This window comes from Zootoca vivipara, chromosome 2 (assembly GCF_965207765.1).
Source record: "Zootoca vivipara chromosome 2, rZooViv2.hap1.1, whole genome shotgun sequence".
NCBI classification, from domain to species: domain Eukaryota; kingdom Metazoa; phylum Chordata; class Lepidosauria; order Squamata; family Lacertidae; genus Zootoca; species Zootoca vivipara.
In genome coordinates, this window is record NC_142584.1 from 52,003,425 (window position 1) to 52,135,371 (window position 131,947).

The window sequence follows — 131,947 nt, forward strand, 5'->3', positions numbered from 1 at the left end:
TAGTCAGGCTGAAGTTCTTTTTTTCTTATTGTTTTATTTTTACCTGTGAAATGCCAGGTGTTGCTGGACTACAACTCCCATCACCCCAACCATTGGCCATGCTGGCTAGGGCTGATGGGAACTGGAGACAAACTACAATTGGAGGATCACAGGATTGCCACTTTTGTTGTATAGGCTGCCTCTGGGGTTTTCCTCTGTATGCATTTAGTTTGATTGTAAGAACTAACGGTTTTATTGTCATCTGAATTGCATGTTTATTTTATTGCACACTTTTCTAATGCAAACACTTTTTTTTAGTTTTGCCCAAACTTGTTGAGTTGTCAGGGTTTTTTTTGCAAAATCTCAAAAAAATGAAGTTTTGAGCTTTTTTTAAGGAAAATCACCCCAAAACGATACTGCCAACATGGGTTGCCAGCTATGTCTGGGAAGTTTCAGATGTATGGCAACCCTTTGCAGTTTGGGAAGACAGTTGAGAAATAAGTAAATTAAAAAAATCTTACTTGTAGGGAATTCATGTTCTGGTGATTTGGGAGAAGGTGGCTCATACAAAGACTTTTCGCAATATTTCTTATCTTTGAGGCGAACTTGAAAAGTTTACTAGACCGTTCAAAACATTTTAGCCATTCACACCCTCTAAAATGCTGCCTCATGAAATTAATGTACTAATCAATGTTTGCCTTCAAGGCTGAATCAGAGTAAGGCAGCAAAATGTCTTATTTTACAGAGGCAGCTGTGTAACTTTTTATTGGGTTGTGAAAGTAAGGTCTGGTGGGGAAGGGGACAACAGACTGGATAATCTGCCATGTCCAGTGCAGAAGGAGAGGGCAATATTTTACCCAGCGTAAAAATAACAACAAAGAAACATTAAGGGCCCCTCCAGTGGTGCTTTCTCGTGGGTTTGTTCCGCAACATGTCAAAGATGTAATAATAGTGCACTTGTGGTGAATTAACACTGGATTGACGGCATATCATTCTGCTTTATTAGTTGTTCTGCCATGTTTATACTGTAGAACGATACCATATTATTTGCCTCTGAAGAGGCAGATTTGCATAATTGTGCCACCAAGTTGGACCAAAGAAACACCTGTGGTATGAGAAGTTGCATGATTTTAGCAGGAAGCTATGGGAGATGCACTCATTGGAAATAAACCCTAAAACTGATGAAAACATGGGAGAATCTGCAACCCAAATCAGAAATGCTTGGTTGCTAGAGAGTCACAAACAGGTGGTGGTGTAGTGTCATGTCCTTCTCATTTAATTTTTAAAAAATAGAAACATAGCTATTAGTCACGAAATGGGACATCCTAGATTTCCTAGCAATATTTTCATTGAGTCCTGAGAGATAATAGGAGAGGGCTGATGTGGACTTTCACAGGCCTAAGGTTGGCCTCTCATGGATGGAAACAAAATGGACTTTTACTGGGAATCCCACAGAACAGTTCTTCCTTTCATAAATGCAGCTTAATGCTACTGCTAATACTCACCTCAAAGACTCTGCTTCAGGTAGGTTTTGATTCTGAGATGCGTTTGGCCATGAACACACGTCCCCTGTGCAGGACACATGTTGTCAAGTGTCCTCCTCTTCTTTTCCTTCCTCTTCTCCTCCTCCTCGTTGTTTTTCCTTTCCTGCAACCACTGTCTGTCACGTAGTTGTGAGCCACCACCTTCTGTGGGCTGGAAATAGAGAAAGAGAGAAACCTACAATATTTTATCCATAGATAAAAATACAGACATTCTTATCTGATTTTAGAAAATGCACACACTAAAAACAAAACGCATGGTGTATGGACAATTGTTCAACTAGACATTTAATTAAATCATAAATGTTGAGAAAGGGAAACATTTTATATCTTTTTTATAAAAAAAATCTATGTTTGACCAGCTGTACCTCCAGCTTTGCTAGTAACTCAGTTTCACACTGATTCCTCCCACTGTTTCTTATGGGCGACCTCTGGCTGAGGTGCACTGAATGCAGCAAATGATTCATGCCCCTGACACATTTTTCTTATTCTTCTCATTGCTCAGCCTTTATCACTTTTCTGTTCTGGAGAAGCAATTTCCACCAATATTATTTGGCTTTTTATCTTTTTGCCATCTGCTACTTGTCCACATGCAACTTACTCCAAGAAAAAAAAGGAAGAAGTGAATCATTATCAGATTTAAAAAAAAAAAAAAAAAAGTGTTGGCATTCTGAAAAGCTGCTTTCCCTTGCCAGATCTTGACACTGTAGTTGGTTGCCTAACTGAAAATGTTTCCTTTCCTGTACAGGGATGACACCTACAAAGCACAGTTTGCAAAGGTTGTCTCCTATAGCATCTCTCCACTTGCCAAACAGGCAAATAAACATTTACTGGGGACAGGGGGGTCCTCTGTCCCTTCTGCACCTAGTCTTTACATACTGAAGTTATGAAATCCAACATTTTCCGTGTGTACTGTTTTCTAATCAACCCCAAGCAAATGAAAGCTTGCTTCCACCTGTAAAGTGTACTTATCAATGCAAATACATTTAGTCACGGCATGTCAATAATGGCCGAATAACAAAATGGTTCAAGTAGCAAAAGCAGAAATAAAATAAAATAAAGCAGTGCAGTAACCAGCTGGCCTTCTAAGGTTGTCAATAAATTATACTAAAATAAGTATTTTTGGCCTCCTAAAACAGATTCTCAATTATGGAACTATTGTGATAACTTGATGGTTTGACAATTATTTTGCATGTAACAACTGTGCCTAATAGTTCCCAAGAAAGCTTTTGAAAAAGAATTGAGAGGCATTAATGACTTACAAATAACCCTGTCACTACCACTGATGTGAGTGGAGAAAGTCTTAAGTTGCCTACTATGCCTTTTAAGTTTCTCATGTTACGGGTGCTGCTGTCTCAGGGCTATGACCCTGTATACCCTGTTTCTCCTAAAATAAGACATACCCATAAAATAAGCTGTAGCAGGATTTCTAAGCAGCTGTGCAATATAAGCCATACCCCAAAAATAAGACATAGTGATAGGCGCAGTTCTGGAGGGCGCCAAGGAAGAGGCTAGGCTGGACATGTCATTTAAAAAAATAAGACACCCCCTGAAAATAAGCCACTGTGGTGTTTTTTGAGGAAAAATAAATATAAGACAGTGTCTTATTTTTGGAGAAACACGGTACTACAAAAAACATGGAAGGAACATTGCTTTGCAATCTTGATTTAATGCAGGTGATGCCCCCTTTGCTGTTCACAGATTTTCTTTGATTGCACTCTTAACAAATATTCCTGAGACCTCAGAATCAGTGGATGATGCTGAATGATACTTCTGTTATCGTCTTCGACAGGTTTGGGACTATTGGTGCCACAGCTGCTAATGCTACAGCCAGTACACAGCTGGTCTGCAATCAGAGAATGGCAATGTCCTAGTCAGCAACGCCATCACCAGACTCCTGGTGCAAATCCTGGTTCCCAAATGTGTGGATCTGTATGATATGCATGTAGCAATCCTGATTTTGTCATATTCAAACTTTATATTTTTATGTTTGCACATAGAGTGGTATGCACCTCAAAAAGATACCATGTGAAGCAGCCCACAGAGGGAACATAACCTGGAAAGGAAGGGCACAAAGTCATAGTCTGTTTTACCAACCAAAGGATTCTGAAAGAGCTATAAAAAGAAGGAACAATAAGAGCATCATATCCACTGTTTGATATATTTCTGAGCATCTCAGTTCTGCAATTCTACTCACAATTGCACATGATGATAAGCACATCCTAAAAAATATTGACATGGCTTAACTATAATTAGCAGTGCAATTCTATGCATGTCAACCCAGAAGGTCAATGGGACTTTTAAAAAAGGTAAAGGAGCCCTGACAGTTAAGTCCACTCATGAACGACTCTGGAGTTGTGGCGCTCATCTCGCTTTACTGGCCGAGGGAGCCAACGTTTGTCTGCAGACAGTTTTTCTGGGTCATGTGGCCAGCATGACTAAGCTGCTTCTGGCGAAACCAAAGCAGCGCACGGAAACACCGTTTACCTTCCCGCCAGAGTGGTACCTATTTATCTACTTGCACTTTGACATGATTTCGAACTGCTAGGTTGGTAAAAGATTACAGCCTAATTTATAGCGGGAATGAGAAAACTGTGGCTATCTACATATTTGTTGGACTACAGTTCCCATCATCCCTGACCACTGGCCATGCTGGCTGAGACTGGTGAGTTCAACAACATCTGGAGGATCACAGCTTCCAACTCACTGATTTATAGGCAACACAAATCCCCAGTACTTTATGCAATACATATATTTAGCTATCTCAATGTAAGGGCCTGTCATAAACAGGTGGCTGACCCTGTCTTCATAATCTCTAGAGTCAACAAATATTAGCTAACAATATCTGGCTAAGGGCGTACCTCTATACAGTATACATATACATAAATGGCTCTGAAATCATCTTTAGCAAAACAATATCTTACGACATATTGCTGTGTTATGGTCATACTGCATTTTTGCTTCAGGGAAGGGGAGGTGGGGTGGTTTGAGAGCTCTGAAATGTGCAGCAACTTGTTAGGAGAGAAAGTCACTTGAGAGTTTCGAAGCTGGGGAAGCCAGGCCTGTCCCAACTTGCTTTCCAGCAAAAGACCCTCATCAGCTCCCAGAGCACACCTCAGTATGAAAGAGAACAAATTTGCTTAAGGCTTATTGAGGGCTGGCTTGGAGTAATGTCTACAGGTATGCAGTCATCAGCCAACAAACACAAAGCATCGATCAGCCCCAGGGCTTTCCCATTCTCTCTCCCCCATAAGAGACAGAGTTGTGGAAAGTCTCCACTTCCCTGGCCCCATGGGGAGGGATTGGTGGGGGTGGCCCTCCTGCATCTTGTCTAATTGTTTTACAAGTGGTTTCCAACAGATGTAGCTGTGTTTCACAGATGAGTTACTTAGTGCAGTTAGAATGAGGAAACCCATATAATCCAACGATAAAGCTACTACAGGGGAAAATGTCATCATGGCATCCCTCAGAAAAGCACACCAAGTTTAAGAAGTGAAAATGACCAAAAGAAATGAGAAGAACATTCTAGAGAGGTAGTGATGGTGAACAGTTCCATTATCATGTGCCCCATCCTTAAGTGAGTAAAGTGTACAGGAATCAAAACTATGGATTATATTTAATAAATGCTGTGAATGCAATTAGCTGGCTGCCCAAAGACCTTTAGACTTCAGTCAAAAGATCTGACTACCTCTAGGTCCCATTGAATCCAATGTGGCTTATATTTGTGGGATATTTACCATGCAGTCAAACCAACCACACATGTCTGCTAGATAGGCACATGATAGGAGCTGAAGCTCACAGAGTTTTTCTGTAAATTTGCTAGAGAGAACTCTGAGAGCCCCTCCCACTGTGCCCTGACAGGGGGAGGGCGTGTCCATATATAATCTCACCTGGTCAGGCACTTCCTCTTTGTTCTTTGACCTTTACCTTTCACCTCATTTTAGCAACCTAGAAGCTCTTTTGCTCAGACACCATCTTAAACTAGATGCAAGCATGTTTGTGTAACAGAATGACCATTTTAAGCCTGCTTGAACAAAGCTGCTGTTATCTGTTTTTCTTCAACAAGAAATACTGAGTGAGTAAATGTTATTTTATTTTATTTTTACAAGACAGTTCATGTGATTGTTGTTTTCAGGGAGAGAAAAGGGGGAAATATTAGGAGAATCCAGTCTTCATTAAAGCATCCTGGATTACTTAAACCAAAAGGATGAAACGAGTCTATCTAAGCATCCTTTTAAGCTGCAAAGGAATGCACTCTGCTGAACTCACAAATGTGAGGAAGGAAGGATGATATCTAATAAATATATCCTTTCCTAGCATCTATACACAACCCTACAATATTGACACACACTATTTAAGAGCTTAGCATTCTTCTTCAAGGGCTATATTAGATGCTGTCTGAGAATAAAACTCCAATAGTGTAAGATTTGCACTGAGCTCTCTTTCCAAATGTAACAGTAGGTGTACCTGCATCTAGGTGGTCTTCAGTCAACTTTGTTGATAACCTGCATAGAATCTGTATTGCGGTGTATCAGCTTTCCCCCAAATGTTTCAGACTACAGTGTCAGACCCAGCAAACGTCTATTTGTTGGACATAATGAAAGTTGCAGACGAAAACATTTGGAGGGCACTAGCTTGTGGAAGGCTGCTCTGTATCGACACAAATTATGTTGCTACCTGTCTAGTATTCAAGGCATAATATTGTTATGAATTTGGGTGTTAGGCTGTGTGCCAGACTCTAACTCTTGTATCCAGCAAGTGTTAAAATCTAATCAAAGCTTCTAATTTTTGGAGTAGCTGGGCTAGCCTCCTGGTGAGGTTGTAAGGAGAACAAAGGAAGGGGCTCTGTGGGAGATGGCAAATGGGTGGCAACTCGCAGATAATGAGAAGGACAAAAGCCTTGAGAATTGAGAGTTGGCAGGGATGTGACCTAGGAAGGAAAGCTGCAAGCTGGAGTAAGAGAGGGAGAGTAGTACTAGAGAGCAATGTTTGATTTCTACTGAAATCTGAGGCTGTGGCTATGGGGAAAGCGAGACCATTTGGGGGTGTTAATGCTGCGAGCCCCTCCATTCTAGGTTCAGGTTTTATATGTGTGTAAATAAACCATATATCCTAAAGACACCACAGTCTCTGCTGTGCATCATTCCAAAAGTAAATACAAACCCTGGGTAGGCAACTAGAACCCCAACATCTCACTCCACTTGGCGACTGGGGTGGTGTGCAACAATATAGTCTCATGAGGAGATTTATTCCCTGAGTCAAACATTTTGCCTGTTTGTCATTATAAAAATGGGAGTATAACTGTTTTAAACAAACTATAAAAGTAGCTTATAAAATAACAATCAAACATGAACAATATAGTCCGGATGAAGCTATTTAAAAACCAGTCAAAGTTTGCTATCCAATTTAAAAGAAATAACAGCCTCAATAGGGCTGTAATAAGAAAACAATCATCCATTAAGTTCCGGGGGGGGGGGGGGACACACCTTTGACTTGGAAGCACAATCCTGTGCACATCTACTCAGAAGTAAAGTGCCACAGAGTGTCCTGTGGAGCTCAATCCCTAGTAATTGGGGAAAGGTTTGCAGTCTAAAAGACACCAATGACTATTTCTAAGAAAGGTGTCATGAAATGGGGTGCTACCCCCCTAATTTCCAAAGGCAGGACCTCTGAAAACGATCTTTTAAAAGATCTTGCAGGACAAGGCGGTCTTTCAGATCCCTGGTCCCAAGCCATTTAGAGATTTAGAGGAATTCTGCCTTCAGGCATCAGAAGGGAAAGGAACATGGCTCAGCTGTATGTAAGGCTGGTCCGATGTTGCCAGGAATCCCATTATAAGTGGTTCTTTCATTCCTTATTTTTGAATACCCCTGATGCATGGAACAGACACCTTAGTTCATACATATGATTTATTCTGTTAGCCATTTGTTGACCTGAAAAGCATAAATAAGTTACAACACCTGCACAAAAGCCCAGCTTATTTCTACCTCCAAGTGTTCTCAGGTACCCCTAATAGCATATTCTGATCCACACATTTTGATTTTCTTCATGAAAACAACTTTTTAGAGCTACTTTATTTCTCTTACAGTTAAAGATTTCTCCAACACTATTCTCCCATTCATCTTCTTCCCAATCCAATGGCCTATCTCTAAACTGTGATTTATTTATTTTTACAAATTAAAATCATCATTATGGGTTCTGTTTCATTTTTTGGTTCATTGACATTAGCCTTGTTCTAGCCAGGAGGAAACATGCACCAAAGTGGATGCTATGTGCAGGTTTCCCGGGGCTGAAAAGGGTTGTCCAAGGGCTGGGGCAAGATAACAGCAGAATTAAAACATGAGAAGATAGGAAGCTTCCTTATACTGAGTCAGTATCCATGTAGTTCAGTATCTTCTAGCACACAGCAGCTGTCCAGGTTTGAGGCAGGGTTCTCTCCCAGCCCTACCTGGAGAGGCTGGAGATTGAACCTTTGCCTGCAAAGCAACTGCTCTGCCACTGAACTATAGCTCTTCCCTAAGCACTTCTCATCCTAACTTCTCATCTCTACCAATGCCCCAACATTAGTAACTGTCTATCCTCTATCAGCTCCCTTTGGATGTTGCCAGAAAGGTGAAGTTGCCACTGCTCTGTGTCTTTTTCCTGATAATGTGTAGTTGTGTAACACAGTGCATAATGTGATGTCTTCTTGCATCTGTCTCTGTCCCTATCCCCAACAAGGATGTGAGATTTAGGCAGGGAAACAGCATGGGGAAACCCAGTGGTTCTTAATATTGAATGAATATGCACAAGAATATGTACAAGAACCTGGCAGGGGTGGACTTTGGTAATATGGTATTCTGAGCAAGGAAAAAATTTGGCACTCACCCCCTCTCCAAATATTTCTTATTTTCACAATAATTCATTTTGGTACAGTTGCTTTTTTTGGTACTTCTCAGTAAGTACCTGTAAGGGGGACTCCCTACAGGGAGCCAGCCCCCATCATCCTAACGTCCACCTCATCAAGTACAGAGAGCACCAGTGGTTCTGAAGCAGCCAGAGGGGGGGGGAGGAGACTCGGAGAGGGAGAGAAATCAGAGTGAAGGACAATGGGAAAGCTCAGAGGCGGAGGGAGGCAGGCAGATGTTTGGTAATACTGCAGAGCTAGGGAACCGACTGCTGAGAGAGGAAACTGAAAGGGCATTGCTCCTTCCGGCACCAGAAATGATGAGAGCACCGCAACACAGGTCAAGGGGGAGGCGTTTTGGGGTGCCCAGACTACTTTGCTGGTGTAGGAACAGACGTACGCCATTGCCGGATTCTGATTCAGAATGAGAGGTCATGTTTTTAAGCTGTCTCTACACTGTAAATAATTAGCACAATAAATGTCTTTGAAGACAAACTGGACTCAAGCGGAGTTACTCTAGAGTAGCCACGACGACCCTCTGACAGTACCCATATAAATATAGGTTTGATGATGATGATGATGATTTTGCGCAAACTCGGCTCTATGCTCAGGGCAGGTGAACCACCCGCAACACCCTGAAACTGGTGCTGACCCAGGTTACACAAGGTTCCCAAGGATGTGGAGTGCCTCTGCGTGTATGTGCTGTTGTCAGACTTTCAGAAGTCAGGGACAGGACCCATGGGGCATGGCAACATCAAGGATTGGAGCAATGTGAGAGCCAATGTGGTGTAGTGGTTAAGAGTGGTAGACTCATAATCTGGGGAACTGGGTTCGCGTCTCCGCTCCTCCACATGCAGCTGCTGGGTGACCTTGGGCTAGTCACACTTCTCTCAAGTCTCTCAGCCTCACTCACCTCACAGAATGTTTGTTGTGGGGGAGGAAGGGAAAGAAGATTGTTAGCCGCTTTGAGACTCCTTCAGGTAGTGATAAAGCGGGATATCAAATCCAAACTCCTCCTCTTCTTTTTCAATGATCATGGTCCTGCTTTGTTGTGACATAGGAGCAAGTTAGAGATTAGTGATCAGATACATGAGAACATAAGAAGAGCCATTCTGGATCAGACTAGCAGTCCATTTAGTCCAGGATTTAGTCTGGCTTGTTGGTTTTGAATATCTGATGTAGAGTTTTTTTCAATTTCGTTGTTCTGTATGGGACAATGACAATAAAGATTATCTATCTATCTACCGGTATCTATCTTTCTATCTATCTATCTATCTATCTATCTATCTATCTATCTATCTATCTATCTCCTGTTCTCACAGTGACCAACCAGAATCCCTTGGGAAGGCTGCAATCAGAACCCAAGTGCAGACCACTCTCCCCACTTGTGACTCCCAGTGACTAGTATTCAGAGGCATACTGCCTTAGACAGTGGAAGTAAGAGTATTCCACTGTAAGCCATTGATCTCCCAACATTTTCCTTTAAAAATAAAAAGCCATGGGGAGAGACACAAATTGGATCTGGTGAAGAACACTTGGAAGGATGATTAAGACCTGTACAGCAGCCACACACATACCCCTGCTGCAGTTCCTTCCTTTAAAAGAAAAGGGAAATGAGAGATCTGGTCACAGATAGCCTGCACCTTTTCTGTTTGGTCCCAGCTGGATTGTGGCCTATGCAATTGGAAAGTGTAGAGTACTTGGGGTCAGTTTGTCGTTTCCTTTTCTGAAAAATTAAGAGCATGCTGTAGTTAGTGCACGCAGAGAGCATGGTAGTTTCTGGAGAGGGACTCCTGGGCTCTGCAGTGAATAGAAGATGGTGTCTCACATACATGCATTCCTTAATATTCATGAAGAAGAAGAAAGCCAATATCTAAGCTGGGATTAATGCTAAAAGGTTTGATTAAAAACAAAACAGCAGGTAATCTCTTTCAATTACCTTAGCAGAGGAGAAAATGTGGGTAAACATCCCTTCTACTCCCCAATACAAATGCAAAACACACACACACAAACACACACACATGTTCCCTTTCCACCATGATGAGTCACTTAAGCAGTTGGCTGAAAAATAAATTACTGAGATCTAGAAGTAGTGTAAAATTAGGGACTGCAGATGCATGGCTGACGTAAGCAAACTAACAATGATAGGCAAAGAATTTAATAGGAACACGGGAATTGACTGTGTAGCTTTACAAACCAGCTTACAGCAACCAGTCAGCTGCTGCTCCTTGGTTATTGACAAGTTCTGCTTCTTCCAGAGGTTGATGGGGTGCATCGCTAAAGCAAAAGGTTGCTTAGTTACTATTTTGAGTCACGTTTTGCTGTGCACCACCCAGATCCACATTTAAAGCTTATTGAAGAGAAAATTGCTGTTTATGTCTTTTGTTTTGTGTATTACTATCAGGAGTGTGAGATTTTACTGTCTTGGGCTCCATGATCACTGCAGATGCTCTAGTCCATGGGGTCACGAAGAGTCGGACACAACAAAATGACTAAACAACAACAACATTACTATCAGGGCCTCCCAATATATTTTGCTGTCTGAGGCAACACATACACACTCCCTGGACAGGTAGATGTAGTAATTTAATGGCTAGATTACTGCTATTCACTCGGTATGTTGCTGCCTTTGGGTTGGGTTTGGATGTTGAAGTTAGTGCCTGGACTTTGAGGTCATTGGGAGATTCCCTTCTGATGTTTGATTGTTTCAAATGTTTGTCAGCTGAAGAATACAAGAAGATAGTGGTTTAGAAGGTGATTCATAAATTGTAATACAGTACTGTAATAATATCTATTTTGATCATAAAGCTTGATTTTTTTCAGATTGGTGCTAAAAAGCTTATTTTATTAATAAATGCATTGATGAAACAATCTTTTTAGCACCAAGTTGAATTCTACCTGATGTTGGCAAATGCCAAACCTTCCACTCCAACCATTGCCACTGCTCGCCAAACACTCAGGAGTGATTTTGTCATGCAGGAACACATCCTGGATGCATCGCAGCAGAACAAACTGTTCCTGTGCACATTGTACAATTGCCAAGGGGAAGGAGATGGGGATGTTCACAGTCCCTGCAACCAGTGAGACTGAGGCATGACCATTAACTCAGAATTCAGGTAGCACCAGTCTAGACACTTCAGGAAATCTCATGATAGTTTGGTGCTATTGGCGGTTATTATTTGTCATATGCAATTGCTCTCCCAAAGTTTTAGCATTTGGAGCTGAGCGACTGCTTGGCACAGACAGCTGGTGATCAAGAATGAAAGATGCCATTTTTCAAACCTGTTGGATGGTGAAGATTATGTAGCCCTAGATGTTGCAAACAGGACCAGTGGTCGGGGATTATGGGAGCTGTAGTACAGCAACCGCTGCTCCCCTCTCCCCCAGCCGCACACATTTTATCACCTGCAGCCTTTAATGGTTTGTGCCTTGTGTCATGGACACCTAAATTCAAGGCAACACTTGAAGCAAACCAGATAAGAGTGCCTCCTCCTCCACCACCTGCCTGCCCTGGCCAGGAAAGAAAGAGTGAAGATCTCCATCAGGAACAAGGGGTGAAGATAGACAGACATCAGGATCTGCTGTCCCTGTTGATACTTCCACTAGAGGTGGTTGCCTCACCTGGCCTCATGGATTGGCTGGTCCTGCCTCTTTTAAAATATGTGGAAGGTATTTAGAAAGTAAAAGGCAGATGAAATGTTGACTATTTCTATAAAATGGTCCCAAAAGATCTCCATCTGAGCCATCAATAGTAAGGGCTAATATGATTCATGAGAATCGGCTTGCATTTTGCCTTCATCAAGTGATCTGATAGTATCCGCAATTTTTATACTGAGTACATAAAACGGGCTTAATTTTATATAAAGATTCCCTGTTACACAAATAATTTATGTTGGTTCCTTTCCCAGATATGTTAATGACAACCTCAATATGCACATGCAGTATTTGCATTTCCCCTTCTAATTATGTGTATCTAAGAGGAGCTCTAGAATTGCAGCAGCACATTAGTCAATTCATGGAACTTGGCTTTTCCCAGACTCGCTTGGCTATCTTTTAGGAGAGCTTCAAAGAGTCCTTAAACAAACTTTCCTTTCCGAGTTTGGCAGCATGAATTAAATTTGTCAACATAGCTGGCTGTCCTCTGTCTGCTTTAAGCTCCATTACTAAAATCTGTATTTCATTGGAGGGTTTCAACTGCTTCTACAATGCAGTCAATATTTCTGTGAATATTACCAGCTGATAAATTCATATTTCCTTTAGATAAAGAAGAAATGGCCCCATTTTTAATTTCACAGAGCACAACCCATTCACAACATCCCAGTTGAAATAACTTTTGAAATAACTTTTGGGAATTTTGAAACCATTCATCTGTTTTCAAATGATATTTTTCCCCGTTTTTTTTTTTTTAAATAAGGATAACAGCCATACAAGTTTAGCTACAGCAATCCAACAAAAGGTGGATCCCCATACAGGTATCTGTTTGGAATAATCATACACCTGCTTGCACATCGGCCCTAAAGACAATACATTTATATGAGAGCTACTTTCACATACAACTCTTGATCCAACTAAAGTTAATTGGACTTAATTCCCACGAAATCAACAAATCGGGTCCTCCCTAACAAGAGGGTATGACTTGGCAACCAGACCCTGTGTTGTGGGTGGGAACGTTTGGATGGACACAACACCCTATTGGAGGTCCCTCGATGCTGGGTACAATCTGACCAATGGGGTGCCAGCAAATTTGTATCGAGGGACCTCTATTTAAGCCTATACATGTGTCCCTGAGCATCCTCTTTGGGGCCAGTGCGTCGGAGCACCCGCCCACCTCCCCCTATATTTAGGGCTTGCACGCATGACCTTGCTATGCCATTGTGTGTTGTCTGTTGTTTGGACAGGAGCAGGGCAGGAATTTTCCCCACTTGGCTTATTGGCTGGTGCCATTTGCGTTTCACCTGCCGCATAGCAAATCATCACAACTTGGAAGGTTGCGGATAGGGGTGGCAGAGCGGTCTGGCCATCCCTATGTAATGGGTAGTCTGTTAAAGGAATCCTGGAACTCTTGGTTGGTCTTCCCTGAGAGGGGTTGTGCCTGGAGCCAGAGACCGGGGGGGGGGGGCATCTGGCTGATGGACTGGTTGGACACCGCCTTCCACTATGTCGGGTGTTTACCCAAGGCTGACCTACGGTGTGCCCTGGGTCAGCGCTGCCTGCAAGGGTGCAGGGAGCTAGTCAAACCAGAGCCTATGCAACCACTCACTTGATTGTAATCAATAAAGTTTTGCCCTAAATTCTGCCAAAAACCAAACCAAAAATTTGAGTCTTGTCTGAATTTATTTGGGGGAAGGTTAAAGGGTCTAAACACGCAATGGGGTTTAAGTTAAGTTGTTTGATTTGCGAAGGCAGCTAACTTTAGTTGAACTGGATATCCCAGTTTCAGGACAGAGTACACGTCAGTACTGAAATCCATTATTTGCACTCTCAAGTAAGAACCAACAAGTAGCAACCAACTTACATCCAGCTGAATGTGAGTAGAGTCTAAAGTAAACCCCTCCCTCTTTTTCCTTTGTTTCCTTTTTGACTGGGAAAAGCACTTCACAATTGGAGAGGAGGTGTGCAGAGGAAATGCTTAAGTCTTTCCTGTCTACCCCTGCTCCTGTGGCACTAAATGTACTACCTATTTCTCATTGTTTTGTACTCCAGTGTGCCATCTGATTTAGCATTATGCCTAAGTTGCACTTATATTTATTTACAGCCACGCAGACAGCCAACCTTACCCCATATCCCCATATGATCCTTTATACACCAAGGTGCCAAAGTAGGCAATCTGAGAAGGATGCTAGCCGGGGGGGGGGGGTCCCTGTAAAGAAAGATATGTAAATGAATGTCTGAGAAATGTGGTTAAATGTGGTGTATTTTCACCTGAATACACTGATTAAATTACATTTGCAGCATTATTGGCTCTCTAGAGGGCCTTCTAACGTTGTGGTTTGTATGTATTACACTCCTGCATAACTAGTTGTCTGTGTGCCTGGAACATTTTTTCCCCTTGTAAATGAAAAGATTTTAATTTTGCACCATAGTTGTCTTGCTATTCCAATCTTCTGAGACTGATTTAATCAAATGACAACAGTTGTGGCGTTAGCTTAGCCTGCTCATCCCAAAGTTCATCCTTTTAAATTCCAGTTCCACAGGAATAATACACAGTGAGTTTTTGCCCTGGTTTGCCTGTCGCTCAAGTCGGTGACCCTTTGCATGAATGTATTTAGGGCTCCAAAGATCAGGCAAAGATAAAGGAGAAGCAGGAAATGGAGCCCTCCAAGAGACATTTATACTGAGACAGTTTTTTATTAATAAAACCATTCTGCTGCTGGCTCGTTATAATTATTTATGGAGCATCTTGAGTATACATAGCACGTTACACAACTTGTAAGAAGACTGAGTTCATGCCCTGAGTAGCTTTCAGCCTAATGGAAACACAATACAGTACTCAAGGTAATTGATAAAACACAAGAGTGGTGTTGAGATCATCCAGATTTACAAGGGTAGGACATAGGCACATCATGCAACTAACAATGGTGGTTGACAGGGAGGACACCATTATTTTGAAATCGGCCAGCAGCACAACTTACTGTATTGGAATACTCCAAATGCAGACGCCTCTGAGATCGGGATCTCACAACTCGGGAACTTAATTTTAATGGGCAGGAAACTTGACAACCCATGTCCAAGAGAGTCAAACAGACAAGAAAACCACTACTTTTCAATCAACCTGGCATAGTTTTATCACATAAGCAACATCAATGGAACATGGTTGTAATAGAACGCATGGCAACTGGCGGGATGAGACCTTCGTTTCAAAACTGAAATGACCAAAGTGATATGTAATTAAATAGATATTTGGTGTTTCTGCTGGGAGTGGGTGGGATTGTTGAATATGGGTGGCTGCTTCTTGTATAAATAAGTGAAAACAATGAAATACACGGGGAAATGCTATGTTGCTAGAACTGCAGTGTATGGAATATATGGAGCTGGTGGGATAACTGGAAAAGAAATCTACATAGGCCTACCAAGTATGAATTTATTCCTCCAGAAGATGCGTAGCTTCTAGTGGGTTTTAAAGAAGAGAGCAGCTGAACGAGTGAGGTTGTTTAAGTAGCATGCTTCAGCCAAGAAAACAACACACATCCCAAGAAAAGAATCCCACTGCAATTCATTCTTGAGTGCAGAGGTTAAACAGGGAAATGTTCCAACGTTCACTAGAGGAGGTTTGCTTGAAAGGGGTCACTCGAAGAGCCAGCTTTGTGCTGTCAAACATAACCGCAACATTTGCCAACATGGGAAGTAGTGAATCTAACGTCGGGGTCAACAACTGGAAGTCCCCTAGTGACCCTGAACCATTCATTTCCATTGGGGGCCAATGCATGCTTCCGATTGCTGGCTGCCTGGGATAAATGACAGCACTGCATTGTTCTTAGATCATGTCTTGCCTGTGAATGTCCAAGGCCATCACTGGAGATAGATTGCTGTGCTCAGTGGATCTTCCTTTTCTAACTCAGCAGCCTAGTTATTGTGCATTTACTGATACGCTTCACAATGTAGCAGTTCCCTAATCTGGGACTAGGGATGGAAGCGGAACTCAATTCAACCCACATTTAAGGGAAAATTTACCTAATTCGTACTTTCTGAAACAATAAATGAAGTGAAACACAGCCAGCCATCCTTCAAAATCTGCACTTCTCCCAACTTCACAGTGCAGTTCTCCAACCAAGTTGCGTGTACAAAATGAGTGTGCCTATAAATGCATTATTAGTTAAAATAGCATACAGAAATGCTTCATATTAGGGGAAATATGCTTTGCGAGGATTAGGCAAAACTGCACACAATAAAAGTGTGTATTAGGGGAAATTTACACAAAATGCTGAATTTTGATGAGGCTTTTAAAAAAGAGGAAATATGGAGAACTCCATTGCCAAATCCTGGAAGACATTCAGTCTTAATAATTTGGATTGCTGGTACTCCAGAGTTTGGCAAATTGCCCTCCTTGAAAAGACCTCTCATAAACTAAAAGTATCTAAACAGTAATGCTCAAATGATCACTTTTGTGCTATATGACATGATTTTATTTCTTATACAAATATTGAGGCACACAGTCACTCAGTGTCACCAGTATACACAAACGTCTGGTTCATCTAAGATTTTATAACCCTTTATTTTCAATAATGATGGAACTCACAGGCAGGGAATACTTTCATTTTTAAATACCTTTGTTATTTTGAAGGGAATCCTTGTATCAGGTGGTACTTTGTTATTCCTGTTGCACTGGTTGACATATTCAATTCTTCATTTTCTTTCTTTTTGTTACATTTTCACTTCTCAACATGAAATTCAATAAAAACTATTGGGGGGGGGGAATCTAGAGAATAAATTTAAGATTGGAAAAAATGAGAAACTGAGAGAAACGAGCATTAACAGATTCTCCGATCCAGATTTAGGACTAATGTCTTTGCCTATGGGAGCCAGTCCTATCATGACTGTGAGGCAGCTGCTTCAGGTGGCAGATTCTGAGAAGTGGAGAATGAACAGAGTTATGTCTGCCCACCAGAACTAGTTTATATAGCTCGGTTGCAGTGGAGGAGGCTATCCTGTCACCAGTGTCAAAGCTAGATTTAGCTGCTAGCCTGGCTGACTTTTGCCTATAGAAGGAAGGTAGGTGGCACATTTGCTTCAGGCAACAAAATGTCTTGGGCTGGTCCTGTTGCACACCTGAAATTTTTTACTCCTCTAATAGCCATGTGGCTCAAAATGGCTAGTTTCTATTAATGGATACCTAGGGATCTGAATCAGCTAAACCAGGCATCCCCAAACTTCAGCCCTCCAGATGTTTTGGACTACAATTCCCATCTTCCCCAACCACTGGTCCTATTAGCTAGGGATCATGGGGGTTGTAAGGCCAAAACATCTGGAGGGTCGCAGTTTGGGGATGCCTGAGCTAAACTATCTTTGGAGTTTGCTTTAGACAAATAGAGTTTCCCATCCGTCAGGGGCACATGCCAGCTGCAGGTGTAATTCCCAGGCTTCTCATTTGCTTGAAGACATTATCTCCTCTTGTGTCATTTCAGAGAGCATATTAAAAGCTAACTGGGTGTGGAATTGCTGAAGAAATGTTTGCAAAGTCGTTCAAGACCAGGGCCTCATGCAAGTTCTTCCCCCCCTCCCTGCCTCTTTCTTCCCCCTTTGTTTGGTCAGAGAAGTCAAACCTCTACTCTGACCTGTAACTATTTCCATGAATGTTGCCTTGAATAAATAAAATTACTCCCAAATTGACTTCATCTTTTAGCAAAATGCAGGTGTGCACGTATGTGCTCCTACACGCTTTTATTCTCATATCTGTCCCACAAACTCTCATAAAGATTTGATCTTCAGAAGCAGCCTGGGCTTCAAGAGGCAAGCAGGTTTCAGTCTTAGCCTCACAGACAGCTGCGCAATTGAGGCAAAGGTCAAGTCAATGCTATATGAAACAGTATGAGGATTCTCACAGCATAAGTAAAGCTAAACAAAAGCAGAAGTGATGTAAAAGAGAGGGGGGCACAAACAGGAAGAAATTATTAAAAACAAACAACAAAAAGAAAGGAAACAACGCAAAACAGAGATCCTTTTTTCTCCTCCCTGCCCACTTTATGATATCAAAGACATCACCTTGAAAAATTGCCAGTGGCATCACTCTCTCATACATCCTATGTATAGGACTAACCATCCAAGCCTATGTATAGCAACTTGCGTATTTCACAGTAGTTTCATATTTTGGTCAAGAGAGGCTGCTTTTCAAATATGCAACTACATTTCCTCTAATTTTCATTCATAATGCGCCTTGCCTCCATTGCTTCACATGGAGATCCGTATCACAGACTGTCTGGAAGAAGAAGGTCCCGTCGGCGTGACTTATGAACTCGATATCTCACTGAGCATCCCAGCCCATGACTATGAATTTACTCAGTGAGATTTCTTCAAACTACTGTAATGGGAAGGGCAATCCTACAGGGAGGGGAAACTTGAGGCCCATATCCAGAGCTCTGACAGCCTCATGGGGGAGGTCAGGGATGTGTTTACCCTTTGCCTCACTACCCCCCATTTTGGGGACATGTTGCAGGAAAGGGTATGTTTTGGGTTCAGATATCAGCTGCAGAACACCCCTTTCTCTCCCTCTCTTCACCACTGGAGCATCAACAGCAGAGAAGCAAGGGCTGCAGGGTGATGGAACTTGACGCTGTTCTATTGTTCTCTGGGGGAAGATGGGGGAAGAAAATGTCTATCCTTCTGGTTATAGTCATAATTATTTTTCCATACAATTCCCTCTGAGAACAATGGAGCATCATCAAGCTCCACTGCTCGCAGGGGAACTTGCTGTGTTTGCACTCAGAGCAAATGTGCCAGCTGCTCCAGATTGTGGTCAATTGGGTGTCCTGTTCTGAAAAGGAATTGAGGCAGCACACAACCCTCAGACCATCTCTTAATAACTTATTTTTAATAAAATAAAAAGCCTGCATCTGAATGGATTTTATAGGATCTTCCATGAAAGATGCTCACTGGAAGGACAGATCGTGAAGCTGAGGCTCCAATACATTGGCCACCTCATGAGAAGAGAAGACTCCCTAGAAGAGACCCTGATGTTGGGAAAGATTGAGGGCACAAGGAGAAGGGGACGACAGAGGATGAGATGGTTGGACAGTGTTCTCGAAGCTACCAACATGAGTTTGACCAAACTGCGGGAGGCAGTGGAAGACAGGAGTACCTGGCGTGCTATGGTTCATGGGGTCACGAAGAGTCGGACATGACTAAACGACTAAACAACAACAACCATGAAAGATCTGCCCAGAAATGGAATGGGACCGACATAGTTCCCTGTATAGTATTGGGACAGCCTAGATTTTAACAGATCCATCTATCCCTAGTGAGCACCTCAGTTAAATGTCCTCGATTTGTCACTTCACAGGGTTTGTATATTTTGTTTGTTATTTGTGTTTATTGAGAAAATCATGTTTTTAATGTCCTTGATTCACCCTTCGTTTCCATATACTTTCGACTGAATACACAAACATCCCCTTGCCTCATAGTTCTGCAACATGATGCTGTACTAAAGCACCATACAAACTGAGTGGAAATCACACTTGGGGTACAATCCTTAGACTACTAGTTCCAGAGAATTCCAGTGAATTAACAGGTAGTTTAGGTCAATGCAGTTCAAACAGCGTAAAAGAGACGGAGTTCATGGACTCTATTAGATGTATTTGTTTCATTGAGATACTTTTCCTCCATTGACACAGCGCTCCTTTTCCATAACTGTAGGTCTTTCCGTGAAGAAGAATATTCAGCAATTTTTAACCATGCGTTATAGTCTATTTTAATTGTTTGTTAGAACAGTTTGTGCTCTGTAAACAAGAAGAATTGCATAATCACCAGCAGGAAAGAAGCAATGCATAAATAGGTCCAGCAATAAAAGGTGCAGGTCTTTAGCCAGAGAAACAGCATGAAAATACATGGTGTGCCCTTTCTCCTACACAGCCGTCTCAGTGTACACGGACAGCATAATAAATCTGGTGCTTTGGGATAATTCTCCATGTCTGCTGCTGAAGGGACTTTGATCTACAGTTGAACCAACCCACGACCTGTTAATCAGAAGAAAAGCAGCTGCTGAAAGTATTGAGTTGGAGTATGTATGAAATCAGGCTATAATGCACCACTGTGCAGGGGATGAAAACAGACTGAGCCCAGGAAGTGAAGATGACGCTTTGCTGAAACAAAGGCCTTATCGTGGAATGGTGTCATCATTTCACCTGCAACTGCTTTTCACACAGAGAAGGAGCGAAAAGGGTACAGATTCGGATCCGTTTCTAATTTATCTAATTATTTATTTCATAAAATTTAGACACTGCTTGATTGTAAAAAAGGGGGGACCTCAAAGCAGCTTACAATGACAAAAAAACAAAAAAAAGGTAAAAGTTAAAAACAATAAGAATTAAAATCAGCAGACTAAAACACACATCAGTGTTCTACACAGATCTGGGTAAAGGTAAAGGAACCCCTGGCCATTAGGTCCAGTTGTGACCGACTCTGGGGTTGCAGCACTCATCTCGCATTATTGGACGACGGAGACAGCGTACAGCTTCCAGGTCATGTGGCCAGCATGACAAAGCTGCTTCTGGTGAACCAGAGCAGCACACGGAAACGCCATTTACCTTCCCGCTGTAGTGGTACCTATTTATCTACTTGCACTTTGACGTGCTTTCGAACTGCTAGGTGGGCAGGAGCTGGGACCGAGCAACGGGAGCTCACCTCGTCGTGGGGATTCGAACCGCCGACCTTCTGATCAGCAAGCCCTAGGCTCTGTGGTTTAACCCACAGCGCCACCCACGTCCCCACATATCTGGCTTGTTGTCGTTTAGTCGTGTCCGACTCTTTGTGACCCCATGGCCAGAGCATGCCAGGCATTCCTGTCTTCCACTGCCTCCCGCAGTTTGGTCAGACTCATGTTCGTAGCTTCAAGAACACTGTCCAGCCATCTCGTCCTCTGTCGTCCCCTTCTCCTTGTGCCCTCCATCTTTCCCAACATCAGGGTCTTTTCCAGGGAGTCTTCTCTTCTCATGAGGTGGCCAAAGTACTGGAGCCTCAGCTTCAGGATCTCTCCTTCCAGTGAGCACTCAGGGCTGATTTCCTTCAGAATGGATAGATTTTATCTTCTTGTAGTCCATGGGACTCTCAAGAGTCTCCTCCAGCACCATAATTCAAAAGCATCAATTCTTCGGCGGTCAGCCTTCTTTGTGGTCCAGCTCTCATTTCCATACATCACTACTGGAAAAACATATCTGGGTACACTTGCCTAAATGAAAATGTTTTTAGCAGGTGCCTTAAAGAGTGCATACAGTGAAGGCACTTGCCTGATGTCACAGAATCCAGTTGAACCTCAAATCTTTATTGGCATATATGTCACAGAATTTCAGAATTGTAGAATTGGATGGGATTCCAAAGGTCATCTAGGTCTATGTTTGGGAACTGGATGCTTAACCAGTTACAGGGTAGGCAGCTGTTGTAGCCCATCACTCCAAAGACCTAGTAGCCCCTGGGAGCAATGCCTAGGTTAGGTGGTCAGCTGTTGGGAAACTCCTAGACCAGCTCCTGGGGAGTGGTGGGCTTTGAATCCTGGCTGGACCAAGTGCACGGGGCTTGGGATCCAATAAAGACCATCTGCATTTATATATTTTTCTAAATAAAAGTAGGTCTGTGTTAGGGAAATGATCCTGATTGTATCCTCCATGAAGGAGCAGGTGTTCATCTCTCGGTGCTCATTCTGTAATATATATTCTTTGACCCAAAATCATTACATCACACACTGGTGAAACTTAAATTGTGAGCTCCTTGGGGCAGATTTCTCATGAGGAATAATACATAATGCAAATCCTCATGAAAGTTTAGAGATTGATATTTCTTACAGCATAAGCTTTGGTAGGCAAGGACCTGTTCTGCCAGATGTAAGCTAGATATTTCAGCAACTGATGGCGTAGGTGCTTGCTTACTGAAGCTCATGTCACACAAAACAATTCATAGCCTCTTAAGGTACCCAAGGATTCCCTGTTCTTTGCATCTTGCAACATAGCAACATCCTTCTGGAATTTATCCTGCTTTCCTCATTGAGTCTTGCCACCTACCACCATAAATCAAGGGATGTGTGGTCTTTCAGAATGTAAAATGTGATATTTCAAAATGTAAAAGGATACTCCCACACAAATCAGAAGGACTTGTTACTCTTGCAAAGCAAAATCTGAGAGAGCTGGTCCTATTGTACGTATTTGGAGTGAAATGCATCAAGGTGAAATTAAAGCCACTTGTCATTATTTCGTGTCTGTTATAAACAGCCACTCTTGCGACATAATTTGAATAACTTTTTTAAAAAAAGATGGTCCTAGCTTCTCAGTGGGAAATATTAATTAGATCTTCCCGCAATGTGCTTGTGATTGCAAAAGTCCAGCACTATTCCCTTTCTTTTCTCGATTTGGTTAGGGATGATAAAAACACTGGAGAAGGAGCCAAATTTCACTCAGCCACATAAACTGTATGAATGATTCATAAGCTCTGTCCTTAGTCTTGTACACGGCCACTCTATTTATATGATATGATAATATTATATAAATACCCTGTCCTGTTAATCATACATCTGTATGCATTTCAGCTTAATCAGAGGAACAGCAATTATTCCCCTCTTGCAGAGATCTCTTTAAAGACCTCCTAATGTGCCAGAGATAAATTACTCAATAAACAAATGTTTAAATACGCTGGCACTGTCCAAGAGCATATTACATTATGTTGATGCTCTCATAGCTCTCCTCTGCTTCTGCTGCTGCTGCTGCTGCCGCCGCCGCCACCATAAGGCAGAATGTGGATGCTGTTCAATAGGCCTCATGAACCATGAGGCACGAACTAGAAGTTGAGCAAGGAGCTCCAGGTGAGGGAACAAGTCTGGACTCAAAGCCAAGGTCACAATTAGACATCAGAGCTGAAGGAAAAGTAGGGGTCAGTGTCAAACAGAAGTCCAGCAAACAAAGAAGGAAGAATCAGGGGACAAAGCATAGAAATGCACCAGATCCCAGGAAGATATTGTTGCTTAAGCAAAGCTTGATTCACAAAATGCCCATTTGCGTGTTTAGAACTTTAAACCTCACCCTACAAATAAATTCAGACAAGACTCAAATTTTGGTTTGGTTTTTGGCAAAAATTAGGCAACAAATTTATTGATTACATCAGGTGAGTGGTTGCATAGGCTCTGGTTCAACTAGCTCTCTGCACCGTTGCAGGTAGCGCTGACCCAGGGCTCTATCATAGGTCAGCCTAGGGTGAACACCTGGATAGGCGGAAAGCCTTTGTACCACTGTATAAAGTTAGGCTACTGAAGAACTAAGTCTTCCTATTAAGCATGCACTTAAATCTCTGTCTAGCTGGAATCAATGGACCTTAAAAGTGCTTCAGCAGATTGTGTCCTAAATTATCCACTAGTAATTGGTGTGGTCTAAACCACAGAGCCTAGGGCTTGCCGATCAGAAAGTCGGTGGTTCGAATCCCCGCAATGGGGTGAGCTCCCATTGTTCGGTCCCAGCTCCTGCCCACCTAGCAGTTCGAAAGCATGTCAAAGTGCAAGTAGATAAAAAGGTACCGTTCCAGCGGAAAGGTAAACGGCATTCCCGTGTGCTGCTCTGGTTTGCCAGAAGCCACTTAGTCATGCTGGCCACATGACCTGGAAGCTGTCTGCGGACAAATGCCGGCTCCCTCGGCTTATAGAGCAAGATGAGCACCGCAACCCCAGAGTCGTCTGCGACTGGACCTAACGGTCAGGTGTACCTTTACCTTTAATTGCATGTAACTCAGAAATATAAAGGTAGCATAAAGTATTCATATGTACGGACGTTAACACCTTTGTGAGCATGTATTTTAAGCCTGTGTATATGTGTATGTGCAGATGTACATGAACACACTGGTGAGTGACATGTAAGAAAACAGATTCCTCCGGCCCCCCCCCCCAACATTCCAGAACCAATTTAAAGCAATGGGGGGGATGTAGCATCTACAAGAAACAGACAGCAAAGTCCATCACTCCATTTGAGTAATTTATTTATATTCTTTACTTGAATTTATCCTTTCCCTGCTACTGACTTACCTACAAACACATACATCTTTAAGTCATTAGAGAAGCTCTAGCAGCAATATTTATTTTCCAGGAATGTTCGGCTGGGTTGACATGTCTAAACAAAATACTAAAATGGTATCATTGTACAGAGAAAAAACAACTGCAGGGTGACTTAAAAAAACACTGAAGGCCCTGCTTCTGTTTTGGGTGGCACTTCAAAGAAACACACTTGACACCTACACAAAATCCTGTCTGTATGTTTACTGCATTGCTAACAGGATCAGTATGCTTCTGCCGAGAGTATAAACTCACCACAAATGTTATTCTGATCGTATGCGATTCTACTGTTTTCGCTTGCATTGGCTGAAATCCTGCATAAGGGTGCCTATACATAACTGCCATTGATTTCGGTAGAAACTACATGCAGAGCTGTTTTCATTTATTAGTTGTTGTTGTTTTTCGTCAGCTGTCTCTTATGAATTTATATAATCTGAAAGCCATATCTTCATAGCACAGAGCTTCATAATCTTCACCCAAGCAGTCATTGCTGACAGGTGCCATGGGAAAGAAAAAAAATCCCCTTTCTCTTGTCACTGTCATGTCCCCTGACTCCACCGTTATCCCCAGGGCTTTTTTTCAGCCGGAACTCAGGTGGGCGCCATTGCCATGATACGAGAACAAGAGAGGTGTTCATGGTGAGTTCCAGCACCTGCTTTTCTAGAAAATTAGCACTGGTTATCTTTGTTTCAAGTAGAATGTGGTCTAACAGTCTACTTCTCCTTTGTGCTGAGTAAGGCAGATGAGTTGGCCACATCCAGAATGTTAGCAGAGAGTCCAGCAGAGCTGGGTGGAAATATGTGTTGGAAGCAGTGGTAGTTACCTTCTTGGAAAATGAAAGCTTCCTCAACTAATTTAAAGTTATTGGGACCATTTCCTATCTTCTCTTTTCTGAACCTCCTTGTCTACAGTTCTCTAATTTAATTCTTCCATTGTCTGTCTTTTCAGCTGAAAATATTGATGAGGATCAAGGTGCACGTGTTCTTGTACTACAGACAGCTGTGCCAATACTGGGTCATAGCTGCCAAGTTCTCCCTTTTTTTAAGGGAAATTCCCTTATGCTGAATAGGCTTCCTCACGAGAAAAGGGAAAACTTGGCAGCTATGTACTGGGTGGGGCGGGGGAGGTTCTCAGCAAGAATGCATTAGTTTCCCACTAGGCATTCTGGGACACCATAAACACCAAAAGATTTACTGTAGCACCAGCAGATTTTCTTTATTTATGGCCATACAAGGTGCTAGCAGCCTTTCCATGAACACATGAATCACATGATGTTGCCAACAAGCACAGCTGACCAAAGCGGTAAAAGATGCTGTTCCAACGGTGCCCTACCAGGGGCCAGGAGTCAGCTTGCTGCCTTCGCTTGCCCCAAGGTAAACTTCTTCCTCTTAGGGCAAGGGCAGCAGCTTGAAAGATCAAGGCAGGCACAGCTCTGCTTTCAGGAGGCTGCAACCAGCCTCAATCCTACTCACACTCAAGTTTTATTAATAATGAAGCTTTCTGTATTGCTACTTTTTTCTTTCTCAGTATGGACCTCCGTGGTAGATCCTGGCATGCGGCCTCAAGCTCTAGAGAGCTACTGCCAGTCAGTGTAGACTGAGTTACAGTAAGCACTTTGATTCAGTATAAGTTCTTATAGAGTGTATTTTTTATTATGGCCTGCGGACAACACATCTCCACCCAATTTGTCATCTATCTTACTATAAGTAACTGTAGAGCATCAAAGCTGTATATCCCTCTAACACCAGCTTAATTGGCCATAGCTTAATTCTAATGGATGTCTTGCCTGTCTTTCTTCCACTACCATTAGCACCCCCTCAATCTAACCTGATTATTATTAAAATAGCTTGGTTCTGGCACCAGGACAGTTTATCTGCTAATGAACCATTTCAAGCAAATGCCTACTGGATATCCACAAGGTACAAATGCAAAGAGATGTTCAAGTTCACGGTGTACAGGGAAAGCAATAATATTTGCTCAAAATCTCCTCGGTGGATATTCAACATGTGGAACGAGAATGGAATGTCTACCAAAGTTTCCAAAGAGTTTTTTTAAAAAATAAAATAAAAAATGTTGCTTTATCCTCAAAAGGCCTGTAATACTGGGGTGACTGTCCGTTAAACTGTTGAAAACAATGGACTTCAGATAGGGCAGCTAGATGTCACAGCTCATTTGATAGTGTGTTCAGTTTTCTGAAGGACTGTGATGGAGCTGCAATGCAAAAGGACAGCAGAGTTTCAGAATCAGGTCTGTTCCCTTTCCCTGCTCTATGAGGTTTCAGCTGTCATTGCTGTCTTGTTTGTCTCTTACAGCTCTGTTCCAGTAATAGAAGCCACAATAAACCAGGGCTCCTGCTCTTAGGGAGGTTTCCAAGCTCATGCAGTTAATGTGCTATGAAGCCGTCTTCAAATCTTTGCACAAGTAGCAAATAGATTTGAAGAGCAGCCCGCTAGTGTGTGTGTGTGTGTGTGTGTGTGTGTGTGTGTGTGTGTGTGTACGCACGTGTGCACCCTTCCCTCAGCTTCAGTTTTACTTGTCATGTGTTTAGGCAACTGCTGAACAACACCATAGATTACTCTAAATGCAGAGCACTGAATGAACTATAGTAATTTCCAGTTCCAATAACTCATTATAGATAAATAACTCGGCATTGCTAACTGTAGTGCAGGGTGGAGTGAAGCAATTTTCAGTGAATTCATGACTGTGGAGGGATGACATAAAACTTCCCTCCCTGGTCCCAGTGAAAGCACCTGTTCACCCTTATTATGAAATAAATAAATGTGATTGCCCGTAACACATTTGGTAGACTGTGCAAATGATCTGTCCTAATCTCAAACCAAATTGAGCCAATTTGTGCCAAATTTGGATGAGCTCAAGGCAGCTACAAATTGCTGTCTGGTGGAAAGACTGTCTCCAAAGTGTTGCAATTGCAACATCATAGAAAGAGGAGGCCAGGGTGGGGAGAGGAGGGGCAGGGGAACTAGATATGAGAGCTCTAGCTTCCAACCCAGAGCTAGAATCTCACCCAACATTCTCTACTATGCTTGGGTTGGGGGGAGATGGTCTTAAAATGCAGCAAGCTCCCACTGCTTTCACTATAGTGGTACCTCGGGTTACGAACTTAATTCGTTCTGGAGGTCCGTTCTCAACCTGAAACCATTCTTAACCTGAGATACCACTTTAGCTAATGGGGCCTCCTGCTGCCGCCGCACCGCTGCCACACAATTTCTGTTCTCATCCTGGGGCAAATTTCTTAACCCGAGGTACTACTTCCAGGTTAGTGGAGTTTGTAACCCGAAGTGTTTGTAACCTGAGGTGTTTGTAACCCGAGGTACCACTGTATTTTATATGTGCTGTTTCTTAGAAAGTGTTTGGTGGGGTTTGTGGCAATTGTTCAGTATGCATTCCGCTTCCTTCACAGCACCCCACCCAGATTTATACCCTGATTCATGTAGATAGTCGTGTTGGTTTGACGCAGTTGAAATTTCTTTCTTTCTTTTAAATTGTCCAGGAGCACCTTTGAGTATCTGAAGAAGTGTGCATGCACACAAAAGCTTATACCCCAAACAAACTTAGTTGGTTTCTAAGGTGCTACTGGGTGATTTTTCTAATTTTTTCCCCTTCAGAATTATACCTGTTCATATTTCTTATTCTTCCAGTTTATCCCAGCCCCATACTTATATTAAAAAATAAAATAGAAACCAAAAATGTTTTTGCTGTTTTGGTTTCCCAATGAAACGAATGCAGGTACAATATCCTAATTTATATGTCAGCTGGGGACCAGATCCAGACCGTTGAATTGGGCTCCAAATTGGATCAGGTGGAGGTTGCACAGCCCAATATTTAGCACTACGAAGTTATTATTACTGTTGCTTTGATTTCCTGAGCTGGAGAGGGAGGTTTATATGTTTATTTTGTGCATTGAGAATTTAGATTGGACTAGTGGGGTTGTTGTTTTTTAAAGTATTGTTATACTTTCAGCAATTTCAAGCAAACCCATTTCTTTGAGAACCAAAGTGCTTGAGAACCAAGGCACCACTGTACTGCGTTCTATTTTGGCTCTTTTTTGCTGTCACTCTTTCAATCCTCCTTCTCTCAAAAAACCAAATTGACATTCCCACCCCCCACCCCAAAGATTAAAAACCTTTCCAATGACCTTTCAAAGCAGAGGGGTTCTGTCTTTCAAATGATGCATTGTGGTGTAAGGTTGCCATGGCAAAACACACTTGCATGCAAACATATGTAATTTCAAAGGAAACATGTGCATAAAGAAGCATGTAAACCACCAATTCATGACTTATTGCTATTTCAAAAGACAATGGCTTCTTCTCTTTGCAGATAAGACTTTGTCATTCCTTTAAGTGGAAAAGTCATTTTTGATTATGCACTAAATTTAGACATGGCTCTTTAGAAGTGATTCTCTTTACTTGCTGTTTTAAAAAACAAAATGTTTTCCACTTAACAGCAAAGGGATGCAATTGCATATATTTACATACTACCCCCAGATATTATTTGGATTAGTCTCTTATATGAACTGTGGACAATTTTGAAGAGCTGCACAACTGTTTTTTCTGCTATAGTTCATGAGCCTCTTCCATTTGGTGCTTCTGTATAAATCTCCTTAATCTGCTTACCTAATTTTACTCTAACAGCAGTGAATTGTTTTGCCAGAGGTCTAAGCTGTCATGACTTACTTGCAGATTTGCTGTATTAAAAATCTCTTAACCCTTTGCAACCTTCTCCTGCAGCTGGGTTTTCAAAAGGAGCATCTTTTTAAAATATTCAATTTAGTGCAATCGTAAAAATGCAGCTCCCTGGTTGCTTTCAGTTGCAATCCTAAACACATCTACTTGAGAGTAAGCCCCAGTGAAATCAATGGGACTTCTTTCTGACAAAAATACTACCTCCAAACTACATTTGTGCTGAAATTTTGAGAGACCGTAAAAACTGTAATAATCTCAAATATCCATTTACAGTTTTACCTGCAGTGTTTTCATAAAAATTCATTATATCATATGGATGGTGAACAGAATGGATATATATATACTTTCAAAACAAGGAGACTCATTCTTTCTCAGATACACATATGCGCCCCCTATATCCCACCTCCCTCCAAAATCTTTCTTTGTGCATCCAGCTGCTCATTTGCTTTAATGTACATATTAAAAGGTAAAGGGGCCCCTGACCATCAGGTCCAGTCGTGTCCGACTCTGGGGTTGCGGCGCTCATCTCGCTCTATAGACTGAGGGAGTATGCGTTTGTCCGCAGACAGCTTCCGGGTCATGTGGCCAGCATGACAAAGCTGCTTCTGGCAAACCAGAGCAGCGCACGGAAACGCCGTTTACCTTCCCGCCGGAGCGGTCCCTATTTATCTACTTGCACTTTCGTGCTTTCGAACTGCTAGGTGGGCAGGAGCTGGGACCGAGCAACGGGAGCTCACCCCGTTGCAGGGATTCGAACCGCCGACCTTCTGATCAGCAAGCCCTAGACTCTGTGGTTTAACCCACAGTGCCACCTGGGTCCCTTAATGTACATATTATTGCATGCTATATAAGCATTGGTAGCTTTGCCACATGATTTGCATGACTTTAAATTTGATGTTACTACAGTGGAAGCGTCAAACCCCACCTACACACCCCATGAATGTATTTGTTATATGAGATTTAACTAGAGGACCCTCTGCAAGGATAGGAATTCACCTGGCACAACTGGGTGCAATTCCCCCAGCTTGATCCGATAAGCAGAGCTGTACTTGTATAGCCTTCGGAAGGCCACAGAACCCACCAATTAGCTGTTGGCGTGGGGATGAGAGACTCAGAGCACTGCAATTCCATCTATTGCTTTTCTACTCAGAAGGAGGTCCCATTGAGTCCAACAGCCCCGGTTGCTTTAGTTCCCCTTTTTTTGGACTAGAGGAATAAATACAATAGATTAGAAGACAAGCTGCATATGTGGTTGGCATATACAGTGGTACCTCTGTTTAAGAACTGCCCTGTTTACGAACTATTCAGTTTACGAAGTCCTCAAAACCGGAAGTAGTGTCCCGGTTTGCGAACTTTACCTCGGTCTAAGAACGGAATCCGAACGGTGGAAGGGCACCAGCGGCGGGAGGCCTAGTTAGGGAAAGTGCACCTCGGTTTAAGAATGGTTTCAGTTTAAGAACGGACTTCCAGAACGGATTAAGTTCATAAACCGAGGTACCACTGTATGGTATTAGTGTTTCTCACTCATATATATATATAAAATCTGTTTCTTAAGAATCCAGACTATGGGATTTTCCATGAATGGCAGGAAGACAGGAATCTTGCTCTGACCTTTAACTTCAAAATAGAAGAGAAAATGCATATTCTAGGGTAAAGTGTGTATGTGTTCATGAAAACAACATGCACAAATATATTAGTGGAAACTGTCTTGCAAAAATGTGTATAGTAGGCAAAGTTGCATACAAAAGTGTGTATATTGGGATAAATTCTCACTACAGTTGTGATGAATTTTCACGAGGACCTCGTATTTTTTTTAGAAACGGGAAAAGGGAAAACCACTCTGATGCTGCTGTAGTATCTTAAATGATGGGGAAGTGTTCTTTCACTGCATGAAAAAGGATTTTAGATAAGTGGGTGCTCTGGGTGGCCAAGGTTCACACGATAGTATTTTTCAGTATAAGATGCAACTTCAAATTTGGCTTATACAAAATACACTGCAGGAGACATCAGAGGAAGCACATCGTATCTTCTACCCTGTGAATTTTGCTTGTATGTCCATTGAATCTAATGATTATTTATTTAATTATTTATTTATTTCGCGCCCTTCACCTTAAGAGCCCATTAACTTTAAGGTCCCATTAACACAAACATTTTCCCACCCTAGAATTTAGAGATGGAACGTCAGCTTTTCCAATGTCCCCTGTAGTAAAAGCCTTTACATTTGGCTCATGCTCTCTCAGGATAGAAAAATGGGGGGGGGCTTTGCATGCAATTACTGCATGTTTCATCATTGTCCTTTTATAGATCCAGCAATGTCTGCAGGTCACTGGCTGTATTGCTTATTCAAGATAACCTATTTTTAGCTTACCTGAAGTTTGTTGCATACAGCATTCTCCTTAATGAGGTTTGGTAACTTTATTTCTCCTGCTTCGTCATCAGTTCTAAACCTGCATCGACTTCTTTCGTGGGGCATGTTTTCAGTAATTACATTCCATAGCTATTAAGCCAACAGATTGCTTATTCTGCCATTTTTGTTTCTCTTTCAGTGCTTATAAAGTTATACAGCCTCTATCTAACTGCTTATAAAGTTTTAGTTATGCTCAGCTGAACAAATGACTTCCCAGTTAATGAAACACATTGTAAGTTCTCGTATCTCTGTAATAAAATACTGTTCAATTATTTCACTGTCCTGTGATGTGCATATCACATTTCCAGTTTTTAGCAATTAGTGTCACCGAAACAAAGCCAAAAATTGCAGCTATATCTTCCACCTGGTGCCTTCTTCACACACATTTTTTCATTTGTTAGAAGAAAGATTACTTGTCCTTCTATTTGCTTTCCCAAATTTACCGATTTACTGATGTAAAAATTCCTCTTAAAGTTACCCTTCCTATCAAAAGTCTTATCTCCTTGGCCATTGTAGCATTCCATTTATCAGTATGGGCTGATTGTTGAGACTGTTTATTTCTGAGGCTATCTTGGTTCTGTTATGTTACAGTTGTATGGAATAATGAAGAAAAACATTTAAATGGCTGTACCCAAATGACTGTTAACTTGAAATTTCACAAAATGATGGAAGAGACAAATGTTATGTCATATTAAAGGTAAAGGCGCTCATCTCGCTCTATAGGCCGAGGGAGCTGGCGTTTGTCCGAAGACAGCTTTCAGGTCATGTGGCCAGCATGACTAAGCCGCTTCTAGTGAACCAGAGCAGCGCATGGAAATGCCGTTTACCTTCCCGCTGTAGCGGTTCCTATTTATCTACTTGCACTTTGATGTGCTTTCAAACTGCTAGGTTGGCAGGAGCTGCGATCGAACAACGGGAGCTCACCCCGTCGCGGGGATTCGAACTGCTGACCTTCTGAATGGCAAGCCCTAGGTTCAGTAGTTTAGACCACAGCGCCACCCGCATCATATTAGAATTCATCAAATGGGCATCTTTATTGAGGCCAATGAAGTTTCAGACTGTAACATGTTATTTCAAAAGAGGAAACTTCTCAAAAATGAGGGAATTGGTAAAAAGAATTTTAAAAGAAAACCAAAAGAGGTCAAATCTTTTCAGAACACTCAAGGATTCTATAAAACCACAAGGTTAGAAGCTCATCTAGAATACCTTCCAGTCAGGAAAGATAGCACCAAGTAAAAAGAGGTTGCCAGTCGGGTTAAGAAGCAGTATCAAGAAAGCTATTGAAGGAGTGGGGGGGGGAGGAAAGACTTTGGAAATCGTAGATCTTGCCCAAATGAGAACAAAAAGGAAAACAAACTCGTACAAAGTAAATGCAAGAAGACAATGTTGTTGTTGTTTAGTCGTTTAGTCGTGTCCGACTCTTCATGACCCCATGGACCACAGCACGCCAGGCACTCCTGTCTTGCACTGCCTCCCGCAGTTTGGTCAAACTCATGTTCGTAGCCTCGAGAACACTGTCCAACCATCTTGTCCTCTGACGTCCCCTTCTCCTAGTGCCCTCAATCTTTCCCAACATCAGGGTCTTTTCCAAGGATTCTTCTCTTCTCATGAGGTGGCCAAAGGATTGGAGCCTCAGCTTCACGATCTGTCCTTCCAGGGAGCACTCAGGGCTGATTTCCTTAAGAATGGATAGGTTTGATCTTCTTGCTGGATCTATGCTGGAGGTGAGCTGAGGCTTATGAAGCAAGTATACCTTCCTTAAGGCCTATCCTAGCAGCAACTAGGGACGCAGGTGGCGCTGTGGGTTAAGTTAACGGGTGAGCTCCCGTTGCTTGGTCCCTGCTCCTGCCAACCTAACAGTTCGAAAGCACGTCAAAGTGCAGGTAGATAAATAGGGACCGCTACAGCGGGAAGGTAAACGGCGTTTCCGTGTGCTGCTCTGGTTCGCCAGAAGCGGCTTTGTCATGCTGGCCACATGACCTGGAAGCTGTACGCCGGTTCCCTCGGCCAATAATGCGAGATGAGCACTGCAACCCCAGAGTCATCCACGACTGGACCTAATGGTCAGGGGGCCCTGACCTTTAGCAGCAGCAACAACAAAAATCAGCCTAATGGTTGCATTGCCTCATGACTTCCCTTCTGGAAGCTACATTCCAGTAGTTCATTCATAATGTACATGGTGGCAGATGAACAGAGTTAGGAATGGGACAAGAACTGATCCATCTCAGATGTTTCAAACACCATTCCAGATACTACTGAGCATTCAAAAGTACTGTGAATAGTTGATTACCTTTGAGCAATAACATCACATTTCTGACTGTAAAAGGGGCCCTCAAGGTTGCCTGAATGTTTTCTTTTATTCTTCACTTTTGTTGAAAGGAACTTATAATAAATCTAAATGGTATACGTTATTTCTCTTCAGATCTGTGAGCTTCAGATAGGCTGTGCCCAGACAATATCATTATTTTGTCTTAAATCTCCCTTAGCTCACGATGGCTACTAAAAGGATTTAGGCATTTTCTGTAAACAATGCCATCTATTCATAAACCAGCAGAAAGCAAATTAGTTGGTTTTGGCTGTGAACCAATGGTATTACATTGGATGACGGAGAGGAATTATATTGGCTCAACTATTCCACTTATCTTATTTGTCTCTGGAATAACACTAAAGATTTGCAGCTCAGGTTGTATAAGCCTTACTTTGGAAAAGTTTCTTTGACTGTTGTGGGAACAAAGAGTATTGCTGGTTCCGAGACGCAGAGCACAGCGCAAAGTTCTGTGGAGCTCCAGTGCGCACTTGGGAGAATAAACAAATAAATTGGGATTTATTGCCAAAGCAAAAGGATCCAAACACCAACAGTGCATACGGACAAAATATCAGCAATATAAACAGATATAACTCACAAAGTTGGTAAGGCTCACTTGCTAACAAGAAATTGAGCCCTTGTGGTCATCAGCCCAGTTCTGTGAAATAATCTGCCAATAGAGATGCAGCAGGTGCCTTCTGTTTCAACTTTTAAATGCCTGTTGAAAAAAATTTCTATTTTGGCAGGTCTATGCAGGCAATTAAGAGTACACCAAATTAACAATGGTTAATTGATGTCTGTTTTTAACTTTTTTTGTATCGTTCTTACTATATGGTTTTTTGAATTCTTGTTGTAAACTACTTCAATTTTTTTTAATGGAATAGTAGTATAGAAATGTTGCTGTTGTTTAGTAGTTTAGGTGTGTCCAACTCTTCGTGACCCCACGGACCAGAGCATGCCAGGCACTCCTGTCTTCCACTGCCTCTCGCAGTTTGGTCAAACTCATGTTCGTAGCTTCGAGAACACTGTCCAACCATCTCGTCCTCTGTCGTCCCCTTCTCCTTGTGCCCTCAATCTTTCCCAACATCAGGGTCTTTTCCAGGGAGTCTTCTCTTCTCATGAGGTGGCCAAAGTATTGGAGCCTCAGCTTCAGGATCTGTCCTTCCAGTGAGCACTCAGGGCTGATTTCCTTAAGAATGAATAGGTTTGATCTTCTTGCAGTCCATGGGACTCTCAAGAGTCTCCTCCAGCACCATACTTCAAAAGCACCAATTCTTCGGTGATCAGCCTTCTTTATGGTCCAGCTCTCACTTCCATACATCACTCCTGGGAAAACCATAGCTTTAACTATATGGACCTTTGTCGGTAAGGTGATGTCTCTGCTGTCTAGGTTCGTCATTGCTTTTCTCCCAAGAAGCAGGCATCTTTTAATTTCATGACTGCTGTTACCATCTTCAGTGATCATGGGACCCAAGAAAGTAAAATCTCCCACTGCCTCCATTTCTTCCCCTTCTATTTGCCAGGAGGTGATGGGACCAGTGGCCATGATCTTGGTTTTTTTGATATTGAGCTTCAGACCATATTTTGTGCTCTCCTCTTTCACCCTCATTAAAAGGTTCTTTAATTCCTCCTCACTTTCTGCCATCAAGGTTGTGTCATCAGCATATCTGAGGTTGTTGATATTTCTTCCGGCAATCTTAATTCCGTTTTGGGATTCATCCAGTCCAGCCTTTCGCATGATGAATTCTGCATATAAGTTAAATAAGCAGGGAGACAATATACAGCCTTGTCGTACTCCTTTCCCAATTTTGAGCCAATCAGTTGTTCCATACCCAGTTCTAACTGTAGCTTCTTGTCCCACAATGAGATTTCTCAGGAGACAGATGAGGTGATCAGGCACTCCCATTTCTTTAAGAACTTGCCATAGTTTGCTGTGGTTGACACAGTCAAATGCTTTTGCATAGTCAATGAAGCAGAAGTAGATGTATTTTCTGGAACTCTTTAGCTTTCTCCATAATCCAGTGCATGTTTGCAATTTGTATAGAAATACTTTTTAAGTTAAAAAATGTGTAACAGAACTCTTTTTGACCTTGGCCATCCTCAGTGGTCCCTGTACTATGTACATAAAAGCAGATATGAATTTACAAACAATAAGCCAAGTTTTATATATGCAAATTGAAAGTAACACCACTAATTGGGGCTACTAATACTTACCTAGCCTTTGAGTGCCACACACAAATATATTAATGTATCCAGTCAAGTAGGCTCTCAAAGAATGCCTGCCGTCCTTCCAGATGGAGCAAAGTATCTTAAATTAGTTCAACTAGTGAGCCCTCAGATATCACTGTATACTCTTGGACTCCTATCTGGCTCCTAATCCTCTTTGTTCATAGCACCATCATTGTACACCCAAAGTTCCATATATGTATCAGAGTCCCTGGCTGCATACAGTGTTGTTGTGTGTAGCAAGGGTAGGATACATGGATGAAAACTGGGGACCAAGTGTCTAAAAGATTGCCTGCTTCCATGTTGGCCTAAGACCTATCTCAGAGGCCCATGTCCAGGTATCCCCACCACCAGAAGGCAGGCAGAAGATGAATGGAGAGAGAGGACCTTTTTGAGAATACATTACCTGAAATGGCTTGCTTTAGTTTGATCTGAGAAGCACTAACCAATGCATGTCTACTCAAAATCAAATCCCACTGAGATTCATAGGGCTTTCCCCCAGCTGGTTATAGAATTTCAACTATGGCAATGGACTATTAAGGGGGGGGCGGCACAGAGCAGGAATAAAATAAAATAAAATAGTACACTTGGCTATTGAGTAGAAAGATAGAAAAAGTAGATGGCCGCTACTGGATAACTCTGTTCTGATAATTCTTAAAGTTGTTTCCCACAGTATACATACTGTAGGTAAGTATTTTAATACATCTTAATATACCAATCAACTTTCTTCCGGTCTTCTAACACGTAGGTCTGTGATTACCCAGTTGAAGAATATTATTACCCAATGTAACAGCAGCAGTTAACAAAAGTCTTATCATTTCCATATCGGACATATATATGAATGAGAAAACAGCTTTTATAATGGGTCTGCTGGTAGGTCATGGCCTGTGTTGAGTCTAATTTTCTTTATCATTGCCCTTCAGAAAATTATAATGAGCAGAAATTACGCATATAAGTGTTTCGTGCAGTGCACCTCCAGGCTGGATTGTTTGCTCCACTGCATATGCAGTTGACATAGCAGTGATATATTAATATCAAAGCTATTCAGTTTATTTCTTCATGATTTATATCCACAGTCTGCTGTGGGATATATTGTCATACCCAGTTCCATACATCTAAGGGGACCAGGCTTTTTTTTTTATTTGTCCAGGTTTGTGGTATTTAATCTGATATGGTTGTGTTTTGTGACCTTATCTATGGTTTTTGTTGTTGTTGCTTTTACTGCTTAGCTTCTGCTTTCATTGTTTTAACGTTGACTTTAGAAAGCCATTTAATTTTTGGTAGGGAATCACCTTGAAAATTCTCTGAATTATGGGGTAGGATTAAAATAAAATAAATCTTAATATTTGCATGCTGTCATCTAAGTTGTGCTCTGTTTGAATCCAGGCGCTAAGAGCTTGTTGCAACTGGGTAGGGGACTAATGGGAAATGTGAACTTGTCCCCCAATAAAAAAAAATTCTATCAGGGGATTTGACAGATGGCTTTTGCTCATGCTTGGATTGTTGTAATTGCATTGGCTACACAACAGATTTACTGGAAAATCTTGTGATGGCCAGGGATCGTGCTGAATGACAGTACTCTGGTGAAATTGAAGGCATTCAGTATAAACCCAAAAGGAAAAATGATTGGACTATTTGCTCATGATTACATTTTGATGATGCTTTTGTTAAATGTGTGCCCAGGGTTAGAAGGAGTTTCAAAGCAGGATGCCTCTGTTTTCTTTAGGTAAATAGAAAATGAGCCTATGGACATGGGGGGAAAGTAGTATAAAATAAAATAAAGGGGGTGCTTATAATGAGTTTTTCAAAATAAAAACAAAACAATATGTATGACAGGCAGGTAAATCAATCAATTTTTTAAAAGAAAATGAGGCTCAAGGAATCTGGCTTTTTTTAAAAAACGAACTCAGATTGAATCTTTTGTTATGAGTAAATTGCATGAGAAAATTATTGTTATAAGAAAATTATAGGTTGCCTTTGTTTTTGAATGAATGTACATAAAGAAAATGAGTTGATTTATCAAAGTTATAGCTGGAGCTGCCAGTTGTTTTGATATTGGTCTTTTTTCCAGTGTTAACCTGTTTTCCTTTCCCTCAATCTGATAATAATGTATTTCGGGACACTGATTTAAAATGCCCAGATTTTAATGCACTCAGTAGGCAGACAGAGCTGGGGAGATGTTCAAAATCATTTTGGAAAAGCATTCAGAGGCTCCATACCAATAACTGATTGTCATTCATCCATTGTAAAGGAGTAAGGCTGCCACCCTAGAATACACATACCTGGGAATGAACTCAGATGGATTTACCTCTGAACTGACCTGCACAAGATTGAACTATAAAGGAGTGGGGTCTCAGAAGAGTAACAGATTTGGTTCAAAATTAGACATACCGTATTTTTCCATGCATAAGACTAGGTTTTTTCCCTTAAAAATAATGTCCAAAATTTGGGGGCATCTTATACACAGATAGATCTTCCTCCATTTTCTTAAATCAGAGTCCCCCAAAATAGGGGACGTTTTATACATGGGGGCGTCTTATAGACAGAAAAATACAGTAATTGATTTTCTTTCTGTAGCGAAGCATGCAAATGAACTCAGCTTCACCAAAGTGATGTTCTAATATGGGGACCTGTAGTTTTCTCTTTTAAAAATCTTAGGGAACTTACTATTTATACCCCACATCTTACTGGATTGCCCCAGCCACTCTAGGCAGCTTCCAACATATATAAAAACATAATGAACATTTTTTAAAAAACTTCCCTATACAGGATTGCCTTCAGACAGCTCGGGGATCAGACTCCATATTTTCCAACATTTCTCCAAAGTAAAATAGGGACATCCTAAGGAAAAGTGGGACATTCTGGGATCAAATCAGAAACCGGGATGGTTTCTCTAAATCAGGGACCAGGGCCGTCTTTAGCATGTCGGGCGCCCTGGCGCTGTGGTGCAGAGATCGCTCTGGCGCCCCCCACCCGCCCCGTTTCTCGCTGCGGCTGGTGGGCGGGCGCCACCCAGCCTTCCCTTAGAGCTGGCCCTGTCAGGGACGACCCTGGAAAACAGGGACACTTGGAGGGCCTGAGTGGAGAAGCATGTGGTTGTCTGAAGATAAGTGCCAGGAAGGAAGAGGAAGTGGGAACCCAGAGTGGCTATGCACAGAGGACTTAAGATACAGCACGGGGCTAAGGAGGCTGTTAGGGTTCAGGAGGAACATACTCTGCAGGACACAAAGTTTGCTCTGCTCAGCTGCAGAAAATGCTTTTAGAGAAGGACCCTTGTTTAGGACTTCTGGATCTGGAGGTTCTGCCAAGTTATTTCCTATAGGCACTCCTGAAAATCATTCTTACAAACAAGCAAGCCTCTGAACGGAAGGGTTAACCCACAGGACATTTTTCACTGCCTCTCTCTGTTGTAATGCTGACCTGAGCTGTAAATCCTCCCTTTAAGCTGAGGCAAGCCTTTCATGCACAGTTTCTTGAGCAAATCATTGTGCCGTTTTCTATGGGAGTGGTTGACCCCACCACACTGCGGTTCAGCCAGCGTGCGACTTGATCGTTAACAATTGAGCCAACTTGAAAGGATTGTGGGCGTGGTGGCATTTGCTGCACGTTGGACTGCCCCTTTGCGTCTCTCTGTTCCCTCCCTCTCCCAACATGAATGCATCCCCGATCACGGAAAGCTGCATTAGAAATGCAAAACCGAGCCATTCCTGCCAGCACAGAAGCAGTGCAGTGCAATTCTTTGCATGTTTGCTCAGAAATTAACCTCGCTCAGTTCAGTGGAACTCCGTTCTGTATGCCTGCGATCGCAGTCTCAAACTATGCACTGTAGCCCTGAGTTAGCAGAACTGGTAGTAAATCAATCACTTAAATGCTCTCTAAACAGATGCATGGCTTGAAACTCTATATGTGTCTGTTTGTGTGTCTGCATGCAAGTGCAGTGTGACTGACTGACTGAGTGAGTGTGTGTGTGTGCATGTGCGCGCGTGCGCGCAGCTGCATATACACTGCACATTTAAAGCACATCATTGCATGCCCAGGCAGAGACCCCCCTGACCCCGAGAGACCACCAGAAGGCATAATAACTTGTGACAACATGTTATGGAATTAAAATTGGCCACAACTTTATTAAACCTTTCAGATGTAGGAAGACCTTGGCTTAGGCATTGGGCGTGTATCCCTCCCAGCCCCGCAGCCAGGCAACTGGGGCTCCTTGGGGTTAATGGGATAGGGGAAGGTGCACTGCAAGATGCTTGTGTACGCAGGCAGCCCACCCCATTTCCATGCAACGCAGGAGGGGTCACTGACAACCTTTCAGTGTATGGCCAGTGACTCCCTTTTCACAAAACCCCTTTAATGGGGAACTCTGGAATCGCTCCCCCCCCCATATAGGGAAGATAGACTAAAGGATTCCGCCCAAGGCCTAAAACTGCCCAAGTTGTGACAATTGCTATGGGGAAGGCAAAACATTGCGGAGCAGGGAAATTCCTTCCCGGCTCTTTAACAGCAACCATCAAAAGACCATAGCAATGTCTGCTGACCTGAAAGGAAAATGGTTAACCTGCAATCAAGCATTAGACAAAGGGAGGGTTGGGTGGGTGAAGCTCCGGGGCCGACTGCATGCTTGCTGCTGGCTCTCCCCCACCCGCATATATACATCTCAAGCGGACCAGAGGGAAGCCCGCCCATACGCAGTCCCCTTGGCTGGCCCTGCCTCTGAGTAAGCCACTGATTTGATAGTTTAAACTGGGGTTTGGCAGGAACCGCCAATGACTGTGACAACAGGAAGGTGGGCCAGCCCAACCAGCTGGTGAGGCCCATGTGGCTCAGGGGTGCTGTGTGCGGTCCTGCAAAGGGAGCCCACAAAGGGATGTGTGAGCGTTCATTTACCCCAAAGAATCCTGGGAACTGTAGTTTACCCCTCATGGATGTACAATTCCCAGCACCCTTAACAAACTACATATTGAATCCTGGTGCTGTGTGCTTCCTGCAGTGAGCAGAAGAGAAGTGTAGCCAAAAAGACTGGTGGAGCAAGGGTTAGTGCAATATACTCAGGAGGCCCAGTCAAGACCAGGACCACAATGGGAGCAAAGATCTAAACCCTCCTTTCTCCCATGCCAGAGTCTGATCCAGATCAGGGACTCCTTATTGGCTATTTTTAAAGGAATAATTCTGTGTCTGGAGTGCCAATGAATTGCACTGCAAATGCAATGGGGGTTGGTCCGAATGATTTCCTCCTGCCCTGACCCTGTAACACTGGTTGTAAAAAGAAGCTAGCGGAGTGTGTCAAACCAGTTGAACAAGAGTAACTTGGCCGGTACTGTTGTGTTGAGGGGATTGGCACCAAAGGACTTCAGGGGCTGGCATTTGCAGAAGGGATATGTCTTTCCACTCCCATCTCCTATCCTCCAGGGCAGATGGCATCATCCAGCTGTGTCTGCAGGACAGTTTTGGGGTCAGATTGAATTAGTCGAGGAGGAGGAGGAGAAAGAGAAGGAGAGAGTTGTTCTTTGTAAGAATCTGCTGGTGGTTTCCCTTCGACTCTGATGAGTAATAGTGAATTTGGGTAAAATAAAAAAATTCCTTCAGTAGCACCTTAAAGACCAACTAAGTTTTTATTTTGGTATGAGCTTTCGTGTGCATGCACACTTCTTCAGATACAGATACACTTCTTCAAATTCAGTGAATTTGGGGCATCTGTTAGAGTTAAGCTGTATCTTCACTAGGGATGGAGGAAAAATTCAATTCACGTTTAATTTGCACTTACCAAAACACTGCTATCCTTCAAGATTCGCACTTCTCTGAGTCTTGTCAGCCAAGTAATTTGTCAAGAAATGTGTGGTAATATCAATGCATATGTCAGCAACAATAACATACAAAAGTGTATTATATTAGGGGAAGTTGCTTTGCAAAATAGGGGGTATATTATGCAAAATTGCATGTGGAAATGTATGTATAAGGATAAATTTATACCGTACTAAACTGTTAACGAATTTTCATCAGGACTTTTTAAAAAACAAACAAAAATGCAGATTGATTTGGAAATGTGGAGAAAAATGAGGCACTGAAACCAACAGATTCACCCATCACTAAATTCAACCATATAATCACAAAAATGCCATAAGCCTCCAGTGACCTCATTCAAAAGCAGCTGCACCTGGGTAAACACTGGAGTGCTCACCTGGGGTATTGTGCTATAGCTAGATTTCAGACATTCCATGAAATCTAATTTCACTGACATTCAGGAAACACTGGATACCTCACTTCCTTATGTCTTCTTTGGAAATGCATGCCTTGCTAAATAGAGAGAGTCTGGGCTGCTTATTCTCCAGGGAGGGAAAGTAACTAGCTACTAGTTTCTCTCTCTTCATTTCCCGCTCTCCCACAAAGTTTGTTTTAGTTGTGCATTCCCTAGCAGTGAAGATCACATAGCCCATAAGTTGGGTTTTTAAAAATGTCCTTTTTAGAGCTAGCACAGCTTATGTATGCAGTTCTGTGTTTTCTTCCATTTGCGCTTGTCACTGATTAAGGCAAGTGGCAGATGGAAATTATGTATTTCAGTTGGGAAGCAGAGTTGTTTTATCTGGATTCATAATAGAACATATTCTCTTGAACATTAAACATATTCCAGCTTCATTTAAGTCCACAGAGGAGCCTCTTTGACAACTCAGTCAGCTACAGCACAGCTGTGACCGACAAGAATATACACTATATCTTCACAAAATGGGAAGAGGCAGAAAATAATGTTCTTCTTTATTAAAAGAGATGGGAAAAGATTTACACGAACGATTTTATGTGATTACGAATTTTATTGTGTATAAGCAGTTCAGGAAATTTGCAACGATTTGGCATTCAGACAAGTTAGCAACATTGCCAACTAAAGGAAGAAACTTTTCCTGAGATGTATGTAAATGGTCGCATCAACACACATATGTTCACGTATCTGTGAGAATGAGGAAAGATTCAAATGTAATGCTAAACCATGAGCTAACCAAAGTTCTCTATTATGTGTAAACTTGGGGAACTTGGTTTCATTTTAACTGTGGTTAAAGAACAAGTCAGGGTCACTTGTTCCTGGTTTGTTTTAACAAATCACAGTTTAAACTAAGCAGAATTCAAGAGTAACCAGAAACACTGTTTAGTTTGAAGCGGGAAAGCCAACATGGTACCCACCATATGTTTTGAACTACAGTTCCTTTCATCCATGATCAATAGCTATGCTGACTAGGGCTGATGGGAGTTTTAGTCCAGAGCATCTAAAGGGTACCACTTTGACTATTCCTGCTCTAGACCTTATTTTTTAGAGTTATGCCCAAACTATTGGAGTTGCAGCAGGTGGTCATATCACATCTGAGGATGGGAATTGGGAGGGTGAAGGAAGGAGTCAGAGCAATAAAGAGCCAGGTGGTTTATCATTGGATGGTAGGGATAAAAGAATTAATAATTTTTACAAGAAAGAGCTGAGGCTGCCATCTGTTCACAGTTATTATGTACAGTTAATATTCTGGGAGATCTGTCCATAATAAGTAGCAAAGATTATAAATAGAATTTTGACCATATTTTCTGTGATAACAGAATTTGTTTTCCTGAAACAAATTGAAACAAACTTCACTTGGTGCTATGTTTGGTTTCAAAAATGTGTGTGTGTGGCAGGAAGGGGGGGGGTCTGAGAAAGCTAAGAACAACAGCAAATATGTTTCTTCTTCTTTTTTAAAAAAAAGGATGTGAGCTGTTTGCATAAATATAGTTCTTTTTTATGTTGTTTGTGCCTCGCAATCTGAAATTTCTCTGTGTGTGGAAGTAAAGCAGCAATCCTACAGCCATTTCCTTAGAAGTAAGCTGAAATGAGCTCTGAGTGTACACAGATAGGACTGTACTGTACTGTACTGTAAAAGGCTCCAATGACCATTAGGGACCTGGCCCTACCGTTAGGAAGAATGAGACAACTGCCTCAGATGCTGATGGATGTGGGCAGAGCTGTATGTGCTAGCTAGCCTGCAGTGAAGGGTACTGTCCTTTTGCCAGTAAAGTAAAGTAAAATAAAGGACCCCTGGCCGTTAAGTCCAGTTGCGAACGACACTGGGGTTGCGGTGCTCATCTCGCTTTACAGGCCAAGGCAGCCAACATTTGTCCGCAGAAATTTTTTTCGGGTCGTGTGGCCAGCATGACTAAGCCGCTTCTGGCGAAATCAGAGCAGCGCATAGAAATGCTGTTTACCTTCCTGCTGGAGCAGTACCTATTGATCTACTTGCACTTTGACATGCTTTCGAACTGCTAGGTTGGCAGGAGCTGGGACCGAACAATGGGAGCTTACCCCGTTGCGGGGATTCGAACTGCCGACCTTCCGTTTAGACCACAGCGCCACCTGCGTCTCTCCTTTTGCCAGTACTGAAATACAATTCAAGAGGCAATCTGGGTGACTTCTGGATGTGGACGGGGAGGTGCCACCTTGTCTTTTGCCGCAGGTAGGAAAATGTCTGGGATTACTGACAGCTCATTTCAAAAGCTGGAAGACTCAGGAATTATCAGCAGCTGGAGTTAAAAGGAATAAACCCAGCTATAGACATGCCATATCTAGTGCTCTCTACTAATATTATTTTCCTCCAATTCCTTACCAAAATCCACTACAATGCCCCACTTCACATGTAATGCTAATCACAACTCATTAATGCTTTGTTCTTCAGCCCTAATGTGCTTCATGGTTTGACTTACTGTATTATCCAAATCCGGGCCCATGGTTTGTCTCACTCCAGACAAACCAAGAACTGTAGCTAAGGTTTGTGGCTTACTGCTTGTGGTTTGCCTGCAGGAGATAAACCCTAAGCCTGGGTTTGGATGACATGCTAAGTCAAACAATGGCTTAGCTCACAGCGGCACAGCAGCAGCAGAACAGAAGGATTAGAAAAATGGTCATGGAGCTCACATATTTCTGCTAAGTCATAGTTTGGTTTTGTGTGTTGTGCTAACCATGTCAACACATGTTGTGGGTTCACCAGATTTGCATGATATGTTGTCTTGAAGTGATCCTGTCCAGCTTCTTTTCTTCAGCCTGTGATACAGAGGTGAATAAATAGGATTACCACAAACAGATAGCAATGAAAATAGCATACAACCCAATTAAGGGCTGGAGAACATGCGGCCCTCCAAATTTTGTGGGAATCCAACTCCCATCAGCCCTATCTAGGATGACCAACAGTCAGGGATAATGGGAGTCGGAGCCCAACAGCAGCTCCCCATCCCTACTACCGGTATATACTGTATGTCTACTCGTGTCTCATTAAATTCAATGGGGCTTACTGTCAGGAAAATCTGAATACCAGGGGGGTGGGTTAAAGTTTGTTGGCCTGAGGCCCACATTCACTCTTCGCCAACCCTCCAGGGGCTACATGTCTGTGCTGGGGGTGGCCAGCCTACATTCTCTCTCTCTCTCTCTCTCTCTCTCTCTCTCTCTCTCTCTCTCTCTCTCTCTCTCTCACACACACACACACACACACACACACACACAGAGGGGGGGGGCTTCCTGCCTCTCCTTACCTCATCCATGCAATTCAGCTGAGGAGAGAGGTTACTGCTCCCACTCATCAAATGACTGATGTGATGACCAGGAAGGTGTGACTCTACATCCCATTGGGGCACTGGGCTCCACTTACTTCAATGTTGTGTCTATTTTAAACTTATTTTTGCCACAGTCACTGACAAAATAAGTGGGCTAATTGTGAAGGATTTGCTGCGGGGGCGGGGGGAGATTAGGCCCCTAAACTGGGGGTTAGCCCACCATTGGAAATATTGGATTGCAGCCTAAGTGTGGTATAAACTAAATTTTATTGTTTAACGGTGATTTCCTAGCAAATACTGCATTCCGCTAAGAAGGGAAATAAACAATTATCCTATGGTTCAGCTAAGTGATACTTGGGGAATACTGGTCATTAATGGAGGGCCACATCTTATTTGACATTTTGTACACAAGATAGGCAGTTGCCTTCTACTAAGCCAAACCATTGGTCCATCTAGCTCAGAACTGTCAGCACTGACTGGCAGTGACTCTCCAGCATTTCAAGCAAAGGGCACACCCAGCTCAACCTGGAGATGCCAGGGATTGAACCTGGCACCATCTGCATGGAAAGCAGAAGCTCTACCACCGAGCTGCATACATAAAGAAAAATGCATATGACTCTTATGTCAGCAGTTCTAGTTCTGGTTTGATGCCAATGAGCTTGTGTGCTCTTTGCCAGGATGGGCTGGCCGACTGCCTTACACTGCTGGTCTGGAAAGTTGTTTCTATTCTTAAATACATGTCACCTGACTGGACTGGACTGACTTAAACTGTGTGTTAGGCTGATACTGAAACATCAGAGAGCACAAGAAAAAACATTCCATGCCAAATCTCCCAAAAAGTAGTTTTGGAATGTAAGCACCCATTTTTGTACACAAGGAGAGATATTCCAAGTGGTTTGGTGGCTGTAGAGGTGTTAGATGGGAGCAAGGGCAGCTGTGGCTGAGATAGAACTTGTTCAAGACATTTTACTGCCCGAGGCAAAAAAACAAGATGGTGCCCTTCCACTCCAATTTCACAAACCGAAGCCAACTCAACCAGCAGCTGAATCCTATTCCAGCAATGGCAATGGGACAGTGACATATACCTCGGGGCAATGGAGGAACAGGGCATCTATGAAACATGCACAATTCTGTTTTCCAAAATCTCCCACTTCTCCCCATCCCAAGCATGCCATATCTAAGGCACTGCTTCAGCTTGGCTAATGGTACTCAGAGTAGAGATCAGAGTTGTTGGAGAATACTGGCAAAAACAAAAAGGGGGTGGGGGGCCGGATTGCTGATGTTCACTTGTTCCTCCTCTGACCAGAATGGAAATCAATCCAGTGAATATGATCAGTATTCACTGTTGTTGTTGCTTTCAGTCCACGAACAACACTGTTGTTGTTGCTTTCAGTCCACGAACAATACACAACTGATTGCATTCCCACCACTGCTATTTGCATTAAGTTTACTTTGCACTGAAATGAATGGGGTGGAATAATGTGCATTCCCACCACTGCTATTTGCATTAAGTTTACTTTGCACTGAAATGAATGGGGTGGAATAATAGCTTACATAATGTACGTACCGGTAATTTATGTAATTATGTAAATTATATAATTTTGCCACAGTGGTCAGTTATTTTAGCAGAAGATGAACTGCAGCAGAACAGAAACAGGACAGCATGCAACCAATAGAAGGCTTAATGAAAAACAATGGTTTCTTACATCCCTAACAGAAGTAGAGTACCACAGTGAGTAGAGCCGCTTCTGCTTCCTGCTTGAGTTGTGAAAGGCTGTCATCCTGATCCGTCACTCCTGGAACAAAACATTTGAGGTTATTCTTCTTTAACCTCCTGTTTTCTCTCTTTCATATTTCTGGCTCCAGCCTCCTCTGGTCCTGTTGCTGTTACTGTCATTACTCCTATTCTGCATTTTGCTGACAGTGTTAGAGGAATGCCTGTTTTGCAGGCCTAGTAACCTGCCCACCAGCTTACCAGGAAATCTCTTGTTCCCAAGGAGGTAAAGGCAAGCAACAGACCTACCCAAATAGCTTCTGAAACAGCTGCTTTGTATGTGCTGCTGTTCTATGCACTCCAAATGTGTGCATATATTTTAAACAGATGTGCACAGGGTTGAAAAAGCAGAAATAAAAATAATTGTTCAGGGTCGGCTGCAAATGCGAGGGTGGGGTGTAATAAATCTATTTGCCATTTCATACTGCTTTCTTTCCCTCTGGTGTTTTTCAAATTAAGACGCAGCATGTCATAGCACACACTGCACCTTCTCCCCCACCCACCCCATGCCCCTTCTCATTTGGATCCGTGAATATTGTTACACGCCACCACAATCTCTAGGAGAGGTGCGAGATTCCAGGGATTGCAAGTGCTTACCAGAGTCTGTGTTCCCTTTTGAGGCAATGAGGCACAGCAGAGTCTGTGGTGTCTTTATGATATATGGTTTATTTGCACATATCTACAATCTGTGTCTAGATGGAGAGAGTGCAAAGCATTCACATGCCAATAGGGCCCTGTTCCTTCCATTGCTGCAGCCTCCATTTCCAAGAAACCTCCCAAACATCATGCCTGACCTTCTCTACAGCATAAAGCAGACCGCCCCCCTCATGCTCTGGCCCCCACTTTCTCTGCTTGCACGGACACTTTTTTCCTGTTTTCTTACACCAGCCACCCTGAAATCTTAAACTCCTTTGGTCTCACAGCTGGAGGATGGCAGTCTTCGCTCTCTCTTGATGCTTTCCTTGATGGGCCATCACCAATCTTTGTTTCTTAATAACTTACACTCATCTAGCCAGGCTTCTCTGGCTCATTAGCTGGCTCATTCCCCAACCCACTTAGGAGGTAATTCCAAAACAATGGCAATCACCAGCTTGCTCCGAGTTGCAAATATTTTCAGTTCCCACAATGGGGAAATATGAAGCAGGGTCTGATTTGATGACCACAACTAGAGGTGTATCAAGGGAGACATGGCCCTGCCCTATGGCTTTGAAGGACTTTCAAAGTAGGGCTTGCAGCAGCTGCTGTCTGGAAACCCGGTGAGCTCTCACAAGTTAGAGTCAACAATACTGGTGGACCAAAGATCTGAGCACCTATGAGGCAGCTTCCACTAATCTGGAGCTCAAAGGGCAGCCTGTTCAGTGTTGCAAAAAATTGGTTCTACATTCAATATCTGTATTGGATTCTAAGTTGTTTTTATATATGAAACTGCTTTATATGTGGTTTGTTTGTTTTTTCTTCTTCTGTTGGTGTTTTTCTTGTTAAAGCTGCTTTGAAATGTTTCATAGGCAACGATTCAAACATGGAATGAAATAAATAAATATGTCCATGCATCAGATCGGAAGGTGAACCACAGTGTCCTGCACTCTGAGGTGCAGCTTCAGAGCACATAACAAGTTCCTGGGGCTATGAAAGCATAGATCAGCCTCATGGGATCCCTACTCTAACAAAGGGCAGAGTCTGGTTAACATGCAGCTGATGAAAGGCACTCCTACCTCCATATACAGGAATAAAGCTAAATGCGCTAATTTCCCGGCATTCCTTTTCATTGATTGCAATTCCTTCTTTCACTGTTTTGCCAAGTAAGACAGACATTTTTTTTCATAAGCCATTCGTCTTCCTGTCTTAACCAAACTGTTTTCATTAACCTCCGGCTTTCCATATTTAACCTTGGTGGCACGATCTAGAATGGATAACATTATCTTTTCTGTTCATACATCTTATTACGTTTAAAGGCAGAGCTGCCTTTAAATCTGATTATACCTCTCAATTTCACTTAAATTATATTTGAAATCAAGATCAGAAAATTTAGGAGCCAGTTCAGTAATTTGGATGATAATATTATTTTGCCTCTGTAATTCAATACTGTAAGTGCATTGATTATGTTTCTGCACTGCTGGGCAGCAATTATTGTTTTTAGGCTGTTAGTATCACACAAGGGGTTGGCAAAATCCTGTGCCAAGTGGGGTTTTTTTAAAGCTCCAGAGATGGCAGTTGAATGCTTTCCACTGGTTTATGAAGCTACTGAATTACAGCCTTATTAATCTTCCCCACTCAGCAGTTTGCCTAGGGATAGATCATATCCTTCAACAATCAATATAGTCCATGTTTGGTTAGTGTTGTCATGCAAGCTGTCAGTAGTGGAATGATGCACACCACATGATGTGATTTGCAAGCATTCTTAGCTATGCAGCCTAAGACTCTTTTGCCCCATGATGTTGACGTAATTTATATTTCTTATCTTAATCTTAAATCCACAGCTCAATTTCTGCCCAATTTTGTTTGATGCTAGTATGTGGACACTACTGTTGTTAGTGCAGAAGGATTCCTGAAACAGATTCTATCAAACCTGAAAGTGAAGGTAAGGGGTACCCTATGGCCTTACTAGTGGCAGGATCTTGTTTGTGTCCTGTGGTCCGTATTTTTATCTGGTTAGTTTCTGCTTTGTTCCTACGTAAGAGCTATTCAAGGTGATGAGTTTAATCTATAAAGCCTTGTATGGTTTGGAACATGGAAGCCTTAGGTCCCCTCTCCCACCATGCATCTTAACAGTGTCCAAAGTCTGTATGTTCAGATCACGGGAAATCCCCTTCCACCAGGACACCAAGAAGCAAATCATGTCATCACAGTCAGAATGATCAGGGGCACCCACTGACCTGAGTAGTTTGCCTTCTAAAACAATCCACCCAGTTCAATGTGTTTAATTGAAGCTCTTTCTGCTATAATAGGGTCTTACCCCTTGTTTCATACAGACACCCAAAGTTTTATTAGTTGTCTGTTTGATTTCTTTAGCTGTGGTTATCATTGAGGCAATCTGTAGCTTCAGAACTCACTTTCTTAAGGAGGGCTAGCCATTTCTGGAACCCGTGCTCCTGCAGCACCCTCTATTTCTTCTTGCTCCCCTCTGCTGCCTCCTGTTTCCATGCTTGATGCTGCTAAATAGGCTGTCCTCAGCTGATCAGGTTTTAAAGCGTTCTCACACACTGGGTGCCCTGTGACATACCCAGTACAGCATTTTAATTGGGGGTGGTGTTACCCTCTTTGAGGACAGCATTTTAATTGGCATTGCATGAAGTTTTCTGATTATGCTGTTTTGATTAGATCCAGACCCTCACTGTGACCCAAAACATGGTTGCTGACCAACAAATATACATACAATGCTAAAGAGCAGTTTCCTTTTAATTTCAAGCTGCCGTTTTTGGCAAGAACTGAATTCTATAAACCCTGTGACCGCTGTAGTTTTCGCAGTGCTCCAATCCAATTTCTATCAATGTATCTTTGTAAATTGAGCTTCAAATGGCAAAGGTATCTTTCAAGAGATTCCTTACTTTCAACAGCCAAACTTGACCTCTTTCGAACATGTTAATTACTACAGTTTAGCACAGAGGATGAAGGGGAGTCTATCTTATTAGAGCTGAAGGCTTTAATGAGCAATAGACAGTCTTTGCAAGCTATAGTTAGAAACTAGGAGGGATAATCTATTTTGCCATCCCCGGGTCTCTAATTTTCTTGCCTCTCATCCATCCATACTATTAAAGGGCTGCCTTAAAATGATGCTCTGGTAAGAAACTCTTTGGTGAATGGCCGACTGTTTTCATTTGCAGCTTGGCTCAAACCTTGTGCCCCATTACATGGTTACAAGGCAGGAGTGTTCTGACTTGTCAAGAAAGCATGAAATGTCCATCTGTGGCCAAATACTCAAATCTGAAATACCACTGTTTTCTTAAGGCCTCTGCATAAAAATTAGAATTCATGTTCCACTTCCCCCCCCCCAGCTATTCCTTTCTTCATCTTGGGGCAATTTCAAATAAAAATTCCACAGGAAGCTTTTAATTTTGCCTTACTCATTATTCATTATCATTAAGTTTGTCATATGTCTTTGGACGCCAGAGCAGTTAATGAAACGTAATTAATAGAGACAAGTCAAAATACTGCAAAAGTAGCTATTTCCCCCTTTTTTGCTGGGTAAGGCATTTAATACAGTAATTGTTATCATTGCTATTAGTATTATATTGTGTATTTACAGGCCACCTTACAGAGTTTCCCCTCTCAAGGCAGCTCCCAACATGTTAAAGAACCAACTATAACATTACAAATCATAGCATAACCTAAAAACTAAAACACAACAACACAATCTAAAAATCATCACAGAGAGTGAAAATTAGAAGATCAGCAACAGAAAAGTACCAGCTTAAGTGCCAACAGGGGCTGCTAACAGATGAAGGGGCAGGTGGCAATAGGGCTGGACAGGCCAGTTAATAGGACCTCACGTGCACACTCTCCTAAATGGGGGGAAAACAGACTTCTATGGTTCAATGAAAACCATGTAAACGTTTAAAATCAGAGATCAACTAACCATTACAGCCCTAGTCAGCTAACCATTATGGACCTGCTACCATAGTGCCTGTTTTGTCAGGGCTAATGTGGATCATTTTGTGTACACAAATACAGTCACAAAATAATACATAATCAACAAGCCATAAAACAACAGCAATGCAGTGTCTTTCTCATTTGGGGCATGGATAGAATACCCAAATGTTTCCACATTGAAGGGTTTCAACCTTACTCAGGTGCAAAGGATTCCATAGAGGAAATTCTTAAGAACCCTGCACACGAGACGTATGTGTTGGTGTCTATGGAAGGGGAACAAATGTTTGGGAAAGGTGACACATGGGTAAGGAAGAATGGAAACTACAACAGGAAAGAATACGGTGAGCTGGCCCTGAGGAAACACAGGAGGAAGTGCAGGAGCAGCCAACAAGGTGGGGTGATGCCCTGCCACACTGCATCACTCCTGCTTACTGGGATAGGGCAGGGTGGCAGTGAGATCAGGTACACCGGCAGGAGCACTGGATTGGATTCGCTGGTGCATCCATGCAGCCCTGACCTCACCCTGCCCCCCACCCTCCTGGTAAGCAGTGCAATGAGAGTGTTGGAAAGGCAACCCTGCGGCGGCAGCACCCTGCCATGGCAGTTACTCCTGAATATAGGTCCGGGTTCTTCTGTGGGAGAGATAAAAATATCAAGCCCACCAAGCAAAGCTAGCCATTTAAGTATCATTCAGGGTTCCAAAAGTTTGGGATGGGGAAGTTTGCAAAAGGTTGAGCAGGATGGATGCCTCTTGAATTCAATCACAATAAAATGCCAGTGTGCAACAGTTATTCCATGCTATGTGGAGCAACACTACAGCTACAAGAAAAACAAAGAAAGGCCCATGGTGGGACCTTGGTAGTCTCACACGGATGAGGCATGTGGCATGCTCACTTTCCTGCCCCATGCAACATACCCAGGGACTCCAGACATATAGTCAATCTCTGTGGCTCAGCAGATACAGGCTTAGCATATACAGTGGTACCTCGGTTTATGAACACAATTGGTTCCGGAAGTCTGTTCATAAACTGAAGCGAACTTTCCCATTGAAAGTAATGGAAAGTGGATTAATCCATTCCAGACGGGTCCGTGGCGTTCATAAACCGAAAATTCATAAACCGAGGTGTTCATAAACCGAGGTTCCACTGTACAAGGTCCCACATGCAATCTCTAGCCAAAGGCTGCCTGGGGAAAGAGTTCCATACACATCTCTATGCAAGAGTGTAAGGTGGGTGAGTGGCGTACATATTGAGACACTCGGGTAACTGCCCTGCTGCAGGTTGCCTTTAATTTTGATCAGCCGACATCTCAGGCAGCAACTCCATGTTCAAGAGAAAGATTGTCTGGGTTATTGTCCCAGCACATCTTACTATCCACCTTCCCTCCAACCCTCCATTTCATGAAGCTCAACTGCTGAGTTCCTTTTATACTTGCAGTAACCATCAGAGAGTCAGGAGACCACTGAGCTGTTGAGGCCTCTTCCCGCTGGCAGCCCGGATTGTGGAGTGGCAGAGTAGGTAGCCTAGGAGAGGGCCTTCTCTGTGGCAGCTCCTAGGTTGTGGAATACCCTCCCCGCTGAGGTGTGGCTGGACCCTTCATCATACAATTATTACCTTCTCTTTTCTATTGTATTGGTTTGAGCGGCCTTAGAATAAATTTGGTTGCATTAGAAATGAAGAAGTTAATTGCCTCCGAAAGGAGAAGAATGAATCATAGATTGTTAGTGGTCCGATGAATGATATTCCTGAGAGAATTTCAGCATGAAAAGAAGGATAATTGGGGAGGGCAATATTGGTCTTATATACATACAAGTACTCCTAACAGATATTACATCCGCATATCACTGGAGATTTTCATCTGTATTATCCAGTGCATTGTTCCAAGAATCTGCCTTCTGCAGAACATCCCTTCAAGGTTAGTTATACATCATTGTATGTAGCAAATTCACTGGCCTATGCTGAGCCTTGGTAAAATGTTTTCATGTCAATTCATATGAATCATATGGTGCTATGAAAGGTCTTTTTAACAGCCAACCTACCCTAGCCCAGTGCAGCCATATAACTCTGCAAAGCATATGTTGCCACCATGTGTGTTACTACCATGGACTGGCAAAGTTGGCAACTTTGGTTTCTCATTCTGTCTCTCCAGTTTTGTTTTGTTTTGTTTTGTTTTTTATTTGTAAAAAATTGTATGCTGCCCTTCATCCGCAGATCTCAGGGGAGTTGGCAACCCCAATATTTCCCCAACCAACAGAATCACATCAGAGGGGTCTTTGGCATGGCTTCTAGTCAGGCTCATGTCACCTCTCCCTGGGAGCTGGTGCTACTGGCACGAGGTGATGCCCTACATCTCTCACACTGGATCTTCTCCTTACACACAATGCCAACACAACTACACAGTTGGCAGGGCCCGGGTAATCATTTAGGTTCATTTCTCCACATTTCCACATCAGTTTGCCCTTTAAAAAAGTCACCATGATAATTCATCAGCATTTTTGTAGGGATTTCTTTAAATAGGCACGTTTTGAATATACTTTTACCTAATATAAACATTTTTGACACATTATCCTAGGAATATGCATGTTGCGTGTTATTTTCCCAGATAAATGCATGTTTACACACACTTTATATGCATTTTCCTGCACATCCCCTGCTTACTGCAATACTGCATTGTGAAGTTTGATAAAAGGAGAATTTTTGAAAGATGGCTGTGTTTTGGTTTGCATACTGAACTGAACTGAACTGAAAAGTGCAAATTAGGTAGGTTCCCCTTTAAATGCTGCATCAAATTTCACCCCTATCCCACATTGTTACAGTAATAGAATATATGCAGTGGGGGGGATTGCATTTAGAAGGAAGGTAAGGCTGTCAAAGATGTCTCCTTCCTTGATTTGGCAAAGAGGCATTGGGGCAGTGCTGGAGCATGTGGTATAATATGCCTCTGGATCACAGCATATGTTGGAAACAGAGAGGGTTTTTTAGAAACCGTTCCAGACTGAATTGCTGTGCCATGGGTACCCAACACTGGCCCCTCATAGCCCATAAAAACCTCTTCTAAATCACCTCGCCTTACTCTTTCAAGGCCACCTTTACCATAATTCTACACACTGAGCCATTTATAAATTGAAATAGCAGTCTGAGCATATTAAATGGAAACTATGTTTGACTCTGGGGTGAGGGACAATGAAACTGTGCCTTTCTCCCTTTCTTAATGTCTTATGCAAACCTTCGGTTACATCATGCATCAACCATAATTACATTGTCAAAGATTGTACCTTTTGCATTTCATTGCCATTTAATTCCAACTTTTTCACACACATCCTCTCCTTTTACACTCATGTGTATACCTGCCAACTGAATCGCTGGGCTGAGATACAGTCCATCCATCTGATGAAGTAGACTCTGGTGCACAAAAGCTTGTTCGTTTCTGCTGCAACAATACAATGACTTCCCCTCTGGAAACTGCTTCCCATGGTGTACACTCAGACTGCTTTTGTTCTTTTGTCACCTCTGATCAAATAGCCTTTGTAGGCTTTTGAAAGAAGTACAAAAACCTGTTTTCAAGAGGTGAAAGTGAGATGACTGTACACACCAGGATGGTCACTTTTTCAAAAGCATTTTCAGCCTTAGTATTCAGCTCTATTTACAACCTGTCAATGTTAGTCTTGGCTATGTCTGCTATCACAGAGACCTGTATTTCTAGTCTATTCTCCATCTCTGTAAGGCAGCATTACAGTGGCTGGATCTTAGACAGGAAGTCATTAGTACAGGAATCCCTTGGCTTTTCCTGATATCTGCACTGGTAATATAAGTTGGTGAAGGTGAGGCAAGATCAAAGAGAAGCCCAGCAATATATGATACCCAAATAGATGAACAGCAGGATCTCTGTCTTGAATACACTGAACTGAGGATGTGTGTCCTTGCCAAGATCTTTATCGCCTTCAAATTTGTATTCTGATCTGCAGCTTTGGTTATAAATCACCACTGGGCAATGTAATGTGCTTGGATAATAAAGCCGTGTAAACAAGTTCAGGAAATCTCACCGTTACACTGAAGGCCAGATGTATGAAGGACCCAAGGACCTTAGGCTGCTCTTCACATTAAAGGAAGCAAGTGGCTCTGGAATACTTGTAAGTTCAGTATATCTTGTAAATCACATGTATGTTTTGGCATGGCAAAGGAATGAAGGATGGTAAGATACCCATGACTTGCATATATCTGTGACACATCTTGGTGACACTAGACCAGGCTTCCTCAACCTCGGCCCTCCAGATGTTTTTGGCCCACAACTCCAATGATCCCTAGCTAGCAGGACCAGTGGTCAGGGATGGTGGGAATTGTAGTCTCAAAACATCTGGTGGGCCGAGGTTGAGGAAGCCTGCACTAGACCAATGAAGGCTTGAACTGGATAATTAACCTAATAATTTGTTTATAACCCTCTCATCCCAACCTACCTGTGGGGTAGGTTAGGCTGAGCTTCATGGCTGAGTGGGGATTCAGACCCTATTCTGATGCACTCACCACTAAACCACACTGGCTCTCAGTGACATACCTTAATATAATCTAGCATATAGGATGGTCAATAAATTGGGGGATTGACACAGAGTGCACGGCCAGGATGTTTTATGATCATTTAAGACTTGGATATTAATGTGGACTCATATTTACTGTTGAGCAATTTGTGTAGAAAAATGCCTCTAATATTTGGCATGCATCCTAATTATACAAAAAAGTCCCCCTTTTCACTAGGGATGGGTGAATATGTTGGTTTTGATTTCTCTCATTTTCTCATTTTTCCAATCTTGTATTCGGTTCTTCATATTTCAATATCAGTTTGTGATTTCTTTTCTTTCCAAAAGCCCTCATGAAAATTAATCCGTATTTTACTGCAAAATTCTCCTTATAAACATGTTTGCATGCAAAGTTGTCTATTATACACATTTTTTGCAAAGCAAGTTATCCTAACATAATGCATTTTTGTATGCTTTTTTTTTTTTGCTGATATAGGCATTTATATGCACACTTTACCCTAGCATAGGGTTTCCCAAACTTAGGCTTCCAGCTGTTTTTGGACTACAGTTCCCACCATCCCTGACCACTAGTCCTGCTAGCTAGGGGTGATGGGAGTTGTAGTCCAAAAACAGCTGGAGGCGCAAGTTTGGGAAACCCTGTGCTAGCACACAAATTTCTATATATACTGGAGAATTGCATTGCATTGTGAAATTTGGAGAAGTTACTTTTAAAGTGTGGCTATGTCTCAGTTCATACTGGTATCTTGTTTTGGAAAGTGTGAATTAGCTAAGTTCTCCTTTAAATGTAAACTGAATCAAATTCGTCTGTCATCCCAACTTCCCACTGCCAGAACTATGCATATAATTGCTATTGGAGGGACTACACACACAGAGAGAGACAGACAGAGAGAGAGAGAGAGAGAGAGAGAGAGAGAGAGAGAGAGAGAGAGAGAGAGAGAGAGAGAGAGAGAGAGAGAACTGCTGAGACTTCAATTTGTAGCAGAAGACCAGAGCAGGAGTAGAGCTTCTTAACTATTTCCTGTCATGCTGTTTTCCTGCTGAAAATTGCCTCCTTTAAGCTGCTTTGACCTCCAGTGGGGAAAAGATACAAGTTATTATGAAGGACTACCACTGAAACAACCACCCTAATCCTTTCTAACATTTTAAAACCCTTCTATTGTAATGAACAGAAACAGAACAACTCTGGCGAAGTGGTGACAGCTGCTTTTGAATTCAATTTTTCCCTTCGATAACAGTCCTCTCTTATAACACCCTAGAAACAATTAAAAATGCAAAACTAAAATATCACCTGTACCTTTGTTTAGCGGTTTTGTTGCACATGGAAGATGCGAGGCAGGAATGAAGAGGTTTTAAGTGGGTCAAGGGTTAAAGGAGAGATGCAAGGAATGTAGGGTGTCAGCAGAGGAGAGATAGCAGAAGACTGCATCAGCATTGCACTGTGAGTATCATACAGATAAGGCTTGTACGTCCAGGTACCTGCATAAGAATTTGGCTGCATAAATAACAGGAGAGGGAAACAGGAGAGGGTAATGTATGCTGTTTCTTTCTTCCTAAAGAACATTGTAAATAGATAAGTAAATGCCATCAAGGTTCTCCTGTTCTTGAAGCACAGCACCCAGAGATTCAAGGTGCATGGGTTGTAATTGTATAAATTGTCCCTGTTAAACATGTGGCCAGATCTCTTTGACCACTCCTTCAGCCTGAGAGTATTTGAGACTGTTTGTGGACAGGACACAGAGGCTAGAGACAGGCAAACAGAAAACAGAAAACAGAGCTAGAGTTGCCTGTGGTATATGTTTCTACTGCCTCACAAAATAGTAATGCTTTCAGTTAAAACAAATTTTGCAATGCTTCACAAACCTGCAATGTCTGTTTGACAAGAGAAGATGCTGGGACAAGGCAAATGGGTGTGTACCACGGGCCCAACCTAGTTGCTGCCCTGCACTGCCCCTGCAGCAACCCTGGTCTCATGAGGACAGCTCCACAACTCTGCCTCACACAACTTGACCTGGTCTCCTGAGGACAGCTCCACAACTCTGCCTCACCAAGCCAGCCACATCTAACCATGGACCATTTGTCTGACTCCAGACATCATCATCCCTTACATGGATTTAACTTTGAACCTAACTGCACCCTGAATGAATTGTGTGGACTGCAGTCACATCAGGAGATTGAAACTATATAAACTTAGGTGCAGGGAGATGATTTCTTTCAGGATTACAGTGCACGGGCAGCGGTAGTGGGGTTAACCCTGCACCCCAATAGTGATCCTGATGGAAATCTCTTCCCCCCCCCACCACGGCTGCTACAAATTGCAAATGGAACTAAAGCTCCCATTGGCACCACAAATAGTGTTTGAAATCCTTTGAAAATCGAGTGAATAATTCATGAGTATATGCTATAATGTTCCAGAATTCCTAATATCCAGAGTTCTTTCTTTCTTATGCATTAGAAAACCATTGTTGTTCTTTCTTTATAAATTCTGAATTTTGTAAAAATGCTGCATGTGAGTTCAGTTTGCCACATCTTTCTCTTCGTTACACCCTTCCCTCCCTTTACATTAACTCTGAGCATGTGCTGATGCATGCATGTGATTGTATGAGTATTATGTTTGACTGTGTTCTATAGATGCACATGCGATACACATATTGATAAAATGCAGCAAAAATGCAACCCTAGTATGATCAGTAGCATAAATACCTTTTTAGTGTAGTATTTTATCATTGCATCCCATGTGCATGTGCGCATCGGTAAAACACCCCACGAAAGGAATCACGTCAGTATTTATTTTCACAGTGTTTTATCAGCCTGCATTTGTGAACTGGTAACATACAGGACAGAAAATATTCAAATGAACTGAAAGCTGCAGCAAATTTTGCACATTCCAATTCCAGAATTAATTTTACAACTTGACCTAGTTAGATTGGAATTCGGCTGGAGTGGATTGCAGGGCAGCATGACCTTACCGAACAATAAAGAAATGGAACTGGGGGAAACGCTCTTCCTTATAGTTTTTATTTTTTATTCAATGTATATACTGCCCTTTATCCAAATATCTCAAGGGAGTGTACAACATTATAAACATAATTTATATAGCAAAAAAACAACAACAATACAACAATCACAGAGGGGAAATCACAACGACAGACATAGAATCATTCAATTGTAGAGTTGGAAGGGATCCTGTGGATCATCTAGTCCAACTCCCTGCAATGCAGGAATATGCAGCTGTTCCGTATGGGGATTGAACCTGCAACCTTGCCATTGTTTAATGGCCAAAGGCCTGGGTAAATAGGAAAGTTTTCGCCTGGTGTCTAAAGACATGTAATGGTAGTGCCAGGTGAGCCTTTCTGGGGAGAGCATTCCACAGATGGAGAAGCACTGCAGAAAAGGCCCATTCTTGTGCTGTCATCCTTGGAAGCTCTTGGACAGAGTGGACATAGAGAAGGGCCTTGGATGCAGTGGCGTAGCAAGGGGGCGATGGGGGCGGGTTGCTCCGGGTGCCACCCTGGAGGGGGGTGACACTCGGCGCCCCCCCCAACTGGGAAACATTTTTTAAAAAAATTCTGTTGCATTAGATTTTTCAACTGTTCTTATATGTTCTTTCAATGCTGATTTCATATCTGAAGTTGGTTTTGTTCTATAAGCTCTAGGTTTTTTTGCAATTCATGTTTTTCACTTTTCGCCAGAGCCATGGGGGGAACAAAAATTTTGCACTGGGTACCACCTGGGCTTGCTACGCCTCTGCTTGGATGACAAGTGCAGGGTCCAGGTGGGTTCATATGGGGAAGGGTGGTCCTTAAGGTATTGCAGTCCTGAGCCGTGTAAAACTTTATAGGTCACCACCAGCACTTTGAACTGGGCCTGGAAACTAGCTGGCAGCCAGTGCAGTTGAGTCAGGATTGGTGTTAAAGGCTTCACTCGTCTTGCCCCGGTGAGCAATCTGGCCATTGAATTTTGCTTTAGTTGTTTAGGCTTTATCATTGCCACTAGATAGAAATGGCACGGCATGTGGATTGACTCCCCTAAAAGTTAGTGCAGACCTGAAAATATTTGTGTCTAGAGCCCTTAAAATCTCCAGTTATTGACGTTTGCAACCTTGGTCACAAGGGTAGTGGCAACCGAGAGGGCTGAAGTAATAGAGAGGGAAAGATGACCTTCACTGACCCAAGACTACACCAAACACAATGGAAGGACCATCAATGAGTGCTGTCTGCCAAAATGGGATCCAGCACATTCTGTCTTCACTAGCTTGAGTTTTAAGGTCCATGAAGAGATAAAGCCTATTCTATAGGGAAAATAAAATCGTGGGAAGAACAAAGTTTGCAGCAAACAAGGAAGTCACAGAGACATTTCCACTGGCAACCCAATTTTCTTTTTTCTATACTTCTCCAATAGCACTCCTGAAACAAGCTTTAAGGCACCTCTCCGATATGAATACTCATGAGAGGCACAAGACAAGAGGCTATGTTATGTGACCCCTGATGTTTCCTCATTCAATCTCTCCCCCCCCTTTTTTTAAAAACATACCAATTCCAGCACTATACATTATTCCCCTTGCTAACCAAAAGAGCAGAAATGGCAGAGGGTATAATCTGCAGTGACTTTGAGAGGATCACCTGCTTGCCACAGAACAAATTGCCTTCTACACATTATTTTCCACTGACTGGTTTTTATGCATTACTTGCTGTGCTATCTTTGCAATGGGAATGGGGTAAGAAACTATACTCAATCTTCTTGTTCTTTCTCCCCCTGAAGAACAAGGAGACAGAGAAAGAAAAGGTGATGCATTATTACCTACCGGTATTCTGCACTAAGTTTTGGTGTCCCACAAAACTCCCTATGTTGCTGTTTGAGGGTGAGGCCATAGGCTCTGAAACATTCCTACCTCTTTCTTTACTTGCCATTCTCTCTGTCCTCCTGCCCACTGCATGAATATACAGTACAGTATATGCTTACTTTAGCAAAGAGGGGAGGACCTTGTACCTGCACTTACATGAACTGAAGTATCACTGGGTCTGTGACGCAGGCATCCTTCAATATCGCACTCTGGATCTTGTCTTTTTGGCTGGGCCCGAAGACGGTGACCTGAAAGTGAGGGATATTGAAACCAGCCCCTTGTCATTGTCAGATCGCTTCCTGCCGAGCTTTAGGCTTTCAGCACCTTTTCCCCTCTGCAGAGACAGGGGACCTATTAAGATGGTCTACCCTCGAAGGTTGATGGGTCTGAATGGTTTCCAGACGGCTCTGGGGGTTTTTCCAGCTGATATGACTGGCACTCCTGTTGAAGGCCTGATTGATCTCCAGATGGATCAGGCTGTTGACACAGTCACCCTTAAGCACCCTCTCCTGCTTTGTGGAGCCCTTTTGGCTCCATGGTATAATCCCAAACTGAGGGCAAAGAAGCAAGCTGGGAGACAGCTTGAATACAAGCAGGGCCGTCTTAAGCACCTCTGGCGCCCTGGCGCTATGGTGCGGCGGATCCCTCCAGCGCCCCCCCCCGCCCCGTTTCCCAGCGCGACGGGCAGGCAGGCGCAGCGCGGCTGCCGAGGGCACTGCTGCGCGGCGGGCAGGCGGGCGGGCTCAGTGCGCAGCGCTACTGCCGAGGGCGCTGCTGTGCGGAAGAGCAGCTGGCACAGCTGCGATGCGCCCCCCTGGCGGGCCGGCGCCATGGCGCCCTGCGCCACCCAGCCTGGCCGTAGGGCTGGCCCTGAATACAAGTGGAGGAAAACTCCAGTTGAATACAACCAAAGAGCGCATTTTCAAGCTTACTCAGTGGCAGTGGAGGCAGCAAAGAAGGCATAGTTTACTACCTCCATTGCATCCTCACTATGCCATCCAGCACATCTTTTCCGGGTAGTGTGGAGCCTTTCGCAGACTGGCCTGAAAGAGGTGGTAGAACCAATGGTAGCTTGCTGCGACTTGCTTGCCAAGCATTTTGAGAGAGAAAATCGCTTGCATTCATCAGGACCTTGACTCTGCAGTTATAGTGGTTCGATCTTAAGAGATGTGCAGGGCACTGTCTGGTCCTGTTTTGTTGGATGAATTTCAGTTCATGCACCTCAAGGATGTGGACAAGGCACTTTCATCAGTCTGGGTGACTACCTGCACTCTGGGCCCTTACCCCTCTGATAAAAATCCAGGAGGGAAGAGCCAGCTGCCTGGACTTCATCTCCTGGCCTCCAACAGTTCCTGCCTGTTTGAAAAAGCAGTTCCTTAAGAAACCATCCCTAGATTCTGAGAATCTTAGTAAAAATGTGTGGCCTGTTAAATGTGGTGGACGGACTGTGTTAGTATGATTATTATGCTCTGTATTACTTTTTTTTTATCATGCTGCTAAAATTACGTTCTTAATGTTGTATACCACCCTGATATTTTTATCTAAAGATATCAGGGTGGTGTGCAACATTAGGAACATAAGGGCAGTATAAAAACAAACAAACAAACAAACATGCTCTTACACCCCCATTTTGTGAATGCAGTTCATGATCAAGGAATTTTCCTTTCTGGAAGCACTAAAAAAAAGTTTCTCCAAAGCTGCATGTTGCTGCCAGATGTTTCCACAACACTTCAAAACATTGAAGTTATTTGTGTGCTTTGGCATACATGACTTCATCCCTAAAGACTATTTCAGGAGGCTCCTCCTCCTTAATTCAGCTAATTAGCACTCTGCTGTGTCCTTTGTAAAGCTATTCTATTGTCTTCCTCGTCGCAGCATTTCAACTATTCATGAATCTTATAGTGTTATGACAGGTTCTCTTCAATGAAGCTTAACACCTTTGAGCATGATCTCACTCTGACCCTCTGGAAAGGTCTTGGTTTTTCTACAGAAGAAGTACAGAAACCTGCAGTGTTTTGACAGTACAGCTCTAGAAACTTGGGACTGGTGTCACCAAAAGAAAATTTTCAAGGGTTTCCGTTGGCACTACATTAAAGGAAGTCGGAGATATCCTAGGCAGACTGACTCTTCAGGGCAATCTTCGGATATTATAGCATCCATATCAACTGTGGTTCTGTCCTAGATAACAGGATGTAGAAGATCTGATGTTACGCATTTGTCTCGGTGCAAATTGGGCCAGCGGGATGTGAGACACAGTCGGCTCTTCTTTCGTTGCGCTCTCTTCAGCAATCCTGAGAGCTGTATGGATTCCAGAGGTGGCAGCCAATGCCAGTCCTACTCAGAGTATGGCCACTGGAATCAATGAGCACAAGAAACTTAGATTCATTAATTAGAATGGCTTTAACTGGATGCAACCCAAGTATTCTATATCATCACAAACAGCATACCTGCAAAATGAATACACCTAATTTCAGGTTTAAACTATTTAGCTTCTAAAATTAGTTACTGGCTTTCATAATTTTTGCATTACATCGTTTAGATCTAACTATCCTGTGTATACATTACAATAGTGAGCACAACGTACTGCTTTTCTCGCTTTTAAGAATGACTAAGGTTCAAGAAACACTCTCACTTTTGCCAACGTAAGTGTCCTGGCTCTTCCTGTCCAATGAAAATCAGAAACTCGCAACTCCAGTTTTGCCAAAGGCTTAGCAGGCAAGGCAGGTGGGGGACTGGGTAAACAAACAGGCGCTCCTTCTGGTGGGCCGACTAGTTGAGATTCATGTGCAATGGCATTGCCATGTTCTTGGCAATGAATGTGGGGTGGGTGCCAGTTTTGCATTTTTGTAATGTTTTGTTTAAGTTTGTTGCTTCTGTTTCCTGCACAAAGCTTAGATATATTTTTTAATGTATTAAGTGGTATAGAAATTAAATAATTAATCAATAATCAACCATTCTGTTCAGCATCAGATTTACTTCTAGCTCAAGAAGTGGGAAGCCCCGTGTGACAGTGTTAAAAACTTTGCCTTTAGTTTGTTCTTTTGGTGCTCATTTTCATCTTGCCTGTATACAGCTTCAAAACAATTACCATCATCAACTGGGGAGCTGAGGTTAAGAGATGTCTGAAATGGGGTTTCAACTAAGATCTCTCAGGATTAGGTCTGCCAGTCTGCTGAAGCACATTGGCCAACATCCAGAAGTCACAGACACATGCTTTTAATGAGGTTCTTCAGATTTTCTACATTTGCCCATCACTCTTAAAATTTTATAGTTATTTATTTACAATTTACTATGTATTGCCTGTAGCCCTTCAAGCTATCAATGATGCAGTTTCCCACCTATGATAGTTCAGAATTAATTCTATGTATGACTTTCATAGCATCAGCCAAATAATAATTAGAACAGGAGTCATTGAAGCATCATCCAATCAGCAGCATACCTGTTCCCAGTGCTTTTTTCTTTAAAAAAATGTTTAGGGGTATTCCAGGGCCATCTTAAGCATATCTGGTGCCATGGTGCAAAGCCCCCCCCCCCATTTCCTAGTTTTTTAGGGAGGACGGTACTGCTGGCAGGGCTGGAGGCAGGCAGCGGCTGGTGGGCGGCTCCTCCAGCGGGGAAGAGGTGGAGGCTGGACGCGGCGTCTCCCGGCTCAGCTGGCCGCTTTGTGCCATGGTGGACACATCAGATGGAGGCTCTGGGCACAATGCTGCTTCGGCGCAGCATGGCGGAGGCAGGCGAGAGCGGCAAGCTGATGCTGGGAGGCGCCACGTCCAGCTTCCGCCTCTTCCCTGGCGCCCTCCAGAACTTGGCACCCCGCGCCACTAGCCTCTATCTATGGGTAAGAAGCCCCTGGGGTATTCTCATTTTGACTCAAGAAAACCACAATTTTATAGTTCAAATTGGGGGAAATAAATACAGTAAATGAACAAAAGTACAAAGATTCCCAAAATGTATGCGTACCCCCAGAAAAAAAAGCACTGCCTGTGCCTCTCTAATGAAGTTGTCAAACTTTGTCTCCAACCTACACACCTAAAAGAGGGGTACCTAAACTGTGGCCTTCTTGACACTGTTTGGCTCCAACACCCACAAGCCCCAGCCAGCATGACCAGTAGCCATTGATTATGGGATTTGGAGCACAACAACCTCTGGAGGGTCACAGGTTCTCCATCTCTGACATAAAACACTATGCAGGTTATGTTGTGGAGTTATTTAGTTATGAGCAGGGCTTTCATTCAGCCAGAACTCACCAGAACTCAGTTCCGGCACCTCTCAGGTGGGTGCCATTGCCATTATAAGAGAACAAGGGAAGCATTCATGGTGAGTTCTGGCACTGCTTTTTCTAGAAAAATAGCACTGGTTATGACATTAATAAACTTTCATTTGCTCAAAGGTTCATGGGCAGGTTAGAAACAATTAAAAAAATATAATCTATATGAAAGCATGCAATCTAAAATCAGAATAAAAATCATACTAAAAGCTGCTGCAGCAGCATAATATAGTAGAGGGAGGAGCACCAGCTAAAAATATCTCACCTCACCCCTTCACAAGTCTGAGCAAATATCATATGTCATCTGATTTTTACCTTTGCTAGTTTCCCCCCAAACCTCAAAATGTACACTTCAAATGGCTTATCTAAAAGAAAAAAACAGGAAGGACACACACAAACACATACAAAAGATGGCAATTACTGATTTGCAGTTTTCTAGTGAACTGTGAGCTAAGCGAGCAATGCCTTTAACAAAGGACACATTTTTAATAGATTAAAAAGTAGGACACTGGGCAGATATGCAGAGCTTTGGGGCCCATTTTGGCTTTGTTTTAATGTCTGCAGCCTTCACACAGAATGTGACTTAAGCTGGATGTGTCATCTCTGATCCATTTTCAAATCTCTCCTTTCCTGGTCACTACAGGTAAAGAGGCTGCAACGATGTCCCAAAATATAAGCATAGGAGAGTTGGTGGTGAAGGCTCATACTGCAAAGGCAGAAACTCCTATAAAACAAAATTCTCCTATTGTGGAAAAAGTATGCTTGGCTCACTGCTACTTCACCAGGAAAGGGCGGTCGGAACCCTGAGTCAGCTCCAAGTTCTCATATCAGTATAAACAGTAGCATGAGATGCCAGAGAAATTGTAATAGTAAAAGCAGGACGGGTTGGGTGTTTCTCCCCCCACTTTTTTGCAAGTGTCTTTTTCCACATGTCCCTGGTAAGATTGCCAGACAAGGAAAAAAAATTCTGGCAGTCATTGTGGCTGTGAAGTAAATAAATATGGTCAATCAGACCTTAGAATAATTCATCGGCACTACCAATGGAAATAATTTTGGATACAATCTACCAAGTAGAGCTCCTTCCCAAAATCCACTGAAATGCAGCAGAGTTTTGTGGGATCTGTGGGAAGATGTTCTGTTTCATTCTACAGTTCCTCTTTATCCAGGCTTAGAACATGCTAGCCTAGGAAAATGCATAATCCCAATAAAATCTATCACTCAATGTGTGTTTCACAACTACCCTGCCATGATGCTTTTCAGCATTTTTTTATTTGCATTGCCTTTCAGATATCCAAAATGTGAAAATAAATATTGCACCTGAAAAATATCAGCAATATTTTGCTTATAGGCAACTGCAGTGTGATGTCCATGTTTCAACACCTGCTCTGGCTTGCTAGATTGTTTCTGGGCACAAATCACTGTGCTGGCTATGACTCAGAATACAATACATGATTTGGGATTGGTTTACCTGAAAAACCATGCTCTTTCATTTGAGTCTGTTCACCCCAAGGTCTGAAGCATGTTAGGTAGGAGCCCAAGACAGGGCCTTCTCAGTGGCTGCTTCCACGCTCTGGAGCTCCTTGCCAGCCAAGACAGGCCCATCTAGCCTCATCCCTGATAATAATCTTCTGGCAAGTGAATGCATTTTTATTCAGTGAGACTTTTGGCCTCATGTTTGGATTACTGTAAATGTTGCCATTTGATCACCTGACTGTTCTTATTGGCTTTGTTAATGTTTTGCGTGTTTTTATGTTTTCATTTTTACTTTGTATTTTACTGTTAGCTGCCTTGAGCATCATTTGCTTAAAATATGAGGGGCAAATTTAATAAATAAATGTGTAGCCATTGCTTTAGAACCTTTGGCCTTCCAAACGTTACTGAAGTAAAAAAACCCATTGTCACTGGTCATTGGATGTACTAGGTAGGGCTGGACTCTTAACATCAGTGGAAATACTTGAAACATCTTAAAATATCAACACAGGTAACGGCAAAAAGAGCAATTGCTATAGAATTCATACTCTTCATTTATAATTCTTTGGCCATTCACAGCAGATCTAAGGCTCTGAATTCAGTTGCTGTTTTCAGAAAAGTAAAGACCAGAAAAGAACTTATTTAGTCTTGGAATATTGGTAACTGTAGTTTCATGAGTGGAATGAACACAACTAGATTCATACAACTAGATTCTAGAACAGAAGCAGTAGGGAAATTACCACACTTCTAGCATACAGTTCTAGCATACATGTGGTAAACCTTGGTGTATCTGTTAAAGGCCTAGGTGAATTCCAAGTATTTGCTGCCTGTCTAGCTGTTTCAGGTTTCTTTCTATGAAGATCCAATAATCACTAAAAACTGGGTACAGAAGAAAAAATGCTGGGTACACAAGAAAAGAAATGCTGGAGGATTCCAATGAAAGTGGAAACAGGAACAAGAACTGCTGATGCTCATTTATTTGTCCCATCTCCGGAAATCAATCCAGCGAATCAGATCAGTATTCACTATTGTTGCTGCTTTCAGTCAGCAAATGATACACAGTTTCCACCCATTTGCATTGCGTCTCCTTTGTATGGAAATGAATGGGGTGGAATAAAGCAATGTCAATGTAATTATGCAATTTCACCAACAGCGGAAAGACAAATAATGTAGTTGGGCAGAAGATAAGCAATGCTGTATGCAACAAATACGAAGCAAAATGGAAAGTGGTGCCTTCTTACACCCCTGATCACAAGAGACCTGTTCTCACTGAGATAGGAAGCCACTGTCTTGGCCAGGCATCCCCAAACTGCGGGCCTCCAGATGTTTTGGCCTACAACTCCCATGATCCCTAGCTAACAGGACCAGTGGTCGGGGAGGATGGGAACTGTAGTCCAAAACATCTGGAGGGCCGAAGTTTGGGGATGCCTGGTCTTGGCTGTACTGTTTCAGTTTGTAGGTGAGGGCTTCTATGTCTGAATTTTCTTACATACAAATAAATAAATATCCTCCCACAAAATAAATGTTTAAGCCTCAAGGATTTAAACACACAATAAATATGGGGAAGCATTTAACCAAGCGAACCACCACCTGCAGTCTGAAATGGTACAGACCAGACACACCAGCATTGCTTCTCATCTCCGAGGCACAGAGTGCATTTTCTAACCTGCTGTTAACCAGTTAACCTGCATCTGAGACACCTTCAGTGTGAGAAATGAGCAGAGAATGGAAACCTTGTGTGCTGTTGCTAAGATCAAGCATATATGGAGGGTGGGAGAAGAATGGGCAACGAGAAACGGAGGTGCATGGATTCCTATTGGATGGGGACAGAACAGAAGTGGAGGAGAAAACACTCTTGAAGCCCTCTTCAGGCAATGATGATTTAGAGTAAACAGTTGAGGGGGGCCAGTGGGGATGTGGAGGGTGACTGACTGCATCAAGAAGCCTTCTGTAGTCGTGGGGGTTTCCTGCTTCAGACAGCCACCTTCCACGACTTAGGGGGCAACGAGAATAAAAAATCAAGGTTTGAGCTAGCAGGCTGGCCCCTACTGCCCTCACCCATCCAATTTTAAAGATTTTTTTTTTATTAAAGATTTTCTTTTCTGTGAAGTCAAGTGATGTGGCTCTATTGAATGAACAGAATTAACAGCAGCCCTCAAAACTTGAGTTGTGCTTTCCTGGAAGTACATTGTATCATTTATGTGTGATCAAAGGCAATCTTATTGAAATACACACGTATCCAGCAAAGCTGGCAAAAAGTCATATCTGTAACGCTACATAACCCCGGATATTAGATTTATTAAGACCCCAGAAGTTTGGGATGAAGCACATAAGGCTTCATTTCCATTTGTCTCCATTTGACAAAGTTCCTCTTGATTCTGGAGCTTCAACTAACCCTTTCCATGTTGCTACCATGCTAAGAGGAGCTTCACAGCAATCTGCAGTGAACTTTGACGTTCTCAAAATGTGGATACTTTGGGGATATATGTTGTGACAATACCAGGTGCTGCTCCAGTGCGAACCATAGGCACATTTCTATAAAGTAAATCCCACCATCTTCCAATAGGGCTTTCTCCTGATTCAAATGTGCCTAGGATGGCAGCCTTTGCCTTTACTAAATGTGAAAGTGTTTTCTAAGCTGCAGTAAAATATAATTTGAACCATTTCACATTATCTTTTGTCATAATTTCCCACTGGATCTCCCTGGAAAGCGGAATTTGGCTTGTTCCTCACACATCTGGGCAACCCTCCTTCACTTCTCCTAAAGGAAGACCTATCCTACACAGGGTGGACCTATATCTATTTATATCTATTATATGTATACATCATACTGTGCTGAATGAGATTTGTTTCCAAGTTGAAACCTGCCGTCTGGCTGCCACCCAGCGCAGTTACATGGGAGTAAACCCCGCCAAAACGAGAGGGCCTTACTTCCGAGAAAACACGCCTGAAAAGGAGCGCGTCGCAAAACAAGCGCCACTTTCTTTTTCCTTCCTCTTTTTCCCCCCCTCTGCCAAACGCGGGGATAGCAAGCACAGGAAGGGTCGAGGGAAAAGAGCAAGCAAAGTATTGGTAGGTAAATGGAGGGTGGAAGACAGAAAGCGAGCGAGCGACCAAGCAAGCCGGCGTGGCTAAAAGGGGGGGGGGGGATTGCGAAAAGCAGGAGATTGAGGCGGCGGCAGCGGCGAAAAGGAGGCCCTTGTTCGGGGCTGCAGTTGCCGCTCTCAGTCAACAGGTTGCACCGTTCCCCCTCGGCTGCCCTGCAATGCGCGCGCTCTCTCTCCCTGGACACGCGCTCTCTGCTATGCCGCTGCCTCGCTGCGCCCGCGAGCGGCCGGGCGCGCGAGCGCCGCTTCCCTTCAGTCTCTCTCGCTCGCGCTCTTTGCATGTCTGCGGGGCGGGGGAGGGGGAGGGGACGGAGGGAGAGAGAGAGAGAGAGAGAAGGGGGAGGAGGCAGCAGCCTCTGCTGCTAGCGCCGCCGTCCTCCATTTTGTGGCTGGGGCAAAGCCGTAGAGGGGAGCGCGGACGGTGCGGCGGCTGGGAGGAGAGGAGGGAAGGGAGGAGAAGGAGAAGGGGTAGGGCGGGACGCTGGGTGGGTGTGAAGAGCAGACGGGGGAAGGCGGGGATGCAGAGGGGGCAGAAGCTGGAGGAGAGGCAGCGGGGCGCGCAAAGTGGGGCTTTAATTAATTGAGGGGGGACAGGAGAGTGGGAGTGTGTGTGAGAGACAGGCAGACAGAGAAGGGGGGGGAGAAGAGCAGGTGAGGGGGCCGCCTCTGCTGCTGTTTCTGGCGCCTGTGTGCGTGTGTGGGGCGAAGGGAGGGGGGCGGCTGCATTCTCATCTGCAAAGGGGCGGCTGCTTTCGCCGCCGCCCCACACCCAATCCCATCGCCCCGTAACTCTCCTTCCTTCCAGTCTCTCCCCCCCCCCCAACCTCCGCCCCGCGCCTTCCAAGTTGTTTATTCGCTTGGCTCTGTGGTGTCGGAGCCATGGAAGTTGGCGGCTAGAGGAGTCCCAGCGCCCCCACTGGATAAGGTAAGGGGTGGCTTCTTTTCCATGCCTGGCTGTCTGGCTGTCGAGACGCGGCGGGAGAGGGTGGGGGGCAAGGAATGGCTTCTACTTTTAGGATTCTCGAAGGGAGGCGGAGGGCGACTGGGGGAGGGAGGGAGAGGGCGGCGGCGGCGGCCTGCTCTCCCCCCCCGTAGAGGTCACCCCCCTCCGTCCCTCCCTCTCTAAGCAATGTCTGCCCTCTTCGGCTTCCCCTTACCGCCCCCTCCCCTTCAACCCGCTTCCCACCGCCGTTAACACCAGGCGATTTGTTGCTGAGGCGTGAGGCCAAATATCATTTTTTGGGGGGGGGGGTTTGGAGAGAGATGAGGAAAGGAAGATGGGGGGGGAGTCGCTGCTCCTCGTCTCAACTTTAAAGTCGTCCACGTTAAATTTGGACGTCAGAGAAGGGGTGTGCGTGTGTATGCGTGTCTCTCTCTCGCACACACAATATGCGTGTGTGTGCGTGCGTGGGATGGGGGGCGGGGGCGGAAACTGGTTCGCGATCCTATTTCACAACCTTCTCTGGCCAATTTCAATCCCAAAAGGATGATATGCCCAATATAGTGTCTCTTTTCTGAGAAATGAAATTTTGTTTAATGATAAAAAGTGCTATAATGTATTGCCCTCCTCGCCCAACTTGCTTCCAGTTGATTTGTGTGTGTGTTAAAATGAACATCTGTTGTTGAGAATCGGTTTTTGTTGGGGGGGGGGTAATGGTGAAAGGCGCTCACCCCCCCCCCACCGTCGTGCTTTTTTGTTTTTTGTTTAGTTCACGGGGCCCAAGGGGTTGGAAACCAAGAAGAAGTCGAAAACTCGGAGTTGGAGTTTTTGAAGCAAAGGGCTGGTGGGCGTGCCAGGCAAAATGCTCAACAGGTCCCAACACATTTTTCCGTTCTTTTCGAAAGCTACGTTTTGAAAAGGAGAATTTCAACTCAGAAAGAAGGTGCTTAGATATATTTCCCAAGGGGGCGGAGAGGAGCTGTATCGTGATAGATTTTTCCCCTTTGGCGTTGCCTATCATTTAATGGCTTCTGTGTCTGTGCAAGAGAAACCTGTGAAAATGTGGTAACTCCAGTTGTTCCCCTTGTCCTTCCCTTTCCCCCCTCAAAACTATGCAACTGTGCTTTTTTTTTTAATTACATGATGGCCCCACGGCTCTTTTTTTTTTAAGAGTCTCATGCAACTTTTGACAAGAGTAGGCTGTTTCTCTTTTGCATTATGCCTTTTTGTTTTGGCTTGGGAGAGAGCTGTTAGGAAAGCTTCCTATTCTTTTAGCGCATTTTACAGCTCTCATTGTTTTGGGAAAATCCATGCAATGCCCTGAAAAGGAGAACTTAAAAGAAACTAAATACACATTGTTAAATTTCTCTTGTTACTTTAAGAGTAAACTTTTTCCCATGTTGGCTTCAATGTCCTTTTGACACCTGGTCATTTTTGTCCTAATTTGACCTCCTGATCAATTATTGATGGGAATGCAATTTTTTCTACACAAGCATCAGCAGTTTTTAGATATATCAACATATGCCGACTTTAGCTTTTTCTCCATGCAAGATGGTACAAGATATGGAAGGTTTAAAATTTAAAAGGAAACTGTCTCATTTCTCTTAAGGATTTCACTACAAATGGGTTACATTTTATTTTATGTTCTCCGGGAATAATATGAAATGTAGAGGATTAATTGTGTGTGTTCCACTTCCTCCCCACACACTTATTTTTAAATATACATGTCTACATTTTACAGTCTACTATTTGAAACTGACCGTAGCGTTGGACTAAAGTGGAACAACATATTTCTAAAATTGGATTTTTACAAAAACCTGATGAAAGTGGGAGAGAGAGAGAGCCATTTGGAAAGTCAGTGGTATCACCTGGGAATTTCCCCCCTTAGGCAAAGTTGGTACATTAGGCAGTATTGAAAAACCTGGGTGGTGTGTTAAGTGAATGGGAATGGAAGTTGTCACATAGATTTTTTACAAGTATGTATGTAGTAGTAAACAATATTTATTGCATCAGTGACAAATATTACTGGTATGTTCCGGTTGTGATGAGTTGATGTTATTTTTATTAGTTTAATATGTGTTTACTATAACCTAGATTGAGAAAAGCTTGGGAAAAGTCCAGCCCTTTGGATGGATTGGGTTAGAAATTCATTCCAGCATTGGAAAGTGTTAATCTAATGTCTACCACTTTCTTGAATATGTGTCTGTTCTTTCAGTGTTGGAGCTTCTAGGGCTTTTTATTTGCACTATTCAAGTTTTATGCTAATGGTGAATATTTCTCTTTCTTTATAACCAGTATTAAAATAATGGAGCCCAAAGAGTCACTGAAGTCCTCTGGAGGGGAGGAAGCAGGGAAAAGTGCTCATTTCCGTGACAAAGGAGGAATTGTGATGGACTTCCATCCATCCTTTAGGGGAGGAGCTACTGCCAAGACTCCTGCAGCTACGTCTCCCTTGCCTACCCCTTCTCAGTCTGATTCCAAGCAACCGCCTGCTGTGTCTGACTTGTCAAAGGGATTGGGAAGCAATGTGCCGCAGCCCGATCTCTCTAAAGCAGTGTCGCTCTCCATGGGACTGTATATGGGGGAGACAGAGGCAAAAGTGATGGGAAACGAACTTGGATTTCCTCAGCAGGGCCAAATCAGTCTCTCTTCAGCAGAAACAGATTTTAGGCTCCTGGAAGAAAGCATTGCAAGTTTGAATAAATCCTCTAGTCTGGCAGAAGGCTCAAAGGGTACTGCATCTGTGGATGTCCCTCTAGAACGAGAGTTCCCAAGCATGGCTAGTCATGATCTCACTTTAGAGCAAGGGGCTTTAGCGCAAAGCCAGGTTGGTACTAATGGTGGCAACTTGAAGCTGTTTCCTGAAGACCAAAGCACCTTTGATATTTTGCAGGATTTTGATTTGCCACCAGTGTCTCCAGGAAAAGAAACAAATGGGAGCCCTTGGAGAATGGATCCCATGCTGGATGACAGCAGCTTGCTTTCACCACTTGGTGATGAGAGTTTTCTCCTGGAGGGAACTGAAATGGAGGACTGCAAGCCTCCGATTTTACCAGATACTAAGCCTAAAATTAATGAGTGTGGGGATCTGTTGCACAGCTCCACAGTGAAGTTGCCACAAGTGAAGACTGAAAAAGAAGATTTTATTGAACTGTGCACCCCTGGGGTAATAAAACAAGAGAAAATAGGCACAGTTTATTGTCAGGCTAACTTCTCTGGGTCAAATATGCTTGGAAGTAAGACATCTGCTATTTCGGTTCATGGTGTCAGCACGTCTGGAGGACAAATCTACCACTATGACTTGAACACAGCATCTGTCACTCAACAGCAGGATCAGAAACCAGTTTTCAATGCCATTCCATCTCATACTGCTGGTTCAGAAAATTGGAATAGGTGCCAGGGATCTGGAGATGATGCTCTTACGTCAATGGGGGCTTTGAATTATTCTGGCAGACCTGTCTTCTCTAATGGGTTTTCAAGGTAAGAGATGTTTTTGTTCTAAACTTATTACAAGGATAGTTAATTCAGCAATGTTTATTTTGTGACTCTTCCTGTAGTTAGAAACAGATTAATAATTTCTTGTGCTTGTGTGCATGAATTAACACATTGCAATAAAGAAATTACTTTTAATAAATAAAACGACCATCAGCAGTAAAGGATGAATCATGATTTAATATATGTATGTATGTCAGGGAAATGTTAAAGTAGGAATGTTAAGCACAAATAGATCTTAAATCCAAATAGTTCATGCAGAAGGCTTTCTACGACTAGCAGAACAATTGGCATTTCATTAAAATGGTGTGTGCAACATGCACAGCTTGGTGAATTCCCATCATGTCATGTTGTGCCTGGCTGCTTTGGTGTAGTAACTGCAGCCTAGAAACTTTCAGCTCTAGTGTTCAAAGTAGGATTCCCCTCCGCCTTCCCCTTGATCAACAGTATTTAAAAGAGAAAAGATAATACATTATGTTTCAATCTACATTTTGGTTACCATTGAGAAATGAATTGTAGGATAAAAAATGTGGAGGAGTCTTTCTTGATAATGCTAAATGTGGAAAATATTTGGAGCAGAAGTTTTTTAAAAGTATGTTTTCATTCTCAGTCTGTATGAAGAGAAAATTTATCCAGAACCTAGAAATGTAAAATGTGGTGGTAGCAACTTGCATTTTTTTCATTGTTGCCTCTCTCACTTTTCTTTTAAACGTTCATTTTATGCTTAACAAAATGATATACAGGTTTTTATTCTGCATTTGATCTGGGGCTTATTACACCTGGATGTGCATATGCTGGTATGCATGGAGCGGTAAGACATTCTAGGAATTTGGGGGCATGCACCAAGCTCCTGTTCCTTATAATGTCCTATTTTCAGTCTTGCCCATTGATTCATGCTGCAGGGATGGATAGGGAATCTCATTGTGAACACCACACTGTACCCCTACACATGGAATGTTTGCAACTAGTATATTTTGTTTTACGATATAATAATAAGCAACAGTTTGTACTGTATGTTTTTGGAACATTTTTGAGGAATTTCTACTGAAGAAAAAGGGGACTTGTTGCTAGGCTGCTTTTTTCCATCATTAAGTTACTTATACAGTTACTACAGTAAATGTCACTCAAGAAACACGGTGAGAAACTTATAAGACTTAAATACTGTAGATACTGTGATTTGAGTTATTTCTTTTGATAAGAATATGGGGGAGGGGAGAATTAGATATATTTTTCCAATATATTTTAACGTTAATGCAATGTAAAATTTATAAAATATGCATTAAATGGTAAACTTATACCTAGGAGTTTGGGGGGGGGGTTAGTGGTAATATTTATCCAACTGATGGCAGTGCCTCCTGGCATGTGTGAAATTCTTGCTTGTGAAATATTAAGCTTTGAAATATGAAAGCTAATGATTGCTGACTCCTTTTTATGCCATCCCAATCTATTTCTGATATTTAATTTAAGCGGTGTACATATTTAGAAGTTGCTTTTATTTCAGATTGTTCTGCAGTTTAAATATTTATAGGAAAGCAGCACTAATATATACATAGTTCAAGCAACAATATTTTGTTTTTCAGAAAATGCTAAACTGCTTGTGCAAGCTCCTCAGGTCTCCATAGCGCTCCTTCTTCCTTCCTTCCTTTTTCCTGCATGGAATAGGAAATGAAGCAGAGCCTGGCTTATATATGTGAACCAGCACTCATTGTTTGTTTCTCTCCTAACAAACCATGATAGTGATTCAAGTATGAACACTGGTTCACCATCAGATTGCTAGGAAAAAAGTGTACAGCTCAGCCTCTAGTTTGTTTCCTCTTCCACGTGGTGGTGGAACACCATGGTACTTTTGAGCAGTGTACACCAGCACACTACATGCTCGCTTCAATCCTAATGATTTAAAATGACATGTAAACCAGGCCAAAGATCCTCATGGCACTTTAAAGGCTGACTAATTTAGGACGGCAGGAGTGTTTCTAGGCTGGGATATATTTCATCATTCAGAAACTTTGACTAGGATTTGCTCATGACATGGCCATCTAACTCAGATAAAATTGACATAGCTAACAATATTTATACTTTTTAATGCTGCATAGCTCAACTCTTGACTAATACAACCTTTAGAACAAAGTGAAAATTAATTACGTAAAATTATGAAAATGTTTTTTTTGTAGGACATTGTTGAAACACTACTTGACTGGTTGATGTTTATTCCAATTAGAAGTTTATTCCAATTGGTAGAAGAACTAAAGAGTTATACAAAATCAATAGCAGTGTTTTTATAAATAACTTGTTTTTCAAGTGGGACGTACATATTGAGCTAGTAACTCCTACTTTCAAGTTTTTCAGCATGATACAATTGCAACCCTAGTCCTAATTACCTGGGAATAAATCACATTAAATTAAATATAATATCCTTTTGAGTATAGGCTTACATGATTAGGAATATAGTCTACTGGAGTGGCAGTCTTTAACTAACTGCTCACACATTTTCATTGGCAAGACTGTAAGTTAAGGGCACAGTTTGATTTGATACTTGGTGGAGCGCTATTTTGTTTGTGTTATAATACTATATTAGGAAATTGAAAAAGAAAATATTAAATATGGTTTTATTCCTAAGAGCTTACAGAGCATTTTATTGGTTTAAATGTAAACACTTCAGACATCATGCCAACCCCTCATTAAGGAAGCTGTAGTTATGGTTTGGTGTGATGTCCAAATTAACAACTGTTTTAACAGTAAGCCTGCCTTTAAAGGCAGTTCCACCACGGAAAAGGGACACTTAGCAAATGGAAAGAGAAAACCTATAGTAGCTTTAGACCAGGGGTAGCCAATATGAAGCCTTGAAGATGTTGCAGGAGTTGAACTTCCATTATGCTAGACCATTTACCATGCTGACTGCGACTAATGGAAGTAGGAGTCCCAACAATATCTGAAAGGCACCAGTTGGGTACTGCTGATTTAGACTAAGCTGTGACCCTCGTTTTAAACAACAGTTGCTGGAAACAGTGGTTTAGCATCTTTCTTAACTGAATTTCAGCAGAAATATGAAGGCCTAGGGGAAAATAGAGGGGCTGTTATTTTCCAGTTTCCCCTCTTTCCTATTCTGAACTGTCTCAGGTTTAAGTACGGTAATTGTACATTATTTCATCTCTGTGTGTATTGTTGCAAGGATGATATTAAGGCCTTAGTCTGTTAGTTGAAATGGGAAAGCCATACGGTAGGATTACAAGCCAAGTAAAAAACCATGGCTTGCAAAATAATGGCAAAATTTAGTTTGTACTAAGGGGAAGCAAATAATTGAAATGGGGAAAGAATAAGCCTTCAAATGATGGATTGACGTTGTGCATGAATGAGGTTCTGCAGCAAGGGTAGTGCTCTCCAGAGGTGGTTGGAGTACAGTTCCCATCACCTGGAGCAAGGATGATCGAAGTTATAGTTCATATGAACACCACAGATTCCCCATTTCTGATCTATACAGCAAATACTAATGGTTGTATATGCATTTTGGAACATACCTAGGCCAGTCAGCTGAAAGAATAAACCAGTATCACTGTGGAAGTATATAGCTAATCTGTCTATTATTAAATATATATTTTTTAATTTCAAATACAGCTTTCATTTTAAAAGATTTCTGAAGGTACCCCCCCAACTTGCTAATTGCTAGTTGTGTAGATTTCTGCCACATGTGATGTATTATTTAGACTTAACGTTTCATGATTTGATATCTGCTCTTATATCTCGCCTGCTTCTTCATGTATTGTTTAATTTTTTAAAAATAGTCATTCTAGTGACTAGTCTGTCATTACGCTTCTCACTTCCTATCCAACCACATCTCATTTCTCTTGTAAAAGTCACTTTGACAGATTCATTTTGGAGTCCTTGTGAAACCTGATCAGATGCATGCTTTCTCAGAAGACCCGGCCAGTTCAGGCAGAAACAAACTGCAACAACCCTTAGGGTCTCTGACACTCTTTTCTCTTTCAGTGCAGCTGTGATGAGACTGAGAGCTGCAGTATGTGTTTTTGATTAACTGTAGTTTAATATTCAGTCTAAACCCTAAAATGTGTTTTAGACTATGGTTAATCTTAACCTACAGTCTGACGTTGACTTGTTTCATACAAACCATAGCTTCATCATCATGCTGGTTTTGCACAAAAAACAAATAGCAGTTAATTAAAACTGTGACACAAGTTTCTAGTGCCCTCTTTGCAGTTGTACTGGAGGGGGAGGAAACATGCATGAGCCTGAGAGTTGCTGGAGCTTTTCCTACCACGATACACATGTCACTGAATTAAGTCTTGCTCCCAAATAAAAGTGCAGCCATAACTAAATCTAAATGAAGACTCTTGTGGCACCTTAAAGCCTAATTTTTTTTTTTTTAAAAAAAATGATACAGATTCATGGACTGTGTGCATGCTACAATAAATCTTTTAGCAAAAACAACAGTCTTTTGATACTGCAAAGGCTATTACAGACATGAGTGCCCTAGGAGAAGTTGTTACATAGTCTGTAGGTAAAGCAACAAGAGTAACTGCTATAGTAGGTTTCATGACAGTTGTTAGCCATTTGAACTCTTTTAAGAGTTGTCGGTGTTATACCCATGTTACCCCATGGCATGATAAAGCCTGAAGTGGGCTGTATAGAACACTCAAATTCAAGATGCATTTCCATTCCAGCATCATTCAGATGTTGTTTAACCAGAACTTCCATAAGCCCCAGTAGTTAATATTTATTTATTTTGTTGTTGTTGTTGTTGTTATTCCCCGACCATCAGGCTGGGTTTCCCCAGCCACTCTGGGTGGCTAAATAACTGAAGAGCACCAGGGTTGGGAGAAGAATATTCAATACCACTTAGAAAGAGTTAGGAAGAATAAGCAAGTATATGTGTTTATATTCAAAACAGTATCATTAATATCCATTTAATACCCGAAGCTTAATACCAGATTGGTATTGCCTAGTTTTAGCAGCTGAAAATTATTTCATGGAAGTCCTAGGATGTACAGATTTGCATTTAGCCTTTTATTTGTGTTGTATTCTAGATGTGCTATTTTGTTTGCCAGGAATTCACAAAAGGATTCACAAGAGAGACAAATTAGTGCAGATGGAATGTGCACTGCTATGTGAAAGAGGCACAAACTTTTCCCAAGGTAGTATTCTATGCATGACAACTGCCTGAAAATGGCTTCAACTAATCTGAAGGTTTGTAGTGGATACTAGAGTGGTTCCTGTGTAAAGACAAACTAAAACTATTTGTTTTACTATGGGGAACACCATTCTGGTATCTGGAGATATGAAGGAATATTCTTTTTGCCTGTCAAAGCTAAGCACTTAATAATTTTCGTTTGGAGATTGTGACTGGATTTTCCAAATTCATTTAATCAAACATTTATACAGTGGTACCTCTGGTTACGAACTTAATTCATTCCGGAGGTCTGTTCTTAACCTGAAACTGTTCTTAACCTGAAGTACCACTGTAGCTAATGGGGCGACTGTACCGCCGGTATGCAATTTCTGTTCTCATCCTGGGGCAAAGTTCTTAACCCGAGGTACTACTTCTGGGTTAGCGGAGTTTGTAACCTGAAGCATCTGTAACCCAAGGTGTTTGTAACCCGAGGTACCACTGTACTTAATCCTGTAGGCTCTACCATGGCTCTACCTTTGAAATAAGTGAGGTATGTGTTATATGTAGGAGCTGCCTACAGTATAACTTTGTGTTATTGTTTTGTTTGTTCTGATAACAACTAATAGAAAGCACTGCTTCTTTTTATCAGCAACCTACTAATCTGTTTCTCTGAAGCATAGGTTTTTGAGAAATTGCAAGGGTGTATCATTACAATCAGGAGGGTAGAGTGTTTGTTCACCCAGAGTTAGGTATAAATTTAGTTAACAGTTTTCTTTCTGATACTTTTTAATAATGATGTGAAGTTGATACATGTTTCATGACACTAGCCATTGATTTATTGACTTTCAGGCATGTTCATCATACACTGAGAAAAAAATTCTCATTTACTAATTTTACATAAAACCAGGTGAGAGTAGCCGATGGGTCTCAAACCCCTGCATGCTCCAGCAGATTGTTTGGGTGACACCAATAGTGGGTCGAATAGTCAAGAAGACGTTTCTGCACATGCTTTAGAGCAGGCATGCCCAAAGTCCATTTCGGATGGTTTATTCCAGCCCCTGTGGCAGTTTATTTCCTGGGGTAAAATCCTAAAAAACCCTCAACGAAACAACTGCAATCCTAAAAGAAGCTCAACAACTCCAACCCTAAAAAAAGCGAGGGGCACTTTTTGTCAGTTACCCACTCTCTTAACAATCCCACTCCTGAGGTATTTCAATTAGTATAACATCTCACCTCTCATTACTGGCTTGGGAGTCGTCTTTTCCTAGAACAATTCTCCCCTTCTGATTGGAATGAGACCCAGGTAATCTGTATTCCAACAGCTTCATACTTCTCTTGACTCAGATTCAGCTCTACAGTTAACTCGTGTCTGTATACCTTCCCCAGACATACAACCTGGTCTTCCTATCTCAGCAGCAAGGCTCTCTTCCTCTTGCTATAGATAATCTCAGAGAATATGTTCAACTCAAATCAGATCCAATTCTCTCAGACAAACTCTATCCTAATCACACTGTCTCCCATCTCAAATCAAGCCCTATCTCTCAAACTAAAGCTTTCCCTTTTCTATCCCTATCTAAAAAACTCCGTCAGAAACTGCTTCTCTTTTCCTCCCTCTCCAAAGTGCTGCTCCACCCCCCTCTAGCCAGCTGTCTTGGGAACCAATCAGAGCTAGGCTCCAGCATTCTGGTGAGATTTTGAGTCACCAGACTACAGCCTCCTTCTGGCAACTCCTGCAGCTGAGCTCCTGCCAAATGTATTGCCCTGCTTTCCTTTGGACTACATCAGCAAGGCCAAGAGGGAGGGGTTTTTGTCATCTGGGTAGCCCAGGACCTTCATACACACTGCCCAGGGGGGAGGTCACTTTGATACTGCTAACACAGTTGTTTGACTTCACCCCCAGAGTGCTTACTGCATTGTCTCTGGAGCAGACAGGTGCCAACAATATTTCTAGCATTGAAATATTCTACACATTCAGAGGTGTACAAAAATAGTATGATTGGAAATGGTTTGAGATTTGAAGGAAATCTCCTGCAAGGTGTGAAGCAAAATGCCAGTCACCTAAGGGAGAATTCTTCTGTTGCCCATTGCCTTGGTATGTTTAAGCACTGAGAAGGATAAGAAACATTTCTGCAGGAAGGAGGAAGAAATCAGTGACATTGAATATAAGCCAGCAAAATTTTGACTGACTCACAATCAAGGCAGTGGAGTGGGGCATAGCTGCAGCTGACCGTTCCATTTGATTGAGGCAATTAATGAGTAACATTTTGGTGGATTGTGCACACTTGTTTTAATTCTCAGAATTTCAAACCCTTCCTGTTGGCAAATGTGCCAGTTAAACTGCCAAGCAATTTCTGAGGGAGAAAGTGTGCAACTAAGCCTCTGTCTTCTGGTCATTCTTTCATAGCTTATATCCATAGTTCAAAGTTAAAAACTTCATAAATTTTGAGATGATACTGGTTTAAAGCTTACATTCTTCATGTAGTAGCAAGAACATATCTCAAAATTATCAAAGAAGCTCTGTGTTTGAGGGGATGTGAAATCTCTATATGTAGCATGAGACAACATATTGGCTCATTCGCCCACAAAAGTTATTATTTGCTGACAGCTTCATCAAGTACAGAGTATGTGTGAGACTCCACTGTGTTTCATTTCACTATAGATCTTGATCTGTTCACCTACTACAGTATATTGCATAGATTTGAGTTAACTGATTGGCATTACCATCCTGCATAAAATGCAAGTAGTGAAGATCCCCCAAATATATTGTTTGTTTGTTTCCTGCTTCATATGGGCAGGGTTGTTCCAGAAGAGTTACAGTCATTACTCACTGTTACCACACTTACTCGGAACATGTGTCTACACATCTGCGAACTATTTCTCTGCGTTTAGGGAATAAGCCATTCCAAAATATGAATAGTTTGAGAGAATTTAGCTCAGCTATGCTAGAGGAGCAGTTTCTCACGCCAGTACTGGCTTTCATTTACAGCAGACTAACTTCAGATTGTTTAGTCGAAGTAGCAAAATGCCTTCACAAGATACATTGCAGAGCAAGAGAGATGCAGTCCCAGCCTTTTCAGAAGTTGAGGTTTATTGAGAAAGTACATTATAACAATGTCACTTTAATAGTTAACTGTTAAGGCTGATCCAGGGATTGGGGGGAAGAGAGCAGAGGATTAATAAGATGGCTGCCAGCCACAGAGGCTGTGTAGTGATCTGCTTGGCTTCGGAAGCAGTCTGAAGTATAAGACAGAGAACGTTTCTTCTTTAAACACTGTAAAAAAAGAAAAGAAAAAGAAACACTGGAAGTGGGAATGAAGAATGCTAACATTGGGGTAATATCCAGAAAGACGGTCAAAATAATAGATTTTCCTCAGCTATGCCAATACCAGTACTTTACTGGACATAATCCAGAGTAGGGATGTGGACAAAGAACAGTCAGATGGGAGACCAGGGTTAGTCAGGTTGAGTCTGTCTTTGTAGGGTGTACATTCAGAACCACCTGGAATTTAGGGATTCAGAGATTTAAGAATGGACATCTATCCAGGGTCTATAAATGTTTAGTTTTGCTGGCAGACACTGTGGCTAACAAAAAATGTGCAGGGGAAATCCTGGGAAGGACAAGTCTGACTTTTGGAGGACTTTGATATTCTGGCATTCCACTTAGTTCTGGGGCAATTACAAAGATTCAAAAAAGAGTAGTGTGGTCATGGAACTGAGATTTCTAGGTGCACAAAAAAATCTTATGGTCCTGTTTCTGCTTAACAAAAACAATTAGGCCCGCTGCTTCTAATTTGGCCCACCCAAATCATGCCCACCTTCCAAACAGATCAGGTGTAGGACAGATGCAGGCGCAGATATAAAGGAACAATCCGGGAGCTTAGAGTGAGCTAACCGGCATTGACAGAGTCCTGCTGGGATCAGGTGCACTAGGGTATTCCTTGTAACCACCAGTTGCTTTCACCATTAATCAGCTGCTGTCATGACATGACACAATTGACAGATGGGTCATCCAGCCCAAATATTGGCTAGTGGGGGTATTTGGGATCCAGTCCTGGTATGGAGAGGGGTGGAGTCTTTTTTTGTCCATTTCAATAGATGCTTTTTATGGGAAACTTCCAAGGCACCTTTGTCCTGGTTTGCCAGACCTTTACTAGCTCACCTTTCCAAACAACATGTAATGTTACAATCCAAGGTTTTCATGAGGAGACACACACAGTTGTTTTATATCATACTGGCAATATCATACTGTTTAAAATTGAGGTGGGGGGGGACTGATAGGACATTTTTTCCAACTATAGTACCTACCTTGTTTATACAAAGAAAATTACTTCCTTTTATTTGACTAAGGTATAAACAAATTAAAAAGTACTGTTTCCAGTACAGATGCTTGGTGGACCTAACTAATTACATCCCTCCATTGTGAGAATAATGTTCACACAGTTCTTCTACTCTCCTTCCTGTTCTTCTCTTACCCTATTACTCATAAGTTTGTGTAGGAGTCTTTGGTAAGAGACTTTGTCAAAAGCTTTTTGAAAGTCCAAATAAACAGCATCTACTGGATCACCCCAGCACGCACAAAAATTCTAAAGGTTTCATAAGATAGGACCTGCATTTGCAGAAGCAATGTTGATTATTCCTCAGCAAACTTATTATCTTTAATCAGTGCTTTGCACCAATTTACCTGGAACAGGCTTTCAGCTAATCTGCCTGTATTTTCCTTGAATCTCTCTGTATCCTCTCCCCCCCCCCCCTTTGAAGGTGTTACACCAGTCACTTCTCAAAGGCCGGTCTTAGGACATGTTGATCAGTCAAGTTGGGTCAGCCACAGGAAACTGTTGTACATCATTCTTCTAGTTTTTTTTCTATATACGTGAGTGCATTGTCATGGGCATAAACATCTCTAAATTTGCATCTTCATTTTGAAAGTGTGTATCGGTTTGGAGAATTTGAGGTATACTAAAACATATATTTTTTTAGTCTGTGATGTTTTCTTCAGTTCTGCATGAAAATGGCTGTTCTAAGGAATGGAATTTTGTCACATCATACCATATTTTGTTTGAAACAAAATAAAAAAAATTCCTTCAAGTAGCACCTTAGAGACCAACTAAGTTTGTCATTGGTATGAGCTTTTGTGTGCATGCACACTTCTTCAGATACACTGAAACAGAAGTCACCAGACCCTTATATATAGTGAGGTTTTATTAACAATGATTGGTTTTATTAACAGTGATAAAAGTGCCTAAGCAGCATAAGAAAAGCCCTGCTGGATCAGGCCAGGGACCCAGTTCAAAATTGCAACCCTTTTTTTCTTCCCCTTCCAACCGGGTAAGAGAATTTATAGTTTCATCAATGCAAGCAATGAGGGCATGGTTTGCTATGGTTAGACATTGTGAATTACCAAATGGGATAATAGTAACAAACACTGTTTACAAATTTGTTCTGTGAACAACACATTTTGGAAATTCATATGACCCTTCAGATGATGATGATGATAATTTATTATTTATACCCCGCCTATCTGGCTGGGTTTCCCTAGCCACTCTGGGCGGCTTTCAACCGAATATTAAAATACAATAATCTATTAAACATTAAAAGCTTCCCTAAACAAGGCTGCCTTCAGATGTCTTCTAAAAGTCAGGCAAATGTTTTTCTCTTTGACATCTGGTGGGAGGGCGTTCCCCAGGGCGGGTGCCACTACCGAGAAGGCCCTCTGCCTGGTTCCCTGTAACTTGGCTTCTCGCAACGAGGGAACCGCCAGAAGGCCCTCGGCACTGGACCTCAGTGTCTGTGCAGAACGATGGGGGTGGAGACACTCCTTCAGGTATACTGGACCGAGGCCGATTGATCAGATTATAAAAGAAAGGTGGTGGCATCTGTTTTCCCTGTTCTGTCCATCTTTGCTGTTTTTGTTCTAGCCAAGAGCAAACAACATGCATAACAACACCTGCCATTAAATTTCTACTTTAATATAAAGATAGTGTTGCAAGCATATGGGAATCGGATAAGATCTTTTACAGATGTGAGTTAATTCCTCAGCCCTTTAATTTTCTTCAGACAAGTAACTTTTGCACATGGATAACTTTTATTAAAGTTCTTGTGTTTCAATAGTGTACTGTTCTGAACTTGACAGCAATTTGCTCAACATCTTAGAGGGTCTGCGTATGTTCACTTTCTAGCAAACTCTGACATTCTGCTTCTTCAGTGCTTTAATTTTTAGAAAGTCAAAATAATTTCATGACTCATTTTAATGAGTGGCTTTTACATGCCATAGAATCTTGGACATATAGTTTGTGGATCCATCGCTGGACAGCAAGTGAACTTGTAAATAAGATTTGTGCCAGCTGGCATGCAACTACCCTGGAACTTGTGACTTGTACTTTGGGTTAGAAAAATGTCTTTGTCTTTTTTTTTAACCTAGTCTTTAAGGTGGTTCCAAGAAAGAAGCTCTTTTGCTTTGGCTATAGTTGCTTTGTCATGCATGCAAAAATCTCAATTACAGTACAGTTAAATGTATCGGTTATATAGTGTATGCTCTGGTAATTTCCTATTTTATGTCAAAACGCTTGATCTGCTACACCTTTAAAAGTATACCTTGCCCAGGTGCTACATATTTTGTCTGCCAAAAAAAAGGGTCTTTCTCTTTCCCCTACCCTCCCTCTGGATCATGGTTTCTTAAAATAAAAAACTTATTCAGTCTCCTACAGTACCAGTTATGACATAATAAAATAATTTTATTTTATAAATTTACTGAACCACTTTTTAAATAAAAAAGCTCTTAAATGACAAACATAAACAACTACATTAAAAACCAACCACAAAAATATATCATACACTTAAAAAAACAACAGATTATTTATTTGTTTGTTCATTAAATTTAATCCCACCTTTCCTTCCAAAGGAGCTCAGAGCATCAAACAACAGAGCAGCAAAATATAAGTAAAACAGTATAAGTAAAAATACAACAAAACATATTTAAAACATTTAAAATCAGTTTATATTGTGGTTAAATCAGGATGTAATTCAAGATTTTATCATAATATGTATGTGTGCAGAAAATATGTGAATATATGATAATATATCTTGTATTTTGAATTACGTGTTGAGATGCACACATACCTGCCATTATCAACACCATGCTTCTTGCAATGTGTGTGAGGCCTACCATACATGCGGATGCGATTAGTTTATTTTCAGATAATCAGTTTCATAGAAACACTTGTGAATATCACACCACCAAAATGTGCAGGTTGGTATCATTGCTTCTTCTTTATACTGTATATCAGGCATCCCCAAACTGCGGCCCTCCAGATGTTTTGGCCTACAACTCCCATGATCCCTAGCTAACAGGACCAGTGGTCAGGGATGATGGGAATTGTAGTCCAAAACATCTGGAGGGCTGAAGTTTGGGGATGCCTCCTGTATACCAACCAAGCATGTAGAAATGGTAATGATGCTGTGTACGTAGTTGGTGTGCTTATGAATTTACTTTCACTTTTTTACTTGACTTGCCAACTATGCATTTGTCCTATGATAAGCAACCAACTTTCAAATTCCAAAGTGGGATGAGAATTGTCCTAGCAGTTACTCAGCAGCCCATACCTTCTCTCCAGCTTGGATGAAAACTTGGGAGGTGGTTCAGTAACTGCAAGGCCAAGGTGCCTGGGGAACCTTCACCATAATAGCACCAAATGTAAGGAGCTTCTAAAGTTGTTCCTTGACAAAGGGGTGCTCTGAACCCCCTCTTTGAGCCTCAGACAAGCTAGAAGAGGCAGGAACATAGAGATAGTTTTGACCTGCAGCTTAGGCTAGCCAGAAATTGTGCATTTGTGTTTAGAAGGATGTAAGAGTTGTCTTTCTTGAACATACCAAAACTTGAATGCAGTAGGGCTGTATGCAGGGGGTATTCACACACACCCTTCTACTTACAGTCCCAACCCTCACCCCTGACTCTAAAACTTTGCACCCAAGGGTTAGAGAACACTAGATCCAGATGCCAGGGACAAACAGTAGGGAATGGCCTTCATCTTTTTTGCATCCTGTTTGTGAGTTTCTCCAGTGGTATTGGACTGCTGTTGGAATCAGAATGCTGGACTATGTGAACCATAATTTAATCCAGCAAGAAAATCCTTACATTTTGAGGACTTTGTCTATTTGAATTTCAATTAATTACATCTGAAAGACCACCTTTGGGAAGGATGTGCCCAAGTGTTATATTCCTTATGACCTTCTCTGTGTCGTCGTCGTTGTCCCCCCCACCTTCAAAAGTTGGGGTGACCAGAGAAAAAGCCTTCTTAGTTGGAACACTCCATATGCCAATTCATGTTCCCAGGGAGGCTGGCCTGGTACTAGCTTTGGGTTTTCAGCACCAGAATATAGACCCAGGCTTCCTCAACCTTGGCCCTCCAGATGTTTTGAGACTACATTTCCCAGCATCCCTGACCATTGGTCCTGCTAGCTATGGATCATGGAAGTTGTAGGCCAGGCATCCCCAAACTTCGGCCCTCCAGATGTTTTGGACTACAATTCCCATCATCCCTGACCACTGGTCCTGTTAGCTAGGGATCATGGGAGTTGTAGGCCAAAACATCTGGAGGGCAGTTTGGGGATGCCTGTTGTAGGCCAAAAACATCTGGAGGGCCAAGATTGAGGAAGCGTGATATAGACCTTTTGATTTTTCCAGAACTTCCAGCACTTTGAATACTTATATTGCTGCTTTTGTTGTTGTTTCTATATTTCACTTTTCTTTGGTTTTATCTTGTGCTTTACTGCTCTTCTGTTGTATACTGTTTTACATCATTGCTTATATTTTGATTTTTAAAAACTTGTTACCATTTTTGTTTAACGTTGTAAGCCACCCTGAGAGCTTGTGCCTGAAAGAAGGTGCAATAACTTGTAAATAAATGCTTGCATAAATTAAACATTTGGTGTATTTGAGTGTGGAACCCTACATGATGAAATGCTATTTGTGGGTATAACCAGGACAGGAGTTTTACAAGGAATACATATTCACATAATTTACCATTGCGCTAAAAGCAAGCCATAAATTTTGTTCCTGTGTTAATCCCTCTAGAAACATGCATTTAACCACAGGTTTTAATAAGAGCTTACCGAAACAAGGAGCTAAGCCTAGTAGCATGGTTTGCTTTGTTCTTTACCCACAGGCTTTATCGTTTATCAATTTGACATTTTTTAAATATTTCTGAGATGAAACTTAAAATTAGTGGTACAACAGAATCATCATACCTTTGCTTCTAAGTCATTACTTCAAAGACTGCGCCTTTTAGCAAAATTTGACACAAACCAGGCATAATTGTACGTGCTTGTGTGTTCTTAAAGCTAGATTAGTCTTAAAGGGATTGTATAAGGTCTGAGGCGAACAAAGGTTATTTTGCTTTTAGGAGAGAATGAGGAATTTCTTAACCGCCTAAGCACAAACGTTTTTTTGTTTTAACTTTATCTAAGGGTTTGTATCCAATTATGTCCTTCTGCTAGCAGGTAGTGCTAGAAACTGAGAGATGAAATTTAAGAGCTAAATCAGGCATCCCCAAACTTCGGCCCTCCAGATGTTTTGGACTACAGTTCCCATCATCCCTGGCCACTGGTCCTCTTAGCTAGGGATCATGGGAGTTGTAGGCCAAAACTGGAGGGCCGCAGTTTGGGGATGCCTGAGCTAAATGGTACCTTAAACCTAGGTTATGGGCACAACAACGGAATGTCTAGGCACACTTTTTTATAACTAGAATACAAAGCTGAAAATGAATGAATTGCAGCTAAAATATTACGTTCATTTTTCACATGGTCTAGTCCTTCCCCTGCCCACACCCTTAATATTCTTGAGAGGGTCTCTTCTCCAGTCTTCAGAAAATAGATGGAAGTAGGGGGGCAGGAAAAGGTCCTCTGTTCCTTCCATTCCACAGTTTTAATCTGAAATCTTAGGTGCAGTACTGCACCCAGAGCTCAGAAACTGTTTGCGCTAATGAAATGCCCTCTTGTAGAATGTGCCTAGAACAATGGGAGTTTCAAATACAGATGGCAGAATGTCCTTTCCTTTTGCAGTCCCCCTCCACCATGCTGTTCCACAGGGACAAATTTTGGGACCTTTCAAGGTGGTTGCAGAAAAAAAAGGGGAAACTAGTTACAACTAGCTATCCTTTGTTTTTCCTCATGGAATCCCAACCAGAATCGAAGAGCATTCTGTCACTAAAGGTAAAGGTACCCCTGACTGTTAGGTCCAGTTGCGGATGTCTCTGGGGTTGTGGGCTCATCTCGCTCTGTAGGCCGAGGGAGTCGGCATTTGTCCACAGACAGCTTCCGGGTCACGTGGCCAGCATGACTAAGCCACTTCTGGCAAACCCGTTTACCTTCCCGCTGGAGTGGTACCTATTTATCTACTTGCACTTTGATGTGCTTTCGAACTGCTAGGTGGGTAGGAGCTGGGATCAAACAACGGGAGCTCACCCCGTCACAGGGATTCGAACTACCAACCTTCTGATTGGCAAGCCCTAGGCTCTGTTGTTTAGACCACAGTGCCATCCACGTCCCTCTATTCTGTCACTAGAGGGACATAATTGGAAACCATCCTTTATCTTCTGCATTAGGCTTTCCAACACTAACAGCTTCCTACATTGTTTGATCACTTTCCTCAATAAAAGTTCAGTGGGTTTCCAAATGCTTTGGATGTGGAAGACCACAGCAGAAAACCATTATTCTCACCTCATTCAAATTTTACTAACCTTATAGAATAACCTTGGAATAGTTTTTTTGGACCTGACTCCAACTCCCAATTTGAATCTTTACCCCTCTCACTTTGATCCTTTCCCTTTAATATGCTAATCCCTCTAATCTAGACTAGTAACTGAAAACTTCAAAGTATTTCCTGAAAATATTTGAGACAGTACAGTCTGAAAATAATATGGTCTACTAGCCTCTATGGCAAAATATAGTTAGGAAAAGATGCAGCAGGTCTCGGGGTCAATAGAGATCACAAATCATAATATTGCCCCAGTGTGATGAAACGTCAAGGACATTGAACTAGTGGTTCAGTTCAGGGCAATGTAAAAATACCCTGTGAAAGGCTTTGCATGAGTCAAATGTTCTGATTTTTCCAGACAAGGAAAAAGGTGTCTAGAAAGAAAATCATTTCTCTAAGACAGGGGTGGCCAACTTCCAGGAGACTGCGATCTACTCGCAGAGTTATAAACTGGAGGTGATCTACCCCTGTTTTATTGGGATTCGGGTCAAAGTTGTTGAGCTTCTTTTAGAGAGGGGGAATGACCCATTTTATAACCTGCTTTTGGGGGTGCAGGTTAGAAACTTCAGTTTTGGGGGGCCACCTAACTTTCAGGGACAAGGGGATTACTTGCTCACCAAAATATCACTGAAAAAACTCCGTTCTTCGTTCCTTGGAACAGGATAAAATGCAGGGAGAGGAGAGGGGCCGGGGCCGGGTGCTCTTAGACAAAAGCAAAGGCAAAGGAGCCCAACAGGGATTGACTGCAGCCTTACGGGGATCGACCCTGCTCTAAGAGATATGCAGCCATTTACCTCTTGTATTTTCTTCAAAGACATATTATTTTGTCAAAAACACTGCTGCTACTTTTGACTGCTGGTATGAATTTCTGTAGTTTAAAATCATCCCTTCTAGCATCTTGCAAAGAAGGGCATTGTGTAGAAACATGCTACACAGCTGCTTTAATAAAACTAAATCACACCCATTTTCAGTTGTTACACTTAAATATTTGTGGTAACACAAGTAGACAGTAGTTTTATATTAAATGCATTCTACATACTTGCACAAAGAATGTGCAATGTCTAAGATTCCTGTGGGCTATCTTATAATAAGAGAGTGATCTCCTAAGCAAGTTCTATATAAATGATCTTCATGAATAAAGACCTGTTGGTTTCCTTGTTTGAAAAGTAGTAAACTGGCAGGGACTGGCAGGGCTCTGAAGAGTGTGTGATGGAACCAGAGGAGGGAACCAGAAGAGGGGACCAGAGATTTATGGGACCAATACAGGAACCAGGGAAAGGAGGAGAGTCAAGGGAGATTGAGATGGAGGAAGGTGGAGAGTATGTGGTGGAAAGAAGAGGCTGTTCAGCAGACAGATGGGTCAGTAGACACCCCACCTTCCTCTGCCCTGCTGCCTCCTCGAACCAGGAGGGGCTTGAAGCAGGAAGAGCAGTAGCACCTACAGGAGAAATCTTAGGTTGCAGGTGTGCAGCCCGTCAGGGGAGGGTACATAAGTCGGCAGAGGGGCAGGGTTTCCCTGTTGTTGCAACTGCTCCATAGGGCCCAGACCCTGTTGACAGCTGCCTAGATTCTAGAAGTGTGTTTGTGTGTGTATCCGGAGTACTATGGAAGCTACTGTATATGTTTCTCTTGTCAATAAAGAGTTAACTATCCGACATATGCCTGCCTTATCTAGAATGGGCAGTGACATAAACCCTGCTTCACTCTATAGGCAAAACGTCTTCCTCTTCCCCATTCCCCAGTGCCTCCACAAAAATCACTCCCTGAAAATTTGCTTTCAGCATGAGGAATTGCAGTTAAAATATGTGCAGACCTGGGTGCACACACAGAAGCCATTGGACATGTGTTTGAGGCATTTTGAATATTTGCATTTGTTCTAGTGCCCTAAACTCTGATAAAAGAACAGAATTGAAGAAATTCACCCTTGAGGCTTTGCAGGAGATCATGGTTGATATAACAGACTGATCATACTTAGAAGTAGACCAGTAGCATACCTGCTTAGCATTAGAATTAATTTTTGTACTCCCATTTTCAGATGGAGGTTAGATGATGTAAACTGTTTAGAGGTTCCACATACAATCAAGTGGTATGTAAATTTTATAAAATGTGTATGTTGCTCATTCACACTTTAGGTCAGGGGTCGGCAACCTAAGGCCCATGGGCCACAAGCGGCCCATGGGGTTCGTTTAACCAGCCCATGGACCCCCGCCGCCCGCTCGGTCAGCTCCCGTGCGCCGCTCTAAACCGGCGTGGAGCACAGTGGGGACTGCCTTCTGCAACGCTGGCCGGAAGCTCTTGCAGCCAATGGGAAGCTGCGCATGCCTCCTGCATGCCGGAAGGAGCACCAGAAATAGTGTTTGCGTGTGTGTGTGTGTGCACTCCAGCCCACCATCTGCAGGACTGTGAACCGGCCCAAGCCACAAAAACTTTGCCGACCCCTGCTTTATGTATTGTGTAATAGCAGTGTACCTGCAGCAATTGCATAAATCATGAAGCTGCTATTAATACGTACTAAATTACAGGCATAGCTGTCTTCTTTCAGTCAGTAGGAAAGGTGCAAATTAGTTTGTCTGCTTGTCATATTCTAAGCATTGTATACAGTATTTATCATTCTTATATTTTATTCCATTTTTCTGAAATGTCCCTTCTTGAGTACCTGGATACATACATAATATTATTTGCACGCCACCTTTCCACAGTTCAAACCATGTTCATGACGGCTTACAACAAGAAAAAAAATACATAACTTCAGCATAACAAAAGTAGTCAATAAATAAATAAAACTTCAAAAAATACACAACCAAACTGAACAATTTCTATGTAATCTAAAATAAAGATACAAAGTTTGTTTAGAGGTGCACCCCACTTTACTCAATTTCACTTACGTGTGTGGGGGCCCAGAACATAACCTTCCCATAATAGGGGAGTCATCTGTACTGTAGAAAGAGCCTTTCGTTATTGCAGGGACTCTATACGCAGAGTGCTTAAGACAGTAATAATTACAGTTCATGCAGCACAACCTGCATGATAGACCCTTTGTGTTCCTTTATACCACATTCCTAGATGAGGAAAGCCCCATTACAGTAATTGGTCATTTGCCTATGGCAGGGCAGTAAGAGGTGTTATTTGAACATTGAGGAAATGCTCAACTATCATTTTACCTAATCTCAAAATAATCATATTCTTGCAATATCTATAAAAATGAGAGTTAAAAATAATGTAGAAGCAAAATTACTTTCTCTCTGGCAGCAATATTATAATACCGTGTTTCTCATATTATAAGACACGTCTTATATTTATTTTTTTCCTCAAAAAACACACTATGGCTTATTTTCAAGGGATGTCTTATTTTTTTCCTCCTCCTCCTGCCGCGGCCGGCATTGCTGCTGCACCTATCACTATGTCTTATTTTCGGGGTATGGCTTATATTCCTTGAATGCTTAAAAATCCTGCTATGGCTTATTTTATGGGTATGTCTTAAAATATGAGAAACAGGGTACTAGCTCACAATTCCCTCACAAGCTGCTGTGATTTTTTTAAAACAGTGATTTGAACAATAAAAGTGAGTCTCTTAAGAATTGCTGGAATGTTATTCCTGGAATTTTACATTTATGCAGCACAACTCTTTTTGCTTCACATGTACCGTAATCCGATAAGAGTTAGAAATGTAGTTGGGCATTTCAGGGGTGTGGTTTGGAGCAGTGTTTCTCAACCAGTGTGCCTCCAGATGTTTTGGGACTACAATTCCCATCATCCCTAGCTAGCAAGACCAGTGGTCAGGAATGATGGGAGTTGTAGTCCCAAAACATCTGGAGGCACACTGGTTGAGAAACACTGGTTTAGAGTGCAACCGTTTTTAAAAATAAGATTTCTTTGGAATCTTACAGGAAGTTCAAAACTTCAGTTTCCAGTCTTTTTATTTTAAGGATGTTTGTTTAGAATTTTAAAATCGATAGTAATAGATTTTCCCTGCTAATGCCTCAGTCTTTGTGAATAATTTTAGTATCTGTATCAGTTGTTTTTCAGTACTGTTAGTTGACCAACATATGACTTAGGATTCTGCTTGGCATCCAAAAGTTAAATATGTCCGTCTCTCTGTTGTACTGTATTTGGCAGTGATATATCAAAGGCAGCCAAACCTACTGTATGTCAAAAAACACAACTGAAGGAGGGGAAGGTCAATGAAGAATGAGCTAGAACGAAAGCCAACCAAAAAACACAGCCAAAATCAGGCCAAAGTGATGTTTTGGTCCACTACTTTGTTTCAAAATCGTGGCCAGCATCCAAACATCAACATTGCCACTCCCACCTTGGGAATCCTGCCAAGTTTGGTTATGATATCTTGAGAGGTGTCTGAACGCATAGACAACAGAGAGACAAAGCATTTTCTAAAATATGTTGTAGATTGTATGGCACAATTATTTTCTGTTCAGGTTAGGTTTTATTGACATAATTTTAAATTGTTCTTTTTTTTGTTATATTTTTTATTACTCATTTGATATATTGTGAGCCACCGCGGGCATAGTTTTGTGGAAGGTAAAGGTAAAGGGACCCCTGACCATTAGGTCCAGTCATGACCGACTTTGGGGTTGCGGCACTCATCTCGCGTTATTGGTCGAGGGAGCCAGCATACAGCTTCCAGGTCATGTGGCCAGCATGACTAAGCCGCTTCTGGCGAACCAGAGCAGCACGCGGAAACGCCATTTACCTTCCCGCTGTAGCGGTTCCTATTTATCTACTTGCACTTTGACGTGCTTTCAAACTGCTAGGTTGGCAGGATCTGGGACCGAGCAATGGGAGCTCTCCCCGTCGCAGGGATTCGAACCACCGACCTTCTGATCGGCAAGCCCTAGGCTCTGTGGTTTAACCCACAGCGCCACCCGCGTCCCTTGTGGAAGAGTAGCATACAAATAAACACATGGTGCTAATGACATTTCTCCACTCAGTGTAGCTTTCTTAATCTCTGTGCACTGCATGACCCCATGCAGCCACTACCCTTTGATTACTGTTAGAAAGGGCATGCCTCTTTCTCCCATTGGTTGTCATTTATCATTGGTAAAGGAATATGATCTCCAGCCCCACTCAGTAGCAGACATATCCATCAGATTCATGTAGATGTTAGGAGCATTAGGGACAAGACTGGCAGTTTCTTCTTGTAGCTGAAGTGGAACTGCAGTTCAAATTCTGCATAGGCATTGCCATCTCATTTAATGAAACAGGAAGAACTCATAAACCAGCAATTAGAGTTCATAATGCCAAAATAGGAGCAGTTCTCTTCTTCCTCCACCCCCTCTCCCACCCTGTAGTGTAGCGTTTATATCAGCTGTCCCAGAAATAAAATAATTTGAATATTTTCTTCTACAGATGTTTAAATATTCTCCACCAAGCCTTGGAAACTTGATACAGTCAGACCCTTGAGCTGCGACAGAAAGTTTGTGAATCTTAACCTTTAGCTTTCAGACCTTCAACTTACTTTATAAACAGGCATCCTAAGCTTGCTTTTGTTTTTAAAAACAATGCAAAAATGTGTTCTGAAATACAGAATAAAGCATCTGTAGCACAATATTTGTAACTGACTAAAAGGGGCAGGGTGGTACAGAAAACAAGAAGGGCAGAATTTATTACATGATGGTTAGCACAAAAGTATGGTGAAGCTGAAGGCTTGTTGGTAGATGAGAGAAATTTCTTCTGTGGCAACTTCCTGAAAACTTTCCAAGCTAATACAGAGTTATCAGGTTAGCGTGCAACTATGTTCAATACAACTTGCACACTATGTTTTAGCTATAATGTTATCTGTTGTTTCTCATAGACCAGGCATCCCCAAACTGCGGCCCTCCAGATGTTTTGGCCTACAACTCCCATGATCCCTAGCTAAGAGGACCAGCGGTCAGGGATGATGGGAACTGTAGTCCAAAACATCTGGAGGGCCGAAGTTTGGGGATGCCTGTCATAGACCTTCCTCCCAGTTGTACTGAGTTCTTTCAGTGAATGTTGCTCCTTTCATTTTATGCATGCGTGTTCCACTGAAAAATAGCATTTTTGAATCCTACCTTTTAGTGTAATATTAGACAATTTATTCCGAACATGTAAGTTTGGACCTTGTGCTTGAGTGAAAGACTTTGGCAAATCATTAATAAACAAAATTAGGTTGGGTAACATGGTTTGTCAACAGAAATTGTCCTCTGAACTTTCAGAGGACCCTTATCTTTGCCTTCTGGAAGTAAATACACTTGTTTTATAATGGGGTATAAACCTGCTTTTTGAGAATAAAAGGTAAAAACCATTTTAAACACTGGATAATAATTATGGCGTTTAACAACCTGACACACCTGTATTTTATAAGTGCTGCATTTTTTCATCTGCCTAGTTCTCTACCCATCTGATAAATCGTGTCTCCCACTTCTAACTTTGTGTTTGCAAAAGTAGTTTTACTCTTCAACTTGTTAAAATAAAAAATGGACTGTAAGGGAAGTATTAGCAGTGGGCATCACTGCAGTGAAGCATTTTTGTTGTGCTGAATTGCATTTTAAAAGGGTGTGAAGCAAAGCTAAAACTTATTCAGAGATGAGGAACCTTTTCAGACCATGGGCTGTATTCCCTTGTGAATAACATCCTTGGGACACATGCCAGTGAGGGTTGGGAACAGAGGCAAAAGTGGGTGGAGCAATTAATGTAAATATCACCTTTGCACAGTAGCCTAGTTTTTACACGCAGTCTAGAGATGCCTGCTGTATAGTTTCAGACAACTGGAGGAGGGGTTACTTTGTTCTAGGGGTACATTCTCTGTCATCAGTCCAACAATCAGCTTTGAGTGTCTCTAACTGGTGCTGGGTTCTCAAGACGGTGTGCTAAGAGAATCCCTCATCCTATCTCCCTCCCTGAACTTGTGGTCTTGAGTGTTGTGTTGACAACTTCAAGTCTTGTGGGACTTAAATGTTCATGCTGATGCTGTCTTCATAGCTGCCATGTCAACCATGGACTGTCTCAAGATCTGAACCAGTACTTGGCAGGGTGTACCTTGTATCTTGTTTCTCTACAGAAGTAGAGGGAAATAATATGTGGGTGTGTGAGAGAAACAACTCCATTGGTATGTACAGATCATTAACTGATCAGATTTGGTTTGGTCTACCCCCTGGAAGTTGATGGATCTGGATGGTTTTCTGAAGCCATTTGGAGATTTTCTTGCAGGCTTAACTGGCAGTCTTATCGAGGTCTCTGCTTAGAATGAGGATATGACTTAGGTCATCAGTACAACTACTTCAAAATGCTTTCTGCCTATCTGTAGATCTGGTGTCAGTTCCTTAGTATTCAGAGGAACCTTGTTAGTTCTCCTGGACCTCAACAGCTTTCAGTACCCGTGACGGGGTGAGGTCCCGTTGCTCGGTCCCTGCTCCTGCCAACGTAGCAGTTCGAAAGCACATCAAAGCGCAAGTAGATAAATAGGTACCGCTCCGGCAGGAAGGTAAACGGTGTTTCCGTGCACTGCTCTGGTTCGCCAGAAGCGGCTTAGTCATGCGGGCCACATGACCCAGAAGCTGTATGCCGGCTCCCTCAGCCAGTAAAGCGAGATGAGCACCGCAACCCCAGAGTCGTCTGTGACTGGACCTAATGGTCAGGGGTCCCTTTACCTTTACCATGTGCCCTAAGAAAGTTAATTGAGTAAATTTTTACACATTATGGGGGTTAGATTAATTAAGTGAAGGAGGGTATCTGGAGTTTGATCTTGAAAGCGCACAGAGGCAATACCATCTCTAAACAGAACTAAGACTGTTGGTTTAGCTAAAGTCTAAATATAAATATGAAGGACAACAAGCAGGATAGTGGTGGAGTTCATACTTGGATTGTAGGGGTGTTCTGCTGGTGGTTTGAGCACTTATACCAATTTCTCCAAGGAAGGGGAAATGAAATGGATTTGTTTGCGCCCATGAGACCAAGTGCCTATGTGAAAGTTGGTTATCCACATTGGCCTGGGCCTCAACTTTGTGGCTGGTGGATGTAGCACATAGTGGGATAGACCTACAGTGGCTTCTGTTTTTGGTTGCAGTCCAAACAAGCCCTGCATCAGCTCTTCATTTTGAGCTTAGGATTCAGTTACCCTAAGCAGATCTCAAAAGTGTGCACCTTGTTTTGCTCAATTTTGCTGTGTAAGCTCAAATGTTAAGATTCAGTTGCATCACAGATTCAAACTTCTGTCAGGAACAAGCTTAGTTCCAGTTGTGACTAGGCCAATCATTATGTAATGTTTTATCCCTCAGAAAGTGTTGTGTGTTTTTTATCCCATTGAAAGTATCATGTGTGCAAAATGAAGCATTAAAAAAATGGTTGATCCTAATGGCCTCAAGATAATACTTTTAAAGAGCATCTAGGCTGACTTCCAGCTGACATCCAAGCACCATTTATTGAAATAAAAATCGCATACATTAAACACAAATACATAGTATGCATCCACAATGCATTTCCCTACTTGTTTTTTCTTACAATTATGGAATAAATAGGGTGAAAACATACTTTTAAATATTGTGCCTTTTAAAATCCCAGGCTCTGCCTTCAGTATTACTGTAATAGCACTTTCTTTTTATGGTTTTAAAATGTGAAGTACTTTACTGTGAGTATAATGAATTCAGCAAAAACTCATGATGCTTTTCTTAGGTTTCGGTTAATAGAGCCAATGTATTTGTAGTAACTTAGGTATTTCTATACTTTTATTCCTTTCTTTAGTTTGGTCTGTGTTTTGTTGTTTCCTTAGCCCTGGAGTGAGATCTGATGTAAGCACTTCACCATCTACCTCTTCAACAACTACGGGACCACCTCCCAAGCTCTGCCTTGTTTGCTCAGATGAGGCTTCTGGGTGTCATTATGGTGTCCTAACTTGTGGCAGCTGCAAAGTGTTCTTCAAAAGAGCTGTGGAAGGTAGAATATATTGCAGTTATTTAAAATGTATAGTCTATATCTCACCTCAGATATTTGTGGGTTTTTACAAAGGTTATTGGAGTTCATTTCCATGCTCTCTCTCTCTCTCTCTCGCTCTCTCTCTCTCTCTCTCTCTCTCTCTGTGTGTGTGTGTGTGTGTGTGTGTGTGTTAAGTAAGCATGTGAAAGCAGCTGGTGGGAATAAGCTTTCTGGCTCTACCTACGGTTCCCATTCCATTGCTTTTCACAAGTTGGAGGGCAGACTTCTAAAGTGGGAGCTTACCTTCTTCAGATTTTCACCCTCCAAATCATGGATGGTGATGTGTTTGGAGCCAGAACTAGCTTGCTCTCCTAACTCTTCTTCATATATTTACTTAACATGAAAGAAAGAACAGCCAAAGAGGGCTGTTTTGTTAATTTTTATTTACAATACAGCCCATTCTTCATTTATGGTATAGCCCACTCGTCATTGAATATTTGCAATCCCCAGAGCATGGAGCAAAGTAATAAAAATAAACAGAGAAAAATAATATACAGTATTGCAAAAACAAACAAACATATAAACAGGCCCAAGAAATAGAAACTCAACAATTATGTCATGAGAAAAACAAGCAAAACTACACTAATAATAATAATAATTTCCAATTTAACCAAATACCAAGGTAAAAGCAAACACAAGATGGTTTTAGCAAGTTCCCACCCTGTTTTTCACTAATGGTAGTCCACTCTCTCCTCTGTCTGCCCACACAAAGAGGGCCCCACTCTGTGCCAGAAGATTCTCAGTGTAACTGCTTCCCCAACCTCCAAGATACCACACCATAGTGTTGTTTACAATCCTTGCACACTAGGCATTGGAATCACACACACACACACACACACACACACACACACACACACAAACACACATGATTAATATTAAGCAGGAACTTTTCCTGTATGGTTTACAGCAAACTAAGCCAGGCATGTAATGCTAACTTATTATTTCATTGTTTTATGTATGTTTGCTTTAAACTTCTGATTTTATTTATATCTTGATAAGTTTTAGGTCAAGTTGTTTTCAGGGTTTGATTTTATTGGTAAATAGATTCTAGTAAATAGACCCTGGTAAATAGATCTACCAAGGTTCACTGTTCTCCCATTGTTCCTCATGTTTAACACTGCTATTTAATTCAATATGGAAAGAATCTGCTCTTTGAAAGTTATAGTTGACTTTACTTTGCTTCCAAGGTTTGCTTATACTTGGATCTATGGTTCCATAAAAATTCCAAAGGATTTAGTTTGCCTACTTCACAAGCTCCAAAAACCAAATAGTTTCCTCCCTGTTCTTTTAAAGTGGTAAAATCAATATATCCTAAAGCAGTATTTCAAAACAAAATTTCTCAAACTGGATTACTGGCTGCTTGCTCTGGTGGTACCAACTTTAACCTAAAAAAATGCAGAGAATACGTAATTCTGTTCCAGGAAAAAAGTATGGATAGACATTTTATAGTGAACTATTCCATAGCGAGTTTTTGAAAAAAGCAGTTTACTTTTTTCAAAAGTTCTGTGTTGGAGAAATTATACAGTACAATAAAATGGCTACTTAGATATATACATTGATATAAAAATGTGAGTGGTCATAAAAAGTACTCAAGTTCCAGACTGATTTTCCTAGCAACTGACATTCTGCTGCAGATGTTCAGCCTCTTTCTGTCTCATTCGTTTCAGATTTTCATGGACATGTACCTATAGAATGTTATCTCCACTCCCTCTCCAATACTTATCATCCGACTCTTCAAATTGATCAGAAGGCTTGCATAACCCCCCCCCTTTTTCAGAGCAAAAAAGAGGGGAGTGGGAGACTTGTAGATGGTTTAAAAAACCTCTTCCTGCTTCCCTTTTAATTCACTGATATTGGGATCTTAAAAGGGAAATAGGAGGGGGTTTGCATTTTGGGAAAGAGGTGGGAACCCTGTCAGAGCTCTCATCCCTCCTTCCCAAAGCCCAGCACCTCACTTCCCTGGCTTTGGGAAGGCAGCACAAGGGCCGGGGGCATCATGGCTTGGATTTATGGACTACTTAAAATGAGGCTGCATTTTTAATTTTAATACTGTATTTTAATCTGTATTTTAATTAATTGCTTTTTATATTTTATTGGTGTGAGCCACCCTGAGCCTGGTTTTGACTGGGGAGGGTGGGGTATAAATATTATTATTATTATTTATTATTATTATTATTATTATTATTATTATTATTATTATTATTATTTGCTGGAAAAGGCCTCAAGGGCTGCATGTGGCTCTCAGGCCACACGTTAGACCAGGCATCCCCAAACTGCGGCCCTCCAGATATTTTGGACTACAACTCCCATGATCCCTAGCTAACAGGACCAGTGGTCAGGGAAGATGGGAATTGTAGTCCAAAACATCTGGAGGGCCAAAGTTTGGGGATGCCTGCATTAGACCATCCTGATGTACACGGATAGGATAGATAAGTCCATTTGTTTATTCTCTTTCCCAACCCAATGAGTGCATGATAGAAATTAAATGCTCATAATTATAAAGGTGTTGTGTTTTGTTTGCAAATACAGGGCAGCACAATTATCTCTGTGCTGGAAGAAATGACTGCATTATTGACAAAATTCGGAGAAAAAACTGCCCAGCTTGCCGCTATAGGAAATGTCTTCAAGCTGGCATGAACCTGGAAGGTAACTTGAAATGTTTTAAAGCTGAAACCTAGAAAAACCTTTATTTTTGCGTATTTAAAAGATGGAAAGCCTCTTTACACATTACTCATATGAAGATGTCCCAAATATAGAAAAGGACAGTGGGGACATGTTGCATCCAATGCCACACATCTTTTTCCTGGTCATTCCTATGATGTGCAGCTGTGATGGCAGCATGTACCCATAAATATATTTGCACTTGGACTCAGAAATCCATGCCTACCGTGTTTCCCCTTTTTTAAGACACCGTCTTATTACTTTTTTTTCTCAAAAAACCACAGGGTGGCTTATTTTTGGTGGGATGTCTTACTCGTATTTTTATTATGAGTCTGAGGGAAGGGAGGTGTGCGTCCCTGGCCCAGCCCTCTCTCCCCAGCCCTGGGATGTTCGCAAAGGGCTGCTCTCTCTCTCCTCTGATGTGGGGACTCACTTAATAGCAATCTGCTACACTGGAGCTTCTTAAATCTAAACCAGTATAATGGAATCTATCTGTGTGATACAGTCCTAGCAGTAGCCTATAGTAAAGCAAATAAGGATCTCTACTAGCCAGCTGCCCAAGACTTAAGTTCCAACAATGTAACACTTTGTAGTGCTAAAATAAAAAAAATCCTTCAGTAGCACCTTAAAGACCAACTAAGTTTTATTTTGGTATGAGTCTTTAAGGTGCTACTGAAGGAATTTTTTTATTTTACTTCGACCCAGACCAACACGGCTACCTACCTGTAACCAGAACTTTGTAGTGCTATCACTGATAGCAAAGAAGCTACCTGCTGAGAACAAAGAAGCCAGCTAAACAGCAATTAAGATTGCTGACTTGGTAAATGGTAGCAATTAAGAAGCAATTGAGCTAGCAAGGTAAAATTTTGTGGGTAAAGGAAGCTAGGACCGGCAGTTTAACTTTTGTGCTCACAAACAGCAAGAAGGAAAAAGTCCTTAATTTTTTTTAAAAAGTCCCCAAGGCAAGGACTGCGATCCAGACTACTTACAAATCCTTAAAGGGGCAGCTCCACAGACAAGCAAGCATAAGGTAGAAAGGAAGGCTGCAAGGAGACAACAATCAGACACAGGAGACTGCCGTCAAGAGGAAATCAACAGGCAACTCATGGGTGGACGCATAGAATGGAAGGGAAAGGTGGAGGGAAGCGAGAGGTGGGTTCTGTGTGTGTGAGAGAGAGAGAGAGAGAGAGAGACAGAGAGACAGAGGACACAGACGCGCACACGGAGATCTCTCCCTTAAAGGGAAAACAGCCTTTGCATTCAATCGCCCCTCTCCCGTCAAGAGGAAATCAACAGGCAACTCAGGGGTGGGCGCATAGAATGGAAGGGAAAGGTGGGGGGAAGCGAGAGGTGGGTGCTCTCTCTCTCTCTCTGTGTGTGTGTGTGTGAGAGAGAGAGAGAGAGAGAGAGAGAGAGAGAGAGAGAGAGAGAGAGAGAGAGAGAGAGAGAGAGACGCAGGGGGCGGGGGGAGAGAGAGAGACAGACGCGCTCACGGAGGTCACGAGGCTTCGGCAGCCAGCAGCTACGGCTCTTCAGTGCATTTTTACAAGCTTTTAAAGGAAATACGTGTCTGTGGAGCGACAGCAAAATGGAGATATTTTTAAGGGGGGGTTGGCTGGCGGGAGGGGGGTTATTGCTACTGGGTGAAGGGTCTATCAGTATGTCTTATTTTCGGGGTATGGCTTGTATCGCGCAATTGCTTAGAAATCCTGCTATGGCTTATATAATGACTACGTCTTAAAAAAGGGGAAACACGGTAATATGTGAACATCAGGGATGGGGGAAGCTGCATGATGTTGAGTGCAGGACCAGTGACCTAGTCCGTCTGCTTCATTCTACACATTGATCCCATCACTGGAATAATGCATGAAGTGGGTTAGTGGCAATATATACAGTTCTCTAATGTTTTCTGAATAACTATTTATCACTGTTTAACATATGCACGTCTTTCTTGGCAGAACTTAGATTTCTTTCAAAATGCATTTCCAAATCTTTCCCAGACTCTCACAAGAACTGTATTTTGCACTGAAGTGTGCATGCTAATTTCTTTTTTTTTCCTTTCTCTTTGTGTTTTCACTTTCCGATTTCACATATTTGTGCACTCCTTTTTTCAGTAAATACTGTGGTTGGGAAAACCCCACACTTGGAGTGTACGACAGCTTGAATGCAAATCAGGAAGAAATAACAATGTTGACTCATCGGGCGGTATTCTATACCAATTCTACTCAGAGTTAGACCATAGCTGTCAAGTCTCCCGTTTTTCGCAGGAAACCCCCGTATTTAAACCCGTTTCCCGCTGTTATCCCGAATTGAAAAAAATCCCGTAAATCCCCCGGATTTAGAAAGCAGCTCCTACCGGCCAGGGAGGCTCCTTCTGCGCATGTCTGGACATGTGCAGAACCAATTTCCGGGGCTGCTCTTCCCATGTCTGGGCCCCGGAAATCGGGCAGCACTGGCACCGGAAGTCGCTTCTACTCATGTCTGGACATGCGTAGAAGCGACTTCTGGTGCCACACCGCTGCTGATCCCTTATTTTTCAATCCAGGAGTTGACGGCTATGAGTTAGACCCATTGAAGTTGATCAACATCACTAACTTCCGTTCACTAATTTCAGTGAGTCTACTCTGAGTAGCACCTGAATGAGTGCAATCCATTGTCAACAAGATGAAACATTTAAAGTATGGATAGGTGATAACATTCAGTAACAGCTTACTGTATGGCAGATTCATAATGAGCAAACTCACATGTTTGCTCCTTTCTGGCTGAGGAGGGGTAACTGCTGCAGGCTTGTCATTGCAATCCAGGAAGTCTTGTAGTGGCAATGTTAGTGGTGTTTGGCAGAATGAAGACTTCCACTTGTGTGATAGGAAAACTCTGACCTGGCCTTACCATTAGACACAGTGCAGGTGCTGCATTGCTGGGCTTGGACTAGATCAGGGGTCCCCAGACTTACCGGCCTTTGGGCCGGTGCCCGCTGTGCCGACCGCGCGCGCAGCGGGCCGGAGGGCGGGGGAGTGCGCGCCCGTGCGCATGCGCACACGCACACGGTCGGGAAAAAATCACCGAAAATCCTTTGTGCGCATGCGTATGGGCCTCCCCCGACCCGGAAGTGCATCGGAAATGACCTCTTCTGGGTCGGGAGAGGCCCATACGCATGCGCACAAAGGATTTTCGGCGATTTTTTTGCCAATTTTGAAGATCGCCGCCGCGCGCCGTAAGAGCGGGCGGCGGGGGTCGTCATGGGCCGGATTGGGAGGCCAATTGGGCGGCATCCGGCCCGGGGGCCGTAGTTTGGGGACCCCTGGACTAGATGATCCGCGGGATTCCTTCCAACCCAGCAGTTCTGTGATTTCTAGCTCAGTAGAAATCAAGCCTGCATTGTGATCTGTCTCTGCTGCTCCATGTTGCATTATATTTAGGAGTAAAGACATTTTTAACCCCCCCCCCACATTCAAATTTTGTAAACATTGCTAATTATTATAGCAATTTCATAATAATGCTATGACTATATAATTCTAGAGCAGGCATCCCCAAACTTCGGCCCTCCAGATGTTTTGGACTACAATTCCCATCTTCCCCGACCACTGGTCCTGTTAGCTAGGGATCATGGGAGTTGTAAGCTAAAACATCTGGAGGGCTGCAGTTTGGGGATGCCTGTTCTAGAGGCTCCTGAAATATTATGTGTTTTGATTATTTTAAGCTCTTATGTCTAACAATAGAATGTCTTTACCAGAAACTTAATTTAGAGGCAGTATGTTTTAGGCCTTTGCAGATAACAAATTTAATTGGACAAACAACTAAAATACTTGGCTGCTTGTCTTTTAATGGTTGTTATTGTCTCTGTCTTACAAAATATCTAAGGAAGGGCAATCCAGAGTGTGGATGCTATCACCAAGATAGCACTTCCACATTGTCACTAAATGACAATTTGGTGGTTGTGGAGCAACTAGCAGAGTCTCCTTGGAAGATCAACTTGGTCTGTACTGGGGAAGGCAGTCTGCTAGGTATAATAGTCCCAAGTTGTTTAGTACTTTAAATATCAATCACATCACCTCGATCTCAGTAGCTAATAGGCAGCCAATAGTATAATAGCTAATAAGATTTTGTATGTTATTGCATGTGTGTGTCTCCAAAAACATCTCTAATTGTGTGCTGACTCAGGTGTGGAGTAGGCAGGATCACTGGTAAGCTCACAAGTGCCTCCATGATTTACATTTGCTGTGATTTCTATAACGGCAGCTGCTGCCCAAAGCACTGTTGCAGTTGGAGGCATCAAGTGTACAGCACCACATGGAAGCACTGCTGCATGCAAGTGATCTGGCCCTTTGCTATCTTTTCAAAGTCCCAGATGGCTAAGTGCTTTACAGCTCTTTGCTACTCATAGATTTGGTACTCTATTTTGTCCATTTTTGTAACTCCACTGTAAGATGAGATTTTATATACAGTATTGCAAATTTTTCAGGATATATGGTTCGTATAAGTAAAAAAGCTTGCAGGCAGCATAGATACTGTGGAAATATGAATAAAAACAGTATATGGAGAAGTGTATTTTAAGCAGTTCATCTAGCATATGTATTCCATACTTTAATTATAATGGCAAGCAGTTGTCAGAAAAAAATATCTTTTTTGGTGCAGCTGTAGAAGAAACAAAAAAAATCCTGGCAATGGTGATTCATGTCTAGTAATGCATTCTATGATTCTATGTGCATGTAGGCATAATTCCATGGTGTATATGTATATTTGTTCATCCATTGCCAAGTTCTGTTGTCTTGGTTTAAGTGCAATGCAAAGGGCTCATTGAAACCATTCCATTCCAAAGCTGTAGATGGAATAAGGTTTTTTTGGCAATTTCCCCCATGTGCACTACTGCTTTTTTTCCCTTTTCACATTTAATCCAAGGTTTCATCTTCTGTTCATACAAATAAAACCATAAAGGAAGGGCAGGAAATCTCTCTGGCCCCCAACTCCTCTCTGTTCCAGGAAGCATGGCCATTGTTTGGGAATGATGAGAGTTGTAGTTCCAACAAGATTAGGAGGCTACAGGATTCCCTGCCATAAGGAATCTGTTGTATGCCTGCAGCATAGAAGATTGCATTGATTGTGTTAGCAACGCTTTCCGGTTTTATTTTTTAATGTTGACTTTATTTTCTTAAACATTTCTAGCACGAAAGACAAAGAAAAAGATAAAAGGAATCCAGCAATCTAGTGTGGCTGCAGGAAGAGAGACTGCAGAAAGTCCTACAAATAAGGCTGTTGTTCCTGCCTCCCTGCCACAGCTAACTCCTACTCTGGTTTCCCTACTGGAAGTCATTGAACCAGAAGTGATGTTTTCAGGCTATGACAGCACAGTACCGGACACAACTTGGCGTATTATGTCAACTCTCAATATGCTAGGAGGAAGGCAAGTGGTTGCTGCTGTGAAATGGGCAAAGGCAATACCAGGTTTGTATATGTATTACCGTGTTTCCCACATTTTAAGACACCGTCTTATATTAATTTTACTCAAGAAAATACGCCTATGGCTTATTTTCGGGGGGTGTCTTTTTTTAAAAAAATTATTACTGTAAGTACCCCTTCTTACCGCGGCCAGCATTGCTGCTGCTGGGTCCCGCTAGCTCAGGGCGCACAGCAAGGAGGACGCCTCTGACCAAAAGTTTAAGGGGGGCGTGTCGGGAAGTTCCATTTGGCAGGGGGGAGTTGGAGGCACAATAGTCCTCCATTGCAGGGCCTTCGCGGTCCCTTCTTCCAATTCCACAATTCTGTGAAACCGGAGGACATCATCGACAATGGTGGCATATGACAAAGGCGACGCTAAGCAAACCAAGCCGAGAACGGATGGCATAGGCAGAAAAGTCCCTCCTCCCCTCCTCCCCCGACGCTGCGGTGGACCTGCTGGCGGTGCTGAGCGGGGGGCCGAGGCTGCTGTTATTAGAGACGTTGGCTCGATTGCTTCGGCCTGCCCACAAGCTGGCTAAGCAGGAAAGAAAGGGAGTGGACTCACGCGTTTTCTCTCCCCGCCGACATCTTTTCCCTCTTTCTTTCCCCCCTCCCACCACCCTGGGAAGCAACATAGGCGAGGATCAATTGCTTTGGCCCAGGGGTTGCCATTTTACAGGAACAAACAACGTGAAAAGAAAACAGAAGCAACAAGCCCAGTCAGCAGTGCCTCCCTCCCTCCAACTCCCCCCCCCCGCCAAATGGAACTTCTCGACACCCCCCCATAACTTTTGGCCAGAGGCATCCTCGGCCCCGTTCCCACCTTCGCTGCTGGGCGCCGACCCTGCAGGTAGACCTATGTCTTATTTTCGGGGTATGTCTTATATTTTAAAAATCTTTAAAATCCTGCCATGGCTTACTTTATGACTACGGCTTAAAAAAGGGGAAACACGGTACATGAATGTAGACTATACTTTCTTAATGTGTTTTGCAAGGCCACATTCTGCTCCTAATCATGGTAGGCTTGGGCGATGTATCAATACATTGCTCAGGACTGGTATGAGGGCTAGACCACGATAGCTGCTTCACCCAGTGGTATATTTTGCTGCCAAGTCCTCTGCCATCGGCACCCAGCGTGAGAGGGAGGAACAAGCCATAGCAGGTCTCTGCAGCAGCGGTGATTTCACCTGCAAAATACTGCCAGGTGAATCAGCCATTGCGCTCTGGCCGTCATGCAACTTGTTCTTCCCTCAGCTGCCCCTTGCAGGTAGGCAGCTCCTTTAAACTTCTCCACTCAGTGGCTGTCTGCCCCTGAATGGAGAAGTTTAAAGGAGCCTCCAGCTCGCACAAGCTGGAGGCAAGGTTGGGGCTCCGTTACACTTGAGGGAGCCCTGCGAACGGAGCCTGTAAGGCTCCCTCCATCTTGGGGCAAGCAGGAGAAAGAGGCCTCCAGCTTGCACGGGTGGGGGGGCCCAGCTGAGCAGCACAAACAAGCTGAGTTGTCCCTGCCCGTGAGGCACTGGGGTGAAAGTACCTCGGCTCCCATGGCAAGAGCTGCAGCAGTTTTCACCCTGTGGGTGCACCATTGGCTGGGGCCAATGCAGCATAGTTCACAATTGTGGTTTATCGCCAGATTGCGATGTTGAAAACAAAACCATCGCCCAGCCCTAAATCATGGGCTTCTTATCTTACACCATAGAGAAAGGTTTGGTTTCTTGGTTCCCATTTTGTAACAGCATATCGGTTGCACTTCTACCTCCAAAATGACACAGATAAATTACTCCCTTACTGTTAATTGTTGTGGCTTGCCATGAAAGGGGAAAAATGAAACAAGAACTTATACTAGGATTGGAAAGTCTCCTCGACATCTTCCCTGGCAGGGAAAAGATTAAACACTCTTTTCCCTTAATGTTCCTTCTCCAGTGGAAATCGCCTCTTCCAAAGAGTGTTATACAAAGGAGAACGCTTGGTTACATTTCACTGCACTATCAACTGTAATTTGCATATGTATTTGTAGAACTTTTTTTGCCATTCAGCATTACTATTACATAAAACTATTTTGAATTTTTGATGCATTTTGACTCTGGACCCTCTCAGTAAGTCATTCTGAACTTTAAGATTCAAAATAACATTTTGGACAAGCTGTACTTTAATTACAACAGGAAATGTCCTCGATCTTGTACCTTTTATTTCCAATCAGGTTTCAGAAACTTGCATCTGGATGACCAAATGACTCTTCTGCAGTATTCGTGGATGTTTCTGATGGCTTTTGCCCTAGGATGGAGGTCATATAAACAAGCTAATGGAAGTTTATTGTGTTTTGCACCAGATTTGATCATTAATGAGTAAGTAGTATTGAAGTCCTTCTCTCTGTGTTTCTAAAGCTCAGCTAGACTTCTAGAAATGTGTTCTTATAACTAGGTGCACAATTAGTACTATAATTAAAACAATTCCTTATTTATTTTTGAATATTTCAGTAACTTGAACAGCTCTTTTTGCTTTTACTTTAATAATGCATAACATCTGTCTGTTGAAAATGGTAACATCACAGTGGTGTTCTTCCTGTGCAACACAGGTTGGCAGGATGAGAGCCACTGTGGTGCAATAGTTAGGAAGTGTCATACTACGACAAGGTGTACCCAGGTTCAGTGAAGCTCATTAGGAGACCCTAATGTGCATATATTAGTTGGCATCCTAATTTGGCTAAATTTAAATTACTGTATCAGAAGCAAGCCAAAGGTGAGGTGGGGAATGATGAGTAGGGTTGGTTAGGTTAGTTTTGCATTGTGATGGTGTCCGCAGCAAGATGGTAGTAGTCTGGGGTGGGAGGGTCACACAAAATATGTCTCCCAGTAAAATAGTTGTTAGAATATATGCACAATCCATCTCCACATTACGATGCTTTGAATATATTAAAAGGGTTACTTTTGTGAAAATACTAGGGTTAGGTCACAATTCAATGGATTGGTCAAATATATCTATTAGAGTGCCTGTCTGCTATTAATAAATATTCAACTAAGCAAAGTATATATTTAGATTTGTTTGTTACTGTTTAGGCTTTTATTTTTGCTTGTTATAGCAGTATGCTATTTGGGTACCCTGCATTTCACTATTAGATGAAATAATTGGTTAAAGTAGGGATGCTATGCACAGTTGTGCTGAGAATCCAAAATGGGGTTGGGTAGGCAGACAGTAGAACGAAGGATAATATAGCTGGGTTGCAGTGGCATAACATTGACCTTTTACTGAAATTATACAAATTCATAAAGGCTGAATGCCACAGAGGATACACTCCTCTGGAGACTAATTTCTCTCTCCCCTTTTGACCTATTAGATTTTTTCACAGACTCCGCTTCTCACATTCTAAAACTGCCATCTTTCATAGTGCATGATTTGTCTTGTTTAATTCTAATTTTGAAATGCTAGCTTACTGACAGCACAAATAGTTTCATTATCATACCTCTGTCTAACATTATTTGTTGGCTACATTGACCTTGTTTTTGCATATGTGAATCCTTTTGTCATAATATGTTAAGAGCATTAAATGTCCCTTCCACTCAAATAAACTCTTCCCTTCATATGCCCTTTGCAGACTGTGTTTCACGTAATAAATGGTGACACTGCTAATACATGTGATACTGTAGCACAGAATCCTCGTAACACAGTAATGGTATTTGCATGGCACTGTAACATTGCACAATTGAAAAAAGCTCTGAATCAATAAGCAACTAAGTGCTAAATCTTAACACATCTATTATTTCTGTATTTTAATATTGTGCGAGAGCAGTTGCTTTCCAGAGAGTCTGTATATTTATTCCTCAAAATAAGCCTTTTTGCGTTTTTGTAACATTTCTGATCTTGGTAGATATTTTCTGCAGCAGGGCCAGAATATCAGAAGTTGTAGGATGTTCTCACCCACTTTCTGCAGTTTCATGAAAAGATTACGTACTGTAACAACATAGGTAGATACAGTTTACGGCAAACCTCGATGCCCTACAAGGATCTTGATGAACAGAACTTGACCTGGCTATATAAAAAATAAAAGCTTTCTCAAGTGTTTTGTTATTCTATTCACCCAAATAGAAAACTTGTATCAAGTTCTATTGAGCAACTACAATCTAAAAAGATAGACTATGATCTCATCCTTAATGACTTTGTTCTTCCCTGAAGAAGCCTGTCTTGCATGTTGACCTTAGCACTGTGATTTCTTTTATGTTCTCATCTGTAAAGCTTAGTTTTGAAATACTCCTGGAATTCACTATAATGTACAATCTTTTGTGCTCATTACTTGCTTTAGCGGACAAATAATTTATTCTAGTATGAGGCTGCTTATGAGTGCATTTTGACTGTTTTATCCTTTTTTAACCCAATCTTGACCTGAAAGAAATAATGCATCGGATTGAAATTGCTTACAACCACCTGTATACTTTGTATACTTGGAAATTCTATATCAGTCCCTGTATTGAATGCAAACAGTGATTTTTTTTTTTAAAAAAAAAACCTGAGTGATAAAACATCATAGCTAAATTTATTGTTTTTTATTCTGTTATGTGGATTGGGAAGGAAGCTGGAAAAGTAGCTTACTGAGATATACTGTGCTCTTTCTGATTATTTTATTCTAGTTGCATTTCATGAAAGGAGGTTTTCTGGTTAATCCACCATATATGTGAGGGTGATCTGGCTGTGACATCTGTCACCCCATTGATCGCCAGGGTTGAGTCAGCTGATCTGGCTGGCTAGGCGGGTGTCCCCTTCCATATATAGGAACCTGCCTATACCAATCAAAATGATATTTATTTATATTATTATTATATACCGCCATATACCTGCTCAGGGCAGTTCAGAGGATAAACTTCATAACTTAGATGCCATTTAAATAAAGCATATAAGTTAATATAAACCCTCCAAATAGGTAACCACAGAAGAGTGATGCCTGTAAGGAGACCATAGTGTAATAGATGGTGGGTTTTTGTCCTTGCAGTCTCAAAGTAGAAGTCTCTTAGCCACCATATGAGCTAACACAATCCACTTTTTCTGCCCACCCATTAATGCTACAGGGATATAGTTTTAAAGTACATGATCATCTGCAAATACCAAGGATTTCACCAATATAAAATTGATAAGGTAGCAACTTCAAACAAAAAGGAATATATTATACTACAAAAACACATAAAAGGTTAAATAACAGGAAGTATCATAAAATGGGGGGGGCATTTATTTATCTATAAATGAACTCTACAAAAAATAACCACCACCTTTCATTAACATTATTTCCAAGAAAATACTGCTGCAGCCTTTTAGTCAGCATCTACATTTACAAGAGACTATGAGGTGCTGCTTACCCAGCTGACAGGAAACTGCATGCAGAGAGACTGTAGTCTTAGTCAGCTCCATGGTGCCCTGTGCTGTTTTGCTGACTCCACATAGATAGTCCTTGTTATGCAGCTTGATGGGTATCTATGCACTTCTATTTCTCTGAAGTGAAGGTCTGGGAATGAGTGAGAGAGATACATGAATTAAGGATTCACCACTTTCAGTCTCATTTAATGAGGTTAAATGAAACACATCTGATAAGTGAAGTTGTGAGAAATCTAGGTGCTTCTCAGAGTAGTTTGTGTATTACGGGAGGGTATCCGCCTTTTCAAACTTTCACTATAATGGGATAGCATAATAAATGCATTGGCACTAGTTCAGGTGTTTTGGCTGGCACTTCCATTTGAGCTTGGGAGGAGGGGCAGACCTCTGTGGAAGAAGTAATCTAGTTTTCCAGTAATTTTTACTCCTTGGAATGCTGATCATTTCCCTGAATGTTTGAGCATTTCAGTTTTCTTAACCAGTGTTACTGGTTTAAGGTATAAATTGCACAATGAAAATGTGGCTATTTCTGAACTCCCAATTCCTCCATAATAGTTCTTGCTTTAATCAGTCATGGATGCAATACCTGAACTTATCTCCTAACCAAGTGTTGTTTGCTAAAATCCCTTAACAAAGCGCTCGCTCTATGCATGTGTTTGTGTATAAGAGAAACAGGAAATACAAGTTGGTCGGCTACTGTATCCTATGAGACTTACAAATGGCATGTAGTGCAGCCTGACTTGCATAAATTCTGTATTGCACAATATAAATTTCTCATTAGTAGCGATATAAATCTTTTCCACATCCCATTTGCTAATTTAATTTCACACCTATGTATAACTATTGGTTAACTAATAACTTTACTAAAGGAAATTATCTATTACCTCTCATCTATTAAGCAAATAATAATTTCAGGTAATATACCTAGCAAAATAAGAATATACAGGGCTTTATATAACCTATTCTACCAAAAAAGCTGCAGCCTGCATAAACTAAAATTACTCAAAGAGCCAGCATGGTAGCCATCCGCCTCAGTTCATTACGTAGGGGCACCTGGAGAATGACCTCTGATGAGGCATTTCAGAAGTAGCTTTGCCCCAACTCATTTAGGTTATTAAAATTTAAAACCAGCACTTTGAATTGGAACTGGAAACTGACTGCAAGGTACTATAGATGATCAAGCCACTGGTATGATTTAATTATATTTACCAGTACCATTCATTCACTCACTCATTCATATTTTTTTTTTACTACTACTTCATTTATATGCCACCCATCTGACTGGGTTGCCCCAAACCACTCTGGGCAGCTCCCCAACCTTAGACAACCTTTTTTGGAGCAACTGAAGCTTCTAGACTGTTTTCGAGGGTAGATCTGTGTAGAATCCATTGCAGTAATCTGAGTGGTAGGTTACCAACCTGTGGCTATAGCAAGTTAGCTGAAGCAGATGAAAGGCAATTGTAGAATGAAAAATTGGGCCACCAAGATTATATTTATGTTCTGAATAGATAGCTCTGCTTAGGACCCCATAGTCTGAGCGATTCAAAAATAAATATGCATACTCTGAATAGGAGCAAGTGTATTCACATAACATATACCACAGGGAGGAAGTGGGAATTGTAATTGCAGGGTAGTTATAATGTAATTACACTGCAGATTTGCTATCGCACCATATCATTACTAATTATTCATTTTCCTAGAAGGGAAAGTTAGTTGTAGGAATGTTACTACTGTTCATGATTATTTTATATAATTATTCTCACTTCTGCAGTTTCAGGCCATAGTTACAAGCAGCCCCTATTCCCCGTGCTCCTTAATTGCACAATTAATGGTCAATATCAACTGGCTAGGAAACATTAGTTGATGAAACTTAACAATAATCAAACACATCCCCAAATTCAAAGTACTCATTAAAACAAAAGCTACCCATTAAATTTAGCTGCCAGCTTTTCCCAAGCTGATGTCCTCCCCGTATTTTGCACTTCAGAGCCTATCATCCATGACTATTGGCCATCCTGACTGAAGCTGATGAGAGTTGGGAGAGCCAAAGATCTGGAGACCATCAGATTTGGAAAGGATGACAAGCTATTCTGATGCCTCTGGAAACTCATAAGATGGTCATGAAGGAAATGGGCTTTCTCTGTTGGTTGTCCTTAGCATCTGATATTTTATTTATTTTATTGGAGATATGCTTGTTCTGCTTTTTGAGACAATCCTCCACAAAGCAGCTTACATATTTCATAAAAGTTTTTCTTTAAAAAGCAACAGTTAAGTGTGGTGTAGTGGATAAAGTGCCGGATTAGGACCTGGTATATCAGTTTTCTGTAAACAGCCATGAAGCTTACTGGGTGAATTTGGTTATAACTGACTTCTGGTGGTTATGTATGCCACCTGGAGCTTCTTGCAGTCAAAAATACATAAAAGTAGAATAAACAGTAACATTAAAACCACCAGCACAACACAGAAATGATTTGGCCCTACCCCAGTTAACTACCATCAATTCATACGCTCACCCATCTGGTGGGCGCTGAAGCAGGCCTTCTGAGCTAGATTTTAAGATACCACTACATGGGTGCAGGTGGTTCTTTGAGTAATATTATCCTAATCTGTTTGGGGCTTTAAATATATTAATGAGCACTTTGATTTGAGATTAGAAACACAGTTCAGCACAAAGTACAACGTATGTTGGGCCAGTAGTTGGAACTTTGGAAAGGGAAATTATTTGTGGATTTTATGTTTGGGGCTCAGATGGAACCATGTGGCAGAGCCAGAAAATGTGTCCAGGATCGGGAGGTCACAGCAGCTCCTGTCACAGCAAATGGGGGGGTCACAGAGTCAAATAATTTTAGAGTTGCAAGGGATCTAGTCCAACCCCCTGCAATGCAGGAATATGCAGCTGTCCCGTACACAGATCGAATAAGCAGCATTGTTGTTATCAGCACCATGCTCCAAACAGCTGATCTATGCTGAAATAAGTACCGTGTATACTCGTGTATAAGCAGAGTTTTTCAGCACATTTTTATGCTGAAAAAGCCCCCCTCAGCTTATACTCGAGTGAGGGGTCCGCTTACCTGTTCTCTGGTCTCTCCTGCTCATCTGCGACCTCTGTGGGTGGTCTGATGATTGCTGATATCACTGCTCTTCTTTTCTCCTGCACGCCGGCAGCCTCTGTGTCGGATGCGGCCCCTCTTCTTCTCCCATTCTTCTCCAGGGCTGTGACCAAGGACATAGCCATTACAGTCTTACCCGTGCTTGGTCACGCCCCCTTGCTCCGCCCAAGCATTGCTGAATACAAGTACCAGTATATCTCTGGTCTTGGATATACAGTACGTTTATTTACGGTACTTAGTCTACTATTTTTTATTTTTTATTTTCTGATTAACTGTTATCTGGACCCATTAGTACTTCCCATACATATGCAGTAACGCTGTGTGTGCAGTACACAGTGCGTACACAACGCAGTGTGTATATTATGAGCCCTAACACAGGCTGCTCTATGCAAACAGTCATGTCATCACATTCTGGAATATCATCAGCCATTTTGAAATTTACCAGTAGCTGCTGCATTTCCCACCCTAGGCTTATACTCGAGTCAATAAGTTTTCTCAGTTTTTTGTGGTAAAATTAGGTGCCTCGGCTTATATTTGGGTTGGCTTATACTTGAGTATCTACGGGTAACTGCCCAAGACCACTAAATAAGTTCAATGCAAGTTACCTGTCTCCATCTACTCCAGCAGTCTGTTTCCAATAGTGGCCAGAAAATTGCCCCTGGGCAGCTTACAAGCAAGGCATTATGGCAGTGATGCCACTGGCACCTGGTATTCATAGGTCTGCTGTCTCTGAACAGAGAGGTTCTATTTAGCTATTGTGGCTGATAGGATCTTCAATGGTCTGAGCAGCTTTGGGTGGATTGAACCAAGGAAAGGTATAGTGGGAACCATAGCTGCCAAGTCTCCCGCTGAAAAATGCGGGATCAGCAGCGGCGCGGCACCGGAAGTCATTTCTACGCATGTCTGGACATGTGTGGAAGCGACTTCCGGTGCCGCTTTGCCCATGCCTGAGCACCTGAATTGGGCAGAGCGGTACCAGAAGTCGCTTCTACGCATATCCAGACCAATTTCTGCCACTATGCCACCCCCGCGGTTAGCGGGAAATGGCCAGTGGGCCCAGTGCCTCCCACAACAGAGCGCCAGTGAAAGCAGGAACGGCCTCTGAGCCCGCCATATCTCAAGGGGAGCAGGCAGCGACCGCAGGGCCTCCCTCCGCAGCCACACACACCCTGGGGCCGCAAAACTGCCCTGTTAGAAAGGGGGAGACCAGAAGAGTCTCTCAACGCAGCCGCCACCCTCGAGCGGCACCCAAAATGGAGCCTCCCTGGCAGGTAGGAAATCCGAGGGATTTCCGGGATTTTTTTCTATTCAGGATAACTGCGGGAAACAGACTAAAATCCGGGGGGTTTCCCGCGAAAAACGGGAAACTTGGCAGCTATGGTGGGAACAGTTTAACTGGGATGGATATCACCCCCATGTTTTGGAAGTGCTAGTACCACACCCTGTTCATTTGTATTGGGGAGGAGTCATACTAGCTCTCACATAAAGGGTGCACTGCATGATAATTGTGGCAAGTAATGATACAGGTTTCTAAAATTGCAGGCTTCCAGAGCATCTAAAATATGACCTACCGCTTAGCACATCTTGAGTCTCAAAGCTACGCCCCACATCCTCTTCAAGCAGAAACACATCGGTTGTGGGCCTTTCTGCTAGCTACACCCCGCTGTCAAAGTTAAAAGGGGATATAAATTTGAAAATGGAAAAAGTAGCAATATTAATTCAACAAACACAGTTCTAAAATTGAACTGATCTTGCTCTTTTCTTAGCCATTAAAAATAGCCAGTATATAAAATAACCAGCCCAAACATTTCATAAGGTGAAATAAAGTTCTAAGAATTGGCTTAAACCAGGCATCCCCAAACTGCGGCCCTCCAGATGTTTTGGCCTACAACTCCCATGATCCCTAGCTAACAGGACTAGTGGTCTGGGAAGATGGGAATTGTAGTCCGAAACATCTGGAGGGCCAAAGTTTGGGGAGGCCTGGCTTAAACTTTCTCTAGAGGCAAAGGAGAGAAGCTTACAGTAGTAACCTACTTTCTCCTTTGTGGCCAGCCTGGAAATTCAAATATCTTCTCAACAGGCTAGTAGATAAGGGAAAGCGCTAATAAACTGGCTTCCTTCCTTCAAAGCCATCCCCAATCCCGTGAATTGTCAAGAGAAGGAGTAGATGGTTTTGTTCCTCCTCTGCCAACTCACTCTGTCATCAGTATGGAATTCCTTCCTGGTCATCTATGACTACGAGCCTAGTTGTTGTATTTATTTTGTTGCCTTGTTAATAACTTATGTCTAGACCAGGCATCCCTAAACTTCGGCCCTCCAGATGTTTTGGCCTACAACTCCCATAATCCCTAGCTAACAGGATCAGTGGTTGGGGAAGATGGGAATTGTAGTCCAAAACATCTGGAGTGCCAAAGTTCAGGGATGCCTGGTCTAGACGATTTGTAAAGCATGGAATATAGGAGCATCCATAAGTGCAATAAGTTTTAAAAGGAAAAGATTGTATACTTATACAGCAGAAAGATCCGAAGGGAAATTCTGTAAATATCTATTTTACCTTCATGATAAAATACCATTTTACCTTTCACACTAGTATTAAAACTGCAGTTTATTTAAAGGCATTGCTTTGCAACTTCATTTGGAAAATTTATGCATATCTTACCAGCCTATAATTTCTGGAATTCATGTAAATAGAGGCATCTTCTTCCTGGTAAACAAGGTACAAATTGATTTCTTTTGTACTGATTCCGATGTGTATATTCTATTTACTCCTCAGGCAGAGAATGAATTTACCCTGTATGTATGAACAATGTAAGCGTTTGCTGATGGTTACTAATGAGTTAGCACGTCTTCAAGTTTCATATGAGGAATATCTCTGCATGAAAACCTTGCTGCTTCTCTCTACAAGTACGTGAACATTGGCGATTCCTCTTTTTTAAAAAACAACTTCTTTTTAAAGAGTTCTCCTTCAACACTGATCTGGGAGCTGAATTTAGAACTCTCAGGTCCACTTTATTAGAGAGTTCTGTGGCCATCACATTTTGCCAGTCTTGGGTCAGCATTTGTGCACCTCATAATTGATAGTGCAAAAAGCATGTTAAAATTATTTTGAAATTAAAAATTTGTCACAACATCTAGTGGACCAAACTAATTTTGCCACCAGAAATAACTAAAATGTTCAATTCTTAAAGGGGTTCAAGCTTTGTGGTAGCTGGAGAACTGATGAAAGTGGAGGTTAGCACATACTGTATATTCCTGCGTATAAGACTACTTTTTAACCTAGGAAAATCTTCTCAAAAGTCGGGGGTCATCTTATACGTGGGTCATATTTCTTATACGGCGAGTATATCCCAAACTCTATTTTAACTGGAAAAGTTGGGGGTTGTCTTATACACCCAGTCGTCTTATACGCCAGAATATACGGTAAATGCTTGGACAAGGAAGCTCTGTTCAGACTTAAGTTGACTCTGACAATAGGTATGAGTCTCTGATGTGATCTAAGCCCAGTAGTGTCCTATGGAGGAGAAATTTGCAGAAGCTTTTTCAGTATAAGGGAATTTTACTTTTCTAGGTACACTAGAAGAATAAACAGAGAATCAATAGCCATTTATTTCTTCCTGGAAATACAACCAAATGGAGACATGGTAAATGGATGAATCCAGGAAACAAAAATGCGAACTTATCTCCATGGTGCAAAATCTTGCAACCATACTATGTCTATGGACAAGGTCACTAGAATTTCCTATACAGCCATACCTTGGTTTAAGTACGCTTCTGTTTGAGTACTTTCAGTTTAAGTACTCCGCGGACCGTCTGGAACAGATTAATCCACTTTCCATTACTTCCAATGGGAAAGCTCGCTTCAGGTTAAGTACAGACTTCCAGAACCAATTGTGTACTTAAACCGAGGTACCACTGTAATTTGAGAGGTTTGTGTACAAGTGTGGGTACTGGTTTTCCTTGTGCTACATACTGTCGCAGACTACAAAACCAAAACAGCCTTTTAATGGTGTTATTCACAATACTTATTTTATGCAGAGACTCTGAACTCTCTGCAGTTCTCTGTATAAATATCCCCGATTTAAAACCATGATTCTAACTTCTCCTGTCTTGGTTTATGGTAAATAGAAACATCCTGTTGCTTACAAACTAAGGTGATCTAAAAACTAATCTCAATATTTCAGTTCCTAAGGAGGGCTTAAGGAGTCAGGCTCTGTTTGATGAAATCCGTATGACCTACATCAAAGAACTGGGGAAAGCTATAGTGAAGAGAGAGGGAAACTCAAGCCAGAACTGGCAGCGATTTTATCAACTGACGAAACTTTTGGACTCCATGCATGATGTAAGTTTTGCTTCCATACATTGATTCTGTGCAATTTGATGATAGTGACAATATGGATGAAACCTGGCCAATGAAAAAGCCATCTAGCCAATATGGATGAAACCTGGCCAATGAAAAAGCCATCTAGCCATTCCTGATTCTAAAGCTAAGGTTCTTCAGAAAGGTACCTTACTCCGGTTGGATTCCCACTGTCCTTGCTAGGCCATTGATTGTAAAGTATCCCAGTAAATAGGGATGCAGGCAAAGAAGACATCAGTGCCTCCCTCACAGGGCCACTCTGCCACCAACTGCCCTGTGGGAAGGATCCTGATGGCATTTTATATGTCAATATTGCTCATTGTGGATTTTTATAACAAGAGTTTTACTCATAAGCAGCTTTGAAATCTGAATTAAGCCAGCATTCTTTTGTCAGTTTAATTTGTGCTGTGATATATTTAACGTCCTGCAGCATTTTATATATGCTACACTGTATTGATAATTCAGGCTTCCTTTAAGAAATTATTCTCTTATCATTTGCAGGTGGTTGAGAATCTTCTAAGCTTTTGCTTCCAAACGTTTTTGGATAAATCCATGAGTATTGAATTTCCAGAAATGTTGGCAGAAATCATCAGCAATCAGTTACCAAAATATTCAAATGGGAATATCAAGAAACTCCTATTTCATCAGAAGTGACTGCCTTAATACAGAAATAATGCCTTAAGGAAAAAAAAGTCAATTATAGCTTCTTTTTTTACAAACTAAAAGACTTGTTAATTTTGTCCTTGCAACTATATTGGGTGTTCTTGTTTTTGTTTTGTAATTATGCACTACATGTGGTTTACAGAGGGCCAAGACCTAGGTTTCAGAAGCAGATGCCTCAAACTGAATGATTACAGGAAGAAGGAAAAGAAGGAAATATGATTTGGGATTTTCCCTCCAGATACACCATCATATTGACAGGATAGGATATACCAAAACAGCAGTGTCAAGTTCAGAATCTACATTGTCAACATTCTGCTAGGAATTTCTGCAGTTGGCTGGATAAAATTTTCTAGGTTTTTTGTTTCGGTATAGATTTTTTGTATAGTTAAGGTAGCATTTTGGTTTATGCATGTAACATGAAGAAAGTTTACAACTGTATATCGGAAAAGGGAAGTTGTGCCTTTTATAGCTATTACTGTCTGGTTTTAGCAATTTCCTTTAACTTTATATACAGTGAACTAAGCTTGCTCATTTTTTTCCTTACATAATTTTTGTAAAACGTCAAGATGCCTATTGTACAGCTGTTTTTTTTAAAAGTGGGGCAGCTCATAGCTTAATGACCTCTAGATATTAATCTTTTACGTATACTCATGTGAATATAGGTTGACTTTTCTAACCTGATCAAGACTGTCATAGTCACATTTTAGATGTCACCTTTTAAATTTGGCCTATAAAGTCAGCTTTCTTCAGTGGCGGGGGTGGGGTGGGAGGGATTGAAATGTAATCCAAATCTAACCTGAATACTGGACATGCATACTTTTGATATTGGTCAAAGATTCTGTGAGCTACTTGCAAACTAGCTCTGTCTTAAACAGGTTTGTCAACACAAACTTTTTTTAAAAAAAAAACAAAGCATACTAGATATTTACATTTAATGTGATAGCCATAATTGTAAGATTCTTGGGCTGGATTGACAGTAAAATCATCAGTCTTGACTGCCCATCAGGAAACCTTCAGGAAAATATGCATAATTGTTTAAAAGTTTACTTCTACAGGGAAAAAATAACTTTTCCCATACTCAGTCTATTGCCATATGAGTGTGTACTTCTGTGTGCATCAGTGTATATTATATATACAGTGGCCACAATCCAGAGCAGCTGTCATAACGCAGAACAAAACTGATGTGCACCAAACTTTGCATGTCTGCTGTTCTCCTTGGACATAACTGAGAAAGTAGCAAAACCTGTGCTTTTTTAAATTATTTGGAGGACAGTATTGATGATCAGTTCATCTTTTTTTTCCACAACAAGTGCAAAGCTGTGCAATTGCCTCTCTGGGTTTCTCAGAATTGTTGGATTACAGCCAGTGTTGCCATTCCAGAGAATCTGCTCCCTCCAACCTAAGATGTGATTGGCACTGCCACTTCTTATAACCTATTGGGAAGGGGTTGGAGGATGGCAAGGCTGCCTTATGAGATGATAGTACTGTGGCTTATGCCTCACCAGTGCAGTAGTGCCCCGAGTCCTGAACATACACACCCGAGCCTACCTTTGCAACAGCTTTTTGTACCCCAGTAAAGCAGAACAATGAGTAGAAAGAAGACAGTTTCTGCTAGTGGATCACTCCCTGGATTGGGCAAAATCTTGACTCTATTTTAAGTTGATGGTTAATTTCTGTTGACTTCAATAGTCAGGAACTCTATATGTGTATATACATACACGTATACGTACTTTATATAAATACATATACATAAATATCATTGAATTACAAAAAATAAATAAGTATGCCCAGTATATATTATGTTTAGTATTATAATGATTCTTAAAAGATTTTACTTCAAGTAAGATTTTTACCTTTATGCAGAAAATAAAATAGACCAAACTACAGGAAGAAACAAATCTCTTCTGGAAAATAAAAACCCTAAACTTGTGTTGTTACACACCCATTTTCACATCATTCGTCACCCAAACAATCCTATCTTGTTTCCTGGAGAACACGAAAATTCCGCTACTGATTTAGTGGTGTAGACTAGAGCTTTGTCTCTGTACGTCGCCCAACCCTTCTGCATCAAACTACTAGTGTGCCATAAAAACAACCACCATATAAGTCTTGTGAATTTACAACCATGTAAGTCTTGTGAATTTTTCCTTGTCATCATTGATTTATATTTTAAAACAATTTGCAAGCTGTAGTAGCCTATCCTCTGAGCACCTTAGGAATTCTCAGAAAATTGTAAATGCTATGCCACTCGAAAGAAAGAAAGAAAAAATATTTTTGTTCAAAGTGGCCTGAATATTTCTGTAAAAAGAAATTAATGGGGGTTTACTTACTTAACAGGAGTTAACAATCAAAATGTAATATGATGCTACTAATATTTTTTTAGTTATATTTTCAAATAGATATCATTTGGTAGAGTTTGAAAAGGAAGGAAGGGCTACTACAGCTTTAAAAGGAATTTATCAAATTATTGTAAAATAGCTTGTATAGTGTATCATAAGAATGGTTTTTAGATGACAGATTGCTTTATCATGACATGTGATATATTTTTTCTAGGGGTCACAAATGTGTTAAATGGTAACCCATACAAATTGTGGTTTGTCTGGAAGTATTAATCCTGGCAGCATTGTTCAGAAGTATCTAAAGAGGTACTCTAGTTTTACTTGGTGTGTTTCTATCGTTTGTTTGTTTTTATCCTTTTCCTTTTGCTTTCCTTTTTGTTTTAAAGGCACTTACCCATATTCGGTGGGAGTTCCTCGGGCTAAAACCTAAATCCATTAGTCCACTGTAAGAAAAACATGGGAGCTGGAGGTTGAATTTAAGTGCCCAGCCCATGCGCTTGGTCCCATCACATTCCAGGACTAAACCTGCAGCAGATGTGCAGGTTTATTTGACCTTTCCCCCTATCCCACCCCCACTCCCCAAAAAATAAAGTAGTGTGTTCGTATGTCCACACTTCTCTATGTATGGGGTTACTTTCACATATAGCCTCACAGAGCACCACAAAACAGTGAGACAAATTTGGCAGTTAAAATGCATACAGGTACCAGCAATATGTAAATAATAGAACATAGGTTGTTCACAGTCTACTAAATACATTTCTAATTATTCAACAAAAATGTTCTTGGTAAAATAGTTTTACCTGAACTATCTGTTTTTAAATCTTTTTTTATTAAAAAAACCAACAACAAACTTTAGGTTTATAAATGGAAATCCCCAGCTACTTTCAAGTAAAATACTACCTTTTAATAACAGTAATCATTCTTTTTGATCTCTGTGCAGTCCTACAATTGGGTGCTGCGCCTATGCATAGCATCTTGAGAACCTTACAGAGCTTTTGTCAAGTAACTCATCCTCTCGTGCTGTGAGCCTCTTTGCAATTATCTGGGGTGGGGGGTGGGGATAGGGCAAGCGCCACCTCCTTGAGAATGTGCTGCCTGCGTCTCTCTTAAGTTTTTCCACAGGAGCACCAGCTCCCTGGCTAGGGCTCTAGAAGGTTCTAAACATGTTCTGCATAGAATACAGTTGTGTTATGCACAGATGACCACTCAAAGGATACCAGAAACAGGTAAGAAACCTGTCTCTCTTCTTGAATAAGCTCTTTAAAGTATGTATGTTTTAACAGTTAATCTAAGCTTCAGAGAGTATTTTAACATTAGTTTGCAAACCATTGGGATGAAAATGTATTCTGCCTGATTTTAGTTAATGCTAAGAGACTCAAGTATTTGGTTTCAAAAAGGTTCCTGAAAAGATAAATCATGACACCCTGTCTTTATTTCAAAGGAAAATTTGGAAAGTTGAACTTGGGAAGTGATGTGTAGTATACATTTTAGTCCAAGTTTAAGGAAGCTAGCACTGCATCCATGGACAAATGTATGTGTGGTGGTTTACCTATACAAGTGAGGTATACCAAAATCAATATTATGACTATGTGCAAACAAGTACTTCAGCGGTGAAAAAAGAGGCTCTAATTCTTTTGATTTCATGTATTTTTGCTCAGTTTTTGGACTTTGATTTCACTTTTTAAAAATGCTGATTCTGGAAAAAGAACTTTCAATTTAAATGTGCTGTTAAGAATATAAGTACAAGCCATTTAAAGTACATAAGCATCAGCAAAAGGTGTGTTGTTTCTTGTCTGGCTAGTCTTTTTTCATGCTGGGGAAAATCAGCACTTCAAATAAAGCAGGGAATATTCTGACTTCTGTCTCTTCAGTGCCTTGCCACAACATGCTAACAGAAATAACATGGGTAGCCCCAGATATGCATGCTGTATGTTAGAATTGCACTTGGAAACTAATAGTAATGGCCTTTCATAGGATATGTTAGGGCATGCAAACGGAGAGAGGAAATTTTATCACTTATACACCACTAAAGTAACTGAGAGCCTTAGCCTTAAGCCTGAGCACACTTACTTTGAAGTAAGTCCTATAAAATCTTTGGGACTGACTTCCAGGCAAATGTGCTTAGGATTGGTTTGCCAATCTTGCCAGCCGTACCGTATTAAACCAAAAATACAGCATTGAGTTTCCTTGAAAACAGCAGAGACTGAGAAAGTGCGCACAACTGGGGGAACAAGTGCCAGCCTACCTTTAGAAACACAGCCACTTAACTTTACAAAATAACAGTGTATGAGGAACGGAGGTGGGAAGAAAGCAGACGGTGGAGAACTGAAAACCGAGGCTAGTCCCATTTACCATATTCATATACGCACATCATATGGGGCGATTACAAATGTGCAGGCTCACAAGATAGGATAGCACATTTTCATTTTGTTCAGCATGCAGAAACTCAGTGGGGCCTTAATTCTTCAACATAGTGTGTATTCCGATGCTGATTATGCAAAGAACTTAACCCTTCTACACTTGCAAAAAATGAGCAAAATCAAATGCTGTCAGGCAGAACCCGTTTTAATTAAACCTCTTTTAAAAAAAAGTACTATTAACGAAACCATATTAAGTATATTAAGGGGTATAAGTACAGGTGGATGGTAGCTGGTGAGGTGGGGAGGTCTGTAATTTCTACAGCTCTTAACATCTCTCTTGAGTTGCATTCCTCCCCCCCAACAGAAAAGTTGGGCCCAGAGCTACAGTTGTGTCTGCAGAAGGTGTCCTCTGTTGACAAGTAGTGTTATATACTTTTGTGCCAAAGTAAAGTGAAAATAAATCCAAAGATGTTCTTCCGCTTCGTCAAGCAGAAGCCTGAGAACTTTTATAGAACCTACCTGACATACTGTTACACAAATGCTTTCCCTGGTGCTGTGTAAGCTTTGGGACATAAGAGTTAAAATCCTAAAAAGCACTTGAGTAGTTCATGCCTCCTTAGCTTTACTGTTGCATCAGCACTAAGTTGCTGTTGTGGTGTTTACATAAAGCTTTTATCATGATGGAGCTGTTTATGCCCTCCGTGACATGTCAGCGAATCCTTTTGGAACGCACATAGAAACATGGGGTGGTATTTAGACATCACAGAACAACAGGCTCCCCTTATTTTCAGCAAATGCATGGCAAATGAAATAGATGTCGGGGGGGGGACTTTTGCATGTTTTGACTAGCCCACGGGGCCAATTCTGGCCCCTCAAGTGTAGGAGGGTTGAGACATCCAAGGGAATGGGTGGCAAGGCCCATTTTGAACCCACTGCAAGATAAAGTATGTGCTTAAGTACTTTGTGGAAAGGGACCAGAGTCTCCAGCCTCTTTCAGAATTGAGCCTCATCCACCACTGCCTGGTCAATATTAAAACTAATTGGGCACAATTGCCCTGAACGTACACACATTTTTATGCTACTGCTGTCAATGTAGGAACCATAATTTCAAGCAAGAAATATTATTGGAAAACATTGAAGGGCCCTTTTTGAGGCTTTTGTTTGCTGGTAAAAAGGCTGCGTGTGTGAAAATAGCCTCCTTTCTCCCCAACCCCCCCAAAACCATACAAGCCCAGGCTTAATAGCACGGATTCAATAGTGTGTCAACGTTCTATTTTGTATATTATACAAAAGATATATAATGGGGACAAATCCTATATTATGCTGGTGTATGGCATTATTAAAAAGCTTTTTTGTTATTTTTATCACAGTAATTTTAAACAGTGTAAAAAAAATTAAAACAAGTGACTCCTGTTTAAAAATAAAAAGTTGTAGTTTTTTATTCATGCCGAATAACTCTGTAGTAACCATGTCTTTTCACCTACACAGTGAAATGTTGGATTGTAAAATCTTGTGTGGAACTGTTGAGCATTTATTTTTCATTTTAAATTTTGCTGTTCTATTAAATTCGAAGCCACACGTCTGTACAGAAGTTGCAGTAAATGTAAGCCATTTACAGCAATGCTGAATAATGGACAAAATGACATAATAAAAACCTGCTTTTTCATTACATGTTCAAATACCCTTTTGAAGTAGGGTTTTTCGTTTTGTTTTGTTTCTTGTACAGTGTGTCGCAGATAGAGTTCAGCCTTCTATTAACCTACAAAAATTAAGGCTGCAATCCTATACACATTTATCTGGGAGTTTGTGTGTGATTGCATTAGAGTACTGTCAGTGAAAATAATACAAGCAGAAACATGCCAAAACTTTACTGAAAATTTATTTTTATCTTGCGCACGAAACCCCTCCACCATCTTCTCCCCACCTCCCCGCTCCAAATTATCAGGGTGGTGACAGATTCTTGGAATTTCCAAAAGGGTTGAGGGAACAAGCACGAACAGAACAGTTTTATATCTCCTGAGAGCAGTTAATACCTTTTAAATATGACGGCAGTGACCTGACCCACCCTTCTTTATCCCAATGGGGGCAGATGAAGAATCCAGGAATTAAGATGAACAACCATTCTGCTTATTCCCCAAATTGAACAGAAATAGAGCGCTTTCTGCTCCTGAAATAGCCTCCTGAGAATTCAGTAATTCACTAAATGAGGAAGGCATGCAACAGGATTTTAAAAGAAATGTGTGTGAATGACAGGACCTGAGCTCCATTGCCAGCTAAGTGAAACAAAACCTCCGGGTCAGGGTTAAAGCAGCGGGGTTCACTGCAGAATAAGACAAAGGACTTTCTTGGATTAAAAAAAAGCATTAAGTCACAAATGATAATCTCACTGAAGCCACAGTTTTAAATTAATGGATTGGAACCAAGGCAACCAAAGCTGCTGAAAGACCGTGCTAATGACCTAAGTGAGTTGGCAAAACAACTTAATTTGTTTTAGAAAGAAACAAGTGGACAAATGCAGTTGCGCTTCTAATGAAATAGTTTGGTGAAATCTATAAAACAGTTGCCTTAAACTTTGCTAATGCTGCATTTAAATTGGGTGCAGCACTTGCACTGAAATGCAGAAAAAGAAATGAGAAAAATTCTATTAACTTGGGAGATTTTTGGGCTGCAGCCTAAGTCTCGCTTTATCCTCCACAGAAATCTCTGCAGTGGCTTTCATTTACCTGGGAGTCAGACCCAATGACATGTAAAGGACAGCCATGTGCAGCAGATTCAGACAGATTCCCCCAAAAGTAGGGGCACTTTGGACAAATTTTGGGCCTGTCTGAGCTGAAGGGAGGTCTCTCCAAACCACCAGAACTGAAATTGGGGACCTCTAAAGTGATTCAGGCCAATTCAGATGTTTCAAAATCTATACAAAAGGTGTGCTGGTAAGAATCGCCCTATTAGGCAAACATCATGGTGTGAAGAGGCGAGCATCTAGCTCTTTATTAGAATGATTCTACCAGGTCTGCAATCCCCATGCTTCGTGGAAATGTTCTTGAAGTGACGTATCGTCTTGTTCTTGTCTATTCTGTGTTCTTTGCAAGTACTGCTTGTTTATAAAATGCTGGACATTCAAGTCCTTTTGCCCATGTGCCACAATGGTTCCTCTCAAATCAGCATTATGAGTCGCTTGTGTGACCTTTGGTCCCATTTTTCCCATTCATCATTACTTCCTAACCACTACATCCAGCCTCCTGAAATCTTGCTGCTTTCTTTCCTAGAGGCACCTCCATAAAATTTGCTATTTCCATAAATTCAAAACATTCCGGTTAACCTAGCCCAGGCATAGGCAAACTCGGCCCTCCAGATGTTTTGGGACTATAACTCTCAGCATCCCTAGCTAACAGGACCAGTGGTCAGGGATGATGGGAATTGTAGTCCCAAAACACCTGGAGGGCTGAGTTTGCCTATGCCTGGGCTAGGCATTTGAAGGCTGAAAGACCCTGGTCACCCTGAAACGATGAGTTATGATAGTAGGCGATTGCTTTTATGAGTTTCTAACTCTTTTTAGAAGTTTCAATTGTAATGTTTTCTTATCGATATGTTGGCCACCATTGTCTGCTTTGCAGGAAGGGTGGGATATAAATACATTTAACGGATAAAAATATTTATCTTGCAAGTCTTTAGTGGAAGAGGATATAAGCGGAGGGGCTGTTTTTATTGTTGGAATGCTTCCTTTTGAATTCTAAATTTCTTTTTGTAATATTTTGGAGTCATGCCCCCCTCCCCAGAAAAATCTATCAGGTCAGCTAAAGAACTGTTAGTGATCCTTGAAATATTTGTAGAGCATGCTACAAATTCAAACATCATGCTGCAATAAGAGGAGTGGTTTCTCAAAACTTAACTAGGCTTTGAGAGGAGGGTGTGTGGAGATGCAAACTGAAGAGCTGACTCATTCCAGGAAAAGACGACTTGTTGATTCTTTATCTAAAACCAGATGGAAAGGTTTGAGAGAAGCCTGCTGATAGAGCATTTAAGCCAAACACGAATAGTACAGCTAACATGCGAGCTAATATGTGCCTTCTCCCTAGCATGGTATGTCTAAAAAGCCGAAGACTTGCACCCTAGTAGATGAACCAGACAATCATAACTAAACTGCATTCCTGTTCTAAAAACAAGTATAAAATACAAAAAGCTGCCTTCAACCTTACCCTTTTAAAACAAATTCCATGTACTTGGCCCTCTTAGCTGCATTTTGGCACTTTGTCAGGGCTAGTTTTGAAAACAGGTTTTCTGGAATACGGGTCATGAGCATTGTCCAATCTTTAGAATATTTTGACTGGAGCTGCAGTCACTTAACAAACAAAAAAAATATATTTTTGAAATAAGAATTATCCGGGAGCCCAATCATACATTTTAAAAATATGCTCATTGGGTAACAACATTAGTCAAGCCATTAATCCGTCTATCTCAGTTTTGTCTACACTGACTAGAAGCAGCTCTCAACGCTCTCTTGAGTCCTACCTGGAGATGCCACGAATTGAACTGAGGACCTTCAGAATACCATGCAGATGCCCTATCACTAAGCTGCAGCCCTAAATTGAAGCCTCTTGTTTGAGGCAAGGCAGAATCTTCATCCAATCCATGTGTCAATGATCCTAAAAGGCCACACCCTCTGCAACAATAAGCCAGAGTCCAACAAGCTACTCCAGGCAAGCATGACCTGTGTATTCCTTTCCACTCTCCCTTCCTACACTGCATTTCCTTGCACAGCTGGGGCTGCTACTGAACTTTGACTTTTATTTAAGTTCAAATCCTCTTACAAAAAAAAAAACCACCAAGGGGCAATTTGGGGGGGGGGGGAATACTTAACCGTAAACCAAGGACAACAAATAAGCTCATCAGTACTTCTTCGGTTACATTTTCCACCAGGCTCAGCTTGTTTAGAGATGGAAGGGAGGCTGCCTGCTGGAAGAAAGGGCGTCCCAAGCCCTGCTCTTTCATTCCACTCTTTGGAGGAGTTGGGTCCTGAATTTTGCAGGCCCCGTGGAAAGCAACTGAAGGCTGCTTAAATTATGATGCAATCTGCCAGCTCCATTTTGAGTACAGCAACTAATGCACCTTTGCCATGCTAAATAAATATTCAATCATTATAATTAGCCCTTGATAAGGCAGTGGGCTCCATGGTTCTTTTAATATTTGGGAACAAGGTCGTTTTTGCCAGTGTGTTCACTGTGCCCTAAAACTCTCATCTTCCCTGGTTATTGGCCATGCTGGTTTGGGTAAGATGGGAGAGTTGCAGGTTTGCCATTACCGCTTTAAAAGAAGGTCACAAATGAATCTGGGGACACTGTTCAACTTCAATAGATTTTGTATGGGGACTGCTGTGTAAATCCGGGGACTGTTCCCAGGAAACAGGGAAGTCTGGTAACCTTACTTTAAAAGTCTCCACCCAGCCATTCCTATTAGCACATTAATAACCAGCAGCCATTGGGAGCCAGATATACTGCTTCATCTCTTTCCCAAGGTCTCCCCACTCTGTTAATTGTTCTGTGCAGTGTGCAGAGGGAGTTGAGGGAGTGGAACAACTTGCCTCATGAATTCTCTCATTGCATGAAGCCTTATTGCACCACCAACATGCACAAATGCACAAATACAGGATGGGAGACACCTGGCTTGAGAGCAATACATGTGAAAAGGATCTAGGAGTCTTGGTAGACCACAAACTTGACATGAGACAACAGTGTGATGTAGCAGCTAAAAAAGCCAATGCAATTCTGGGCTGCATCAATAGGAGTATAGCATCTAGATCAAGGGAAGTAATAGTACCACTGTATTCTGCTCTGGTCAGACCTCACCTGGAGTACTGTGTCCAGTTCTGGGCACCACAGTTCCAAGAAGGATACTGACAAGCTGGAACGTGTCCAGAAGAGGGCAACCAAAATAGTCAAAGGCCTGGAAACAATGCCTTATGAGGAACGGCTTAAGGAGCTGGGTATGTTTAGCCTGGAGAAGAGAAGGTTAAGGGGTGATATGATAGCCATGTTCAAATACGGTATATAAAAGGATGTCATACAGAGGAGGGAGAAAGGTCTTTTCTGCTGCTCCAGAGAAGCGGGCACGGAGCAATGGATTCAAACTACAAGAAAGAAGATTTTACCTAAACATTAGGAAGAACTTCCTGACAGTAAGAGCTGTTCGGCAGTGGAATTTGCTACCAAGGAGTGTGGTGGAGTCTCCTTCTTTGGAGGTCTTTAAGCAGAGGCTTGACAGCCATATGTCAGGAATGCTTTGGTGGTGTTTCCTGCTTGGCAGGGGGTTGGACTGGATGGTCCTGGTCCTTGTGGTCTCTTCCAACTCTATGATTCTATGATTCTAACATCCCCTAGAAACCTCTGGAAGTGAGGAACAAACTCCATGTGAAGCAGATGTATCTATTCTAAGCCATGCTATAGTACACCAGCAGTATGCAGATGTTGCTATGCAGAATCTATTTCAGTTGTGGCTGGGCTACACTTTACAT

General features: G+C 41.9%; 1 protein-coding gene and 1 long non-coding RNA gene across 3 annotated transcripts; one reads left to right on the forward strand and one right to left on the reverse strand.

Moving 5' to 3' along the window:
• Nucleotides 1–44,561: 44,561 nt before the first annotated feature.
• LOC148686860 (uncharacterized) lies at nt 44,562–57,565 on the reverse strand. The gene is made up of 4 exons (XR_015948436.1): nt 57,516–57,565; nt 55,037–55,243; nt 47,036–47,125; nt 44,562–44,823 (listed from the first exon to the last, which is right to left on the reverse strand). It is a non-coding gene; the product is annotated as an uncharacterized LOC148686860 (long non-coding RNA).
• Nucleotides 57,566–70,296: 12,731 nt separating this feature from the next.
• NR3C1 (nuclear receptor subfamily 3 group C member 1) lies at nt 70,297–121,675 on the forward strand. 2 transcript variants are annotated; one of them, XM_035105357.3, is made up of 9 exons: nt 70,297–70,830; nt 73,141–74,325; nt 98,956–99,119; nt 101,688–101,804; nt 106,983–107,261; nt 109,456–109,600; nt 118,494–118,624; nt 119,902–120,059; nt 120,579–121,675. In XM_035105357.3, exons 2-9 carry the CDS (start codon nt 73,151–73,153, stop codon nt 120,729–120,731), a joined length of 2,322 nt encoding a protein of 773 aa, XP_034961248.1. In that variant the 5' UTR covers nt 70,297–70,830; nt 73,141–73,150; the 3' UTR covers nt 120,732–121,675. The 2 variants fall into 2 exon arrangements, with proteins under 2 accessions (XP_034961248.1, XP_088519264.1); XM_088663138.1 differs by lacking the exon at nt 70,297–70,830 and adding an exon at nt 71,634–71,788.
• The last annotated feature ends 10,272 nt before the right edge of the window (nt 121,676–131,947 follow it).

Bases quoted from the DNA above. Each gene is read 5' to 3' on its own strand.
- NR3C1 (XM_035105357.3), top strand. From the start codon at position 73,151: ATGGAGCCCAAAGAGTCACTGAAGTCCTCTGGAGGGGAGGAAGCAGGG. The intron at 101,805-106,982 runs GTAACTTGAAAT...AAACATTTCTAG, and splicing joins AGCTGGCATGAACCTGGAAG to CACGAAAGACAAAGAAAAAG. The intron at 107,262-109,455 runs GTTTGTATATGT...ATTTCCAATCAG, and splicing joins ATGGGCAAAGGCAATACCAG to GTTTCAGAAACTTGCATCTG.